The sequence below is a fragment of the Manis pentadactyla genome, chromosome 4, assembly GCF_030020395.1.
Source record: "Manis pentadactyla isolate mManPen7 chromosome 4, mManPen7.hap1, whole genome shotgun sequence".
Taxonomy (NCBI): domain Eukaryota; kingdom Metazoa; phylum Chordata; class Mammalia; order Pholidota; family Manidae; genus Manis; species Manis pentadactyla.
This window is the reverse complement of record NC_080022.1, coordinates 44,268,695-44,374,115: the sequence shown is the minus strand read 5'-3', so window position 1 is coordinate 44,374,115 and position 105,421 is coordinate 44,268,695. Positions and strand designations below refer to the sequence as shown.

Genomic DNA, 105,421 nt, shown 5'->3' with positions numbered 1-105,421 from the left:
TAAGGAAGGGGAGGATAATGACATTTAGCACTTTACAACTCAGCAGTAAAATGAGCAGATGGAAACAGATCCCCAGCATTGTGGGCACGCTTCCAGTGAGAAACCCTCCCAGCTCCAGTTCTGTCTCTGTGGGGCCAAAGTCATCGGCAAGCCTTGCTGATGGAGTTCAGGGGGCTCCCTCACAGCCAGCTCCCTCTTCCTGCTGCTGCTCCTCCCCACAGACAGCCACTCCAGGCTGCCCCCACTTTCCACTACTTGCCTCTGCTCACCCTGCTACACTTCCCTGGAGCACCTTTCCTACCTCCCAGGTCTGGATGGAATACAACCTGTCTAATCTTGACCTGAGGAGGAGAGGAGGACAGGGTGGTTCTTGGCAAGGCAGCAGGGAGCACAAACTCCTGTGGAGCCATGGAAAAGCACCAGCTGGCCACAGAAGAACGATATGACTTCTGAACGAAGCAGGGAGTGTTCCCCCAGAGAGGTCAAAGAAAATCATCACCAGCATTCTCACCATCAAAACTATTTACTGAGAACTTGCCATGGGCCAGTCACTGCAGCACATTCTTCATATGCCTTACTTCATTTAATCCTCACAAGCCCGGTAGTTATATATCCACATTGTCTCCATTTTACAGATGAGGAAATGAGGCTCAGAGAGGTTGCATAACTCTCCCACGGTCTCTCCAGGCTCCCTTGAATGGCAGGCAAGCTAAAGAGTACAAATAAATGGCTTTTTAACTATTTGGGGTTTAGATTACTTTCTCTTCTATCACATATGTTGCTCTATAAACTGAACACTTACAAAATCTGAATGTGTTTTTCATGTTCATGTTTCCAAACCAGTCAATAGCTCTGTGGTGGGACATGCACTATTTTGGCATGTAAATGGTTTCATTAAACTATAGCTCTTCTGTGAGTTTTATTTGTCATCCACAAAGTAAAAGAAATTTAAAAATCCTTGTGGTGAAGATCTATTGTTTTATCTACCCAGCACCCCTTTCTGCTGGGAATAGCGCACCTCTTCTTCCTGGGCCATTAATTGCTCCTTCCCCTCTCTGAGTGGTGGTGGAGGGCTGGCAGTCATAATATCCCACCACAAATTCTGACATATTACCCAGGTTGGGCCAATCAGAGTCTTTCCCAGAGTTTTTCATCAGGGTGCAAGAAACAGAAAATGCTCTCTGTCTGCATGTTGGAACAGCTGTCAATGACTATCCCAGTTAGGATGAGGTGGAGCCATAGGCATCAAAGGCTTGAAAACAGTATCTTAAACAAGGTGGCATGTATTTATCTTGCAAGGACAACTAAAGTATTACTCAGTGCCTAACCATGTCCCCTCTCCCCTCACCCACCAGGGACCTGCTAAGGCCACCCTACTGCAAGCACCTGTGACCCTCCACCTGAATGGAAGCACTGGGTACTTGATGTCCAGGCGAGCAGCTGTCAATCAATAGGGAATGGAAATTAGAGGATAAATACCCCAGCCTGATAAGCTGCAGTGGGGGTGGGGAGATTAGGTAATTCTGAGGCACGTTCCACACTGTCTCCCCAATGTCCCATTGGGATTGATGCCTACTTGCCCAAAGCAGTAACCTGCTCATTCTTTACCACCCTCTGTATTCTTTCGGGACCTTCCCTCTCGCTTTCCTTTCCTCTTCCAGGGCTTCCTGGGATCACCTCCCAAATAAAGGACTTGTCCTTGACTCAAGGTCTGCTTCTGGGGGAGCCCAGCTTTAGATACCCTTGAAATCCTCCCTCATCCCAAAAGGAGAATACTGGCACCTCAATTCTCCCATGACACTTTGTACCTCTAACACAATACACCATGGCCTAATTTGTTGTATTTATTAAGTATAAAATCGGAATAAGTGTGTATTTGTTGAGTACCAAGTATGCACCAGGCACTGTACCAGGTGTCTTGTACCCATTCATTCATTTATTCACCAATTAATTCATTCAACAAATATTTATGAGCATTTACAATGTGCCAGGCAATGACTAGGCAGGAGTTGGCAAACTATGACCCACAGGCCAAATTTGGCCTGCCACCTGTTTTTGTTAAGTTTTATTGGAACACAGCTATGCTCATTTGTTAACATATTTCTATTTGTATGGCTGCTTTCTTGTTATACCAATAGGGTTGAGTAGTTGTGACAGAGATGATATGGTCTGGAAAGCATAAAATATTTATTGACTGGTCCTTTACAGAAAGAGTTTGCTGCCCCCAGGTCTAGGCAAACAAACTATAAACTAGGTAACATATTTACTATGTCAAATGGTATAAATGGTACAAAGGAAAAAGATCAGGAAGGGTGTGGATAAAATGAAGGTTCCAATGGCCAGGATTCTCACCTGGCCCTGGTCGGCTTACTCACTACGCACATGTGGGCAATCCATCATTATTGACTCTATATAAAAAGCTCCACCCACTGCTCTGGGCGACACGGTGGCAGGGCCGCAGGGCTGCACAACTGCAGGAGAGCAGAGACTGGAGTGGTGGCAGTGCCAAGGACAGTGACTGAGATGGCTGCGGGGTAAGAGAGGCCCAGAGGCAGAGACCTGCTTGCTGCATGCAGACTTGCTCGGAGTGGACAGGATTCTAGTGATTGACCTGCCACTGTGGGAATAACGTTGGGTATAAACCCTTTCACCCCAAAGAACGTTTTGCTGTCATTTTTCAGTCTCATTGAATCCATAGTGAACTTGCCCGGAACTGAAACCCACTGGCAAGACAGAGGGTGTCAGGAGTGATGGGGTGCAGCGGTGGGGATCACAGTGAAAATAAGGATGTCAGGAATCCTGTTTGTCAAAGCGACATTTGAGCAAAGACCTGAAGGAGATGAAGGAGGGAGCCGTGTGGATGTGGCAGGAAAGAGCCACTGCATTAGAGGAGGAGCAGATGCAGGAGCTGGATTGACAGTAGTTAATCCTATATTGAGCGCTGTGTACCAGGCACCCTTCAAGTGCTTTACATACATAATCTCCCTACTTACTTAAAATCATCATCTCTTTACATACTTAATCTTACAAAAGGATGTTCTGAATATATTTCTTTTACTAATATTTATACAGAACATTCAATTTACACAGTTGTTTTGTAATGTTGTTTGCTTGCTTCTCACAACATTTCAAGGAGGTCACTGGCCCCATTGTAGTATATCCAGAGGCCAGCAAGGTCAAGTCCCTTGCCCTAAGTCACACAGCCAGTAAGTGCTGGAGCTGGAAAGCAAACCCAGGTCTTTTTGGACCCAGATGCCCTGTTCCTTTCTCTAAGCTACCAACTCTGCAAGGCATGAATTTCACTTAGTTCTACTCATACCTAAACCAAACCGCACCAAAGAGAAAAGGCAAAGGCTTACTGAAAGGAATTCAATTCCCATCATACTTCCAGATGAGAGTGACCAGATGAACTGTTGGAATTACACCCAAAACTCACAGACATTTGATCATTCCCTCTGTCCTGGGGCCCCAACACCATGCCCCAGATTGCTGACTATGCCCAGTGCTCTGTAGAGCTATCTCACAGCAGGAGCTCAAAAAGGAGTTATTGGTTGACAAATTAACTACTGCTGAGATTTTGTTTCATTGCATGTTTAGTAAGGCAATTTTATGAATTGAGGTTGTTGTTTAGAAAGACATTGATTCAGAAAATATGCATTGAGATTTGCTATGAACAAAATTATTGAGATTTACTGTGTTACAAAACTCTTAATGTAGTACACAGATTTACTAAGGCAGGGCTAGAGATGAAAAGGACATAGGTTCTCCCCTCTGGAAGCTCACAGCCCAGTTGGGGTGAAGAGACAAACTTTTTGCATGTGCTATAATATATAAGACCTACTGTGTGCCATGCATGGTGACAGCCAGGACACTTTCATCAGTAATAATCATCATCATCGTAGCAAACATTATTGAACCCAGGCCATGTGCTAGGCAGTGTGTTAAGCCCTTCACATGGGCTGGCTCCTTGCATCCTGGTTACAACTCCGTGGGGAAATGTCACTCCTGTTTTAAGGATGCGGCATCTGAGCCTCAGGGAGGTTGACTGTCTCAACCATAGGCACATAGTAAGTAGTTGACAAAGTGAGGATTTGCACTCAGGTCTGTTTGCCCCACTGTATATACCCACTCAGCTGTAACAGACTCCAGAGAGGGAAGAGGCCAGCTGAGAAACTCAGAAAAAACTCTGAGGGGTCTCAAGACAGGGAGTGGGGGCTTCAGGGAAGGGTTCCTATACAGGATGCCATTGAACTGAGCCCTGAAGAGAGGGCATCCAGACAACGGGCAACCAGAAAGGATCTGTTTGAGTTGTTCCTCCCACACCTCTGCTTATAGGTCAACACATGTTTGATACAACTATATTGTCACTGGAGGCTGTAAGTGTGGAGATCAGGCTGTGCATCAAACAGGCCTGGTGATGAATCCTTTCTCCCCTTCTACTAGTTGTGTTGACCATGGGCAAACCTGGGTTGCCTCATCTGTAAAATGGACATAACAGTGATATTTATACCTCATGGGGTCATTGTAAGGAAATCATCAGATATTGGTGTGAAGTGTTCCATACTGTCCCTGGCACACAGCAAGGGCTCTTTAAATGGGAACAATGATAGTGACAACAATGATGATCAGTGGCTACACTCTTCAATTCTGAGGAATCTTGATGAAAAAAGGAGCCCACCTTCCCAGCCCCTTTCTGGTCTGTAATCATCCAGACTTAGGTACTGAGCGAATGAGCAAGTGATGTGCTCTGGGTCTTGAGAAGAGATCCCTGGAAACAGAAGGGGACTGGTGTCCCATGCGATAGCAGGAGTAGGGTATCTGAAGAGAACAGACAGCAGCAGATTGATGGGTCTCTCTCTATGGTGGGTGAGGGGACCATGGGGTCCCCAGAGTTGGAACGGGTTGAAGGAGGAGCTCGTGCTTGCTATTACATCTCTCACTGAGCCTTCACAATACTCCTATGTGGTGGTATTAGAGTTCTGTGTTACTGATGAAAAACTGAAGAAGCATCTGGCATAAGATCATAGTTTGGAAGAGGCTGACTGGGCTGGGATGGGCTAACAGGGAAGCAGGGTGGCTCAGGAGTCCACCAGGTGGACTGTCCTGATGGTTCTTGGAGTCTGTCCCCTCCTCCCCAACCCACCACCCCAGTTTGGGCCTCTCTTCATCCTCTTCCTCCAGTCTGAGTTCACACCTCATTCAGGCAAAGGAACACAGCGGAGTGTGCCCTTCCCTGTTGTAAAGCCCTGCCATTGCGCACAGGCCTGCTTCTCATGTGGCCAGCCTCCTCAGCAGAGGAGGTGGTCATCTTCATGGAGTAACAATTGTGTTTGTTTTCAAATTATAACAAATAGATGTCAAGGATGGAGTGCAGAATGCCCAGGGACTTTTTCTCAGAGGAGGAGTTGTTTTGGGCTAAGCCTCAAAACAGATATGTATATGTTGGTGGGAAAGGGAATATCATTCTTCACAGAAAATGTTTCATTGGCCTCAAAGATGAAGAGAAAACAGTCTGGACGAGCAGGCCCTGGCACACTGGCACCCACTGCCATTGGTGTTTCTATGATGCCTGGGTGAGCTCTGTGCTCCAGCCAAACTATCTTTAGGCCTTCTTCCTCACAGCCAGTCATGACTTAATGCCCCTCTGACTAGTGTCTTTCTATCCCCCCTTTTCAGCCTGGGAAGCTCCTAGTTATCCATTAAATTTCAATTCCATGTTCCCTCCTCCAAGAAGTCCTCCCTGACCCCCACTCCCTTACAATGCTGCTCTTTCTCTTTATAGCTTCTTACCACAAGATGTTGGGACCACCAATTAAGAGGCAGCCTCTCCAGGAGATTATGAGCAACTTGAGTTCAGGGAATCCACCATACACTGCCTTCACTTGTTCAATCAACACACACTTAGAGCCCTTCTGCCAGGCCATGGGCTCTGGATGCAAGAGTGACTCCCCGAAGGAGGAGCTCCAGTGGAGACAAACTATTCATTCACGTATTGATTGATGTATTAACACACAAAAGATAAAATACTTGCTAATCCCCAGATGGGCCAGGTCCTCTGCTCAAGGTTAAGGATACAGGAAAGAGCAAAACCTATGCCTGCCCTCCTAGGGGCTCCCAGTCTGGCCAGTGGCCAGTGGAAACCACTACATGCATGGCGAGTCTCCAGGACTGTGGGGCAGCAAGGCAGGTGTGGAATGTGGGGTCCTTTTGTTTTGTTTTTGATGACAATGAATGAATGAATTTTTTCTGTGAGTTTTTTCCTGTTTAAGGGAACTTGTGGGGTTTTAAGCATGAATGAATTCTGTAAACCAAGGCATCCAATACATGGCTGATCAACTGATTGATTTAAGCTCACACAGGAAGTTGCTAGCATCTATATGGCTAGATTCTGGGTCTCCATCACACTGACTTTCTCAGTGGAGATGATGGCTGTCTTGTGCAGGTTCTGCAGCTCTAGGCTGCACAGCCTTCTGAAAACTCCAAGTAAAACACTGCAGTTCTTGGCCTGCCTCCCAAGGGGGTCGTGAGCATTAATTGGTTACCATTGGTAAAGTGCTCTGAAGATGTGAGGGTGTATAAACATGGCGAGTCATTAGGCCTCTCCACACCACCCTGCTAGCCAGCCTGGGAACTGCTAATTGAGAAATAATTAACACCTCAGGGTGCAGAAGACGGATGCTTGCCTTTTCCAGGATTGGAAGGGATGTAATAACATGCATAGGGAGCAGGGAGAAATATAAGGCTAATTTGGATCCCGAAATATACTCAAGATTATTCACCTCCTGCCCCCAGAGAGGAGGAGTGGGGAATATTGCCTCTGTAAAACCTTTGGGACTGCACTCCTTGGGGAAAGCCTTGATCCCAGTGCTGGGCTGCAAAGGCTGAGTGATGTTCTTAGAGCAAAAGAGCTCAGGTCCAGCCCAGCCCTGCCCTGCCTCCTAGCTGGTGGGCAGATGCCAGTTGTGTGGTCTACCCGAGCTGTGTTTTCTTCATCTGTGAGGTCGGGATGATGAAATGCATCTAGTCCCCTCACCCCCACCACCTACAAGGTTGTCACGTGCCTTTCCTCTAGGCCAGCAGATCTTGCCCAAGCTGCACATTAGCATCATCTGGGATACTATAAAATATTAATGCTCTGGCCCACCCCAGATTGATAACCAAGCATCTCTGGGCTGGGGGTAGGAGGCACATGGTGCTTCCAGTGCAGTCAAGTGTGAGAACTGCTGCTCTTGTCTGTGTGTCAAGCACTGTGTTAGCAGTGGTGGGGAATTAAGGTGTAAGCTCTACCACATTCAGGCTTCCCTAACACTGGCTCATTATTTCCTGATTCCAAGTCTGTGAGTGTCCTAGTCCCTAGCGCCTGGACATTCCACTCCACTCCCACTGACATTCTTGCCCTGGTTAAACCCCACTCATTCTTCAGGCTTAGCTCAAAGCTCATCTTTGATGCCTTCCTTCCCTGTACTCCCACAGGACTTTTCTCAGCCCCCATTATATCACTGGTCAATCACACTGTTGTTCCCGTCAGATCTTGGTGGGCTGAGTTTCTTGGGCTCAGTATCAGAATCCCAAGTGTCTTGCACTGGATCTGGTACATTTTAGGCACTCAACACTATAGCTGTTATTAGTTAGGTAGAGTCACATAATATGCAGCTCTTGCCTCAGGATGTTTGCTCTTGTCCCCTGCGTCTAGAACATCCTTCCCCCAGATATTTGCAAGACTCTCTCACCTACAAGTCTTTGCTAAAATGTCACCGGCTTTCCCTGATCACCCCATTTTAAACTGCAATCATTCCACCTCCAGCCCATTTCCCTTTCAGAGTTAATTTTTCTCTCATAGTGTTTAACACTATCTGACTGATGGGTCCTGTCTTTTATTTAAAATTTTGATATTTTGTGAACCATGGATTTTTGCATTAATTTTGTGGTTTATTTAATTAATTGCATTAAAATACTACTTACCTTGATTGCTGCGTTATTAACCCCATGCCTCCTTAAATTTCACTGTATGGGTTTACTGACTTACACTTCTCCCTAGATGTAAGCTACATTGAATGATGGGAATATTATTTTGTCTGTTTTGTCCACTATTCCTAGCTTTTACAATAGTGGTCGATACATAGTAGCTGCTCAAAAAATATTTTGTGAATGAAAGTTTAATTTAGTGTCTTAAAAGATTGTCTTGGACTTTGTAATAAAGGTGCCATTTTACAATTGTTTAAAAATGCTCAATGTATTTAAATTGAAAGCCTGTAATATAGTAGGGTAGACTCAAAACTGCATTGTCCACTAACCACCGTTGTCATGGTTACACTAGCGCCAGACTTCTATTTGGAGAGTGAGGCGGGCCCTGGCAGTGGGAGGGAACTCCAGGCTCAAAACCTAGGCGTTGATCATAGAGTTACACATCCCTAATCCTAGAGGGCACTTCCGGAACGGTGATTTACTTTTTGCTGCCCAGGCCAATCTATGATTGGGGGCGAGCCGGGTCCTCTCTCCTAGGCCAAGCTTCCGGAAAACCTCTCACTGGTGTCTAAGTCGGGAAGGGGCCAGTCCCGGCGAGCGCGGCTTTGTGATTGGCGAGACGGATAGGGGGCGGAGCTTGGGGCGGGTACGGCCCGGGCGCTGGCTCTCGGCCCGGCGTGGCGATCCTGCCGGCGGCATTGGCTGGGCCTCCTGTTGGTGAGCGAGGGAGGTAGCGAGGGCTGAGGGACGGGTCGGGGACGGTGGAGCGGAGAGTGCTCGGTCCTGAGTGCTGAACCTCAGGACCCTGGGGTCTGTTCTCCCACGTGCATCCGTCCTCGGATTGGGGCGGGGTCACAATCACCTAAATTCTAGGATCTCCTAGTTGTTTCCTCCGTTGTAAAATGAGGGCAGGACTTCCTCCCTTGCCACCTCAGGTCGTATTTTGAGTGTCACCGTGTCCCTAGAAGTGCCCGTCCTGGAGAGGCCCTCCTGGTGGCTGAGCCAACCTTTCCATTTCTCGTATAGGAATATGGAGATTCAGAAAGGGGACTCATTTGACCAGGGTCACCCAGTCAGTGCAGGCAAAGCCAGCTCATAGATTCCATTGTTTCATGCAGCATGGCACTGCCTCCCAACCTTTTTCAAGTTCTGGTCCACATAGGAAATGATATTTGTGTACAAATATTTGTATGAGGTGGAAACAACAGGAATTGTGAGCGGGGACCTAGCTTTCCAGGTAGGGAGGGCTCTGTGCTCATCTGTTATGTCGCTTGTCACAGATGACCTCACATCTCTGAGCCTACCTCTTCTGCGAGTTACACATAATGATAATAATAGCAAACACTATGGTACTTACCATATACCAGGTTCTGTTGTAACCTTTGTGCACAGCTTTCCTGATTGCATTGCCGGGCCATTATGAATAGAACAATACAAAAGGCCTGTGTCGGAGGAATGGAGTACATGCTCTATAAAAAACGTGTGTGTGTTTTTAATTGAGACACAGTCTCATATCAGTTTCAAGTTTACAACACAGTGGTTCAAGAGTTACCCACTTTATTAAATCCTCACCCCAACGAGTGCAGTTACTGTCAGTCAACATAGGAAGATGTTACAGAATCATTGGCCATAAAAAATTTATTGAATGATTGAATTACTGGAGGCTCACTTTCAGAATCTGAAGTATAGGACACATTAGTTACTATACTGCTTTTGAGGTATTGCCTGTCGATAACCTTGAAAAAGTGAGATAATAGTAAGTATTCTCCTATTTGTGTAAGCTGAGGGGTCTGAGGACAGGCACACATTTGGTGGGGGGAGCGGGGGAGGGTATTAGAGAACCTAAGGCACTTAAATTATCAAGATAATTATCCCATTGCAGCCCTTTACTTTGTTTGTCATTTACTACTATATTTGATCAATAAACAATAATAATATCCTAAGTATTAGGCATTATGCTAGGCCCTGAAATCTAAAAATGTAGAAAACCTCATGAACTCATAGTTTAATGGAGAATAGGACATGAAAAATCATTCACTCCCAATGCCTTCACACATCAGTTTCTCAAAAACATTTCTGAAAATTACTCCATTACAGTAAACTATAAGTAGGTGTATAAATAAATGGGAGCACAGAAAAGGAAGAGGCTATCTCTGTTTGGAGTTGTTGGAGAAGGCTTTTTACGATAAGGGAACCTTGAGTGACAAATTGTGAGTTGCTGAGGGAAGTTGGCCTATTCCAGGAATGTTGATCAATCTGGGGTGTGTTAGAGGAATGGTAGGACAAGAAGCTGGAAGAAGTGTGTTGGGTGTTGGGATTAAAATATGAAGAGGCTTTGGTACTATCCTGAGAAAATTATAATGAGGAGCCATTAATGGATTGTAAGCAGGGGAGTGATTGAGTTAACTATCTTTTTAGCTGTAATATGGACACTGAATAGACAGGGGTCAGGAATCATTCAGTTCACACACTGACAGACATTTATTGCGTATCCACTGTGTCCAAGCACTGTGGTGCATGCTGCAGATCCAACTTGCAATAAAATAAACATGGTTACGGCCCACAGGGAGTTTATAGTGGTTCTCTCAGTGTGGTCCCTGGACAAGCAGCATCAGCATCTCCTGGGAACTTGTGAGAAGTACAGGTTTTCTGCCCATACCCCAGACCTATTGGGTCAGAAGCTCTGGGAGTGAGGCCCCACAGTGTTTCACAAGCTCTCCAGGTGATTCTGGTGCTCACTGAAGTTTCACTGGGCTACTGTAATATAGCAAGCGGATGGGGAGGCTAACCCAAGTTTGAAGCAGTAAGGATCAGAGAGGAGGGGATGGACAGGAGAGAAATCTTGGAGATGGACTCATTTGCTTTAGGAGGAGTCAAGGCAAAGGAGTTTCTGGTACAGGCCACTGGCCTGAGGTGGGGCCTCAAGTAAGTGACGGAGCCAGGTGTGGATCACATGGGCCTTGCCTCCCAGACTTGCACTTTTACACACATTCACACAAGGGCTCTGGGGTAGTGCCTCCCAACCTTCTTCAGGCCATGGGCCACCTAGGAAGTGATAATACTTGTGCACAAAGGAAATGGATGAGGCTGCTGAGAGCTAGAGGGAACTGCATGAGGTTCCAGTTTCCTAGAGTTGAGAAGAGTCAGCATCCCAGTCTCAGAATCCTGCAGGGGAGCTTTGCTCCACAGGATAAGCAGACATGCTCACCAACCTTGGCAGCATAAATCAAGAACCCTGAAATAGTTTATTTCAAAAACCTTAAATTAATTAGTAAAAAATAAAATAAAAAATAATAAATTAGTCAAAGAACCTTTGACTCATAATTACATTCCTGAAAAATCTCTCCCAAATATATAACAGAAAAGAAAAAAGCCTTCTATTCATTGTAGATTATGTGTAACAGAGAAAACTGACGATTGGTGGTAATAAATGATACAGTCAAGCAATGGAATGTTTTACTACCATTAAGAATATGTAAAATCAGAAACATGCGTGCTCATTCAAGAGACAATGTGCAGTAAGCCCCTGCCACCAGCCAGGTGGCGAGCACAGTAGATACAGTCCTTGCCTGCCCAGAGCTGAGTGCCCTGGGGTAAATGGGCAGACAAATGGGCAGTAACTTCAAAGAGTGATTGGGGTTTCTTAGGGAACAGGTGGCTGCTGTGAGCCGCTGGTCTTTGGGGTATGGGAATGGGACAAGGAAGGCATGCTGGAGGACAGGCTGGCAATCCTGAGGCTAGACGATGAGCAGATACTGGTATGCAAAGGGCATAGTGCATCTGTGAGTGAATGTATGTAGTGCAGCTGAAACATGGAGAGGTTGGGAGGGGCCACAGCCAGCTCACCTGCCAGCTGTGAAGGTCAGCGGCGTAGACCTGACTCTAAGGGTAGCAGGAAGCTGGTGGAGGACTTGAAGCAAGAAAAATTTGTTACCATGTGTGTTTTAGAAGTGGCCCCTCTGGCTGCAGTGTGGAGAATGGATTGGAGAAGGGCAGGGCTGGAAGCCGGGAGCCCAGTGAGGAGGCTGTTGCAGTAGCCCACGTAAGAGATAATGCTGGCCTGGTCCTGGGTGGAGGCTGTGGAGGTGGGAAGGGGGAAAGGTTCAACAGCAAGCAAAGAGGTGGAATGGCCGGGCTGAGGGCTGGTGCCTGTGGGGAGCATGGAATGGATGAACCCAGGTTTCTAGTTTAGGCAAAGGGCAGCTTGCAGTGATAGGCACCATTCAGAGTGATAGGCAGCACTAGATGGGGAGCGGGTTGGGGGGAAGTGCTGACTTCCTTCTGTGGTGCTGAGTTTGAAATACCCGTGCAGTGTGTCTTCAGGAGGCAGTTGAATAGGTAGATTTGAAGCTCAAGAGACACATACGGAGTGTTTACTCAGGGTCTTGAGCATGTGGCCTGACCAGGGGAGCATGTGCTATGAGGAGGAAAGGGGCACACGACATATAAGGTGGCAGAGGGGAGGTGTAGGCAAAGGACAGGGCTGGCAAACAAGACAAGGGATTGGCGGCGGTAGTTGTCTCTGGGCCAAGGGATTATCACTGATTTCCTTTTTTATTTGTTTCTGTTCTTTTCCCAGTTTTCTATAATATCAATAGCAAACATCAATTGAGCTCATAGAATGTGCCTGATATTGTTCTGATAACTTCTTGTAACTCTTCTAAATTCCCACAATAATTCTACAAGAGTGGTCCTCTTGTATTAGATGAAGAAACTGAGCAGAGAGGGGTTAAAACACATGCCCTAAGGTACACAGGGTACAGTCGGCAAGAAGCCTGCCTAGAATCCAGGCTGCCTGATTCTAGAGCTCATGCAGTCACCACACAACGGCCTCTCTCCACAGTATACTGTCATATGTTTATAAACTGAAAAATACTGATTTTTTTTTTCAACAGCAGTAAGAGGCAAGAGAAGTACTTTGATCTGCTAGGGTATCAGAAATGAGAGGATTTGCGTCTGCAAAACCAGTGGCTGTCACAGGCGGCTGTTGGAGACCAGACTGAGCCGGCCACTTCGTGGTGTAAGAACACAGTTAACCCTTATTTCTGCCTGGCTCATTTTTCTCCAGGCACAAGTACTTCCCTGTGCTGGAGTGTCATGGAAGGGCTGCTGACAGGATGCAGAGCACTGCCTACTCTGGCCATCTGCAGCCACCAGCTCCCTGGGTACATTCCTCACAGGTTTCACTACTGTGCCCCAGGGAAAGGGAAGCGCTTGGTGCTCTCTCGTATGTTCCAGCCCCAGAACCTTCGGGAAGACCAGGTGCTCTCTCCTGAAGGTAAATCTGGTAGTCTGACCTGTAAGAGCCAGCGGCTGATGCTGCAGGTGGGTCTGATCCACCAAGCAAGCCTGGGCTGTTACCACCTCCTGCCTTATGCTGTCCGTGCCATGGAGAAGCTCATGCGAGTAATAGACCAGGAGATGCAGGCCATTGGGGGGCAGAAGGTCAACATGCCCAGCCTTTGCTCAGCAGACCTCTGGCGAGCCAGCAACCGGTGGGACTTGCTGGGCAAGGAGCTGCTGAGACTTCAAGACAGACACGGCAAGGAATACTGCTTAGGACCAACTCACGAGGAAGCCATTACAGCTTTGGTCGCCTCCCAGAAGATACTGTCCTACAGGCAGCTTCCATTCCTGCTGTACCAGGTGACAAGGAAGTTTCGGGATGAGCCCAGGCCCCGCTTTGGTCTGCTCCGAGGCAGAGAGTTTTACATGAAGGACATGTACACCTTTGACTCTTCCCCAGAGACCGCCCGGCAAACCTACAACCTGGTGTGTGATGCTTACAGCGGCCTGTTTGACAGGCTGGGGCTGCAGTGTGTCAAGGTCCAAGCAGATGTGGGCAGCATTGGGGGCACCATGTCTCATGAGTTCCAGCTACCAGTTGATGTCGGAGAGGACAGGTTTGCACTCTGCCCCAGCTGTAGCTTCTCGGCCAATGTGGAGACACTAGACTTGTCACAAACAAACTGCCCAGCTTGTCAGGGACCTCTGACTGAAACCAAAGGTATTGAGGTGGGACACACATTTTACCTGGGCACCAAGTACTCCTCCATTTTCAATGCCCAGTTTATCAACGACCACGGCAAGCTAGCCCTGGCTGAAATGGGCTGCTATGGCTTGGGTGTGACACGGATCTTGGCTGCTGCCATTGAAGTTCTCTCTACAGAAGACTGCATTCGCTGGCCTGGCCTCCTGGCCCCTTACCAAGCCTGCCTCATCCCCCCAAAGAAGGGCAGTAGGGAGGAGGCGGCCGAGGAGCTCGTGGGGCACCTGTATGACCACATCGCAGAGGCGGTGCCACAGCTTCGTGGGGAGGTCCTGCTGGATGACAGAACCCACCTGACCATTGGACACAGACTGAAGGATGCCAACAAGTTTGGCTACCCCTTTGTGATCATTGCTGGCAGGAAGGCCCTGGAGGACCCTGCACATTTTGAGGTTTGGTGCCAGAACACTGGCGAGGTGGTCTTCCTCACCAGGGAAGGAGTCATAGAATTACTGAGCCAAGTGCGGGTGGTTTAATGCCCCCCAGTGCACTCCTGCCCCATCTCGCAGCCTCGCTGTTCACTCTAACTGCCTTCTCCTGCCCTCTTTTCTGGCGCTGGTCTCTCCAGAAACAGGGCAGCTCATGGAAGGTGAGACCATGTTAGAGAAACCAATTTTTTTTTTTAATGCTTAATATCTTTTATTAAAATTTTCTGAAAGTTTTAGAATGCTCAATTTTTACAAGCACTTATTTTTATTTTTATTTTATTATCATTAATCTACAATCACATGAAGAACATTGTGTTTACTAGGCTCCCCCCTTCACAAAGTGCCCCCCCACACCCCATTACAGTCACTGTCCATCAGCGTAGTAAGATGCTGTAGAATCACTACTTGTCTTCACTGTGCTGCACAGCCCTCCCCGTGCCCCTCCACATGCGAATTATACATGCTAATCGTAATACCCCCTTTCTTTTTCCCCGCCCTTATCCCTCCCTTCCTACCCATCCTCCCTAGTCCCTTTCCCTTTGGTAACCGTTAGTCCATTCTTGGGTTCTGTGAGTCTGCTGCTGTTTTGTTCCTTCAGTTTTTCTTTGTTCTTATACTCCACAGATGAGTGAAATCATTTGATACTTGTCTTTCTCCACCTGGCTTATTTCACTGAGCATAATACCCTCTAGCCCCATCCATGTTGTTGCAAATGGTAGGATTTGCTGTCTTCTTATGGCTGAATAATGTTCCATTGTGTATATGTACCACATCTTCTTTATCCATTCATCTACTGATGGACATTTAGGTTGCTTCCATATCTTGGCTATTGTAAATAGAGCTGCAATAAACATAGGGGTGCATCTGTCTTTTTCAAACTGGACTACTGCATTCTTAGGGTAAATTCCTAGAAGTGGAATTCCTGAGTCAAATGGTATGTCTATTTTGAGCTTTTTGAGGAACCTCCATCCTCCATACTGCTTTCCACAATGGTTGTAGGGAAACCAATTTTTATCCAGTCATTGTTCAGCCTAGTTGATCCTTTTCTCTTGACTTCACGCTGCTATTTACCATTTCTTTTAGATTCCATTGTGGAGGCTACTATTAAGAGGCAGAGAGGCAAGAAAGAGCTGAATTCTCATCTTGGCCCTCAGGCAGGTCACTTCCCTTCTCTCAGCTGACCTTCCACATGTAGGTTGGGAGTGGCTGATGGCCGAGGCTCCTGCCTCTGACAGTGCAACCATGGCCTTGCTGCATTCAGTAGGCAGGCTGCCAGCATCCTCCACTGAGAAGTTGGGCTGAGGTTGTGGGGAAGAGAATCAGGAGACCTGACTGCCGTCTACTCATTGGCGACTTGGACACAGCCCTTCCCCTGCTGGGGCCTCAGTTTCCCCATCTGAGCCATGAGGAAATGGAACTAGATCTGTAAAGTCCTTATAGCCATCGCTTTGGTTCCACAAGAGGTTCAGAATAGGCAGAGCTGGGTCCCCTGATTCTCCACCATCAAAGCCTCCCAGAAAGTTAAGATAATTAGTAATGGCCCAGAAACCACTTCTAGAGACCTGGTCCTATTGAGACGGCTTAACACTGATCACGTAGTGATTGAATAAAGTCAAACTGTTGAGAGGAGCCTTGCATGGTAATTAGCAACAGCGGTAACACTGTTTTAACAGTGCAGCAGCTTCCTGTCTTGAGACTCTTTCCTTTTTCTACCGATTCTATTCTCCACTCAGAAAAGAAACGGGTGGCTGGGAAAATGGGTTTTAAACCATCTTTTCCCACAAGTATCAGGGGCAGCAGGCTTCAAGTGCATGGTGACCTTGTTCTAGGTGCAGAGTTGGGTCCTTGAGCTATGACAGGGAGTGAATATTAAGAGGGGATATCTGCCTGAATTCCATGGAAAGCTGGGCTCAGACTTGAGCCGCCACAGAGGTGCAGCCTGCTTTCAGGACTCCTGCTCACCAAATTAGGGTCTCAACATTGCCAAATCTAACAAGACTCTTTATCTTGATTGGCCAAGCTCAAACCCACCCCCTCCTGAAAACATGCCTGACAGCTCTTGGAAGCCGTTTTCCCTCTGGCTATGCCAGCACTCCAGTGTTCAGCGCTCATAGCATTCCTTTGTGCTTGGTGTGTACACAGCTCGTTGTTTGGTGAGCCAATCTCTGGTGGTTGATGGTCAGCCCAGGGGCCTAGGCTAAGTCCTAGTGCACTGCGGTTCCTGCTAGAGTCACCCCACCTCCAAGCACACACCATCAGGGGTCCTACATACAGGCAGACCTCAGAGATAGTGCAGGTTTGGTTCTAGATGACCTCAGTTAAGCAAACTTTTTGGTTTCCCAGTGCATATAAAAGTTATGTTTACACTATAGTCTATAAGTGTGCAGTAGCATAATGTCTAAAAAACAATGTACATACCTTAATTAAAATATATTGCAAAAAATGCTAACCATCTTCTGAGCTTTCAGCGAGTCCTAATCCTTTTGCTGGTGGAGGGTCCTGCCTTGACGCTGATGGCTGCTGACTGATCAGGGTTGTGGTTGCTGAAGGTTGGGGTGCCTGTGACAATTTCTTAAATAAGACAGTGAAGTTTGCTGTATGAATTGACTCCCCCTCATGAATGATTTCTCTAGCATTTGATACTGTTTGATAGCATTTTACCTACCACAGAGTTTCTTTCAAAATTGGAGTCAGGCCTCCAACTTTGAAGGCTTGCTTTATCAACTAAGTTTATGTAATATTTTAAATCCTTTGTCATTTCAAAAATCTTCACAGGATCTTCACCAGGAGTAGGTTCTGTCTCAAGAAACCACTTTCTTTGCTCATCCATAAGAAGCAACTGCTCATCCATTTAAAAAGTTCTGTGAGGTTGCAGCAGTTCACTCGCGTCCTCAGGCTCCACCTCTGATTCTAGTTCTGTTTGCACCACATCTGCAGTTACTTGCTCCTCCTAAGTCTTGAACCCCTCAAAGTCATTCTTCCAAACTCCTGTTAATGCTGATATTTGACCTCTTCCAATCATGAATTTTTATTTTTTATTAAGGTATGATTGATATACACTCTTATGAAGGTTTCACATGAAAAAACAATGTGGTTACTACATTTACCCATATTATCAAGTGCCCAAAATCATGAATTTTTTTAATGGCATCTAGAATGGGAATCCTTCCAGAAGATTTTTAATTTACTTTGCCCAAATCCATCAGAGGAAAATCACTATCTATGGCAGCTATACCCTTATGAAATATGTGTTTTGAATAACAAGACTTAAAGTTGAAATGACTCCTTCACCGTGGACTGCAGAATGGATGTTGTGTTAGCAGGCATGAAAATGACATGAATCTCATTGTGCATCTACATCAAAGCCCTTGGGTGACCAGGTGCATTGTCGGCAGTCGTATTTTGAAAGGAATATTTTTTCCTGAGTGGTAGGTCAACAATGGGCTTAAGATAATCAGTAAACCATGTTGTTAACAGATGTGCTGTCATCCAGACTTCGTTGTCTCCACTTATAGAGCACAGGCAGAGTAGACCTAGCATAATTTTGAAGAGCCCTAGGATTTTCAGAGTGGTAAATAAGCAGTGGCTTCAACTTATAGTCACTAACTGCCATAGCCCCTAATAGGAAAGTCAGCCTGTCCTTTGTGGCTTTGAAGTGAGTACTGACTTCTCTTTGGCTGTGAGAGCCCTAGATAGCATCTTCTAAGAAAAGGCTGTATCACCTACACTGATGATCTGTTGCTTAGTGCAGCCACCTTCATTAATGATTGTAGCTAAATTTCCTGGTTAACCTGCTGCAGCTTCCCCATCAGCACTTGCTGCTTCCCCTTACACTTTTATGTTACACAGATGGCTTCTGTCCTTAAGCCTCATGAACCAACCTCTGCTAACTTCACACTTTTCTTCTGCAGCCTCCTCACCTTTCTCAGCCTTCATAGAATTGAGGGGAGTTAGGGCCTTGTTCTGATTAGGTTTTGCTTTAAGGGAATGTAGTAGTTGATTGGATCTTCTATCCAGATGCCTAAACCTTTCTCCATATCAGCAGTAAGACTCTTCCACTCGCCATTTGTGTGGTCACTGGAATGGCACTATTAATTTCCTTCAAGAACTTTTGCATTCACAGCTTGGCTGTTTGGTGCAGGAGGCCCAGCTTTCAGCCTGTCTTGGCTTTCGACATGCCTTCCTCACTAAGCTTAATCATTTCTAGCTTTTGGTTTAAAGTGGAAGACAGCGACTCTTCCTTTAACCTGAACACTTAGAGGCCATCATAAGATTATTAATTGACCTAATTTCAATATTGTTTCTCAGGGAAAATGGAGGCCTGAGGAGAGGGTGGGAGATGGGGAAACGGCCAGTGGAGCAGTCAGCGCACACACACGGTATTTACCTCCCATCTTTTTTTGGGCTTGGTTTGTGGTGCCCATGAAGAAAAATCAACAGTGGTAACATCAAAAATCATTGATCACATAAAAAGTAAGACTATTAATGAAAGAGTTTGAAATATTGTAAGAATTACCACAACGTGATGACACAGAGACATGAAGTGAGCGAATGCTGTTAGAGAAATGGGGCCAATAGATTTGCTAGATGCAGGGTCACCACAAACCTTCAATTTGTGAAAGACACAAGGATCTGCAAAGCACAATAAAGTAAACAAGGTGTACCTGTAACATCTATGCTAAGTCCTAATGACTCCCAGACCTCCTGCTGGAGCCGTGGTCCCATCATTCAGGCCAGGAGATGTGGATTCTGAGAGCAAATCTAGAAAGGTTGGATTGTAAGACAGAAGATCTTCTCCTTGGCTGCACACTGGAGTCACCAGGGTCCCACCAGAAATTCTGGTTGTGGTCTGGGGTATGGCAGGGGCATCAGAATTTTAAAGCTCTCAGGTGGTTCTGATGCGCAGTCAATTGGGAGCTCCTGGTGTTCAGGTAGCCAGCTTCTCTGAGCCCACTTTGTAGCTGAGCATTTGAGTAATTTCAGTTGTACATTATCAGACTGATGTGAGATATTTTTAATGGTTGTTTATTTGTTGAGGGCCTGCCATGCGCCATTTTCAGACCTTAAAACTGTGCAAGGTAAGGTGCTATTTTCATTTCACCCTTAAGACTGTGCAAGTTAAGATGCTGCTATTCTCCATTCACAGAAACCTGAAGCTCTGTTCAAGCAACTTATTCAAGAATGCACAGCTACTGAATGTCAGAGACAGAATCTGAGTATTGACCCAAACCATGCCCTTCCCATTGTACTGCATGGCGTCTGCCTTGGCAAAAGTGATTTCAAGAAATAAACTGAGTGTTTATGGCTGTCTAATCAAGTTAGCCTAAAGTAGATGAGAAATTAAAATTTGTGTCAATGGGTGCTTTTTTAAAATTTTAAACTTGCGTTCCATAAGTGTATTTATGGAAGGCTAACCTAATGTAAGCATTTAAAAAAAGCAGATTCCCAGAATAGAAAATTAATTTTTAACTCTTTGTAAATGTTCAAGTTACAGAATGATTTGAGGATGCTGTAGATTCATGGGACTCTAGAACAGGAGAACGTGGAACCTGCCTATCAAACCCTTTCACAGAAGAGAAACAGGCGTGGAGTGGTAATTAACCTGGCACATTCCAGCTGAATGGCCAAACACGTGTTTGCAAGCCAGGTACTCCATCCCCTAAATTAGGCTACTTTGCATGGATTTTGTTGCATTAGGAGAGGTCTGGCTGGATTAGCCTTTGAGCTACAAAAGCCTTGTAGGTCTGAAACAGGTACCTGTCTTCTATTCTCCAAGGGAGACAAATACAGGAAGTATAGTGATTGGTGCAAGGTCACACTGAACTGGAACCTATGTGTCCTGATTACTAAGCCTATGTTTCTCCCAGTAGCCAGGGCAGTATAATTTGGTGGAAAGATCAGAACTTTGAAGAGACATAATTCTCGATCCATTTACTAGGGATGTGACCTTAGCCAAACTACTTGCCCTCCGGGGTTTGGCTGAACTTATATGAAATGCATAACCTTTAGGGTGCTCTCAGGAAACACTTCCTTCACACCAGAAGACTTAGGAGATGCCCCCATTGGGAGCTCAGGTTCTGCTGTTAACTATATCTTGAGAGCTGGGTCTTGTTTTCTTGGTATGATGCTTTGCAACCTTCCTGTGGAATGCCACAAGCAGGAATTAAGAAACGCCTGTGGAATGGTTCCATCTCCTTAGAGGAAAGACAGAAATGTTCAAACCGTGTACCTTGCTGTCTCCTTCCTGAACTTGCCAATGATACCTCTTGCCATCCATTGATGAAATGAGGATGCTGGCAAAATAACAGGTACAGGCTGTATTATCATTGCTCATTCCTTGGGGAGATCTAGAAACAACTGGCTGGGAAATATTTAGCAGAATTAATACTTGGGGACAAAGGCTGGTGCATAACAAAACAATCATATAAATCAAGTTCAGAATGTAAATCAAGGGTACCATTAATACTCTGTTTTTTAATGGAAGAAACACTTGCTGGGCTATCAATAAAGGAACCTTGCAGAAATCTGTTGAAATTGTCATTTCCTTAACTACTTGAGTGCCAGGCCTCTTCACAGACTTTTTTTTTTAATGAGCTATGCTTTTTATTTATTTTTCTTTTGGTATCATTAATATATAATTACATGAGCAACACTGTGATTACTAGATTCCCATTATCAAGTCCCCACCACATACCCCATTATAGTCACTGTCCATCAGCATAGTAAGATGCTAGAGTCACTACTTGTCTTCTCTGTGCTCTACTGCTTTCCCCATGACACCCCACATTGTGTGTGCTAATCATAATGCATGCCCCTTATTCCCCTTCTCCCTCCCTTCCCACCCCTCTCTACCCCCTGCCCCCAGTCCTTTCCCTTTGACAATTGTTAGTCCATTCTTGGGTTCTGTGAGTCTGCTGCTGTTTTGTTCCTTCAGTTTTTGCTTTGTTCTTATACTCCACAGATGAGTGAAATCATTTGGTACTTGTCTTTCTCCGCCTGGCTTATTTTACTGAGCATAATACCCTCTAGCTCCATCCATGTTGTTGCAAATGGTACGATTTGGTTTCTTCTTATGGCTGAAAAATATTCCATTATGTGTATGTACCACATCTTCTTTATCCATTCATCTACTGATGGACACTTAGGTTGCTTCCATTTCTTGGCCATTGTAAATAGTGCTGTGATAAACATAGGGGTGCATATGTCTTTTTGAAACTGGGCTCCTGCATTCTTAGGGTAAATTCCTAGGAGTGGAATTCCTGGGTCAAATGGTCTTTCTATTTTTAGTTCTTTGAGGAACCTCTATACTGCTTTCCACAATGGTTGAACTAGTTTACATTCCCACCAGCAGTGTAGGAGGGTTCCCCTTTCTCCACATCTTGCCAACATTTGTTGTTCCCTCTTCACAGACTTCTATATGAAGACTCCAGAATGCTTTTTAGAATGGATTGTTGGCATCCAAGGGCACGTAAGGCTTTGTTTTAGAGTTAGGAAGTTTCTATAATGTGGAAAATGGCAAACTATTTTAATGATGTTACTGCAAACTTGGGGACAGGCTGACAGGTTGGGGACTTTGCTTTAACAGTGAAATCCCCAAAAAATCAAGTTACTTCATAAAATTTTAAATAATGATTTATGTCATAGTGATCAAGACTAGAGACTCTGGTGTTAGAGTGTCTGGGCCACTTAACAGCTATGTGACCTTGTGAGAGAGATTTTCTCATACTTTGCTTCCTTCTTAGTAAAACAAGGCAACAGTTCCTAGCTCACAGCAGGTGCTGGCTAAGTGGCAGCTGCCCTAAATTAGACCAGTTAGGCCTTTGCACACAGTAGGTGGGTGGGTAGTGTGTGGGCCAGCAGAATGAGATGGCACCTTTAGGCTCCCCACATTCACACCTTGGTGCAGGAATGGTGTCCATTCCTATTAAGCCAGTAGCTCTAGAGGCTGCTAATGAGTTAAAGTCCCATGGTTAAATCTTAATTGCCCTTGGCTAATTGAAACCATGCAGGGTAAGGAGAGTGAGCAGGTGGCACTTATCAGTTAGTAGTAACTGAGGATGCCCTGTTGGCAAGGGTACATCTTTTACCGAGGCTCACCCAGAACGCTCACAGGCTAATGGGAACGGTGGGGCAGGATGTCAGTGGTGTGGAGATTTGGCTGTGGGTTCTGGCATGGGTTTCTGAAGACTGGATTCTTCTACCCAGGCTGACAGGTTGGGGACTTTGCTTTGACAGTGAAATCCCAAGACTATCGTAACCTTGGAGTGAGCAGGCAGGGGCCACTGAATCTCCTGCCACATCCTCAAAGGCCAGGGCCCAGCTTGTTATTAATATTTCCTGAAAGGCTTGGGGGAGTCCTGGATTTGCGTTCTGGTGCTACTTTTTACTAGCTAACTGGCTTTGGGTAAGTTACCTCTCTGTTCCACTTTTCTTACCGTAAAATCGTGCTATAAACGTCTTTGTCTCCTTGAGGTGTGGGGAGGATTAAGTGAGCCAAAGCAGAAAGACCTAGAACACTGGCTGGCATGCTCTGAGCTCACTGGCTGGCAGCTGTTGTACTCAGCCAGGCCAGCATTGCACTACTCCTGGAATGTGCTTCTGGCCTTTGCTTGAAGGCCCATCCACCTCACCCCACCCCATCCCCATTCCTTCTTGAACTTCACAGCCCACATCCATCACATGTGAAGGTTTCCACCCCTATCTATTCAGAATTCATCACTCCTTCCCATGTCCTCAGTCAGAAATTCAGTTGTGCACCTGCTCTGTGCTGAGCAGGTGCTATGCTAGGTCCTGTGGTAGAGAAAGGCATAGTTCAGGGTCCTTGACTGTTTATAGAACTGTGCAGCAAGCAATTACTATGTAATGTGGTAAATGTGATGGTGCAGGTACCTTGGGACACACGGCATAGGAACCAGGAGGGTTTCCCAGAGGAGGCAACTGGGCCTGACTATAAAGATTAGGGATTACACGGTAAAGGGGAAGAGCATTTGGGGGTGGCGGGAGGGAAGCAGGTGTGAGTGTTCCAAGAGAGTGGGGGCTGACTTGCTTGTTGTGGCTGTGTGTGTCCTCATTGGAGAGCAGTTCCCAGCCCAGGGTTAGATCATTATAATAGTGTGGCCTTGAAGGCAGAGGCTGCGTGATGCACTTCGGCCTTAATGCCCTGCCCTTAGTTGATGCCAGTGAAATGTTTATAAAGCAAATGGAATAAAAGGAACACAGGAGCGGCAAATGGGCTCCGGACTGAGATACTTGGGTTCAACTCCTGGCTCTAATACTCACTAGTGATTAGACTGCATGCCCCCATCTCCTTATTTATAAAATGGGGGTCACAGACCTGAAAGTGTGTCTGTTAGGATGAAATGAGAGGATTCAGGTACGCAGTTTGCATGGTGCCAGCTCAGTATTGACAGCCACTACCTTTTCCTGTCCCCTGCCTACCCTTGCACACCTGCCAGCCTGTATTCAGGAGATGGCTTAAGGGGACTTTAATCCCCCACCCAGTTCTCTAGCTGCCACCCCAAATCCACAGAGGTAACCAGACAAGTCAGTGGTTCCACCTCCAGCCTGACCCCTGACCCTGGGAAGGCTGCACTCCCATCCTGTGGGGAGGAGGGGCCTGAGGGTGGGGAGAAACACTGCTTCAAATCAGGGTTGCAGAGGACACTGGGGACCTGCCTTCTCTCTAGGCCAGTTTTCTCATCTGTAAAATGAGGTCGGGGAGGGTTGAATCCTTGAGATCTCTAACTTGTTTCTGCTAACGTCCTAGGCACACAGGGCCAGGGAGGCACCTGGCAAGGGCCAGGCCCCAATACCCTGCTGGACATGCCCACCTCAGGGGCCACCTGTCCCCACCATTGGCCCCGTCCCTCAGGAGGGGGAGCACGCAGCACCCTTCCCCAACACTCCAGCCTTCCTCAGCCAGACTGCCAGCTGCCTGTAGCAGGGCCAAGACTGGGCCAGGCCTCGAACTCAGTGAGGCAGGCAAACTTGGCATGGCCTGTAGTCTTGCATGGCTGGGAACCACAGGATGGTGAGGGTTGGGGGGTGCAGCTGGGAGTTGGCACACATTCTAGGCCTGTGCTGCCCGCGAGGATCCCTGCTCCCTGCCCCAGCTGAGTTCTAGTCCTAACCTCTGAGGGCTGCTCTTTAGTCCAAGCCCATCCCACCCTCCTGCCAAAGATGGCAGAGGTAGGAGGAGGTGGAGCCTGTGGGCTGAAGAGGCCAGGAGCACTTTCTGGGGGTGTAAGATGAGGACATTGGGCTTGAGCATGGGAAGGCTGTTGCTGTGCTTGTGTGTGGAAGAGGGGATCAGAACAGGTCTCTGGTTTATTTTTTTTTCATTAATTCGTTCATTTGTTCCTCCATCCATTCACTTATCAGCACAAGCACACTCACACTCACTGAGCTCCAACTGTGTCAGGCCTGGGCACTCAGACAAATCCCCATCTAGCCCAGGCCACAGAAATACTGCTTTCCAGAAGGTTCAGTGTGTTTTCTTAAACAGCATTATTGACAGTTTGGGCCAGAGAAGTCTTGGTCGTGGGGGCTGTCCTGAGCATTGTAGGATGTTTCATGGCATCCCTGGCCTCTATTCTAGATGCCAGTAGCATCCCACCAAGTTGTGAAAACCCAAAATGTCTCGGCATTGGCAAATGTCCCCTGGGGTGCAAAATTGCCCCTGGTTGAGAATCACTGGTCAAGTGCTGCTGGTCTGCACAGATGGGCCTCTGGATATGGTTTGCTTGAATTAGAAGCTAGTTACTGAATAATTTTGTGCCAGGCTGGGCATTGCATACAGTGTCTGCACAGAAATGCCACAGGCAAGCCCATGAGGTGAGCACAGTGACTCACTGTGCAGATGAAATAGGCTCAAAGCAGCAGTCCCTTACTGTCAAAACAGCAGTTGGCAGTCACAGGATCCTACCTCTGGTCTAACAGCCATTCTAAGTCTCTTTTCTCCCCTTTCCACTTCTGCCCCACCTAGCTGTTGGGGGTGGGGGGCCTGCCAGGAGTCTACTGAAAGGGCTGGGTGGTGGGGATGAAGGTCATAGAACGAACCTTCTTAGGTGTACAACATGCTCTCATCTGGCATCTCTTCCCAGTTTCACAGTGTCCAGGACGGGGGCAGGGCAATCAGTGTGTTTCTCAGATGAGTAAGGTGGCAAGTGGAATCTGCTGTGCCCCATGAGGGTGAGGTGGCTGCTACAGGAAACCCTGCAATGACTGCTACAGTGTTGTTGCTAACTAAACTTCGGGCCTCTAAAATGAAGTGCTGAGTTCTTACAAAGAGAGCCAAACAGGGAGTCTCTGGCAGGGAGTAAGTGAGAATGGCCTCAGTATGGCCTAAGCCAGGCTTAAGAGGAGGCTGGACTTCAGCTTCTGGCCACAAGCCGCAGGCCAGGACCTGTATCTGGAAGGAAAGCTACTTGGTTCTTTTCATAAACATTCCACAGTAAACTGCCCTTCAGAGACAGCGAAGTGCACAGCACAAACCCCCAAAGTTAATCCATCTCAAGGACAGCAGCTGGTTCCAGTTTAATGATGCATTAGTTAGCTTTGCTATAGTAACAAACCCCCAAATCTCAGTGCTTATATAAGCTAATAAAGGATTTCTCATTCATGTTACAATCAATGGCTGCACACCAGCGGCTTCAGCTCTGCTCCATGTGCCTTACCATTCCGGCGCCCAGCTAAGGGAACAGCCCTTACCTGGGAAATACATTCTCACAGCAGAGGGAAAAAGCATAAGCTAACCACACACTGACTCTTCAAGCTTCTGTCTGGCCATATTCACTCACATCCCCCTGCACTGGGGCCGGGGAAGTACACTCCTCCCTGGGGAATGGGGTGGGCACTGCAAGAATGGCCACAGCTAAGGATATATGAAATCCTCCAGGAAGGAGGAAGCAAAGAGCTGCAGACAAAAATACAACCTATGACAATGACTTCACATGGGCAAAAAGGTTTTCCAGCTTAAAAGGCACAAAATCCTAAAATGTGAGAACAGGAGAGGAATCAGAGTTCACTCCAAGTCTGTCACAGTTCTCCATACTGCAAGATGAGGAAAAGTGGCAAACTTTTTACAGGTTCTGAAGGACCCCAGTTTGTAGTCTTTATAGATGTAGAAATAGGACCCAGCTTTCTTGGCTCCATCTCACCCCAACACATCTACAGCACCCCTTGCTAGAGCAACCCTCTGTTGCTCATGAAATAACCGGAAGTCAGTGTCTCTCACCTTGAATGCCTTAAAATTACACGTGTGGGTTGTGTATATGTGCTGTTTGAGGGGCAGCTTTTCTGAGGCCTCTAACTCCACAAAGGTTCAGAACTATGCCACTGGATCCTGAGTCAGTGGCCACAGGCCAGAGTTCTTTGGGTCAGTTGGGTCTGCAACAGATGGTCCCTTCAGAGATGGCGGCTGGTGATTAACACAGCTCACAGTGAGTCTGAGGTATCACGACCAAGGCACAGAGTTTTGTACCAAAAGAAGAGAGTGAAAACCAGCTGTAGCTCAGTGCATTGACCAGAGAGGCTACAGTTCAGGGAAGTCAGCAGCTCCTCCCCCACCACGGTCCCCAGGGTGAGAAAAATGTGCTAGATTCTAGCAGTATGTCCATCTGATTGAAGGATGCCAGGCTCCACGCAAAAGAGGGTGAGTGAGGAGATCCAGGGGACCTAGCTCCCACAGCCCGGCACAGTCACTTTACCTGGGACACCTTTCTCCCCTGGAGATAACTCCTACAAAAGGGAGAGGATCCCACACAGACCAAAAAGGCTGGTGTCAAGGCTTTTACACAGTACCTGCAAGGAACATGAGAAGGGTTAATTGAATTACAATCTTAATCATTCATGGACCTTCCCAACAACATTCAAGGTGAGTCACTATTAAAATGCAAGTTTAGTGCCTTTATTTGTTTAGTTGTTGATAAATCTGGCAAATTAGCATGACCTCCCATTTACAACCTAGCCGGACCTTTGAACCAGTTCTCTGGCACCATGTATGTCTGTGGCTAAACATGAAATAAAACTCCAGGAACTATGCTTTCACTCATTCACTCAGCAGTGACATGTGCTGGAAACAGAAAGATTAAAAACAAGCAAAACCATCATCCCTGTTCTCAAGTCCTAGGGGAACAGAAATAATCAATTAATGACAGCAGGGCACAACTGTAGAAGCATTTGTGAGTTACAGCATTAGCCCAAAGGGTGTGATTCCTCTATAGGGAAGGGGAATCAAGAAAAGCTTCCTGGAAGATGCTGTATCTGAGCTTGACTTCAGTATGAAAAAGGCACGGGGGAGCAAAAGCCAGGAGGTCCAAGTCACCAGAATATTTGCTGTTGTTGGGGCCTAGGGTACATGGAGTGGGGTAGGCTGGAGAGGCAGGTGAGGCCTTGGGCTCCCAGGTCAAGGGGTGTTAGCATTACCCAGTGTTCCTTGATCTGGACAGAAAAGCCTGTATCTTGGGCCCACCCAATTCACGGTCTGAAGTTGCTGGAAACCTGTCCTGGGTACTTTGCCTATGCTAGTCATTTAAAAAGCAAATACTTCCAACAGCATTTATACTTTCTGAGAAGCATGAAACTGGTGTTCCTCCACAGATCAGTCTGCTTTCCATTTAGATTTCTCCCCCATATTTTGGAGATGGGGCAGAATGGATCTCAAGCCTTCCAAGAACTCTGAGTAACTTGTTAACAACTGAGAAAATGAACAGCCAAAAATCTGTCTATAAACTATAAAGGAGATTTGGGGCCAGAAAAAAAAAACCGCCAAGAGAAGTCTTTGGTCATATCCAAAGCAACCTTCACCTGCTGCCTGCCGAACAGAAGTAGAAGCACCAAAACCAGCTGGACACCTCTACCAAGTCAGTAACCACATCACCAGTTCCCATCCAATCTGCCCTCTCATCTCTCCAATTCGCTCCTTACTTCACATCATCTCACCATTAAAATCTGGACATTACTCTGTAAATATTACCTAAACACATTGTATGGCTCCATATACCACCATCAGGATAAAGTTTCTGCTCCTCAGCAAGACATTCAGGGCCTGCATGGATGGCCCTAACCCAGCTCTCCAGACCATTTCCCACCATACTCACCCGCCCTCATTCCCCCTTCGGGCTCTTTCAGCCTAAATGCAAGAGCGTTTGCTTTGCTCAAAGCTTAGGGAAAAGTAGTCCAAGAGTCACTTATAAATCCACTGAGGGCATTCCCTTATAGTTCAGGAACACCTCAAAGTGGAAGAGACAACTGCCAAATCCAACTGGCTGCCTCATCTTATGTCTGTACAAAAATGTCCTCTTACAGCAAGACTGCCCTTTTCAGTTCACAAAAGCACTTTGACTCCTACTCAGTCACTGGCTCCCAAATATGTGAGAAATATGTAGGCAAGAGTTATTCCCATTCTAAAAATGAGGAAACCTCCCCAGAGAGGCCATATGTGTTTAGAGTCCCAGTCAGTAAATGAAGGGGTCTAATGTCAAGGGCCAATGTGCTTGCCATAGAGCACTATCAGGGGCACAGGTACAATTGGAACAAGGAGGGCCATCCCAGCTGTCCTCAGATACAAAAGCCAGGCAGCTTTTCCCTCCTCAGAGCAACCCCATTCACTTCCAGTCTCGGTGCCACAGTGCAGTGCCATGAGCCAAGTCACCACACTGCAACCTGTCTGGCCAGTGGCCTAGGCCAGTCTCCATGGCTACTGTCTCACACCCCTCTGTGTCCATCTGTGGAGGAATGAGAACCTGGCTGTGTCCCTGGGATGGTGCCTGAGCATCTCCTCTGTTCTATTCAGCTCCAAGAAGGTGACTCACCTGGGGTGCTGTAGCACCTGTAGCAGGGTGCTTCTGGGAGGCACCTGGTATAGTTCTGCCTTATCCTCATCTTCAAAGTAGACCTGCAAGGGTAATAGAGGAGCAGGAGTCAGACACAAATAAAGGGCTTTAATAGCACTAGGCATACTGAGGTGAAGTCTAGGGACACGTTAGAGACAGAAAATGTTATTAATTGAGTGCCTCCCTTTTAGAGTTGTAGATATCAGGCACTCAGTCTGCCCCCATGACACTCAGAAAGGTATGATCAGCTCCATTTGCCAAAAGATGAAACCAAAGCTCAGGGAAGGGAAATAACTCACCAATGAAACCCAGCTAAGAAATATTTGCAGCCAAGACTCAAGCTCAGGTTCCTGAGCTTTCCCGGCCCTCATAATTCAGTCCTAGACCCTTAGGTACAGAGGAAGAAAAACAGAAAAACCGTGGTGACCCAGGGTCAGGGATGAGCCTGCACAGGGTGAGAAGGATACCCACACTGGGGATGGCCTTGTGCAGGTGTCAAAGCCCAAGCACGGAGAGGAAGCTGTCTCCCCAGGAGGACTGCCACGGGTAAGGGGTGTCAGAGTCCAATCAGAGGAGGAGGGCATCCTTGGTGGGAGCCAGCCTGACTAGCCAGGATGAAAAGGGCTCCCTTATAAGAAGATGGCTGTCCGGGGTGGTCTGTCAGAGCCCTGGCAGGTGAGAAGGGTGTCCATGTATAGGGACGGCAAATAAAATACGGGGTGTCAGGACCCAACCAGGGTATGGAAGGTAACCACTTATGGCAAGGGTAGCCTGCTACAGAGAGTGAGAGCCCAAGCAGGACAAGGAGGTTGCCAGGTGCTGGGACAGCGTCGGGTGTCAGGAATGTGCACGGGATGAGGGAGAGCGGACAGCGGTGGTGACAGGAGGAGGATTAAGTACAGGGAACTTGATCAAACACAAATATATTAAGAATAATAGAAGCCACTGTTACAATTATAGAAAGGGAGGAGACAGGTCTTGTGGTGTTGGATTGGAACTGGAGATACCAGTGAGACCGCAGTTCTCATACACACACACATACCACACTAGAGCAGTGAGCATCCCTCCCTGCAGCCCTGTACTTATGAAAATAGCTGTCACACAGATTTTGACTTCCAACTACCATTTTCCACTAAAAAGAACCAAGGCTCCTTGGAAAAATGTCTGACAGATTCCAAAGCTGGGGCAAGGAAAGCATGATTTGAATCTGGAACATCTTGTGCCAAAATGCAAGGAAGTAATAAAAAATAAGAGACAAGTCAAAAGGACACAGAAAAAAATGTGAGGGCATTCCCACTGGCCAAATCTGGGACAATTTAAACATAACATAATCATAGTAATAGATTATAAGTCAATGAATAAAATCAGAAGCCATAAATCCTGTTTGATGAACCACGGGCTAATTAAATCACTTCAAAGTATCCTCTCTATAAAATACTAATCACACAGGGGAAAAGAGTAACCTTACAGTAGAGAAGCCTGGCAGACCCCCACTCCAATCAGGTGATCAAAAGGAACATCATCAGTAATGTGACAAATGGAAATCATGTGCATTTGATAGATGCAATGAGAACACAGCATCACTTCCTGATATTTCAGCCAAATATGCAAAATACAGACCTAGTCATGGAGAAACACAAGACAAACCCACATTGATGGATGTGCCACAAAACAACTGGTCTTTAATCTTCAAAAGTATTAAGAGTAAGAAAGTTGAAGAAAGACTGAGAAACTCTTCCACTGTCTGAAGGAGACGAAAGGGACATGACCACTAAATACAATGCACTGTGGGATTCTGAAGGGTCTTTTTGCTATGAAGGACATGACTGGGACAATTTTTAAAAACTGAATGGAGTCTGAGGATTAGATGGTACTAGTGTATCAAAGTTAGTTTCCTAATTTTGATGGCTAACTGGGATTATGAAGGAAAATATTCTTGTCTGTAGGAAACAGACACTAAGATATTCAGGGGTGGTGGAGCATATGTTGGCATTTTACTCTCAGATGCTTAGAAGACAACTTCTTTGTAGTGTAAGTTGTGATTATTCGTTTAAAAGATCAGTGGAGTATTAGTCAGCCTTAAAAAGGAAGGAAATTCTGACACATGCTATAACATGAACCTGCAAGATGTTATGTTAAGTGAAATAAGCCAGATACATGCTATAACATGAACCTGCAAGATGTTATGTTAAGTGAAATAAGCCAGATATAAAAGAACAAATATTGTATTATTCCAGTTATGAGGTACTTGGGGAAGTAAATTAAAAAACCAAGTAGAATGGTGGTTGCCAAGGACTGCTGGGGAGTGGGTAATGGGGAGTTAGTGTTTAATGGTACAGAATTTTAGTCTGGAAAGATGAAAATGGAGATGGATGGTGGTGATGACTGTGTAACAATACTACTGAAGTATGCACTGAAAAATGGTTAAAATGGCACATTTTATAATATTTTTTAAAAAGGCAGTGAAACTCTGCCTTCCTCCCCCAATCCCATAGAGGAGCAAAATTAAAACTTCTCTTACCTCTAAATTATCAGGGCAGTATTTTTGCTCTAAGTCCCAAGAGGGCATTTCAGCAAACATCACCATCAGATGATCAATAAACCTAAGGATATAACGTGTACTTTTTGGGTGCCAAAAACTCATGATCTGTTTTCCTACATCACAGTCCCTGGACACCAATTCACAGAGATAATAAAAAATGTGTAACACATGATATGCAGGTTTATGCCATTTTGAGAGCAGTGCCCAAAATGTGTGTGTGTTTCACTTGTCTTATTATGACAGTCATTTTCTTTAAACTAACTCAGGCTTAACAACATTCCTTACATTTAGCCACATTCTAAGCATTAATCCTAAAAAATCACATGTTAAAAACTGCTAGTTATATTTTTCCTAATAAATATAAACTTTCATTACCATGCATGTACTGCCTACAATGCTTTCATATCTCACCAGAGATATGCACCAGTGCTGGATGGACACTGTATTGTGGTATTACCCTTCTGAGCCCAGTCAGTATGGTGGTGAGACTTGTGTCTGTCCCTGCAAAGCTAATTAGTAAAGGGAGAAATCAGGTACAGGATAGAGATTATGCCAAACCAGACTGTGTGAAACCCTCTAAACTATTCCCTTCCCTCCTCAACCAAAAATCTACCTGTCCCTCCTGCTGAGACAGCAGGGAAAGAGCACGCAAATACCTGGAGTCCTCATGGAAAGCAGAGATGAAGTCCGACTGGGCATACTCTGGGTATAGAAGGAGCACAGGCCAGCTCAGTCTGCCCTGGTCATCGACACTCAGCCTGGCTCCATAGGGGTTCTCAGAGCTGAGCCCATCCAGGAATAGCTCACCCAGACCTTCTGAGGCTGAATCTTCATCCTTACCCGCAGCTTCAGAGGCTAGCCTGATGTTCCTAGCCTGGGTGAAAGACAGAATCATACACAGACACACACACACACCTTATTGTGCGGAAGGATGCAATCCCATCTCACTAAAATAAGGCAACCATAACACCGCAAGCTCCCTGAGGGCCAGCTGTATGTGTGATTCAGCTTCACTACCTCTGAGGCCTGGCACATAATAGGCACCACTTGTTTAACTCACCTTTACCAGGCATCCGCCATGCTGGACTCTGTGTCACAGATATGAGCTAGATATGGTTCCTGCCTCAAGACCCTGTTCATGGTCTAGTGAGGAGATAACTATGGAAATCAGTACAATACAAGGTCAGAAATGGAGCTGTGGAACTGTAGACTATGAAAAATCAATTCAGTCTAGGGGCTGGAGGTCACTGGAAGATACTAGGCCCTGAACAATGACTTTGAAAGGCTGAGAAGCTGGGAGAAAGGGATGCAAAGGCAATTCACCCCAAGGAACAACATGTGCAAAGGCACAGAAAAGATCAAGAATGTAGCATGTATAAAAATGGCAAAAGTTTCAGTTTAGTTAGGATGTAGAATACTAAAAATAATGCAGATGATCTGTCAAATGGAAATAAGGATAATCAAAGGTCTGAAGAGTAGTCACATCTTATATATGTGTGTAGAGGTTAAGGCCAGCACATGAGAAAACTGTGTGCAATTAAAATTACCTTTTTTTTTTAAACAAGCAAAGAGTAGTTTAATAAAGCAAAGTACACACTCAAGGAGGAAGTGTGGGTGTGCTCTAGAGGCAAACAGCCCAAAATTACCTTTGACGATAGCTCCTAAATAAGGGGTTGGCAACCTTTTCCTTGAAGGGTCAGGTAGGAAATATTTTAGGCTCTGTTGTCTTTGTTGAAATTAACTACTAAACTCTGCCTTTGCAGTGTGAAAACAGCTATAGGTAATACCATAAGGTAGGGCTATGAGTCAGTGATTCTGCTGCTTTTCTTCAACTTTGTTTTCCTTATGTCCTTCTGTTCAGTTCACTGGAAATGAAATCCAGATGTGTCAGCTCTAGGAAACTCAATTCTGTTACCCCAGCCTGATCCTAAAATATAGTATACATGGCTTTGTGTATACTACTGTTAGGATTAATTCTTGCATACACTGAAGTTTGAGACACAGAGTTAGACTAAAGGAAAGAACCAAAATAAGGTCTGTATGCAAATATCTGGTCATTTCAATATCCTACATTTTAGAAAATGACCAAATCCCTCACCGTGAATGAGGATTAGATGGAGAATCTGGAGTGTTCCATTCTGTTTCATCTGTTAACATGGGCTAACAGATTGCTTCTTATGGGGATGGACTAGTGGAGTGCATCTTAGTAATGTGAAGTTCTCAAAGTCAACCCGTAACTTAAATGGGTACATAATTTAACTCAGCAAAGAATGAAACCAGAACCTATCCCACAGTCTCATGGCAGGTGTTCTCTCTCTTGTGAAGACCAAGCAAGTCATGGCTCAAGAGGTGATTTGCTGGGTATCTGGGTAAAAGCAAGATTTGGATCAGACTACATTCATTTAAAATGCAGGGAGGAGAGAGCAAAGGAGGTAGACTTCTTTGTTGTTATTGTTAGTGGAGCAACATCCTAAAAATTCAGACTTCTCAGGATGCAGTTTCATAGTGTCTATGAGCAAGGACTTGGCTCTAACACACACGAGATGTGTGAGGTATCATTACATCTCTGAGCTATGTTGTCATCAAGCAAAACAGGAACATGACCTACTTCAGAAGGTCACTGTGAAAATTAAATAATGCTTAACCCATACCAACTCTTCAGTAAGAGTTACTTGAGACTAACACATGTAAACAAGCAAGATAGCTGCCCAAACTCATGGGGGTCTCACTGTAGAGGGGGTCACACTACTTCATCAAAGTGGAGAGAAAATGAACAAATTCATTCATTCAGATAAGGCATTGCAAGAAAAGGTTCCCAACAAGCTTCAGTATTAGTGGATTTAGCAAAACCATAAGGGCTTAAGGTTTAAGAACTCACCTTGATGGCCTGGAGTAAAGCCTCATTCTGATTCTGCTCCTTCTTTTCTTTCAATTTTGCTTTCCTTATGTCCCTCTGTTCAGTACGCTGAAAATGAAATCCAGATGCATCAGCTCTAGGAAACTTATTTGTTACCCCAGCCTGCTCCTAAATTACTATCTCTGATCTCTAGGCAACCTAGGCTTCTATGTCAAGGGATAACCAGTAGCTGGATTCAGTTTAATAAATGTTTAAAAAACACATGTCTGGGGCCAGAACTCTTTGCAGCAAAAAAAACTTTAAAAGCTACAGTTCCAGTACCCAAGGAGCTCAGAGTCTATCTACTGAGGGGAACAGACAAGTCAAGTGTCTGTTAGGTGCTACTCTGGTGGTGTGAAACACACAGGAGGGAGTGACTGCTTCCGCCCCATTGAGGAGGTAGATTTAGTTAGACAAGAAGATTCTACCAGATGAAGGAGAAAGGGCATTCTCGGAAGAGGAACAGACATGGGGCATTTCAATTTCTCCAGTATGGCTGGAGTATAAGAAAACACATTGGAAAAACCCAGGGCAAGAATTTACCAAAGGTTCTGCCTTTTGCACAATTATAATCCATGAGAGAAAAGTTCCATCTATCCACTTAATGTGGCAGAAATAAAATTTCCTTTCCTTGCCAATCTACCCAAAACCAGTTGCTCCTGCTCTTAAGCTCAGGATTGTGGATTAAGAGGGGTCAGGAAACTTTCCCTATAAAGAGCCAGATGTTATTTCTAGGCATTACAGACCATATATGGTCTTTGTTGATTATTACCTGATTTTGTTTGTTTACAATCCTTTAAAAAAGTGAAAAACACCCTTAGTTGACCATGACCCCTTCTCTAACAGCACCAACCATCTATCATCCTCCACACAAATGCCTCACAAAGACTAACACAGATCTTTTTTGTTCTTGTAAACAAAGTCGTCTACCCTTTCAGGGAGACAATGGCTGCTAATTCTTGGCCATTCCTCCTCCAATCCAGTCTGCCAAGAGAGCTGCAAAAATCCTTTCTGCTGTTAGGAAGTTTGATTACATTATCAGGAATGTCCCACCCTGGGATACCACTAGAACTATGTCCAATTCTGCCTTCACAGTTGAGCTAAGCCCAATCACAGTGTCTGGTCCACATTAGAAAATGATTAAGATGGATGATTAAAAGGGTAACTTGAACTCTGTCCCATGCTGTTTTTACATGAATAGGATGCAAGGGGGTGGATGTGGCCTCCTACAGTCTCACTTAAAGTTTGAGGTCTTGGCAGCCCAAATAAAGTGGAATAACCACTATGTCTGAGGAGCCCTGAACTATGGAGCTTGCTGCCTTTTTTTTTTAATCAACTTTGTTGAGGCATAATTTACAGATTTTAAGTGTATAGTTCCATGAGTTTTGACAAATGTATACCCTAAGTACCCAACACTCCAATCAAGATAGGGAACATTTCTATCCCCGTAGTTCCCTCCTTTGCAGTCAATCCCCCTCCTATCCCATCACTGATGGGTTTCTCTTTATTGTCAAGTAACATTCCATTGTATGAAAATACACACTCTGCTTATTTCTTCTGTTTTTGAGCTGTTTCTGGGTTATTATGAATAAAACAGACTATAAACATTCTTATGCAAGTCTTCTTTATGAACATGTTTTCATTTCTCTTAGGTAAATACCTAGAAGTGAAATTGCCGGGTCATAGAATAGGTATATGACACTACCAAACTGATTTCCAAAGTGGCCGTACCATTTTATATCCCACTGGTAATGCATGAAGAGTTCCCGATACTCCACAACTTAGTATTTGGTACTGTCAGTCTTGTGAATTGGGATCCCACCAAGGTTTAATTTGCATTCCCCTGATAACTAACAATACTGTGCATATTTTCATGTGCTCATTGTAAATCTTTTTTTTGAGAAGTATCTGTTTCTTTTGACTCATTAAAAGATTTTTCATATTGACTAATTTCCTTATATATTCTGGGTACAAATTCTGTTAGATATATATATTACAAATGTTTTCTCCCATTCCGTGGCTTGACTTTTAATCTTCCTTTGCTATTTATTTATTTATTGAAGTATAATTGACATACAATGTATTAATTTCAGGTGTACAACAGTGATTTGACATTTACATACATTAACCCTGGAATGTCTTTTATAGAATTTTTTTAGTTTTGACTATGTCCTATGTATTCATAATTTTGTCTTTTATGGTTAGTATATATACATTTAAATTTTTTTATATTGAGGTGAAATTAATGACATAGAATCAATCACTAACCATTTTAAAGCATAATTCAGTGGCATCTAGTCCATTTACTATATTGTACAACCATCATCCCTATCCAGTTCCCAGACTTTTGAATACTCTAAAAGGAAATACCAAGACCATTAAGCAGTCACCATTTTACCCTCCCCAAACCGCTAGCAACTACTAATCTGCTTTCTGTCTCTACAGATTTACCTATTTTGGATGTTTGGATATTTTGTGTCATTTCTAAGGAATCACACAATATAATCCTTTGTATTTGGCTTCTTTCACTTTGCACATCTACATTATAGCATATATTAGTACTTAATTCCTTTTTATGGCTGAATAATATTCGATTGTATGGACATACCACATTTCATTACCATCTGTTGGTGGACATTTAGATTGTTTCCCCTTTTCAGCCATTATGAACAGTGTTACTATGAACATTTATGTACAAGTAATTGAATATTTGTTTTCAATTCTTTTGGGTATACATCTAGGAGTGGAAATGTTAGGTCATATTGTAATTCTACAGTTAACTTTTTAAGGAACTGTCAAACTGTTTTCCATAGTGGCTGTACCATTTTAATTCCCATCAGCAACATAAGAGGGGTTCAATTTGTCCTTGTCCTTAACAGTATTTTCCTTTAAAAAAAAATTATAGCCATCCCAGTAGGTGTGAAATAGTATTTCATTGTGGTTTTGATTTACATTTTCCTAATAACCAGTGACATTGAGTATCTTTCATATGCTTGTTGGCCATTTGTGTGTCATCTTTGAAGAAATATCTATTCAGATCCTTTGTCCATTTTTTTAAATGGGTAGTCTCTTAATTACTGAGAACCTAAGAGTGCTTTATATATTCCAGCTGGAAGTCCATTAACAGATGTGATTTACAAATATTTTCTCCCATTCTGTGGGTTGTCTTTTCACTTTCTCAATGGTGTTCATAGAAGAATGAAAGTTTTTACTTTTGATGTTGTTTATCTATTTTTTCTTTTGTTGCTTGTGCTTTTTATGTCATTTCTAAGAAACCACTGCCTAATTCAAGGGCATGACAATTTATGCTAATACTTTTTCCTAAGAGTTTTATAGTTACAGTGCTATTACATTTAGGTCTTTGCCATTTGGAGATAATTTTTGTATATAGTATGGAGGAAGGGGGTCTAAGTTCATTCTTTTTTTTTTGAGAGGACATCTCTCATATTTATTGAGCAAATGGTTGTTGACAACAATAAAATTCTGTATAGGGGACTCAATGCACAATCTTTAATCAACCCCAAGCCTAATCTCAACAGTCTCCAATCTTCTGAAGCATAATGAACAAGTTCTTACATGGTGAACAAGTTCTTACATAGTGAATAAGTTCTTACATGGTGAACAGTGCAAGGGCAGTCATATCACAGAAACTTTCGGTTTTGATCACGCATCATGAACTATAAACAATCAGGTCAAATATGATTATTCATTTGATTTTTATACTTGATTTAAATGTGAATCACACATTTCTCCCTTATTATTATTATTATTATTATTAATAAAATGCTGAAGTGGTAGGTAGATGCAAGATAAAGGTAGAAAACATAATTTAGTGCTGTAAGAGGGCAAATGTAGATGATCAGGTGTGTGCCTATAGACTAAGTATTAATCCAAGCTAGACAAGGGCAACAAAACATCCACGGATGCAGAAGATTTCTCTCAAAACAGCGGGGGGTGAGGTTATAAGCCTCACCTCTGTTGATCCCCAATTTCTCACCTGATGGCCCCCCAGCAACTGTGCCTGTCTTAGGTTATTCCTCCCTTGAGGAATCTTACCCGTCTCTGGCTATAAGTTCATTCTTTTTATGTGGATATCCAGTTGTCCCAGCATCATTTGTTGAAGACTATTCCTTATTCCTTTCCCACTGAATGGTCTAGGTACCCTTAGTGAAAATCAACTGTCAATAAACATGAGGGTTTATTTCTGAGCTCTCAATTATATTGATCTATGTCTATCCTTATGCCAGTACCACAATGTTTTCATTACTATAGCTTTGTAGTAAGATTTGAAATTGGAAAGTGAGTCCTTTATGTTTCTTTTTTAGGATTGTTTTGACTACTCTGGGTCCCTTGAATGTCCATATGAATATTAGAATCAACTTGTCAATATTCTGCAAAGAAGCCTGTTAGAATTTTGATGCAGACTGAACTGAATGTGTATACCAAATTGAGAAGTACTGTCATCTTAACAGTGTTAAGATCTAATCCATGAACATGAGGTATCTCTTGTCAATTTTTTTAGGTTAAATTTCTTTCAACAATTTTTTTATATTTTCAGAGTACAAGTTTTCTATTACTTTTGTTAAATTTAATCCTAAGGATTTTATTACTTTTGATGCTACTGTAAAATGGAATTTTCTTAATTTCATATATGGAATGTTTATTAAAAGTCTATAGATAATTGATTTTTGTATATCAATGTATCCTACCAACTTGCTGAACCTATTTATTGTTTCTAATGTTTATTTTAGTGGATTCCTGGGGATTTTCTATATACATGATCCTATCATTTGCAGAGTGTTATTTCTTCCTCTCCACTTTTGAAGGAAAGGTTTGCTGGATACATAATTCTTGGTTTACAGTCTTTTGCTTTCAGAACTTTGAATGTTATTCCACTGCTTTCTGACTTCCACGGTTTCTGATGAGACATCAGCTGTTCCTATTACTAAGTATGCCTCATGTGAAGAATCACTTCTCTCTTGATTTTAAGATTCTCTTTTTATTTTAAGATTCCCAAATCTTAGGAATCTTTGAAGATTCTTTTAAGATTTTCTTCTTTGTCTTCTTTTAACAGTTTGATTATGATGTCTGGGTATAGGCTTTTTAAAGTATATCCCACTTGGAATTAGTTAAGCTTCTTAGAAGGGTAGTTACTGTTTTTCATAAAATCTGGTCTTTTGTTTTCAGCTGTTATTTCTTCCAATATTCTTTTGCCCCTTTCTCTCTTCTCTTGGGGTTCCCATTATGCCTATAGTGATATGCCATCAAGTATATCAGGGCTCTCAGTCTCTCTTCATCTTTCTTTATTCTTTCTGTCTCTCATACTGGGTAACATGATTGACCTATCCTTGAAGTTCTGCTGTTGAGCCCCTAGTAAATTTTTCATTTCAGTTGTTGTGCTTTTCAACTTCAGAATTACTATTTGGCTCTTTTTTAATAACTTTTCTTTATTGATATTCTCTACTTGGTGAGATATCATTGTCTTTTTTTTTTTTAATTCTTTAGACATTGTTTCTTTTTGTTCTTAGAACACATTTAAAATAACTGGTTTAAAGTCTTTGTCTTATAAAGGTCCCATGTCTGGGCTCCCTCAGGGACAGTTTCTATTGATTTTCTTTTCCTTGGTGTGGGCCATAGTTTCTTCTATGCATGTCTTGTAGTTTTTTTAATTTAAAACTGGACATTTTAAATAACATAATGTGACAACTCTGGTCTGGAAGGGTCTCTTCTTCCCCCCACACCAGTGCTTGTTGTCACCACTGTGATTGTTTACTGACTTTTCTGGACTAATTCTGTGAAGTTGGGTTTTTATGTGATTACTAAAGTCTCCAATCAGTTAGCTCAGTGATCAGCTAATGACTGAACAGAAACCCCTAAATGCCTAAGACCAAGAAGTCTCCTAGTCTTTGCCAAGGGGCTGTGTGTGTTGGGCATGCCTTCACTACTCACCCAGTTTACAGTGCAGCCTTAGCCTTTCCTTCCTGCTCGCACAAAGCCTCCCATTCAGCTACAGGGGAGAGCTTAGAGCCATCACAGGTCTTTCTTGTGCACCTGCGTAGCCCTAGGCACACATGTAACCTTCTAGATCCCAGGAATGTGTTAGAGATTTTCAAAGTCCCTATAGAATCTCATTCCCAAGCTTTTCCCTTTAAGTTTGCTGGTAAGGCTATTGTTTGCCCCAAGTGTTATCCACTGCCTCAGGCAGTTGCAATCTTAAATATTTGCCTCTAATTGTTTTTGAAACATAACCACCACCCACCTGAAAAAGTTTTTCATCCTGGGATAGCTCCAAGACTGGTCAAATAAAAACAGCCTTATGACTAGACTCTTCTAGGATACTACCAAGTGGTAAAATAATGACAGTTCTCTGAGAATGGGACTTTGAAGGAGCTCTAATCCATTCTGCCTCCTCTGGGGGCTGCCAGGCTGCTCATTTTCACCATGACTGTGGGCTGTAGGCTTTCAAGGATACTGTAGAGGTAGGAAGAAGGGAGGTGGGAATAGGGCAAGTTAAAATGCTATGTACAAAGCTTACTGTTCTTATGGAGGTTCAGCCATTTTTTTGTATTTATTTAAGAAATAACTGCTGCAAGCCTTTAGTTCATTTCAGAGTTCTGAAATGTATTCTGATTCTAACCATTTTTGCTAGTTTTCCACTGACTTTATGAAGGAGAGAATTTTTTAGGTCTTTAGCCATTTTTGCTGACATCACCTCTCCTTACTAATTGTTTTTATCTACTTGTTTTATCAATTACTATGTGACAGGAATGTTGACATCTCCACCTATTTGTAGATTTGTCTCTTCTTTGAATTGTCAATTTTTTGCTTATGCACTTTTAAGTGTTATTAGGTACATTCACACTTAGAATTGTTAAATCTTCTTGATAAGATGACCCTTTAATTCTTTAAAAAATGCTTGCTTAATCTCTGATAATACTCATTGCCTTGAAATCTATTATGTCTGATATTCATATAGTCCTATGAGGTCTGTTGCTTACACATCCCAAGCACATAGGAATCTAGAATCAATTTACATTCAGATACAGGGGGATAATCCTGATACTCAGCAGGGACACCTACACCTAATGTTAGGCTTTTGGGCCCTGAAAACTCCCTTTAATTGTGCCTGTGCTGGACACAGAGGCTTTCATATAGGTCTACTAAGGATTTTTCTGTGGATAAGCTTGGCTTTGGTCTTCTACAGAAGTCCTCTAGACATTCTCTCCTACATCAACTACCTGTAGAAATCCTGGCCCACATCCAGTTACCTAGGCTCAGTAACTGTTGTTGAGTCATGTAAGTCCAGAGATACTTCATATAACCAGAATGACCTCTGACTAAAACCTATCCCTGTTCAAGAACAGCTAAAGGTTCCCATGCACTGAAAATCCCCACTCCACAGGATAAGCAGTGAAGAGACATCTAGATCAGGAACTGGGAGGCCTGAAGCAGAGTTTTAGCTTTGTATTAAATAGACATGAGAAGCAGTATTACAGAGACTAAGAGCCTAGACTCTGGGGCCAGACTGCCTGATTGTGAAGCCCAGCTTCACCACAGCCGTGTGACTTAGGCAACTTCCCGATCGCTCTGTGCTTCAGCTACCTCACTAGTGAATTAGGATAGCTTCTACCTTACCGTACTACTGTGTGGTCTAGATAGAACCATGTAAGTAAAAAAAATTAAACAGCACCTGGAACATACACACGGTAAGTGCAAGCTTAATGTTGGATATTATTTTTGGTAGGGATGGTATTCTATTACTATTAATGTTTTATCATCACTATTGCTGTTACGTGCCAGAAATGTAGCATTTCATCAGCAAGTTATACGTGTCTTAGTGCTGGGAGTTACACAGTATTGTAGAAGCTTAAGGTTTTGTTTAAATGTTTAACTGTCCTTTCCCTTCCTCTTTTTCAAGAATTTTACACAATGTGCAGACTAGACTAAGCCAATCTTAAGCTATTTCTTATTTATTCAAATAACAGCTTAAATTAACCAGTCCTTACTGTATGTCAAGAAACGGGCTAATACACATGCATATACAGACACATTCTCATTTAATCCTCATTAAAACTTTGAAGCACATATTATGTTCACTATTTTCAAAGAGGGGACTGAGTTTCAGAAATATATTCTGCTTTTTCCTGTCTGAAATGTTCCCCACCCACCCCCACCTGAACATGGTAGGCAAGTAAACTCTTGCTCAGTCTTCAAGAGCTTAGACTTAGGCATCACCTCTTTCAGCAAACCTCTGCTACCCCAAGCTCTGTGCTGGTCTTGCCCAAGCAAAGATACCACTACTATACGTACTATATATTTTTGCTTTCCTCTATCATGTTATAACTATTTACTAGTTTATTTACTAGTCTGTATCCTGGAGCTCCAAGGGTAGAAACTAATTTGGTATTTTGTTTTTAAAGAAGAAAACATTTACAATGACAAAAAAACCACAATCTGGAGAATGCTAATTAACAAATGCCAACCAACTACTAATTCTGCCACGAACCTTTAGTTTGTCTGCTTTAGACCTCATTTCCAGAAGCTTCTTCTCTTTGGCATCTATCTGCAGCCCCTCATCACACCACTTCACAGCCTCAGCAAAGTTTTTCAATTCCAGATGGCATAAGGCACCTGCAGAACCCAGAACCCTCAGGATCCATGGACAACATGCATATAAAGACCCCTCCTTGAGCAGAATCCCCCACATCTACCAGCTACCAGCCAAGTACCCTGAAGGGAAAATGGATGACGAAGCCCCTTGTACTTTACTATAATCCCCAGACAAGGAAGGTTATTTTTTGAATCTTGGAAATATCTCTAGGGCCGATTCAGCTCCAAACTCCTGTAAGCCTCCCTGGTATATTAAGGACTCTTAAAAGCAGGGAAGGCTACAGCCTAGTGGCAAAGAGCATAGGCTTTGGAATCAGACAGATATGGGCTGGAAATCTGGCTCTGTCATTTACCAACAAGACCTTAGACAAAGTACTGAGTATCTCTGAGTTTCAGGTTCCTCACCTGCAAATGAGAAGCCCATCTCAGATGATTTTTTTTTAATGGAGACAGAAAGCAAAATTTGCCTTAGCCATTCATCAAAGCAACGACAAGAACAGACATTAAGTCTCTCCTAAAATTGCTCTTGATGGCCACCAGTTTAAGCTGCTTCTCCTTTAAGCATGTTCATTTTCCTGCAGTTAGCCTCTTTAGGCTTCATAGAATTTCAAAGTATCAGAACCATATAGGCTTAGATGTCAACAGAATTCAACCTCATCTTCCAGAGATGAGCAAGCAAACTGATAGTAAGAGTGGGTGTCTTGCCAAGGTCACATGGTAAAGTAAAATTACCAATTCAATTGAGGATTATAGACTTCCAGCCTGTGGCCTATTCTAAGGCCTCAATTCAATTTACTTGCCAATCTTTGTTTAGTACCAGCTTTCCCTACAGCTGAAGGAAATGGATCTACTGACTACCCCCAACCATGAATAACTAAAGAAGCACAGTTTTGATAAAGCATTTAAGTTGGTCCATGGAGATATAGGGGAGATTAATATGTGATGAATGAATTAATGTTTCCAAAGCACCTTTGAGCTTCTCAAAGAAAAGGTAAAGTATAAAAGTAATGAAAGCACTCGTATTACATAGAAAGGTCAGACTACAAGAGAAAAAATAATCTGTGAACATCTCAGCATCAGTTATCAGTAAAGGTCCCATAACTTATCTTTTAATTAACATTAATATAGCATTTGAAGATCTCACTTTTCAATCAGTTAATCTGGAAAAAAATTAGAATGAGGCTTTGGAATTGCTTTATTTTAATTAACTTTATTCTTTATTAATTTAAAATGAGGAGTTTCAATTTCTCTACAAATTCTTAAAACACAAAGGGCTAGATTATTCTATGGGGAATTCTTTTAAAAATGTCATTTTGCTGTTGATTAGGACCAGGAACTTAATATCAAGATTGCAAAAATAAGGTGATTTCATTAGTAGCTTACCACCTTAATATTAAAGCTTAAAATGTCTCAACTTTTGGTTTTCAGTGCACTGAGTGCTAACTTTTCCATCATGACAGTCAATCATATTGCAGTTCTACAAGACTTACCTCTTACTATTGCTTTGAGGTGGCAAGGTTTTAGCTTTCTCGCAGCCATCACATCATTGAGAGCAGAACGAAAATTGCCTAACGAAACACCATTTAGTAAAAGAACACATTTTGAGATCAGAGTATTTCCAAAATTTAGTCTGTAGAGGCAAAAACACTATTATACAATCCTGAAGAAATATAAATTAGAACAACTGTTTTTAGGCAAAAAAAAACCAGAGTTATGTTCATCAAGAGCCTTAGAAATGTTTATATCAGGCAATCGACAGAATAACCATAATGACTAGTACACACATGAAGAGGTGCTCAACATCACTAATGACGAGGGAAATTTAAATTAACATGAAATTGGCAAAAATGTAAAGATATATAATATCCCATTTTGGTGAATATATGGAAAAAGGGCACTCTAAGGATAAATTAAGGAGCAACTTAACATGTACTTTGTATATAAACTTTGACCCAGCAATATTCTAAGAATTTACCCTTTAAAATACTTGCATAAATGTGCAAGGATAAATATAAAAGTATGTTAAATTGAAAGCTGGCATAACCAAAATATCCTCAACTTCGTAATGATTAAATAAATGATGGGAAATCCATACTATTGAATACTATGCAGCCATTAAAAAACATAAGACCTGCATGTGAAAGGCATCATAGGACATCTGTGTTATATTGTTTTAACTGATGGTCCAATGTGTATAGAAGCCTGTATCTGTAAAACAAACCAATCTAAATATATAGACACATGTACACACACATGAATATTTGTAAGTGCATTTTAAAAAGGTGTGCAATCATACATACTGGTTATTCAAACTAGGCTAGGGCATGAGGAAGGTTTTCACTTTCTAGTTTATATTGTAAGTATTTTACTTAACATTTGCTATTTACCTATTAATTTCACTTCTAAGACTCTAGCCCATGGGTCAGCAAAACTGTTCTGTAAAGTAAATATTTAAGGCTTTACAGACCACTAGACATTGTTTTATAATCCTTTAAAACATATTAAAGACATTATTAACTTACAGGAGGCCAGGAATCCAGACATGGCCTGGGAGCCACAGTTCGCCAAATCATACTTTAGTCAAAACAATAATCAAAAGTATTGGAAAAACTTAATCACTTTGTTCACTTTTGCATTACTTTCAAAAACCGAAAAGCACCTATATACTCAACAGCAGAACATTAAAACAAACAGCACAAACACTGTTATGTCCATGTGATCCAACTTTATGCAGCTATTAAAATAGTATTCACAAATCATTTCAATGACAGGTAAAAGTGTTTATGTTATAAAAGTAAGTGAGAATAACTGAATGCAAAATTGGAAGAACAGCACTACCTTAACTATGGGAAAAAATGCATGTAAGAGAACCCAAGACTTATGGTTAAGGGTGATGGACTTAACCTGTGCATTTAACTCAGCGCCCACCATTCTCCACTTTCCTCCCAAAAAAAGCCATAACCCACAGAGACCAAAGGAATAACACATTTTAAAGCTGGAAAACAAAGGGAAAGGGTCCAAGTGACTAATCAGGCTTGAGAAAACTAAATTCTATGCCCTGAGGGGAAAGCCCCAAAACAAATGAGCCATAGTGCGGAACCAACAAAGCACTTGGGCCGAAGGACCTGATAGCACCAGGTATGGCTGGAAGTGTGGCTAAAGGTGTCTTCTGTTTAGGGCACTTTGAGCCAAAGCCGATTCTGCATCCTAATGCTAGCACTGTGTACCCTCAGACAATTCATTTTACTATGCTTATTACATTTATTATAGCTTCTTACTCTGCTGGCATGGATAAAGCTGTTAACCTCACCTATCTTACACAGTTGCTATGAGGTCGAGGGATAACAAGTGTGAAAGTGCTTTGTAAGCTGCACTACTGAAAGATCATTTATGGAATGGCTTGATTATGCATCTGTTCCTCTGGTATTGCACACATAGTTCATTCTTGCAAGGTGTTTCTGATCTTATTAGCCCTGTACATGACATGCTTTAAGTTCCCCAAGGAAAGGAACTCTGTAGCTCTTTTATAGTCCAGTGCCTAGCACATAGCAAATGCTTTATATATGTTTACTGATGGAATAAGTAAATGAATGAAATGCCTTATGGGAAAAGTCAGGTCTTGCTCATCTCTAGGATGCCAGTGCCTAGCACAGAACAAGAACTCAGTTTGCTGAATGAAGAAAAAATATTTCTCCAGAAGTTAGAAGACTGGTGTGGGAGATGGAAATGTTAATGATGGGGCTGTGCAGAGTATATTTCCATCCCCCAACAGACTAGTTTCTAGTTCAGGTTTTGACACTAACTAAAGGGTCCCTCTCTGGTCCTGTGTAAAATGAAGGGGTTGGCTGGCCCAAATAATCTCTAAAGTTCTGTAAGACTCTTACATTTTAGAATTTTATAATGAAACAGTCTAAAGGAGAAAGCAGTTGAAGCATATTATGGCTGGGGAGAAACTCTGTTCAAAAATGATGATGACTTACCTTGACTGGACTAAGATTTATTCTCTACCAGCCCCTCAGAAAAGCCTGAGGTCATTCTCAGGTCCTCCCCTAAACTGTGTGATAAGAAACACTGGTCTTACATGACCAAGACAAGTCACCAACAATAATGGCACCCAAATAAACAGTGCTTCCCAAAGACACATCTGTGGAATGGTCCTGCATGTTAGCATTATTTGAAAGGGGGCTTACAAAACTTGAGAATCACAGGGTAAGGTTCTCTGCTGTAGGTTATCTCAGCATCCTTAACATGTAATGGACACTGTAAATATCCAACAAAGCAGCAGCACTTTCCAAACTTAATTGTCCAAAGAATATTTTTTACTTCAAAGGTCCCACAGAATACTTTGAGAAATTCTCCAAGATTAATACAGTTTCTCTCACACAAAGATCTTTATTGCCTTAATCCTTCTAGCATCCTTGGGAAGAGGATAAAAGGCCAGAAAAACTTTTTTTTTTGAGAGAATAGAAGCATTTGGGCTCAAAAACCCTAGGTCATACCAACTCATGTATTAAAGTATTTGATATCACTCATTTGGCTCTAACAGTAAGAATTATACAATACACATGATTTCCCTCTCACCAAGTCTACCTGGAAGATGAGTTCAATTAGGGTAAACCAGGTTTCTGGGATAAGCAGCTCATCCTCCTCTGACAAACTCTCCAAAAGCCATCATAAAGGCTTTAACCAGAAGTTAGTTCTTCAGAAAGCACTAAATTAATGGAATGACTTACCCAGATAGTACTGCGCTGCTGCCCGGTTGGTATAAAGGACAGCATTCAAACCAGGATCTGCACATTTCTTCTTTAAGCCTTCAGTGTATGAGATTACAGCTTTTTTATAGTCTTTTTCTTTAAAGTAATCATTGCCCTCATCTTTATAGGTCTTGGCCTGTTCTGTAAAGAAGAGAATAAATAATCACTATTTCCTATTTTTTAAAGGTTCATTAAAAATTGATTCTAAATCATGCAATGATGTAATGTTATAATAAACCAAAGAGAAGAAACCAATAGGTTAAGAAAATTCAAAAATTAATGCTCTAAAGCTGGATATGAATATGGAGAAACAAAGTCATGCATATTTAAGGCTATAGTCAATTCCAAATTTCTTACAAGGTAGATTATTAAATGCTTACCAAAGAAAAAAAACATACCTAGCCTAGCTCCTGAAGAAAGGATTTTTTTTAATTACTGAAGAAATGGGGGGAAATTATACTTCTGCGTTTGCTTATGTTGTTTTAGTCCCTGGAATGTAGTTCTCTTCCTCACCCTAGAGCCTACAAAATTGTTAAGATTCAGTTCAAATTTCCAATCCATTCTGAGCCATTCCTACCTCCCTACTTTCAGTGTTCCAGCAGCACCTACTATATAGCTACATGTTGGCATTTATCACACACCTAGGATTCTTCAGGAGGATTTCACTGCCCATTGGAGCATGACCTTTGAGGGTAGTTTTATTCATCCCTGTATCCTCAATGCCTAGCATTTAGTAGGTATGCAAAAAGAACAGTGACAAGTTAGTTCAGGCTAACTACTTCTTGTTATCAATTAGTCTTTCTGACTCTTCAATTCAATGTTGGCACAAAAAAAAACATTAAGTTATAGAAGATACCTTCTGGAGATCGATCTTCATCAAAAATAATTGACTGGAGGCAAGCCAAGTCAGGATTCTCCTTGGGATCAATTTCTGAGGGTGCTTTCTTCATAAATAGGGGTATCTTTTCAAATTCCTGGAGAGTGTTAAGAGAAAAAAAATGAACTATATGAACAGGGTACATATTGCATGTCTATCAAATTTTGAAAGCTCTCTATTAAAGCTTTCTTACTCATTATGATTTGCAAATCATAATTAGCTCTCTCCCTATCCAGGCCTGTTTTCCCAACTCTAAAATGAGAGTGTAGGTTAAACTCTAAAGATTCTTTCAGCTCTCACATTATTACAAGAACTGTAGTAATTACCATTAATTGAGCGATCTTGTGTTCCTGACACTGGACCCACCACCTCACTTCATCTTTGCCACAATCGTACGAGACTGGTGCTATATAGCTAGGGCAATTTTACTAAAGGGATGGGCTTCGCTAAGTTAAGGGACCCAGGAACAAGGGCCAGTAAGTGGTCAAGTCCCAGGTCTGCCTCCGAAACCTGGACTCCTACATGTGCTGGCAGTTTTAAGAGGACCCTCAAAACCTCGAGGCCGATTTTTAGCCCTCATGTAGAATCCCCGTATTCGCCAGCCAGCAGTGCCAGGGGTCGGGGTCGCTGAGAGGCGCCTCCGCGCCAGGAAGCCCCAAGTGTCCGGAAGACGTCCCCACACACGTGCGGAGCCCCCGGGGCGGGGTCCGCCCACCTCCTCCCACTGGTCTTCGTGGAAGCCGGCACGGTAAGGCTGACTCTGGAACTTCTCCAGAAACGAGTCCATGGCATCATCTGCGGTAGCGTCCGGCTCGGGCCGCTGCATGGCAGCTTTTAAAATCTCCGGCCACCGTGCGAGCACCGGGAACCGTGCGGCAACTTCCGGCAGCGCGGGGACGCTTCTCTCAGTTCTCCGGGCTGCGCCTGCCCACGCGCCTCGGGTTCCGCGGTTCTGGGCGCTTGGCCGGCCAGACTCCACCCCTCCCCTCACAAGCCCCTCCCCTCAGCGGGGCCGCAGCCCCGCCACACCGAATGCTTTTGGGGTAGTGGATTAACCTAGCGCCCCACGATTCCCCACTGTCACTTCATTCACTCATTTGTTCAGCCAGTTAACATGCATTTCCTAAGCTCCTGTGTTTCAGGTCTGTCGTTATCGCTGGTTATGCAGTGGTGAGCAGAGCAGATAAAATCCCTGCACTGTAGGAGTTGATAAGGCAGTGGGGAAAGACAGACAATAAACAAATAAGATGTAAGAATGTCAGGTGGCAGCAAGAGCCATCGGAGAGAAATTTAAACTGGGTAGACAGGCATTCAAGCAGAGGAGGAGGTCTGGGGTGGCCAGGGGCTGTCTGGGGAAGAGCACAGCCCCTGGAGGGAACAGGCAGGGCCCAGCCCCAGTGAGGAAGCTGCGGGGTGGGGGCCGGGTGGGGCAGAATGAGAAAGGGGGTGAATAGGATAGGTGGGAGAGGTAATGGCCAGTAATTCTGAAGACTTCACTTTTCCTCAGAGTGCAATGGGACCTTTTGGAGAGTTTTGAGGAATAGAGTGAGGTGATCAGACTCGTTATTTCTGAGGTTAAGCACCCCCTGTAGAGCTGAGATGGAAACAGGTTTCCAGGCCCAGTGTACCTTTCTGCAGCCACTGGGTTACCCACAAATGGCTCTTGGGGCCCTGCACTGGGTGCCGTAGCATCAGGGAGCCCACAGCCTGATCTAGAAGGAAAGGGCCACAGGCAGCAGACAGTCTAAACTGGGGCTGGTCACATGTCTGCACAATGGAGGCCCAGAGGAGGGGACATCACCTGGAGGATTCCGGGAGGTGATGCAGAGCAGAGATAAGGAAAGAAAGCTGATGGATGGGACTGGAGGGAAGGTGGGTATTTAAGGCCATGGGAGCCCATGGGCAGAGAGATGTGGAGGTGTGCAACAACCCACATGCTGGGTACTGCAAGAGTTTAGAGGGAAGGCCAGCAAGATGGGTGGGAGTCAGGGGCCTGACTGCCCTTTAGCTCTTTATCCTGCAGAGGATAGTGAGCCACTGATAGACCTAAGGGCAATTTGCCTTAGGAAGACCTGGGCTGCTAGGTAAAGGATGGATGGGAGGAGGCTGCTGGTGAGAGGCCAGAGGAGAGAAGAGCTCTGAAGTCCAGCAGTGGTGCAGACAGTCTTGGTCATTACTTGATATGAGGGTGAGAGAGAGAGCAGGGCTAAGGATGACACCAGGAGGGCCGTGAGCATTCCAGGGCCAGGCTGTGTCTTCTCCCACAGCCAGCAGGCACCTGGTCCAACTGCTGCCTTTCCTCCAACTCCAAATCTCCTTTTCCACACTTCCTCCTCCAGCCTGCTCCCTAGTGGTTCCTGTTCTTACTCTCCTCTTCATTATCTTTTCCCTTCTTAGTACAGAGCATTCAGAGCTTCCATTTTTAAAATCTGATTCCTACAAAGCGCTGTGAGGTCAGAACCCATCTGTAGTTCCCATAGGGAAGCCTCAGGGAAGGGAAGTGCCTTGCCCAGCGCTCTTTGGGCATTCCAACGTGAGACTACTTGGGGCCTTGGCCAATAACTGAGCCTATCAGCCTCTGCTGTGCTTTGAGGCCACCCAGACACAGAATATGATAGCTGTCACTTGTCAAGCTCATCCCAGACCTGGGTTCTGGCCAGTGAATACATCAGTGTCTCTGGATGGGAAAGGCCTGAACATGGGAGCTAGGAGAGCTTTGAGACCCATACTTCTACTGAATCCCTTGTGTGACCTTGGTCAATGCCCACCCATCTTTGAGCCTTCTCTTCATCTGTAGAACGTGGCAATGAAGCCAGCCTGTCTTCCCTGTAACTCCATATATATTGTGAGACTCCAAAGAGACAATGCTTATGAACATTCTTGGCAATGGAAAAGGTTATGCAAAAGGACCACCCCCATTTCCTACTCTATTTGAGGCCCAGAATCCTGATGGCCTTGGCCTACCATTTATTGGAGGAGGATTGTCTGGTCAGCTTCATGGGTCCCTCATCTTCAGCAGGAGCTTACATGTAGATATTCCTCAGGCTGGTGTCTCCTCTTCCCACTCTGCACACTTACCCAAGGACTCTCCCCTCACCCCTGTACACAGATGAATCCCAAATCTGTTTCCACCTCAGATCCCTTTGCTGAGCTCCACCCCTGTGCAGCCAGCCACAGGGTGGATATCGCACTAGCAAGGCACAAAGGTGCACAAGCTCCCAAAGCTCACCACATCCAGATTGAAATCATCTCTCCCCCAACCGGCTCCTGGCCCTGAGGGGCCACTCAGTAGGGGCGCACTGTTGACCCAGTCATACACCCAGAAACCCAGGCACCATCCTCAGCACCTCAGTCTCCCTTCCCTTCCTCCATCCTGTCCCACCAGATTCAGAAAATTCTCCTCCTCCATTCTCCCGCAAATCAGCTGCCCTCCCCATTCCACGCTGCCACCCACGCCCATTCCTTACCAAAGCCTCTAGCCAACCCCCCCAACTCCAGCCCTTCTGTTCCATTACAGAGTAAGCTTTTCTTTTACTCCCTTTTACATTTCTTCCCTATTATGTCCCAGTGCATTTTTTCCCTATTATGTCTCCATACCCCTACCCATTACTCTGTGTTTTAATGTATTATCTTCAGTTTGTAAATATTCTTGCAAAATGAGACTACACATGCATGCATTAAAAAATTTTTTTTATTAAGGTATCATTGATATACACTCTTATGAAGGTTTCACAAGAAAAACAATGTGGTTATTACATTCACCCTTATTATTGAGACCCCCCATACCCCATTGCGGTCACTGTCCGTCAGTGTAGTAAGACACATGCATGCATTTTGAATATACTTTTTCCCTCAGCACTAGGTGCTAGGTCCCATCCATGGAGCTACGTATACCCCCACTGCCTCTAAGTGCTGCATGGGACTCCAGGGTGTCCATGCACTCACTGAGGATGGATCCCTAGACACCACAAATGACTGCCATAGACTTCCTCATACACCCTTCTCTATGGATCTGTGGGAAGAATTCCCCAGCTGTGGACCCATCAGTGGGAATGCTGGGTCATGAGTATACATAAACTTCATACAACTGAATAATGACAGATTCCTGTCCAGAATGACTGTACCCATCACCCTCCCACCAACAGTGCTGGGGGGTTGTGCATCTTCAATGAGAAGAAAGACATTTGCTTAAATCTCTCCCCTGCTTAACACTCTACATGCCTTCCCAATGCTCTCTGAAGTCTCCCCTGTCCATATGCCCAAGGCCATAGTGATCTGGCCTTTGCCCTCCTCTCCTCTCCCTCTAGGGTCCATTACACCCATACATCTGTGGTTGGTCCTTGGTCCCATATGCCCTGCTCTCCTCTATACATGTGCACCATGTGGTCATATTTCCAAACTCCTGGAGTGGGGGAATCTCATCTCTGGGAAGCCTTCTCTGAACCCCAACTCCCAGCTGGCCTATGTTCCTCCTCTAGACTTCACAGCCCCCACACTTCTCTTTGTCACAGAATTGACCTGCTGGGCTGCTGTGTCTTTATATGTCTTTGATACTTCCATTAGACTGACATTTCTCAACCTTAGCACTTTTGACAACTTGGGATGGTTAATTCTTCATTGTGGGTGCTGTCCTATGCATTGTAGGATGTTCATCTGACTCTTTGGTCTCTATGTGCTAGATGACAACAGCATTCCCTTCCCCAAGTTGTAACAACCAAAAATGTTTCTAGACATTGGAAAATACTCCCGGGGGCCCAAATTCATCCTTGGTTGAAAACCATTGCATCAGACTATGACTTTCTCATGGCCTGGGGCTGGGTCTTGTTCATGTCTGTATCTCCGACACCCAGGGCAGACCCGGTCCAGGTTGGGTGTTCAGTGTTGCCTGAATGAGTGGTAACCAGTCTCTGCCTTGAGCAAAGACCTGAGGGTGGTGCTCAGAGGTCAGGGTTCTGGGATATGCATGATGTCATGGGGTTGGGGGAGTTTCTTTTCCTCCCTAAAGGCCACCCAAGTTGTCATCTCCTTTTGTTCTTATACCCACCCTGTGGGGAAGGGACATCCAGCAGACTTACTATGTGGCCTTGAGCCTTCACCTCTCTGAGCCTCATCTTCCCCACTTATAAACTGTGGGCAAAACAGCCTGTGCAAATCTATAAATGTTGACTAAGCCAGTGAGGAAAGCGACGCTCTCTTCCTAGATCTGTCACAGGAGCAATGGCTGCTCCAGACAATGGGTCATCTCCCTTGAGGAAACACTCATGAGCAGTGGGAGAGGTAAGCCACATGGCATTTATAGTGAGCATGGCTGAGGCCACAGCCACCCCTGTGGAGAGCTAGGGGGGGTTGGGGACATCACTGCTTCAAGGACATCTTCCAGGAGCCCAGTACTTGCATGATCCAGGAGCATCGATGGTGGGAGGTGGGCATGTTCTCAGAGCTAGGGCTCCAGCGGTGTGTGGTGGCTGGGTCACACACCCATGAGTCCCCATGTGGCAGTGGCCAGGAGTTGCACCAGCAGCTGGCCAGGATGTGATCCTGGGCCTGGGCTGCATAGATGTACACTACTGACTCTGGGTCATGTCTCAAGTTTTCCAGAGCTGTGTCATCGGGAGGGGAGAAGTCACTTGATAAGACCAGGTCCCCACACGGGTCTCACACCTCATCCTTGCTTCTCACTCCATGCTTTGCCTTAGGCACTCTGCTCAGCATCCCCTCATCTCACCTTCCTCTCAACAGCTCAAGTTGTTCACACCTTTCAAAGCCTGAAGCAAAACCTGTCTCCTCCAAGAAGCTGTCTTGGACTATCCCAGCCTCATGCTCCCATCAGCTACAAAATTAATCTGCCACCATTAATAAGAGTCTGAACTACTTGCCCTGCAAGTAGTTTGGCCAAAACTTCTAGCCAAAAACCCCAAAAATTGTTTTTGGACTTCTTTTCTAAGCCTGGTTTCCTAGATTGTAAACTCTGCTGGGGTGTGGTTGTGTGTCCTGTGTCTTGGTGACCCCATGGTACCTAACACTGTACACATCCTCAATAAGAACAACTGGGCTAAGCTGAAGTCCATTGCTTTGGGACATACCCCTTCCCTTTCCTATTACCCGCTGTGAGCCCACTCGTTCTCTCACTGGCCAACCTCACCAACACAGAGCATGACTTATCTGCTTTAACTTCATTCAGGTGATCTTCTGTCATTATGTTCTCCATGCAGGGGGCCAGGGACCCTTGAGCATAATCCAAGAGGTGAGTACCTCCAGCTCCTGGCTCTGAGCCCCATCTTCAAGCCAGATCTCCTCAGGGATGCTCTCTCCACCCTCTTTCAGCCCCGTGAATGAGGATATCAAAGGATTCCTTTGACCTTGGAACAGGAGGAGTCCTCGTAGAGGTGGCAAATCCAACAGGCAGGGCTGGCACCAGGACAAGGACAGCATCTGGGCTGCAAACCACTCTGAATGTAGCCCTGAGTGATCCCTTATGCAGGCTGGCCCTTAGTGTCCTCCTCTGAGACTAGGGGAGATGCTGCTTGGCTGCCCTCTTCTCCATGGAGTTTTGAATGGCAATAATGTGAAGAACAATGAGTGCCTTGTATATCTTTCAGGCAGGTAGTTGGTGGGGCCCTGGAGGGGCTGAGACCCTGCTTCCTAGCCACATTGCTCAGCCCTCCCCTGCTCCCAGCCTGCATGTCTGGCTCCCAAAGTACCTACAGGCACTTGAATAGGCCTTACCTCTCTGGAGGCTACCAGCACTTCTTTGCCTGGCTCATTTCTATTTATCCTTGATTAATCAGCTTACAGTAGTCATACCTCCGGGAAATTCTTCCTGACCTACCCCCAAGCTAGGCTAGGTACCTCTCTGGGCTCCCAGAGTACCTGTCAGTTTATCTCATCTGTATATGCTGTGTCATACTTGTAATGAGCATCTCCCACCAGACCAGGAGTCTCTTAAGCTTAGATCCACTGGGGAGAGGGATGGGAGTGGCAGTCTCTGAGGATCTTTAAGTCACATGTACAAATTGTATGCATAGATGCATTTTTCTAGGGAAAGTGTTCATAACTGTCTTCAGAGACTCACAAAAGGTCTGTAACCACCAAGAGGTTAGGAATCACTGCACTATGTTAGGGGACATCTGCGGGCAGATGCAGCCTCTACTCAGCTTTGTTCCCCAGCACAGGCGCTGGTGCAGAGAAGCCCCCCAGGATGTTAAACACCAGTATTATTAGAAGTGATTAATTTGGAGCAATATTTAGAGAAACAAGTATCTAGGAAATAATGTCACTGTGTGTGAGAAGGTGACTCTGAGCAGGCATTCCACATTCTGAGCGGTGCCCTGAACCCTAGGCATTGCTTCTCTGTCCCGGCACTGATCATGTTAACAGCATCCCCCAGCCCATACCATCAGCATCACCTCCTGAAGGGTTCTGTATTTCTCTAGACTAAGCATAGTGCTTGATACAGAATGGAAGATCAACCAACGTTTGCTTTAAAGCAATGACTAGATGGATGAAAAATTACAGTTGAATTGATGAAAGATTCTAAAAGAAACATTGCTTTACGCACTCAAGCCTCTTTGAAGCAGGGTCTCCTGGACCTTGGTGAAGAGGGTGTGGTTATTTGTAGGAGGGGAGGTGACTGGCCCTGAGGAGATATACCCAGGCAGAGGGGTGGGGTGTTCTGAGTAAGGGGAATCTATTTGTTTTTCTCCCCGGAAAGGCAGAGGTTGGATTGTGGGAAATAGAAGAATGAAGGTGACTAACATTAGTGAGCACACTGATGTGCCAGGCTTCATATTTTTTAAAAACATTTTTATCCAGTCTGTGAAGCAGGAGTTGATCCCCATCCTACAGATGAGGAAACTGAGGCTCAGTGGGAGTAAATGACTCAGTTGGGGTCACATAGGAAGGGGACCATGGAGTTGAGGTTTTGCTTCATTCCCTCACTGTGCAGCTTGGCCCCTCCTGCCAAGGTCAATGGCAGGCACCTGCTGGACCTGGTCCTAAGCTGTACTCCATGGGGGAAGCAGCAGTTCTGCAACGTACAGTTGCCAAGGTTGTGACCTGCACAAGGACTCCAGGATGAACCTCCCAGTGGTCTACTTCTCTAGCAGTGATTTTAGAGGAGGGAAGACCTTTCTAATGTGCACCATGGTTGTCCTCTGGCCAAAACTTGCACCCAAGGAGAAGCATTCACCCAGGTTCTGGAAGGGCTGGCAGCAAATTAGAGGGTGGGCAGAGCCCCAGGAGCAGATTAGTTTTGCCCTGTTACCTATGAACATGACTGAGGACTTCCGAAGGGAGGCCCGGGTGTTCTTGGCATACTCCAGACTCTGGCTGAGTAATGTGAAGGCACTGTCTTGGTAAGTGTTCACCTGGGACAAAGAGAAACCGCAAAAGTGCTGAGTTAGGGGGACTAATTACCCACCCACCCCTCCCAGACCCTATCAGGCAGCCAAGCCCTGGCCCCTTGCCTCCTAAACATCCCTGCTGCCCATCCTGGCCTCTGCCTGATACCCACAGAGGCCGGGGCTCATCTTCTCTTAGCTGATTACAGTAAGCATGTCAATGGTCATCCTGCCCGGTGTCTCCAACCCACCGTCTTGCTACAACTGGAAGGACAGTTCTAAAATGCAAGTTCAACCAGAGGTGAGTATGGACATGGCATGCAAGGGTCATAGTAAATAAGGGGACAGATCTTACCAGGGTGAAGTATTCAGGTAACAGATTCATGGAAATAAATTGAAGAATTAGGACTTCTTAAAAGCCAGACAGGAATAGGGCTTACTTAAGCATCAGAAAATAGGAAGCCAGCATTCTTTCTTGGTGGGGCAAAGACAAGCAACATATTGGGCAAAAGAGTCTGACAATGGTGTTCAGGATGGTTTTGATCAAGTTAAAACTAGGGGGTGGTTTCTGTTTGAAGCTGTTGAGGGAGATGAAATCTGATCACTCTTCTGTTGGCAATTGGGATGTCAGGGAGTAAACTCCTGGGCCTGGCATGCAAAGCTTCTGTGATTGTGTGTGGCAAACCATGAATTAAACAGCCATGAAACATTTCCTCAGCACAGAGCATCTCAGAGCTTTAATGCGCCATGTCACTGCAGATCTCCAAGAGGAAGAAGACAATGCGCATGTCCCAAACTCATGTGTCTTAGAACATCTTTTATCCCTATGGGTCATGTGGGACCAGCATCACAGAGAAACAGCCTAAGAATTACTGTTGTAGAAAAGGGAGCCAGTGAAACCTTTCCGGCAGGGATATACCATAGACAGACTTGTGTTTTAACCAGATTGTTGTAGTTGGCTTGGTTGGGGATAGTAGACGAAATTAAAGGCTGGGAGACCCAGTGGATGGCTGGGTCCATAGCCCAGCTGAGAGACATCCATGACCTGAATCTAGGGCACAGTGGGGATGAGGAAGGAAAAACAGATTCAGAGATATTTAGGATATTTAAGATCAACTGTAGAAGATGAGGGAGATGCGGGAGTCTAGAATGATTCTAGATGTCAGCTTTGGGAATCTAGAGAGGCAGAGCAGAACTGGCATGGGAAGGCCACAAGTTCAGAAGAGACAGGCTCGACATGCGTGTGGTTTAGCTGGGGGAGGTGTCCCTTAAGCCACAGTACAGGAGCACTGGAAATGAAGAGAGAAGTCAGAAATGTAGATGAGCATTCAGGAGTCAACAGCCTCTAGGTGGCAGTGGAATTGCCACTCAGAATTCTTGTGTAAAAAGAAGGGGGAGAGAAGGAAAGAATTGCCCGCCTCCAACAGTCTCATAGGGAACCACTGTAGTCTCAGAAGCACTCACAAGGTACTTGCAAATTTTGACCACTGCCTGCTTCTGGTTGTCCCAGGGCTTCTGGCTATAAGCTGTTTTGGGCAATTTCCAAACCATGAAGCAAGAACAGTGGAACAGGGTCTTCAACCATTTCTGGGGACCGACAGGAAGAGAATACCGGAGCTGTGAAATTTCAGGACAGCCATCACATGTTCTAGGAAAAAAAGTTGTGTGAAACTGAATTTTGAAAAATCGGTTCCTATTTGAAATGTGCACGTGAAATTGGTTCTTTTGAGGAAGAATCCTGGGTGCCTTTGGAGAACAGAATTGCTCACAATAGATTGTTAGTGATTCTGGCTTGGTTTTCATGAAGGGTGGCACCCCCACAGGGCCTGGCGCCTGTGCACACTGACCTAGCCCACGTTGGCATTGCCCTCTTGCACGATCAGCAGCAGGGGCAGCAAGGTTCTGATCAGCTGCTCCTCCATGGCTGGGGTGCAGGCCGACCGCAGCTTCTGGAACACCTTGCCATATAGGTCGATGCAGGAGGAGCACACATCCTCTCGTGACTAGGGCAGACCTGGAGGTTCAGGTGTGCTCCCTCCACCAGGAGGCTGCCTGGGCCCTTACACCCCATGCGGAGGCACTGAGGCCTCACTCCCATTCACTCTGAGGGGCCCTCTAGGCACAGAGATGGAGAACAGCAGAGGCCAGTGTCCCCCTCACTGGAGCCTAGTTCTGGATCTCTGCCCATTTGTCCCAGCCAGGAATCCCACTAACTTTAAAGATGCCTTGTTGCCAAGTGGGAAAATGCCCCCTTCTTCCAGGACCAATCAAAATATGTGCCCTCTCTAGGTGGACCAATTGCAATGAAGCAAGTCTCTAGGAAGACTTGATTACAAAAGAGCTCCTACTGTGAGAACCAATTAGAAAAGGAACTTTCTCTGTGCACCCACCCCAACCCTCCACCCATCCATACAACCCATACTCAGGCCTACTCTGCATCCAGTCTGGGCTTGCACCAGAGACGCAGAAAAAAGTAATGATAATAATAATAATAATAGCAGTGGAGCTGCCTCAGAGAGCATGTCCTATGTGCCAGCACTGTTCTGAGTGTCTTACATGAACTCATTTAGTTCTCATCAAAACCTATGAGATGGGCAGTTCATTATCCCCACATTACAGGTGAGGAAACTGAGGCACAGGCAGGCTCAGGGGCTTGCCCAAGGTCACACAGCTCCCTTGAGTTCACCTGCCATTGAGAGAAGCCAGCACATGGGCAATCACAGCATGGTGGGCTGGGGGAGCTGGCGAGGGACATCTGAGCTATGTCAAAGCACCACAGTGAGCGTGGTGCACCTTCCTCTGGCCAGGAACAGGCCACCTCTTCAGGAATGGGAGGAATGAATCTGGGTGAGGACCCTGCCCTCAGAGGAGGGCCACTTCTCAGGGTTCCAGGGCTCCATCAGGGAAAGGGCTGAGCCTAGAGTCCCTGACCTTGTGGTGGACATGGGAGCCTCCACTGAGGTCTGGCAAGGTCCTCCCCCAAGAACCCACGTGGCAGCTACTAATAGACTTGGAGAGAAGGGCCTCTGCCATGGGGCTGACTGGGAAAGAAGGACCAGTCGGGCAGACCTGGTGTGAATTTCTCTGGACTCTGTCAGCTGTTTGACCTTGCAAACAGTCCCTTACCTCACCTAAACATAAGCATCACAAGCCCTTTGCAGTCCTGCTGCACAGAGTAGTGGGGTGACGTACAAAAGAGGTCAGCCCTGTTTGGAACATCTCAGGCCTCAAGAAATGGAACTTTCCCTTTCCCTCACCAGGTCATGGGGGAAATGGAAGTAGAACCTGGCAGAGCTCGGGCTGGAACCCAGGAGTCCTGACCCTACCACCCAGGCTTGTCCTTCTAGAGGTGACAGTCTGCTGGTGCCCTCAGAGCCAGGCAGCATTTGGCTGGACACTCATCCATCTGATCCCTACTTCTTGGGGAGCTTTCAGGGCTGGGGCTGCAGCCCAGACACAACATGGTGCCTCCTCCCTAGACTCACAGTCCAGTAGAGAGGCAGAAAAGATGCAAAAGTGCCTGGAATCCATGCTGCCTCGTGTCCACCTGACAAATAAATCACCTGTCAGGAAAGACCGTGTCCATGGGGAACACAGTGTAGCACAGAGAAGGCAAATAGTGACTCTGTGGCATCTTACTACACTGATGGACAGTGACTGCATTGGGGTATGGGTGGGGGCTTGATAATATGGGTAAATGTAGTAACCACATTGTTTTTTCATGTGAAACCTTCATAAGAGTGTATATCAATAATACCTTAATAAAAAAATTTTTTAAAAGACCGTGTCCAAGCAGAGAGTGAGCCTCCCTCATCTGAGCCCCTGCACAGACCCTCATGTAGCTCACACCCACTGCTTGATAACCAGCAGGTCACAAGGGGCCGGCAAGGGTGGCAGGTAAGAGAATGAGTTTAAAAGTGTCCATCGACAGATGAATGGATAAATAAAATGTGTATATGCATACAGCAGAATATTATTCAGCTTTAACAAAGAATGAAATTCTGACTCATGGTACAACATGGACTAACTTTAATGATGTTAAGTGAGATGAGCCAAACCCAAAGGACAGACACTGTATGATTCCACTTACATGAAACCAGGAATGGCAAATTCTTAGAGACAAAGTAGAATATTGGTTGCCATAGACTGGGGGAAAGGGAAATGGGGTGATATTATTTAATGAATGCAGTGTCAGTTTGGGAAAGAGACTGAACTTGGGAAGGAAGGTGAAAGTTCTGAAGATGGATGGTGGTGACGGATGCACGGCAATGTGAATGTACTTAATGCCACTTAAGCAGGGTTAAAATGGTGACTTTTAGGTTATATATGTTTTATCATAATTTTAAAGACTAAAAAAAGAGAGAGAGTGGGTTTTAGAGCTCAGACGTCTGGGTTTGAATCCTGGAGCCATTTAGAGCTGCGTGGCCTTGGGAAGTTTACTCAAATCTATGCCTGTTTCCTCCTCTAAAATTGGGAAGGAAATAGTTTCTATATCATAGGATTATTGTGAGGATTAAATGAACCGATATGTGTAAAGCCCTTAAAACATGCCTGGAAGATAGTAAGTGCTCAATAAATGTTAGCTATTATTATTGCTGAGTCTCCTCTTCTGGGTCAGACCCCACCAACCTTCCCGACTCATCTCTCCCCAGCAACTCCTAGTATCTTCCCATACACACTCAGCTTAGATATTGCTGCCTCCAGGAAGCCCTCCCTGATGCCCCACCACCACCTCGAGTCTCCTTTTCTCCCACCACAACCTGGACTGCCCCCATCATAGCACAAGTCACTCTATGGTACCCCATGTTATAATAGGGGTGTCCTCTGTCTCCCCTGCCAAGCTGAGAATTCCTTGAGGGCAGGGAAGAGTCAATTTCATTTTTTTATCTCCAATCTGGCACCTAGCACATAACAATGCCCAGCAGAGGTTGGTGGTTGTCTGGGGCACTAGGGGGGATCTGAGAAGTGGCACAGGGAGAATGGGTGGAGAGAGGAGAAGAGAAGGGAGGCAGGAAGGAGGGAGACCTACAAGGTTTTCTTCATATTCAAGAGAAATCATGGTCATGAAAGACTGCACAGGAGAAATGACCAGTAATATGAACTGAGGCCTATGCCCAGGGATAGCTGGGGAGGGGCCCCCAGCCTGGTGCCCAGTGCCTGGTCAGTACCTCTACAAAGAAGGCCGTGGCAGTAATCTTGTGCTTCTCGTCGCCTCGCTCCAGGAGTGGGATGATCAGGTAGAGGATGCGGCACAGCTCCGGGCAGTAGTAGTGCACCATGGCCCTGGTGGTGGGGAGGTGGGTGGTCCCCTCAGGCTCTCCAGCCCCAGAGGAGCCCGCTGAGTAGGAGTCTAGCTATGACGCTTGAAACTCTGGGCAAATCAGGGTCGCCTGTGTTCCTGTGTTCCTAGGATTTCCGACAGGATCTCAGAGGCCATCTAGTTTAACTGCTTCATTTTACAGATGGGGAAACTGAGGCTCAGAGCAGGAAAATGGCTTGCCTGAGAGTGCAGAGCAAATCAGTATGAGAAACAGGCTTTACGACCACCGACTGCACAGGAACATTTCAGGAGGAAGAGGCAGGCAGGAGAGGATGTGTGGCTCCACTCCCTAAGTGCCAGGCACCAGCTAGATACTTTCATGTTGTTATTGAATTTGATCCTTGCCATTACCTTTCAAAGCAGGATATTGTTGTTGTCCCCATTTAATAGATGAGAAAACAGAGGCATTAGCTGTGACCTGCCCAAGAACCCAGAGCTGGAAAAATAGCGGAGTAGAGCCCCAAACCAGGGTTGCCTGCTCCAGCTGCCTCTTTTATTCTACTAAGCCAGTGGTTCCAAAAGGGTGGCCCCTGGACCAGCAGTCTCAGCATCACTTGGGAACTTGTTAGAGATGCACATTCTCAGGTCCCTACCCCAGAACAGCTGAATCAGAAACTGTGGGGTGAAGCCCAGCAATCAGCACTTTAACAAGCCCTGTAGGTATTCTGACTCATGCTCAAGTCTGAGGAGCACTGCACTCGGCTCCATTAATCAGTGAGTCCAGGAAATGTAGCAGCCAGACATAGAGTCTGGAATAAGACAGCCTGGGTTGAAGTCCTACCTCCACCACTAGCTGTGTGACTTTGGGCAAGTCACTTAACTTCTCTGGGTCTCAGTTTCCTCATGGATAAAACCAAAATAATAATAATGCTATTTCCTCAGACATGTTAAGGGTTAAGTGGAATACTCCACATACATACACCTCTTTGCATGGTGCCTAGAACAGAGTAAGTACCCAACAAACGCAATTGTATCTTGAGACCCTCCACCCCCCCCACCCCACCCCCAAAGAACACCATCCTGAGCAGTTAGGGTGCAGGGCTAAGAAACAGGATCTTACTGCAGGAGCCACATCATTGAAATCAAGGTGCCCCCTCCCATCCCCATGGGAGGCTGTGTATAGTCGGGGGCACTGAAGAGCTCCAGTCTGAGTCAGCAGGTCATTTCCCAGCTTTGCCACTTCCTGGCTGTGTGACCTTTGGTACATAGATGCCCCTCTCTGTCCCTGGCAGCCTTCTCTGCAAAATGTGCATTAATAACTCCTGCCCCACCAGTCAACATAGTGGTAGTCCAAGTTACCCTGTGTTGTCTTACTATACTCCAGGGGCTGTTCAAAGTGATTTATTTAATCCTCACCCTAAAGCTCAGAGGTGGGTCTTATTATTTCTGTACTACCTATGGGAAAACTGAGACACAGAGTGGGGAAGTAACTTGCCCTGGGTCACACAGCTGGGAAGTGGTGAGCAGGGATTCAGACACAGGCAGACCGACTCAGAGGCCATGCTCTCAACTACTTGGCTGTATCACAATTTCTGCATTAGTGTGGGAACTAAACTCCTAATGCAGTGAGAAAATGTGCTTCATAAATAATCTATGTGCTCTGCAACTGCCAGGGACACTTATAACTGCAGGTTGCCTCTGCAGAATGTGTGCCATCTCTCACCTCTGCAGTATACCTGCCAAAGTAGACAATACTTGGCTGGTTTAGAGAAGAGGTGATGAACCGGGGAGGGTCCTGCTCAGAGAGAGATACAAACCCAAGTCTAACTGAAGATACCAGGGTCTCTTCCCTCCCTCTGACCCTTACCCTGGGCCCCGGCCTCACCTTGCCAGCAGGGACACTCCACGGTGGAGGTTCTCTGCCTGCCCCATGAGCTCCCAGCCGCCCTGGTCCTCCACAAAGGTGGCCTCATATGAACAGCCCATCTTCAGCAGCAGGGTTTTCACCACTTTGACCACCCAGCTGCCAAGACAAGGGGGCTGAGGCCTCATGTCACTCTGCCCCAGGCAGGTGGGGAGGCTGCCTCCTCCTGGGCCTCTCCTGCCACCACCAGGGCCCACCTAGCCAGAAAAATTTCTCACCTGCATGTTGTTAGATAGTGGCGCTCAGGATATCCACAAAGGGTGGCTTTTTAAAAATAATTATTAGCTTTGAGAACAAGAGAGTAAACAGAAGCAAAATCCCCCACCTTAGGAGAGAATGCTTTCACCCTCCTTTCCCTCCTGAGCCTCCTGAGGGAGAGGTTGGGGCTGGGCTTCCCCAGCCTCCTGGGCCCCTGACACCCCACAGCTGGGGTAGTCCTCTCTGTTCACTTGGACACAGATTCCTGTCCAGGCCTGAGTCCTTTGCCCACTTAGGACACTGAAGAAGTGATTTCCACACCAGGATGCGCAGGAGTACCAGGGAGACTTTACAACCTGGACCGACCAAGCTGGGACCCAGGAGTCTTTGCTCCTGAAGCTCCCAGGTGAGCTTGAGAAGCCCACAGGGAGGGAGAAGGGGGCAAACATCCCACCACATCCTGCGGTATGCGGAGCATGGCGCCAGGTGTTCAAAGTTGTGTGTGCATATGTGTACATATAACTTCATGTATATATAAACATATATACAAAAACCTTTATTAAAATAAAAACTGACAATGTATGGAATAAAATTTACCTTTAAACAAGTTTTCCAGAAACTTAAACTCACTTAAAGAGTTTATGATGCAGCTGTATACAGACATACCTCAGATGATACTGAGAGATGGCAGTGCTCGTGATTCCAGACAAAGCATCAAAGCATTTCAGAACTCAGGTAATTCTCAGGAATTTGCTCTTAATTTTGGTGTTTTTAATTTTGTGATGACTACTGATTAGTGTGAAAATTCAAGTTGCTTCTGAGGCCAGCGCTTTCGGACTCATGCAAGCTTTGTGCTAATTCTCTGAAGCATGTACTGTCAGTGACAGCCCGCAACCAGCAGTGCCTCCAGAGTTCAAAGTTACACACACGCATAGGGAGAGAGGGAGGCCGACCACAGGTATTGTCCACACCAAGGGCCTGGGGCTCTCCCTCCCCAACTATCCCATCCCCCCTCTTCCCTCATCCCTGAAAGTCCAGGCATTGGGGGAACAGCGAAGCTGAGATTTACATGTTTTTGCTCGGAGAAGGGAGGTATAGCTTCCCTTTCAAGCATTAGCACCCTTTAACACAGAGTGCACCGCCCACGTGTGTGCGTATGTGCTTCACTGTGACCTGACCACCTTCCCTTCCTGGTGTGCCCCCATCTCCAGGGGCAGTTGATCACTTCCTCACTAACTAACTGGCTTGGGGACAGCACTGAACTCAGGAGCTTCTGAGGGCACAACTTCACTCGGAGGTTTTAGACAGGGGCAGCTTTGGCCAGCCCCTCACCCCTCCCTGGTTTGGGCAGCCAACAAGGAATAGGGGTTTCTGAACACGGAACTACATTACCCAGGGTCAGTCCTCTCCACTCGTTCACCATTTCCTCAGGCAGCCTCTGAATTTTAACAAAAATGACCCTGCACATCTCTTTCTCCTCACCCCAACCAAAGATGCACCTGTGAAAGACCCACATGAGGCCCACGCTTTGCACAAAGGCGGACGGGACACTGTTGGGGGGAGGCTGTGGGCAGCGGCCCTTTGGCTTCCCCTTCCTGGAAGATTCTCAGCTTTTCCCCGCGAAGTGGAGCAAGGGCTGCCCTGTCCCTGCCCTGGGCGGAGGCCGACCATCCAGCACGCCGCTGCTTCCACGCGGGAGGCTGCTGCAGGGCACAGAAGCTGGGCCCCATGGGACGTGCTGTCAGGCCGCGTCGGTGGCGTCCGGCCCAGCAGGACTGCGCTCCACCCTCTTCAAAAGCGCCTCCTCTCGGGAGCACGAAGCCATCTCCGCGCACTGGCCGGCCACGAGAGCTCGCCCCTTCCCTCACCAGAGTCTGGAGCCCAGGTGACCCGCCCGGGGTCCACGGCACAGTGACTTGGTTTTCTGCGGCTGCTGTAACACCTTACCACACACTTGGTGGCTTAAAACAAGAGAAATTTATTCTCTGATAGTTCTGGAGGCCCTAAATCCAAAATCCAGGTACAGTAGGGAAACGCTCCCTCCCGACGCCCTGGGGGAGAATCCTTCCTCCCTCCTCGGCCTCCGGCGGCTCACGGCGCTCCTCGGCCTGGGCTGCATCACCCCCACCGCTGCCTCTGCCTTCACGTGGCCTTCCCCGCTGTGTGTGTCTCCTCTTCTCACAAGGACGCTTGTCATCGGATTTAGGGTCCACCTGGTTAATCCAGGATGATCTCATCCTGAGATCTTTAATTACATCTGCAAAGACTCTTTTTCCAAGTAAGGTCACAGTCATGGGCTCCAGGTGGACATCTTCTGGGAGCCACCATTCAGCACCCTACAGCCAGGTCCAGCTTCCGGGCTTTTCTAGTCCCCCTCAGCCTGGCGCTTGCCTGCCTCTGCTTTTTCAGCCCCACAGGCTGCTGTCGGGGCTGGAGAGGTGAAGGTGGACACTCAGGTTCTCTCCCAGCTTCCTCGCGCCAACCTCGGCCAAGCGAAGCCCTCACTGTGTGGAGCTCACACCCTTCATCATGCCATATCATGCGAAGAGAACTTTGCCACCATGTGTTCCTCCTCCTCCTCCAGCAGCTCCCCAGCTTTCCTGGGGTTTGTTTCCCCAGAGCTCCCCAGCTTTCTGATTCAGGGCCAACAGACTGGGGGTAGCTCCAGCGAGTGAGAGGGGAATCAGACTGGTGCCACCGCCTTGGTGCCACCTTATGATGCCATTCTGTTTGGTCTTTACAACACATCTGTGGGGTAGGAATCACTTCCCCCATTTCATAGGCAAAGAAACCAAGCTACTAAGAGATTGAATTAGTTTACCCAAAGTACAAATTACTAAGTGATGGAGTCAGGACCCGAGTTCAAGGTGTTCTGACATCAAGCCCAGCTACACAACTGCTTGCCCTCTGCCCCTCAAAGTGTGCCTTTCTGAGAATAACACATAATAGAAGCCAAAAGAGGGGAAAAAACTACAAACCAGACTATATAAAAATTTTAAATTCTGCACTGCAAAAGACCATAAAATAGTTGCACATTATGTGCCAAACTGAATACAAATGACCATTGATGACCTTAATATATAAAGAGCTCTTACAAATTAATAAGAAAAATCCCAACAGTCCTACATAAAATTGGGCAAAGAACAAGAACAGGTTGCTCACAGAAAAGGAAATATATATGGCAATTAATCTGAACTTCATTACAAGAAAAATGCAAACTAAAATTACAAAAATTATAGCAAAATACCTTTTTTTTCAACTTTCAATTTGGTAAAGATAAAAATGTTTAATACTACATTGTGCTGCAAAGGGATGGGAAAATAGACACTCTCATATACTGCTGGTGGCAGTACCCTCTGGGGAGGCAATTTGCAAGTCAGGTGCTTTAGGAGGCACACCATTTTCCCCTACATCGCTCACTGGTCAAGAACTTTCCCACCACATATTCCTGTCCCACCTTAATATTTAAATGCAGAAACCCTTGATGTACCCATCCTATTTTCAGGAATCCATCCTACACAGACAATCATGTGTGCATAAGGACATATAAACAAACTAACTCACTGAAGCATTGCTTATAATTGCAAAGGGCTGGCTACAAAGTATCTAAATCAAGAGAAGCCTGGTTAAATAAATTACAGTATATTGGAATTGTACATGTAGGGATATTCTTCAGCTGTTAAAAATAAGAAGGCAGCTCTATCTGTAGTGATCTTCAAGACATAGTCTATGCTAACAGCACAAATGTATAACCATATATGTTACCCTACTATTGGTCTAAAAATAGAGAATATAAACATGTACACTTATCTCTGCATAAACCGTCTCTGGAAGGGCATGAAAGAAACTGGTTCTTTTGGGGAGGGTAACCAGGGTATGGGGAAGAAACGACACTCACTTTTAATGTCTTGAGCTGTTTGTCCATGTGTTTATATTACCTATACCAATCAATAATTAAAAATAAAATGGCTTGGCCTTGGATACAAATCTAATACAAATAACCATCTCTAGGGAGGGAGGAAGAAATATGAAATTGTGAGCTCCTTGCGGGAGGGCTGATTGCTTGCTGAGGTCCAGCACTAAACAGTCTGACACACACAGCAGGGGCTCAGAATAGCTGTTGAACAAATTATTGGCTCTCATAAAAGTGTGCTTCTGTTTTCTCATCTAGTCCCAAAGCTAATTTCTGCTGATCAATTGCCCTAAAGACTTTTGGAAGGACCCTTGCTGGAGGCCCACCCCCACGCCCTGCCAGGGACAGCAGGAGCATACCACACAGGGCCAGAGATGGAGGGCTGTGCATCCTTGACATCCTTGCAGGCAGCCATGTGGCCAGGCAGGTTGAGGCCGATGTGGTAATGAACCTGAATGAGCAGCGCCAGCAGCAACTGGGGGTAGATGTGACTCACACGGCCCATGCAACTGCTGATGGACAGAAGCTCACATAGACCGCTGGCTGCCTAGGGGTGGAGGGGAGTCTGGTGGGAGGTCCTGGCCCATTGTCCCAGTACTCCTGGCAGGGGCCTGAACTACTTTTCTAGGAGGCTGGGCCAGAACTTTGCTCTTCTCTGGCCCAGCCTAGGAAAACCCAGATTCCCCCACCCTCACCCCACTGCACTCTGAGTCCTGGGTCTCTGGGTGAGCCCTTCCCCAGAACAATAACAACAGCCTGCCTCTTTGACTTGGACACAACCCTGGAAGAATCATGGTGGAGGAATTCCTTCCCACGTCTTGAGAGGTAGTGTTCACCGCACTGTGCAGATGAGGAGACAAGCTCAAAGGGGTGAAGGGACTTGCCTAAGATCATCCAGCACCTTGGGGCAGAGCTGGGACATGAACCCAGGTTTTCAGATACAGGGTATAGTGTGCCCTGCCTTGTCCTCATTCATACCATAGGCACACAGACCATGAGGAGCACCAATTTTCTCTTCACTTTGGGCCATTAAACCAGGCTGCCCTCACTGTCTTCCCATGTGGCCAGCAGCTAAGGGAAACAAACCCCATCCTTGAGCAGGAACCAAGGAGCACCAATCCTAGGACTCTCACTCTATGCCCACCTTCCTCACACCACTGCCCCTTCCAGATGATGGCTCCCCATGCCAGCCCTCTCAAGTCCTAAGAACTTGGCTTTACTGGAGGTTGGCCCAGGGTGTTCCCTGGGACCCATCTTGCATTCACCCTCCAATTTCTCTACCTGCCATCCAGCTCTGGTCCTACCCCTCACACTCAGCCCACCAAGTCCTCTCTAACTGGCAAGAGGACAATACAGGGGACAGGGGAGGTTATGGGCTAGGGTCACAAGACCTGATGGCTCAGTCTGGCTCTACCATTCCCTGGCCTCTCTGTGGACCTCAGATTAATTCTCTGTAAAGTGAGGTCAATGCTCCTCTTTCAGCCAGCCCACAAGGTGGTGAAGATTCAATGTGACGAGTGGTAAGAATGCTTTATAAGGAAGTGGTCAAGATCTATGCCACCAAGACCCCATCCTGCTGGCCCAAGGGAAAAGCATTTAACTGTGGAGTAAAACAACCTGTGGTATGTTCTCAGGTAAATAAGTGACATGTGTGAGTTAGAGGAGAATAAATGGCAGTTATTTGTACTTTACAGCTTAGGAAGCCCTTACACATACTTTTCCCAGAGGTAAGATAGACAAGGCAGGGGTTATTGCTCCCCATTTTACAAATCTAAATACCAAGGCTGGAGAGGGGTAAGTACATGACCAAGGTTATACAATAATTCAGTGGCAGAGCTAAGACAAACCTTTTAGACTCAAAGCCTTTACATTTTTCAGTAGCTCAAAGCTAATGACTGCCCAAAGAATAGTCTATAGAATAGAGAAAAGTCTCTAGCGATATACCATAGGGCTCTGCTCTTGGCTCAGTCTTGCTCTGATGGTTTATCAATACCATAAGATAAAATTTACTCCAGGCTGTATCTATCTTAAACTATGTTAAACAACAAGCATGAATGAGTGACTCGAGAATACACCCACACACTGATTGAAGGGAGAGTGGATGAATGCCCAGATCAGAGAAGGAATGGGGCTGGTGCCTTATTCATAGACTCAGTGTTGGTGGAGAGAGGTTAGATCAGGTAGAGAAGCACAGGATTCAGAGATAGGAGATCTGGGTCTGAGTCCTGCCACTACCATTCACTAGCTCTGCGGCCTTGGCTGAGACCTAGAATGTGACTGAGCAGCAGTGTCCTCTGTAAACGGGGACCACCTGCTCTTCCACCCATCGTATCTTTATTTGCTTCCCTCCATCAGAGAATGTTTTGCTGAGTCCCCAAGATGTATGAGTGTGCCTAGAACATAGTAGGCACTCAATAAATATTTGTTTAATAAATAAATCTGACCAACAAAATTTTTTGGAGGGTCTACTATGTGCCCGGTATACATTAGACATTGGGGATATCATGCTGAGCAAAACAGGTTCAGGTGTTACGTTCACACATCTCACAGATTAGCCAAATGACTCTTATACTATTTTGTCAAGTCACATCTTGAGTAAATGCTCCCAAGATAATGTATATAAAACAAAGGATGTTATTCAGAGATTTGATCTGGTCAAGGAGATAGGTGAGGAATTCCCTGAGGAGGTGATGTTTGAGCTGAGAGCTGAGGGGTGAGTAGAAGTTAACTTGGTGGAGAGCAGTCTAGGCAGAGGGAGCAACACGTGCAACGGCCCCGCATTGTGTGTATGAAGTTCTGACAAAGACCAGTGAAGCTGGAGCTGTGCAAGCAGGATGACCAGGGAGTATGGCGGTGGCGGGTACAGATGGGGCTTTGCAGCACAGGTAGGAACATTGTTACTCTCAAGGGCAATGGGAAGCCACTGAGGAGGCTGAGAAGGGCAGACATGTATTTCTCAAAGGCTTTTTGGCCACAGTACAGATTGGAGGGGCTGGAGTGGAAACAAGGAGATGAGCAGGGTGTTATCCAGCTGGGTAGGACTAGGGCAGTAGTCACAGAGGCAGAGAGAAATCTGTCTCTGCCTCATCACCTTCTGCAGTCAGAGCCACCTTTCCCTCTGTATTTCCAGGGCTGAGCTCTGAGCCTGGCAATGAGACATGCTTAAACGTTTTGTGTCACTAAATGAATTAATGAGTTACCTCATGTGATCATAACCCACATTATTATTTCCATTTACAGATGCCGAGACCGAATCTCAGAGAAGTGAAGTGACTTGCTCAGGTTACAAAATAGTAATGGAACTAAGCCAAGTTCTCAGACTAAGGGCTGTGAGTCCCCGGTCATTGCCTTTCCCCCATCTCAGGCTGCTGCTGTCACTGTAAGCAGCAGTACTGTTGTCACTCAGTGGATCACAAAGAAGAGCCCAGGGACAGACCTGCCCAAGCCACACCACTACTTATTTGCAGAGCGGGGCACCAGAAGCTGGGTGTGCTGAGCTCAGTAGGAGGGAGGGAGCGAGGGGGGCTGGATGGGGCAGAGATGGGGCAGGAGGGGCACGTCCTCACCGCTAGGGGCACGATGGAGGCCCTGCCCTTCCTGGTAACAGGCTTCTCCTTCAGGCTGGAGATCCAGGAGATCTCGGACATCACAGCTGGGCTTGCACAGGATCAGATGCCTCCCCATCTCTGCTCCATTGCTGGAAGGTCACAGGCAGGGAGGGTTCATGGGAACCAGGGCAGTGGGGCCCACCCTGCCTCCCAGTGATTTTGGGAAGGAGAAGGGAAGATGCCATTGAGGAATGTACACCATTAAGGAATGTTCCAGAAAACATTCCCTAAGAGGCAGGACGCTGACAATTATTGAAAACCCTATTTCCCAGGTATCATGCCAAATACTTTATATACAATTTATTACTTCACCATATATTGAAAATCTGTTGCGTGCTAGGCACTAGGCAAATCTCTGGGCATATGGAAGTGATCAAGATATTCAAGACATTCAAGGTCACTGAATTCTTACAATGACCCTCAGGGTGGGTTGTTATTCCCATTTTACAGATGTGGAGCTGAGGCTGAGAGGCAGGATCACCAGTCCCACACAACACAGCTAATGAGCTGCACTCAGGAAGTGCCCAGGTCTGATGTCTCCAAAGTGTGCTCTTTCCTCTATGCCAAGGGACCCTCTGGGGCCTGCATTTGTCACATAACATCAGAAGCACCCACTCCTGTCCCTTAGAAGGCAGTATGCCAGGCAAGGGGAAGTGTGTGCCTGCCAGCACCAGCCTGTGGCACTCCTGCTCTGGGGAGTTGAAAGCACTAACAGGCTTGTGCACTAAAGGGTTAACAGAACCCTTTCCCCCTTCCACAGGAGCATTTGAACCTTCCATTAACTTCCTAGCTCTGTTCCCCTGGAAACCTGATAAAGATAGTATATCAACTATGTTGCTAGGCAACATTGCTTATGGTAAAAATGACCCGATTGGTAAATTGCATCTGGGCTGGGAGGAACTATAAATTAACTATAAGAACCTCTGGGGACGCTGAGCTTCCCAGGGTGTGGTGACACTTATGACTAGGCTTGTTCCTGTGGTGACCCCAGAAGTGAAGTCTACAGAGTTATTCTAAGAGATACTAGTTCCTGGGAGGCCTGACCCATTTAAGCCTAGGAAGCTCCTGTACCTTTCACCTGGCAGACCCAAGAAACCAACTCTTACACCCATGGCCAAAACTAAGGTGAGGGGAGTGAGGTCTCCAGGGCACAAAATTAAAGAGGCCCTTACTCTCAGGCTTGGGCAAGCGCAGGTGTGGCCCATAAGCCAGGGCCTCCTTAAGTTTTGTCCCAGCTCTGTCTCTGCTGCAGAGAGAGCCCCTGCCACTGCCCTGTTCTATACCCCAACCACTCTGATGCCAGATGTGGCCCTGCTAGTCTTTGAGTCTGAATGATTAACGATTCCAAGAAGCACCCCTGGTGGGCAGTGTGGCCAGAAAGGGTTAATTTCTTCCTGGTGGGATGATGTGGATGTGGCACCAGCCCTTACCATCCCAACTGACCTTTGCTTCTATGACCGACACCAACTCTCCTTAGTAGGGCAACCCATCTCCATAGTTCCACAGTTTTTTACATTTACTCACAAACAAACAACCACCTTAAGGTGTGGATCACATGCTTATTGCCTTGATTCATTCAGAGCTGTGGGAGTGGATTCCTGGGCTGGGAGTTTGGAGCCATCAGACTGCTTTCCCCTGCTCAGGCCTCACCATCTGGCCACAGTCCCTTCTGCCCACCGGATGAGGAGTCCCTGAAGGCTGACAGCATGGTGCATCCTCCTGCCAGGCCCAGGCCAGGTGGCCCTCAGCACAGCTGGTGGAATTACTTGTTATGACCACCCATCTAGGGTGGGAATTTTGCAGAGGTTATTTCCTCTTCTTGGCTATGGGGAAAAACTAAAGCCCAGAGACAGCAAGTGAGCTGCCTAAGACCACATAGCAGCTGGGGGCAGAGTCAGGGCCAACACTCAGACCTCCTTTCCATGGCATCACTAAAAAGCTTTGGGTTTGGAGGTGGTCAAATCTTAGTTTGGGTCCTCATTCTGTGCTTGCTCCCTGAGTGCCTAGGGCAAAAACTTCCCGTGAGTCTCAGTTTCCTCATCCGTAGAATGGAGCTGTTGTGCTAATGAGAGAATGTACTGATGCTCTGCACTGATACCTCACAGTGCTAGGGAAGTGCTTAATGGCTGTCATAGCACCACAGGTCATGGAAGAGGGGCCACCTGGGAGGATACGGGGCTTCTCTGGGCAGAAAGAGGAAGTCAGACCAGGATGGGGTTACTTCAACCCTCTGAGATGTAGTGGCTGGGAAGCCCCTCACTTGGTACCTGTCCAGCGGGAGGGGGCACACGAGCAGGGCCACAACAACCTTGGTCATGGAGTTGCTGGCCAGGAGGGAGACGGGCAACAGGGCCACCACACAGGTCTGTGGCTCCTGGATGTGGCTCAGCTGCACATAGATGCCCTGCATGATTTCTGGGATCTGGGGCACAGCCAGGGCAGCCGTGAGCAGTCAGAGGACCAAAGAGAAGCCAAGGAAGATGGGGAGGTGGGGGGCAGGGAAGGAGGAAGTGGAGATGACAGGATAGAGGGACAGTGAAGAGGAGAAAGAGAGTGCTCAGGACAGAAAAGGGGAGAGGCAGGTGGCGCAGGTTCCTTCCCTGGGTCTGAGCCTGCTGGGCTCCACTGCCCTCCCCACCCCCCACCAGGCTGGCTGAGTCCTCCCAGGGGCTGGTAAGTGAGCTCTTCCTCACCTGCAAGTTGTGAGTGCCTAGATCTCAGTCACCCCCACGCCCTCTGCCCTGCCCCAGTGCTTAGGGCCCAAGCACCCCCACCATGCCCACTGCCAGGCAGGAGGTCCTGAGGGTAGGCAGGCCCTGTGGGGTCTCCCAGTACGCCTCTGCCCCCAGGGCCCTTACCACCTCCAGTGGTCTGTGGCTGTACCGCTCCAGCACGGAGCTGAGAGTGACCTCTGAGGCCAGCTGCCTCGTCTCCCCAAAGTCCTTCCCCTGAGCCTTGAGCCACCTTGCAGCCCTTCCAGCGCTGCTAGCAGCAGATCCTTTACCTGCTGGGGCCCCAGAAAGTCTCCAAATTTCTGAAATAAAGGCACAGAGATACTGACACCCATGCACAGACCCAGAGCGAGCCATATACACATGCACAATATGCCGGACACACACAGAGGTGAGCAGGGAGGGCCTGCACACTTGGTTACTCTGTGAGTGTCAAACAATTTGGGGAGAAGCCACAAAAGAAGGTGTGACATGGCCTGCCCTCAGAACTGGGTGACATGCTTCCCGAAGGAAGTCATAGCCCACATGCTATGGCCCAGACCAGAGGAGGAGGGGTCACTCAGGGTGGGCCCATGTAGGCAGCGAAGGATTTCTGTAAAGGGCCTTGAGCTTGGAAAGAGGGAATGGGAGGAGAAGGCATCAGGGCTGTCCAGCACTGCCCCCACTCCCATCCCTGGAAAGGCCCAGGGTTGATGGGCAGCCGGCAGTCACCACGCAGAATGTCCTGGCACCAGCTGACAGGGTGATAGGGCCCTAGGTTTTGCTTGTTGCTCTTGTACAGCTCATTACTGGTCCTGCAAGAAAAGAACCTTCTCAGTGGGGCCCGACCACCCTTTTTTGTTTTTAACATTTTGTTGAAGGTGGATATAGGAAGTGCATAAATCATAAGTAACCAGCTTGATGCATTTTCACATAGTGAACATATCCATGTAGATGGCACCCAGGTCAAGAAACAATATCAGCACCCCAGAGGCCCCTCCTGTGCTCCTCTTTTGGTCCACAATCCCCCTCCCCACCCAGGGTAACCACTATTTTGACTGCTAAACTCACAGATCAGACTTCCTTGCTGTTAGACTTTCTGTAGTATGTGATCCTTTGTACCTGGCTTTGACTCACCCTGGTGTGGATGAGATTCACCAACACTGTTGCAAATAGCATTGGCTCATTCATTCTTGGTGCCGAGTACATTTCCTTAGTATGAAAATACTATAATTTACTTATATGTTCTATTTCTGATGGATATTTGGGTTGTTTCCTGCTGTTATGCATAGTGCGGCTACAACCATTCTAGTATGTCTAGTCCAAGCCTTTTGGTGACTGACTATACTACATTTGTAGGCATATAGCAAAGGGGAGCTGCTGCATCCTAGGAGAAGCATAGGTTCAGCTTCAGGAGATGCTGCGATTTCCCCAGTGGGGACCAGCTCTGTTCCTGCTGGCAGTGTATGAGTGTTTCAGGGGACTCACATCTCACCAGGACATGGCATTGTCCGTGTGCCTCATTTTCACCATTCTGGTGGATAAGTGGCAATACGTCTTTTAAATTGCAATCCCCCTACTCCTAGCATTCTGATCCCCCTTTTCTGCTTTTTTCCCTGTAGTACTTGTCATCATCTGACTTACTCTATGTATTCCTTGTTTATTTTGCTCATTGTCTCCTGATAACAAGAAGGTAAGCTAAGCAGGGAGGATTATTTAATTAATCAATATTTATTTCTTCAGTGCTGTCTCAGTACCTAGAATAGCATCTGACACATGGTGGCACCATATTTTCTGTTGAAGGAAACACATTTTAGGCACATTTCCTGAGCCCTTGCTGTGGCTGGGCCTGGGTCCTACCTGGGTCCCCCAGGGTATACAAGACACGGGCATAAGAAAGGGCCATCAAGGTAGATGGACCATATGGACTCACTGTGTGGGTTGTTTGTAAAGGAAAAAAGCTCGAGACCTGGAATAGGACAAACCAAAGTTCAGAACCTGGCCTTGCTCCTTCCTATAGTTAAGGGGGCTGGACAAACCATTTTAATTCTTGAGAATCTGACCATGTGGGTTTGGCCCAGGTTTGCCAGATAACATACAGGTTGCCTAATTAAATCTGAATTTCAGATCAACAAATAATTTTTAGTAAATGTTTCAAATGTATCAAAACTTATTCACTGTGTATCTGAAATTTTAATTTAACTGGGTGTCCTATATTTTTATCTGCTAAATATGGTGATACTAATTTGGTCTATACTATTCCTGCCCATGAGCCTAATTGTTCATATGGCTTACACCACCTTCACCCATCACTCAGGAGGTATGAGTGGTTTCTAGGCTGTGGGAAAATCTCCTAGGAGCCAAATCTTTGCCCCAAATTCTAGAAATCAAGGAAAGCAGGGAGATCAGACAGATCCCAAAAGGCTGGAACTAATAATTTGATGCTTATAGGGACGGGAAAAGGGAAACTCTATTTGCAAGTGCCTGTTATGTGTGGCACTGAGCTGGACTCTTTACATAGATTATCTCATTTAGTCTTTTGAAACGTTTATGAGTTACATGCTATCGTACCCATTTTTACAGCTGGGGAAATCTGGGCCTGGACAAAAAGATTGCTTAGCTGAGATCACACAGCTAGGAAGGGCCAGAGCCAGGTCTTATGCCCAGGTCACTCTGCTTCCAGTGCCAAGGTTTAAACAACAGGCCAAGGTCCCTTGGTTCAGACAGAGTTGGGACTGTAGAGAAAGGAAGACGCCAGGTAAGAACTGATCCTGGGCTTCTCTAGGTTCAGTGCCAGCAGGATGCCTGTGTCAGCCGACGTCTCATCACTAGCTCCCTAAGACTAAGGCCAGGGAGTTCCCCCACCTACAGGCTTTAGCCACTCCAGATTCTAAGATAAGATCTGTACTTTGTTCATGCCTTCCATAACTATTCACTGAGCACCCAACATGTGCCAGGCCTAGGGCTAGTCCTTGGGAACACATCCTCGTTCTGCCCTCAAATGGGATCATAGTCTGGTGGGGAAAAGGTACCAGGAAACAAGACAGCAGGGCTGTCATGCCTGGGTGCACACAGCGCCGCGGGAATGGGAGAATCCCCTGGTTCTATGGGGACTAACACTTCACACCAGCTTCCACTGACCCCTTCAGACCCTGTGCTGGCCTCTTCCATCTCCCACCGCTGCCTTTTTGCCAGAGCTACAGTTAATGCCCAGGCGGAGCACCTGCTCAGAAGCCTTGTCTCAGAGGATTCCAAAGGGCTTACGTTTTTGGAGCTCCAGGATGGTGTAAAGGATGGTGATGCCGTCCAGAGCTTCTCAGCCAATCTCCTCATCGGGATTCCCGATGTGCAGGATGAGCCTCCCCAGCAGACACCCCAGTGCCGGGAACCTCAAGGACATCTGTTTGTGCCATGATCTTAAGGACCGAGCCTTATAGGTTCAACAATGTACAGTAAGTGGTGAACAGAGCTGGAGGGTCTGGCCCTGAGCATAGAGCCCTCTGAGGACAGCAAGGGCCACCTGGGACTCTCTGGACTGATGTAGAGGCTCCCTCAGGGCTGGAAAGATTCTCCCTAGGAGGGACCCCCTTCCCAGGGACCACTCACAAAGAAAGGCAGGGTCAGCACAGAGACATTGCTCTTCACGGCCGTGCTGGCTCATGGGTCTTCCCAGAGTTCATCCCGGGCCCCAGAGGCTGTGAGGACAAGGGCAAGACTCAGAGCTTCAGGCCGGAGGCCAGTCTCTGCTGCTGAGGTGGGCAGGCCAGCCTTCAGGAAGCGTCTGGGGAGGTGATAAGGCAACCCCCCATAGCCCTCGTCCTCTTCACAGAACACAAGGATCCGTGGGGCCCAGAAGCAGAGAACAGGACTGCAAGGGCAGAGGGAAGGCAAGGTCAGTGAGGCCAGAGATAAAAGGTAGAGAGTCATGAGGCTGGACGAGAGAGTCAGGGACAAGAATGGAGAGAGAAAAGACGCGGGGGTAGCCGTGGTAGGAGGCTGGGGGTGGGCTGAGTGAGGGGCAGGAGCCTGGGGCAGGGCTAGCAGTGGGGGTGGGAGGCAGAGCACTAGTTCCAGACAACGTCCTGAAGCGAATCCCCCAGCTGTTTCTGAGCCAATTCGCCTACCCCTCTGCCCTTCATCTCCTCCCTGCTCCCACTCCTCCAAGATGATCTTCAGCCCAGCAGGAGTGGGGTCCTCAACACAGAGGGCATTGAGCAGCGTATGCAGGGCATCCAGGGTCTGACAGTAAAGCACCTGCGGACTGGAGGACCAAGCCTTGGGTGGCCTCTGGAGCAGACCCCTGCCCCACACATCCCCTGCTGTGGGTGAGATGATGAGGGGTCACAGGAGAGCTGCTTTCCGGTACGTGGTATTGGGAAAATCACTTCCTCTCCATGGGTCACAGTTATAGATAAATTGGAAATTACCCCCAGTCCCACCCCCACCCCCACCCCCGACACACTTCTTACCTTACAGGGAGAGGAAGGAGAAACCCAGCACTCACTGACTCTACCAGGGGCCAAGCGAGCACTTGGCGATTTGCTCCACTACATCACTTTGTCCTCCCTAGTGTAAGCCCTGGCAGTTTTTCTTTGTAATAATGCAAGTGCCTGACTTAAGCTTTGATTGCCAAGGCATCCATTTCAAAGGTGGCCCAAAAAAACACATCGCCCAAGCCACACACCAGAAAAACAGCCAGAAGCCTCCCCCAACTGAGGCTCCTTTGTTTTAGAGATCTTGGTTGATTTCAATCACTGATCGTTTGGCTCACTTGCTTTTTTCCTTCTTCTGTGCTTAAAATCCCACTCTTAGGTTTTAAATTCACCAATAAAGAATGAGCCTGTGAATCCGCAGGCCCCCACCCTGGACCCCAATAAAAGCAAAACCTCAGACCCTGGTGCTCTTCAGCTCTTTTGCTGTGTGGCCCCAGGTATGCTGTGTAACTTTTCCAGGTTCTATAAGTGATAATAAACCTTTATTTTTTTCTGAGTTTCCTGATGGCTATGGCTTCAGGGTGTCTCACAATTGTAAGAACTGCAAGATCCAGTCCAACCACAACATTGGTTATTGATGAGCTGAGACAAACACAAAACATCTCAAAGTGTTTTCATTTTCTGAATGAGAAGACAGTTGTCCAAAGTCACACAAAAGGAAATTTTGATTCATGGGAAAAAATGGGAGGATGGTTGGGAAAATGCTCTAGAACTAGATAAATGGGAGGGTCTGTGCTCTAATTATTTTTTTAACTGCTACTCTTACACCCAGATAGATTTTCTAAGTTGTCCCTTCCAGGAGCCATCTCCCACCTGCCTGGGTTCCTCCTCCCGCCACCACTGCCCCAGTCCCGGAATTGTCTTAGGAAGCTACAAGCATTACACATACTAAGACGGAGCAGTGGGTTTGAGACCCTTCTTCTCCTGCCTCCCCTCCTCTCACCAGCTGCCCACATCTGTCTGCCAGGTTGTCACTGCCCCAGCTTCCTGCATCTGTGCTTGTCACAGTTACACCACAACCACCAAGCAAGCTCATTGCCACCTACCTCCTCCTTCCCGCCCTTCTGCGGCCCATCACTGTGCAGCTCTGGCCCCTGCTGGCACGGCCTTGTACTGCAAGAGGGCTGCCTGTTCTCCCTTTCCTCCGGGTCCTCTCAGTACACCTCCCAGGACCCAGAGCCCTCAGCTGCCAGCGTGGTCTGGCCCCCACCACTCTCTAGCTTCACTTCCCAGCCTCGACCTCTGGGCTCCAGCCACACTGCCTCTTTGTCATCCTTGTAGTTGACATGTCCTCTTGGTCCACAGGCCATTCCCTCTGCCTGGTATGTTCTCCCTTCTCCTGTCCTCTTCAGCTAATCAGCTCTTCTTTAACCTCTTACACTCCAGCACCATAGCCTCTGATGCCCGCCTAGGCCAGGACCCCCATTCCAAGTTCTTTATAGCACCAAGTACTTCTTGCTTGCAACATTTATCACTATTGTAATTTTGCATTTCTTTGTAAGGTTCTTTGATAATGCCCATCTCCCCCACTGCCCTTGACCCTACTGAATCTTCCCCCAATACTTTTGGAGTAGACACTCAGTTAATATTTACTGAATGAGAGGATGAATAAATGTGCCTCCCTCTGAGCCAAAACTCCTCTCCCTGGACCTCCCCTGACCCAACATTCTATGCTAAGGGTCACCTCTGCTCACTTTTCCCCAGAACAACCATGCAGAGGTCTGAAGATGCTCACAGGAGCCCTGTGAGGTTTTTCTTCTCCAGGTCTCAGGCCCAGCTCGCCTAGTTCTCAGCAATCCTCCCAATCCTGACCATCAACTCTGGCCATGCCAACATGCGCCCACATCCCTCTCTTAGGGCAAGGGTCTGGATGAGGGATTCCTTACTCTAAAGATACATTCATTTACCAAATATTTGTTGAGTGCCTACTCAAGTCAAGAAAGATGAGATGGATTGCCTAAGGCCCTGCAGCTTGAGTAGGAGGGTAAAGATCCATACGTACTTTCCCTTCCTTTCCCTTTCTCTCCTTGAGAGGAGTCCAGAACATGCGTCCCTCTAAGACACCAACTTCCCTGAGGACCTGCGGCAGAGGGACCCGCCTCACCTGTATGGCCTCAGCCTTGGCCTCCTCCTTCTCCTGCATGGCCTGCACAGGAGGCAGGGAGAACACACTCTTCACACATGTGTTCACCTGCTCTGACCTTTCCTGCACACTCAGGACAGGCTGGGTGTGACTGGGGAGGAGTCAGAAAGCAAAGGCCTGGTGTGAGAGGGGTCCGTGGCTGGAGGCAGGAAGTTAAGGATTCAGGGCTGGACGGGGGCTCAGGGCTTGGCCTCAGAGATCCACACAAGAGCAAGATGAGGTGGGAGGAGGGAGGTGGGTGTGGAGGGCAGACAGCCCCAGCAGGGACCAGGCAAGGGGAGAGGAAAAACCACAGGGGTGGGGCGGGCCCAGTGGGCAGGCTCCAGAGAGGCAGGAGGCCCTGCAAGAAGGGAAGGGGCTGGAGGCTGAGAGGGGCTGGGGACACCTCAGCTGGGTCAGGGTCTCCTGGCCTGCCGGCCAGCAGAACTCAAGAAGGAATCCAGCGGCTCCTCCGGGATCTGCCTCTGGACAAGAAGCAAAGAGTCCCGTGAGGGGGACAGGCCACTGCAGACCGCCAGGGATGGGGCCACCCTCTTCACAGGGAACAGGCCATAACAGCCCCTCAGCCTGGGCAGGACGCCCCTACCTGCGTGCCAGGCCAGAAGTCCAGTGGGGAGAGCCAATTCACTGCTCAGACCCCGTCCTGAGCTTTCAGTTCAAGGCCACCAACACTCCCCATGTACTAGCCAGCTGAACCCCACGGGTAGAGCTCAGCAAGAAATGTTTGAGCAGCCTCGTGGTGGTGGGTGGGGCATATTTAGACCATGGACTGGCACAAAGCTGTGTCCTTCCGACCAGCCAACGACAGGTGTTATCACAGCCGTTTGTGTGTGAGGGAAGGAGTGACTTGCCAAAGCTTTCAGGGCATGTGGATGGCAGAGGTGGAGATGAGACCCAGGTCCAAGAGTCCTGCCTCCTCCCACCTCAATCCCCGCTTCCAGTTCTCATCAGTGGGGGGACTCAGAACTTCCATCCCCTCCCTATCCCAAAGCCACAGACCCACATGTGGCCTCCGCACCATCATCTTCTCCGTGATGGTCTTCTTTTCTCCTTCTAGGGCTGGTGTAGCCGGGCTCTTCTGGAGGGTGATGACATTCTCGACCTCAGCGGCAGCAGAGGGCAAAGCCACAATGTGAGAGGCACTCTGAACCCAGGCCTCAGGGCCTATGTGTACACCCCCATTAGCTTCTGCCACTGACAGCCAGCTCCTCCCTAGAGGCCAGCCCCCAGCATCAGTTCCAGAGAAATGAAAAGCCACAGGGAACTTGGGGTGGGGTGATGATTTGAGAATATTGGGCTGGTAGCAAGGGGTCCTGGGTAATCCCTGAAGGCCAGCATTTGGAGGAGGATCAGATATCAGGGTCTACAAAGCATTTTGCCCTCTCCAGTCACCTGAGGGAGAAGAGGCAGGAGCTGATGGGACAGAAAGGGTTTGAAACCCCACTGTTAATAATACCTCTTAAAAGCTTTGCAGTATTTACCTTCTTAAGGGCACATCCTAGTAAAATTAATGCATCTTGCTATTGAGAAAGGGAATACATTAACCAAAGTCCAGTTAATCTATTAGTTCTCATTATCTTAAGGCAGAAGAAGAAAAAAAAACATGAAAAAGATAAAATTATGTCAAGTGGTAAAGAAAGCTAAACAAGTGAATCGGATGGACAGTGTGGTGGGTTAAAGATGCTACAAGTTCTTTCCTGCTCCTATCAAGAGGACAGACTGCCCTTGAGTCTGGGATCATCTTACTATTATTTACTTGGACCAACAGAATGCTGCGGACCTGGCCATGTGCCATTTTCTGCCCTAGCCCTTAAGGGAACTGGCAGCCTTTTCCTTCTGGAGCCCAGCCACCATGCTGCAAGGAAGCCCAGGCTAGACTAGAGAATGATGACACCATGTGAAGAGAGACTCTAGAAGATGAAGGTCATCTTGGATACTCCAGCCCCACCCTCCCCAAGCAATCTCAGTCTATACCATGTAGAGCAGAAGAGCCACCCCACTGAGGCCTGTAAAATTTCAGAATAGTCATACAGCTCAGCAATCCCACTTCTGGGTACTTATCCAAAAACAAAAAACAAAAAACTAATAACCCAACCATCTCAAAAAGATCTGCACTCCTATGTTTACTGCAGTATTATTGACAATAGCCAAGAAATGGAAACAACCTAAATGTCCATCAATAGGTGAATGGATAAAGATGTGGTACATATACATAATGGAATATTATCCAGCCATAAAAAATAATGACATCTTGCCATTTGCAACAACATGGATGGACCTAGAGGGTATTATGCTAAGTGAAATAAATCAGACAGAGAAAGAAAAATACTATGTGATTTCACTAGAATCTGAAAAAAAAGCAAAACAGACACAGACTCATACATACAGAGAACAACCTGGTGGTTGCCAGAGAAGAGCAGCATAGAGAGATGAGTGAAATAGGGAAAAATTAAAAGGTAAAATCTTCCAGTTATGAAATAAATAAAACATGGGGATATAATGTACAGCATAGGGAATATAGTTAATGATATTGTAACAACTTTGAATGGTGATAGATGGTGCTACATTTATCTTGGTGGTCACACTGTGATGTATTTAAATGTTGAGTCACTATGTTGTACACCTGATACACACCTAATATTGTATGTCAATTACACTTTGATTAAAAAATACTAACAAAAAAATTTCAAAATCATAAGAAATTGGGCTTCTCTAAGCCTTACTCCCCCAGCAGCCAGAGTGAACTTCCAAACCACTAAACTGTAGGAGCTTTGCTAAATAGCGATTGATAACTTAAACTGTAAAAGTAATGATAGAGGGATGGCTAAAGCAGACTGAATGGTCAGGGAAGTCCTCTCAGAGGAGTTGATAATTGGGCTGAGACCTGGATGACAAGAAAGAGATAACCATGCAAAGAACGGGGGGAAGGTCTGCCTATGTCCCCAAACTAGAATGTCATATCACTATTGTATCTCTAGTGTCTGAAATAGTGCCTAGCACCCAGTAGGGACTCAACAAAATTTGAGGAACAACAGCAGTAATAAATCCTTCTTGTTGCAGGCACCATGCTCTGTGCTATGCATACATTATCTGATGTAGGCCTCACGTAACTTTATTATGCCCATTTTATAGATTGGAAGAAACCTCCCTGACAGAAGAAACAAGTGCAAAAGCCCTGAGATGAGAATGAGTGTGGCATGTGTGAGAAATAGAGAAAGGCCAGTGTGGCAAAGGCAGGGTGGACAACTAGAAGAATACCAAGGGATGAGGACAGATGTCACCTGTTCCCCCTCCCCCACCCTGCATTACCCGCATTGATGGGAGCTTCCCTCTGAAGCACCTTGAGGTCAGGGCCTCCTTCCTGTGCCCCCACGTCCAGACTGCTTGTCAACCAGTCTCACCCATACTCCGTGTGTTCACACTTATGTCCACTAGCCTGCCCAGTCTGCCCCCACTGGCCCTCACCAACTCCCAAAGATACTGGCTATCTCTGGCCTCCCAAGGCCTGCTGCATGGCCAAGACTTGGATAGGGACATGTCCTGGATAAGACCATTTCCAGCCTTTTTCTTCCTTTTAGAGACCTTCTCACAATTCATTCAATTGTTTCAAAAACTTTTGTTGAGCACCTATAACATACCAGGCATTGCTCTAGATCCTGGGAATATAGCTGTAAACAAGACAGATAAAAAGCCCTGATTTATGGAGGATACATTCCAGTGCAAGAGACTAACAACAAAGAAAATGGGCTAGTAAAGCATATTGTGCATCAGCAGGCGTGAGTGCCATGAAGAAAAGAAGACTCAGGCAGAGAAGGGGAGGGGGAGAGAGCACCCAGGGAAATCAGCTGGGAGTTGGGCAGGAAGCATACCACAGCTATTTTGGTGCCATCCTCTCTCTTCCCTGGCACCTCACAGGGCATGAAGCTCCTTCATCAAAGGCTCCTGTACATATCATAGTTTCAAGGAAGAGAGATAGGGAGGGTGAAGACATGGTGTGGCGAGGGTGCCTTTGTCCCAAATCCCTCCCCCACTGGGCTTTCCAATCCTTACTCCCCCTGCAGCCAGACTGAGCTCCCTTCCCTAAAACCCTGCAGTGGCACCCATTCCACTGAGCATAAAGCTGGCATCTCTGTCAGTGCCTTTAAGTCCTGCCAGGTCCCCTGCCCACCTCCCCAGCCACATCTTCTATTGCTTTCCTCTTGCTCACTGTCCTAGCCACGCTGTCTTCCAGGCAGAGACAAGCTTACTCCTCAGGGCCTTTGCACAGGTGGTTTCCTCAATCTGGGCCACACTATGGCCACACCCCCCTTTCCCAGCTAAAGCTCCCCTCTTTCAAGTGTCTCCTTGCCTGCCACCCCCCAGAGAGGCCTCCCCTGACTTTGGGCTAAATGAGGGCCCACTGGGATCCTCTCATGTATCATCCTATTCTCTTCTTTCAGTGTTATCACAATTTACAAATTAAATTCTTATTTGTTATAGTAGATATCTGCTGTTTTGTCGGGCCTAGATTTCCTCATCTTTTTTTGCGGGGAGGTGGGGGAACAGACCCCCGCCCCTGATCTTACCTATGGGCTATGCATTCCATATATCTAGGTGAAGCTGAATTCTGCAAGCCCCACCCATCATCGTCTCCTCAAATAGGGTGGGCCTGGAACCCAGGTTTGGCCAATAAAAGCACCCCTCCCCCATTGGGCATAGCCAATAGGGCTGATGGGAACACAAAAGAGACTGGGTCTCTCTGATTCTAAGGGCCTAGGAGAACCTAGAACTCCAGGGCCATCGTAGCTACCGCTGCTGGAAGATGAAGCCAATAGGGAGTCGCAGAGACACCCCAATAGTCATGAATAGAGTTCATGCCAAGATCTTGGCTTCTGAGACTATTCTTCACAGAAAAGAACAAGGCTTCTTGGAGAGAAGGCCAAGCTAGGACCTCTGCAGGGAAAATATAGGATTAACCTGAGATATCTTGTTCTGGAAAACAAGGCAGTGCTCAAGGAACAACGGGGACATGTCAAAGGGACACAAAAGCTTGCTTGGAGGGGATGCCACTGGTCAAATTGGGGAACTTTTTAATATCACAATAAATAATGGTAGTTGCAGATTATAGTTCATTGAATAAACTAGGAAACCATGAGTCCATACTAATATAAACAAGTAAATGAATAAATTGAAAGTTTGATGAGGAAAGGAACATTTATAGGTTCAAAGTACCTCCTCAAATAACATGTATTAAAAAGGGTAAATAGTGACTACTGTGGAGAACTTTGGCAGCAACCATCAGTCTCGAGTGATAGGAGTGAACATCATCAGTAATGGAACAAATCAAGATCATACACCACCAGATGGGATACAGTGCAGAAATCCCACCACCACTTCCAGACTATTCCTGCCAAAGAGGCACAACTTGAGTGTGACTGAGTAAACATCAGACAAGCCCAAACTTAAGCACATCTTACAAAAATAGCTAGCCCATAATCTTCAAATGTATCAAGGACTTGAAAGTCAGGAAAGACTGAGAACTAGAGGAAATGAAACTGACTAGACAAAAAAGTGCAATGAGTGATTCTGAGCTAAATTCTTTTTTCTATAAATAACATTAATGGGACAATTGGTGACATTTTAATAGGGTCTGAGGATTAGATGGTAGCAGAGTAACAGTATTAATTTCCAGATTTTGATGGTTAACATTTGTCCTTTTTGTGAAAAATACACACTGAAATTCAAGGGTGACGGAGCATCACTTGGCAATTTATTGTCAAATTATTCAGAAAACAAATTTATACTGTACTTTCAACTTTTTTGCAAGCTTGTTATTGTTTTAAAATCTTAGAAAGAATGAAGGAGAAATAGAGGCATATTCAGGCAAAATGGAGAGTTTACCATTAGCAGAATTTGCAAAATAAATTACAAAGGATATAATTCAGGCAAAAGGAAATTAATCCCAGATAGAAGGTCTGGGATACAATAAGCAATGAAATGAAAGAAAGAGGTTAACGTTTGGGTAAGTATATGAACATTAACTATATAAAATAATAATAGTGTTTATTAGGTTAAGAAAAAGACAGAATTAATATACATTACCAGGATAGCATATAAATTGTTTTGGTTGAGGGGGAAGTTAAATGGGGTTAAAGTGTTCCTAAGTCTTAAACTGTCTGGGAGGAAGATAAATGCATTGATTATTTTTGACTTTGATTAGTTAAATATGCACACAGTAGCTTCTAGAGAATCACTAAAAGACTTAAAACAGTATATAAGTTCCACACATGTAGGGAAGAACAAAATCCCCCAAAAAAGGAGGAAAAAAGAAACAAAACAAGCAGAACAAACACAAGCATAAGAGAGTAGATATTAAATTCTTCATAATTACATTAAATATAAATGGATTATGACTTGGAAAACACAGTATTATAAAAACAATACTACCTAAAATGATTTGTAGACTCAACAAAAATCCCACATATTTTAATTTAATTTAATTTTGTTTCGTTTTATGGAAATTGACTGTTTCATAAAGCACCTAGATAGAAAATCTCAAGAACAAAGTTGGAGGACTTGCACTACTAGATATCAAGACTTACTCTAAAACACAGTGATTAAAGCAGTGGTTAAAGATAGACAAAAAACAAAAGGAAAAGAAAAAGCCCAGAAACAAACCTACACACATACAGTAACTTGATGTACCTCAAAGGTGATACTGCAATTCAGTGGTGAAAGTATGGCCTTTTCAATAAATGGCCTGGAGCAATTAGATATCCACATGCGAGGGAAAAATCAACCAAAAGTCCCTCTCTCACACTGTTTTCCAAAATTAATAAAGAATGCATCAAAAATTTAATGTTAAAGACAAAACAATAAAGTTTCTAGAAGAAAACATGAAACTATTTTCACAGTTTTAAGGTATGCAAAGATTTGTTAAACAGAAACAAAAAAGAAATAGCTGGAAAAATGGATAAATTGTGCTCTTTAAAATTAAGAACTTCTGCTCATAGGAAGACTTCATCAAGCCACAGACTTGGAGAAAATCGTTGCAATACATATATCTGACAAAGACTTACATCTGGGTTACATAAAGAACTCCCACAAATCAATAAGAAAAAGACAACCCAAATTTTAAAAATGAGCAAACCACTTGAACAAGCACTTCACAAAAGGGGATATACAAATTGACAATAATCATATAAAAAGATGTTAAACATCAGTAGTTATCAAGAAATGTTAATTAAAACCACAATAAAATATCACTGGACACTCTCTGGAAGACTCATGCCAGAAGATGATCATCAAAAAACCCCAACAAAGATCCACGCACTGCTACAGCTGTAGATGCACTCATCCCACCAGTTTCTGGACTTGCCATGGGAATGAGGAAGGAGATATCTAAGCTGGCCTGTGCATACAGTAAAACAACAAATTTGACTGGATCTATGTTGTTGGAACTCAATCAAGAATTAGGAGAAGTGCAAATTGTAGCGCTCCAAAATCTTACAACTACCGACTATTTACTGTTAAAAGAACATAAGGGATGTGAACATTCCCCAGGAATGGGTTGTTTTAATTTGTCTGATTTCTCTCAGACTGTTCAAGTTCAGTTGGACAATATCCACCATATCATAGATAAGTTTTCACAAATGCCTAAGGTGCCTAACTGGTTTTCTTGGTTTCACTGGAGATGGCTGGTAATTACAGATATGCTTTGGTTATGTAACTATCCTCCTATTATGTTAATGTGTGTGCGCAATTTAAGTAGTAGCTTAAAACCTATACATGCTGAAGTTACTCTACAAGAAGATATGTCAAAGAAATAATCAATCTTCCCATGTTTTCTTCCGCCTGCCACTTCTATAGCTTTTCTTCTTCCTTCCTAATTACAACCCTTAAATAGAATTCGTGCCTCATATCAAATTTACCGAGTATCATAATTCTTCCAAGTGGTAAAGATACCTCAAGACAAATGCTAGGCATAGAAGCTACAGGGCATAAATATGCAAAGAAATAAAAAGCTAACCTTTTCAAATAATAAGGCTTCTCTCTCACTTACCAACTTTACATTTCCCTTATGGCCCTGGAAGATGACTGGTTAGCCAGAGACGGGTAAGATTCCTCAAGGGAGGAACAACCTAAGACAGGCACAGTCGCAGGGGGGTCATCAGGTGAGAAATTGGGGATAAACAGAGGTGAGGCTTAGAACCTCACCCCCCCTGTTCTGAGAGAAATCTTCTGCATACGTGGATGTTTTATTGCCCTTGTCTAGCTTGGATTAACACATAGTCTACAGGCACACACCTGATCATCTACATTTGCTCTCTTACAACACTAAACTATGTTTTCTACCTTTATCTTGTATCTACCTACCACTTCAGCATTTTATTAAAAATAATAATAATAAAGAGAGAAATGTGGTAACCACATATAAATCAAGTATAAAAATCAAATGAGTATTCATATTTGAACTGACTGTTTATAGTTCATAATGCATGAGCAAAACCGAAGGTTTCTGTGATGGCTGCCCTTGTACTGTTCACCATGTAAGAACTTATTCACTATGTAAGAATTTGTTCCCCATGTAAGAACTTGTTTGTTATGCCTCAGAAGATTGGAGACTGACGAAAATTAGGCTTGGGGTGGATTAATGATTGTGCATCGAGCATTGACTCCCCTATACAGAATTTTATTGTTGTTAACAACCATTTGATCAATAAATATAAGAGATGCCCTCACAAAAAAAAAAAAATTATACACTTCCAATGGTAAAATAATAAGTAACCAGGATGTAATGAATATAGTCAAGATATTGTAACAGCTTAGTATGGTGATAGCTGGTACCCAGAATTGTCTTGTATATAAATGTTGAATCACTATATTGTACACTTGAAACTAATGTAATGTAATACCGTGTGTCAACTACCCTTCAATAAAAAAATAATTATCTACAAAAAAAAAATATCACTGGACAACCACCAGAATGGCTAAAATTTTTAAAAACAGACAAAACCAAATGTTGATGAAGAGATAAAGCAATTGACACTCTTGCATATGGGAGGGTTAGTCAACTCAACCACTTCAAAAACTATTTGGTGATATCTACTAAAGCTAACCATATGCTTATGCTATAACCTGGAATTCCACTTCTAGATAAGCATATCTGTGCATCAAAGATATGTACACAAATGTTCATAGCAACTTTATTCATAATATTCAAATTACAAACAATCTTAATGCTCATTAGCAGAAGAATGGATAAATTGTGGTGTACTCATACTATAGAATACTAGAGAACAGCAAAAAAAGAATCAATTACTGATACATACTACAATATTGATTAATATGACAGACATAATATTGAGCTAAAGGAGCCATAATCAAAGCAATACATATGGTATTATCCTATTGATTAGAAGTACAAATGCAGGCAAAACTACTGTATGGTGATGCAAGTCAGAAGAATTTTTACCTCCATGGTAATGGTTATCAACTGAGGGCATGCCCCACATGGAATATTTGGCAATGTCTGGAGACATTTTTGGTTTTCACGACTGGCAGTGGGGTGGGGAGAACCACTAGCATCTTCTGAATAGAGTCCAGGGATACATCTTATAATGCACAGAACAGCCCCCCCACACACACACACACACACAAAAGAGAATTATCTAACACAAAATGTCAATAGTGCCAAGGTTGAGAAACCTCCCTGAAGAAGGAATATTGATGGGAAAGGATCACAAGGGAAGGTTCTGGGCTGCTGTCTTGACCAGGGTGGTAGTTATCAGCATGTATTCATATGTAAATATTCATCAAGTTGTACACTCGAGATTAGTAGTGCAGTTTTCATATTTTACTGATACTGTGTTATATATCTTGAAAAAGCTATTTAAAAACCAATACAATTTAGAAATACATTATTCTTTAAAATGCTCCTATTAAAAAAACAAAGATTGGCCTTAAATAGCCAAAATAATCTTGAGAAAGAAAGAACAAAGTTGGTGGATTCATACTTCTTGATTTCAAAGTTTACTACAAAGCTAGAGTAATCAAAACAGTGTGGTTTTAGTATATGGATAGACATCCAGACCAATGGAATAATATGGAGAACCCAGAAACAAGCCCTCATCTATGGTCAATTGATTTTTTACAAAGAATCCAAAACCATTCAGTGGGGGAAAGGACCTTCTTTTCAACAAATGATGCTGGGAAAACTGGATATCCACATGCAAAAGAAATTGGACCCCTGCCTTACACTATGTACAAAAATTAACTCAAAGATTAAACTTAAAAGCTAAAACTATAAAATCCTTGGAAGAAAATAGAAGGGGAAGTTTTCGCAGCAAAAGAACAGACAACCAAAGAAAAAATAAACAAATTGGACTTCATCAAAATCAAATATTGTGCATCAAAAGACACTATCCTTTGAGAATAAAAGACAACTCACAAAATGCAAGAAAATATTTGCAATTTATTTACACATATGTGATAAGGAATTAATATCCAGTATATATAAAGACCTAAAATTCAATAACAAAAAGCAAACAAATTTGAAAATGGGCGAAGAAATTGTACAGCTGTTTCTCCAAAGAAGTTATATAAATGGCCAATATTCACATGCTCCACATAATTTGTCATCAGGGAAATGCGAATCAAAACCCCAATGATCTATCACTTCATACCTTTTAGGATGGATATTATAAAAGTGTTTTCCAAAAAATGGAAAATAGCAAGTATTAACCAGAAGACATTAGTAGTGCAGAAACTGGAACCCTTATACGTTGCTGTTGGAAATGTAAAATGGTACAGCTCCTGTGGGAAATATTTTGGCAGTTCCTCAAAAAGCTAAACAGAATTACCATATGATCCAGCCATTCCACTCCTAAGTATATATCTAAAGGAACTAACTGAAAGCAAACATTTAAACAGATACTTGTACACTGATATTTGTAGCAGCATTATTCACAACAGCCAAAAAATGGAAACAACTCAAATGTCCATCCTTGGATAAGTGGATAAAGAAAACATGGTACATACTTTGGAGTATTATTCAACCATAAAAAGGAATGAAGTATTGATAAATGCTACAATACGGATATTATGCAAAGTTAAATAAACGAGACACAAGGACAAGTATTTGCATGATTCCACTTACATGAGATACCTAGAGTAGGCAAATTCATAAAGACAGAAAGTCGATTAGAGCAGCAGATTCATAGAGAGAAAGTATATTAGTGCTTACCAGGAAATGGGGAGAGCAGAATGGAGAGCTTCTGTTTGGGGTGATGAAAAAGTTTTAGAAATAGATAGTGCTAATGGTTGCACAATATCATGAGTGTGACTAATGACACTGAATTATATATTTTAAAATGGTTAAAATGGAAAATTTTGTTATATATATTCTACCAAAATTTGTTAAAAAATCAATTATATACTATACCAAATAACCATGAGTTGTATATTTTAAATGGGTGACTTGTATGATATGTGAATTATATTACAATAATAACTGTGTAATCACATTCAAAGGAATGAAGTTTGGACCTCAATTTCTCACCATATACTAAAGTTAACTCAAAATGGATCAAAGACCTAAATGTAAAAATTAAAATTATAAAACTCTTGGTAGAAAACAGGCAAAACTCTCATGATCTTAGATTAGGTAATGATTTCTTAAATGTGGCACTAATAACACATTGAAAGAAACAGATAAATTGGACATAATGAAAATTAAAAACTTTTGTGATCACTATCAAAAAAGTAAAAAGATGACCCACAAGCTAAAAGAAAATATTAGCAAACCATTATCTGACAAGGGACTTATCTTACACAAAGAACTCTTACAATTTAATAATTAAAAGGCATATAACCCAATTTTTGTAATGAGGAAAGGATTTGAATTGATATTTCTCCAAAGAAGATAGTCAAGTGACGAATAAGCACATGAAAAACTGTTCAACTTCATTAGCTCTCAGGTAAACACAAATCAAAACCACAATGAAATGCTACTTGACACTCACTAGAATGGCTATAACCAAAAAGACAGACAATACAGACAATTGATGAGGATGTGGAGAAATTGGAACCCTCATATACTGCTGGTGGGAATATGAAATGGTTCAGCCACTTTGGAAAACAGTCTAGAAGTTCCTCAAATGATTAAACAGAGTTACCATGTGATCTAGTATTTTTTTTTGTATTATTAATGTACAATTACATGAACAACACCATGGTTACTAGACTCCCCCTATTATCAAGTCCCCCCCACATACCCCATTACAGTCACTGTCCATCAGCATAGTAAGATGCTGTAGAATCACTACTTGTCTTCTCTGAACTATACTGCCTTCCTCGTGTCCCCCCAGCTACATTATGTGTGCTAATCATAATGCCCCTTTCCCCCCCTTATCCCTCCCTTCCCATCCATCCTCCCCAGTCCCTTTCCCTTTGGTAACTGTTAGTCCATTCTTGGGTTCTGTGATTCTGCTGCTGTTATGTTCCTTCAGCTTTTTCTTTGTTCTTGTACTCCACAGATGAGTGAAATTATTTGATACTTGTCTTTCTCTGGCTGGCTTATTTCACTGAGCATAATACCCTCCAGCTCCATCCATGTTGTTGCAAATGGTAGGATTTGTTTTTTTCTTATGGCTAAATAATATTATGTACCACCTCTTCTTTATCCATTCATCTACTGATGGACACTTAAGTGCTTCCATTTCTTGGCTATTGTAAATAGTGCTGTGATAAACATAGGGGTGCATATGTCTTTTTGAAACTGGGCTCCTGCATTCTTAGGGTAAATTCCTAGGAGTGGAATTCCTGGGTCAAATGGTATTTCTATTTTGAGTTTCTTGAGGAACCTCCATACGGCTTCCCACAATGGTTAAACTAATTTACATTCCCACCAGCAGTGCAGGAGGGTTCCCCTTTCTCCACAAACTCACCAACATTTGCTGGTGTTTGTATTTTGGATAGTGGCCATCCTAACTGGTGTGAGGTGATATCTCACTGTGGTTTTAATTTGCATTTCCATGATGATTAGCGATGTGTAACATCTTTTCATGTGCCTGTTGGCCATCTGAATTTCTTCTTTGGAGAAGTATCTATTCAGTTCCTCGACCCATTTTTTAATTGGCTTATTTGCTTTTCATTTGTTGAGGTGCATGAGCTCTTTATATAATTTGGATGTCAACCCCTTATTGGATATGTCATTTATGAATATATTAAGCCTCCATGTGTTTGTGGGCTTTTTTGTTTTGTGTAATTTATTTCTAGTTTCATACCTTTATGATCTGAGAAGCTGGCTGGTACCATTTCAATCTTTTTGAATTTACTGAGGCTCTTTTTGTGGCTTAGTATATGATCTATTCTTGAAAATGTTCCATGTGCACTTGAGAAGAATGTGTATCCTGTTGCTTTTGAATGGGGTGTTCTGTAGATGCCTCTTAGGTCCACCTGTTCTAATACATTGTTCAGTGCCTCTGTCTCTTTGTTTGTTTTCTGTCTGGTCGATCTGTCCTTTGGAGTGAGTGGTGTGTTGAAGTCTCCTAAAATGAATACATTGCACTCTATTTCCCCCTTTAATTCTGTTAGTATTTGTTTCACATATGCAGGTGATCCTGTGTTGGGTGCATAGATATTTATAATAGTTATATCCTTTTTTTGGATGGACCCCTTTAACATTATGTAATGTCCTTCTTTGTCTCTTGTTACTTTCTTTGTTTTGAAGTCTTTTTTGTCTGATACAAGTACTGCAACTCCTGCTTTTTTCTCCCTATTAGTTGCATGAAATATCTTTTTCCATCCCTTTCTTTCAGTCTGTGTATGTCTTTGGATTTGAGGTGAGTCTCTTGTAGGCAGCATATAGACAGGTCTTGTTTTTTATCCATTCAGTGACTTTATGTCTTTTGATTGGTGCATTCAGACCATTTACATTTAGGATGATTATCAATAGGTATATACTTATTGCCATTGCAGGCTTTAGATTTGTGGCTACCAAAGGTTCAAGGGTAGATCCCTTACTATCTAACAGTCTAATTTAGCTCACTTAGTATGCTATTACAAACACAACCTAAAGCTTCTTTTTTTTCCCTCCTCCTTTTCCTTTCTCCTCCATTCTTTATATGTTAGGTATCATATTCTGTACTCTTTGTCTGTCCCTTGATTGACTTTGGGGGTAGTTGATTTGATTTTGCATCTGCTTAGTAATTAATTGTTCTACTTTGCTGTGGTTTTATTTCCCCTGGTGACATCTATTTAGCCTTAGGAATACTTCCATCTATAGCAGTCCCTCCAAAATGCACTGTAGAGACAGTTTGTGGGAGGTAAATTCTCTCAGCTTTTACTTATCTGAAAATTGTTTAATCCCTCCTTCAAATTTAAATGATAACCTTGCCAGGTAGAGTATTCTTGGTTTGAGGCTATTCTGCTTCATTGCATTAAATACATCATGCCACTCTCTTCTGGCCTGTTAGGTTTCTGTTGTGATATCTGATGATAGCCTGATGGGTTTTCCTTTGTATGTGATCTTTTTTCTCTCTCTAGGTGCTTTTAAAAGTCTGTCTTTATCCTTGATCTTTGCCTTTTTAATTATTATATGTCTTGATGTTGTCTTCCGTGGGTCCCTTGTGTTGGGAGATCTGTGCACCTCCAAGGCTTGAGAGACTATCTCCTTCCCCAGATTGGGGAAGTTTTCAGCAATTACCTCCTCAAAGACACTTTCTATCCCTTTTTCTCTCTCTTCTTCTTCCGGTACCCCTGTAATGTGAATATTGTTCTGTTTGGATTGGTCACATAATTCTCTCAATATTCTTTCACTCTTACAGATCCTTTTTTCTCTCTGTGCCTCAGCTTCTTTGTATTCCCCTTCTCTAATTTCTATTCCATTTACCGTCTCTTCTACTACATCTAATCTACTTTTAAATCCCTCCATTGTAAGTTTCATTTCAGATATGGAATTTCTTAATAATTGAATCTCCATCTTAAATTTGTTCCTGAGTTCTTGAATATTTTTCTGTACCTCCATGAGCATGTTTATTATTTTTATTTTGAACTCGGTTTCAGGAAAATTGGTGAGTTCAGTTTCATTTGGCCCTTTTTCTGAGGTTTGTGAGATTTTGTTCTGAACCAGGTTCCTTTGACATTTCATATTTCTATGTGGCACCCTCTAGTTCCCAGAAGCTCTAGTCTCTGCAGCTGCTCAGGCCCTAGAATGAGGTTAGGGATCATAGGGGGGTGGCACTGGGGCCTGAGGGGAGGAAAGAACTGTTTCTTGATTCCTGGCTGTTGTGCCTGTCTGCAGCATCAGAGCCAGTGGGCCCAGCACACAGGTGTAAGCCTCTGTGCTTTGTGTCTCTAGCTGTTCTAGGCAGGGCCTCCCTCTGGCTGGCCTGACACCAGCACAGTGACTGCCAGTTTGTGAGCCAGTGCCAGCAGGCCAGGAGGAAGGTGCAGCAGGGTGTGTATCACAGTAGGGGGCCTTGAAGCTGAGTAGCCAGCCAGGGGGATGGAGCACCTGAAGCTCCTCAAAGTTCCCAACCTGCTGGGCAGAGTGCCCAGACAACCTTGTCCGCCTATCCCTTCTCCTGTGCAGCAAGCTCCAGGCAAACCCCACCCCTTCAGCAGCCCTCTCGCTGCTAGGAAGTCTCTCAGACCTCCTGCCTTTCCTTTGTCCCAGAGTGGCCAGATGTGGATTTCCATCCTCCACAATTCCAGCCAGAATCTCAGTCTCTCGAGCACTCTGCCTGTCCCAGCTCCCCAACCCCACCAACCTCCAGAGCACCACACAATGTAGGTTTGTGTTCCAAAGCAGGCCTCCAAGGCTGGGTGTTCAGCAGTTCTAGGCCTCCACCCCCTCCCCACTCCATTTCTCTTTCTCCCACCGGTGAGCGGGGATGGGGGAAGGACTTGGGTCCCACTGGATCAGGGCTTTGGTACGTTACCATGTTTCATGAGGTCTGCTCTGTTCATGAGGTCTGTATGCAGTCTGGCGCAGCCTTCTTTCCTGTTGCTGTTTTAGGGTTAGTTGTATTAACTATATTTTTGTACTATATGTGGTTTTGGGAGAAGTTCTCTGTCTCACCTCTCATGCCACCATCTTGAATCCTAGGAGTCCCATGTTAATTTTTTTTTAATTGCAATATGGCATTGGTGCATAAACAAAAATATTTGAAGTTACAAATAATTAGGAAATCTTTAAAACATCAAAAACTGGTGGGGAATTAACTAGCAGAACTCCTGCATATTAAAAGCGAGGCACAGTCTCCCAACAGGACCTCAAGGCTTCATTCAAGTGGGGACCTCAAACACTCAACAGAGGTGAGCTGAGTCTAGAGCCTGCCTGCACCACTGGTCAAACTTTGACCTGAGAAGCTAGGTCTGAAATTTATGAAGAGTGTGGCATACATTCTGAAAGGAAAGTATGGCTTATTTGGAAATAATAGAAGTATTATTATATGGAGATATTACTGTTAAGGAAATTGAAGCTCAGAGAGATGAAGTCGCTTGTCCCAAGTCACACAGCAAGCAGAGGCTGAGCACTAGATATCTTGTATATAATTAATATATTGCTTGTTATCCATTGCATGCTGTTTCCTTCCTCTCCCCTCCCTGTCTTACAAGTCTATTTATAGAGTTCTTCCAGGTCAGTGCCCCCTCTGGGACTGTTGCCCTTGCTGTGCTCACCCTCAGTGCTTTAGGAGGCCATGGTGTCCTTGGCCACAGTATACTTTTCCATGGTGTTCTTGCCCATAGTGTTGCAGATGGGAAGCCCCAGTGGGAACTGGCTCATCTTGGTACTAGCCATCTTTGATCTAGCTCCCCAGATTCTCCTCCAGGGGCACAGTGTGGATGCTACTGTCCTCAGAATCATCCTGCTGGCTGCTCATTGTCAGGGTGGAGGTGTTGCTGAAGATGAAGCTAGAGCTTAGGCTCAGAGTTTCATTGGAACCCAGGATCAGCGGCATACACAAGGGTGGAGAAAGGGTGGAGTCAGGTTTCTGGGTGCTGGAGTGAAAGCTGATACTGTCACTGAAGCCAGGAATCAGGGTCAAGCGTGAGACTTGAGTGATGGTCACATTCAAATCAGACCTGGGACGATCATGGGAAGATGGTGGCATGAGTAGTTCAGTGGAAATCTCCTCCCAAAAACATATATATTTATGAAAATACAATAAATACAACTATTCATAAAAGAGACACCAGTGGATGCAGTACAACAGCCAGGATACATCCACACCTGTGAGAACTCAACATCACACGAAGGGGGTAAGATACAAGCTGCGGGCAGGCGGGACTCACGCTCCCCCACCCCGGAACCCAGCGGGAAGAAAGGAGTTGGAACGGGGAGGGAGTGGAAGCCCAGGACTGCTAAACAACCAGCTCTAGAAATCCGCACCCGGAGTGCAGACACAAGGTGCATGGGGTGCTGGATATTAGAGAAACGGAAAAGCAAAACCTGCGGGCAGGTCCCCGCAACCAGCGCCCCTGAGACAAAAGAAAAGCTAGAGCTTTTTGCAAGTCTTAAAGAGACAGGGACCCCACAGCTGGACGAAGTCATCCCGGCACACTTAGCCGGCAGCTGGGAATCCTGGGGAACCCTAACCCCCTGGGCAGCTGCGCAGCTCTGAAGCCCCTCACAGCACTAAGCAGCCTGCCAGTCGTTTTCCCAACTGGCGCAGACCCTGACACACTGTCCCAGTAGTGGGAGAGCGGCAGCGCGCACCAGGAGCGGCGGCACCAGAGGGGACCGGGAGCAGCCCGCATGCACCAGCGGGGCCAGAGGAGACCGGGAGCGGCTTGTGCCAGCCTGCCGCGGCAGCAACCGAACAGCCCGGGAGCTGCCCGCGCGTGCCGCGGCAGTGGCGCAGATGAGCCTGCGAGAGGTCCGCGCAGGAGAGGCCCGCGCACATCTGCAGCGGTGCCAGAGGGAGCAGCCGCGCTCCCAGCAGCCGACAGGAATCCCAGCCTGACGCACAGCCGCCCGGGCCAGACCCAAAGGCCGTTGCTGGCACACAGATGCCCTGCAGGGGCGCCGCTATCACGGAGGAGCACACCTGGCATGCCTGCCACTCCCCGCAGGGCTCTGCGCTGCTCTGACGGAGACCCCGCCCACAGCAGCTTAGGGGACTAACCCGGTGGCTGCTCCGGGAGTGTGGGCGACTGACACAGGCAGCAGAGAAGGGCAAGGCATCCAGCAAGCAGGAAAGGACTTTCTTCTCCCAGCTGACACACCCGCAACCTGCCTACAGCCACCGCTATCACCATGAAAAGGCAAAAAAATTTAGTCCAGTCCAAGATAGTTCAGACAACCCCTGAGAGAGGATCTGCAGAGGCAGACCTAACCAGTCTCTCTGAAAAAGAATTCAAAATAAAAATCATAAACATGCTGACAAATCAGACCTGGGATTGCCATCTGAAGCCACATTGATGGTTCCCTTGGAACTTGTGTTCCAGGCTGCACCAAAGTGTCCTTTTGAAAGAGACCCAGAAATGTCACGTGAAACCAAAGTCTTGGTCTCCTTGGAGTCTGGGATTACCGTCCCACAATGACCTGGAGCTGCACTGAAATCCACTTTGGAAATGTTTCTTGAGTCCACATCAAGCAGCTGATTGGAGTCAGGATCCAGAGAAGGGTTTGACACTGGAATAAGGAGTGCTTTTGAGCCTGGCCTGGAGATACAGTGGCCCAGACCCAGGGCTTCCCTTGAAAAGGGCCTTATCAGTGGGTCTGATTCAGTCCTGGAAGGATTGGAGTTATGCTGACCTAAATCAAAACTCTCACTTGAGAGGGAATTGAAGGCTGCCTCAGAACTCAGCCCAGAGGGGTTTCCTGAGCTCAGACCCTGAGCCTCAATAGAGCTAGGCTCAAAATAAGGTTTGAGGCTGGACATACAGACCCCTGTGAATCAGGCCTTGAGCTGTGATTCATATTCAGGCCCAGGGCTTCACCAGAGTTGGAAGTGGTGATCAGGCGGAAGGCTGGAGCCCTGTTGTCATTGGGTCTGGGGATGTCATCAGACACCAGGCTGGGGGCCTCCTCTGAGACAGGTCTCATAGTTGTATTAAGATCTAGAACAAGAGTCAAGTCAAGAGTCAAGTCAGATTCAAGGTAGGAACAAGGTCTGTGTCTGGGTTGGGCCCAGAGATGGTACCAGAGCCTGAACCTGGGGCCCCAGTGGAATTGAGACTGGGTGTCATCTTTGAGTTTTCACTGAGGGCCTGGCTAGCCCTTTGATTCAGGGCCATGCCTGGTTTGGAGGTCTCTCAATGCCACTGCCCCCTTTTCTCCGATAGCTGCTGTCAAGCTTCCTGAAGGGCTCCTGAGAAAGCAAAAAAGCAAATTCAGCCATGCCTCACCTGCTAAAACCTTTGCATGGCTCTCCACTATCCTCAGGATAAAGGCCCTCTGTGACTTATAAGGGCCTCTGTGACCAGGCCCAGCCCACCTTTCCAGCCTGCCCTACTCGGCTCTCCCACTTGTACTCTCTTGATTTCAGCCATATTCCCTGTGTTTCTCTGACCACACCCTGCTTCCTTTCAGCTCATAGCCCTAAAATGCAATTCCTTTGGCTTGAACCTCCTTGTATTGTCCTTTGCCAATCTCACTCCTCCAAACACAGTATCATCACAATTTATTCCAATAACTCATTTAGTGGTGTAGCCCCTGCTAGAGATGAGCTCCACAACGGCAAGAACTGTGCATATATCTTAGTCCTTGGGGTCTCCCCAGCGCCTAGCACAGTGCCAGGTACACAGTGGAGAGCCAACAAATACTAGATAAATGATGAACCTCTCCCACCAAAGGTAGAAAAAGGAAAAGAGGAGCCCCCTTAAGGGTTACCCTCCTTCCAGCCAACCCTAAGTTTCTAAAACCACTCAGCAAACAGCTGTGGTGCTAGATTTCCGAAGCAGCTTTGGAGAGCTGCCCATTGCCCTTAACATTTGGCCTGTTCTGAGTGAGGTAAGCTATGTGGGGGGCAATCTGGGGCAATCATCAAAAACAGTCTGCCTCAACCCAGCAATCTCACCACTCTGTGAACATCCAATCCCCCTACCCCACCCTACTGTGGGAATTGTAAGAATACCTCAGCTTCATGCATGCTGTTCTTAAGCAGGATTGGGTCCCTGGAAGGAGATGTAGAAGGAAACCAAGTCAGACAAAGAGTGATTTTTTTTTCAATACTCACTGAGCAAAATCTACAGGCCATACATGCACATCTGTTAACCAAATCCCTTCTACATACACACAGAGTCCTGGAAGTTAGATATTATTGCTTCATTATATACTTAAGTCAATGTAAGTCAAGGAGAGGAAGGTCCCCCACCCCACTGGCCCTCAGGACAACCAAGACCATCTCTTTATACCACTCGCCTACCTAAACCCCTCCATGGCTTCCCAGTGTCTTGAGGACAGTGTTCCTAATCCTTCTGGGTCTGGCCCCTATTCCCTTTTCACCCTTCTTGCCTCTCCATACTACCGTCCCCCTCCATTCCACCATCTCTGAATCCTTTTATGTTTCTCCAAGAAGTCAGGCTGCTGGGTTAAGTCTGCACCTTCCACAGATGGGCACTCACTTCTCCAGACTCCTTCCCTGGCTAACACCTATGGTTTCACCCATTTGGATTTTAGCCCAAATATTAAGAGCCTTCCAGACCTCCCAGACAGGTGAGGTCCACTTGTAAGTTCCCAGGGTATCTTGTCTACTTCCCCTTCCTTGGCACACAATATCTGGTTTCCCCACTAGACAATAAGATCCTTAAGAGTCTAGAGCAACACCTGGCACATAGTAAACATTCAATACATGAGCTTATTTCATCTTTGTATCTCTTCTTCATTCACTTATCCTTTCTTTCAATAGCTCATTTCATCACTTATTTATTATTCATTCATACACTAACTCATTCACTAAATCATTTACTCCACAAATTTTTCTGTGCATCTTTATTGCTTGGCATAGGTTTGGAGTCATGTGGTCCTGGGTTCAAAACCCTGTACATCTTTCTACTGGCCTGAGTGAACCTGGGCAAAGAACTCTGGCCCTGCCCACCTCATCTCTAATATAGGGAATATAAAGCTTGTATTTTCAGTATCTGGCATGGAGCACATGGTCCACTCAGAGCCTTCAGGCCTTCTGTAAGTGACAGCTACTTGTTCTTTTACTCTCTGCCAGGCACTGTGGGCAGATAGGAGTAAGGGCCTGGTGGGAGCTGCCTTCATTCCAAGTGAGCAGTTCACGCACAGCTCGGCATCCTGCCTCAGAAGCAGCAAGTATTCAATTACCATCAGCACCAGAGGTGAGTTTTATCCTGAAGCTAATGAAATTTAAAATTTCAGGGCTACTTGCTTGCACAGTACCTTTTGAAAGAGATTATACTTAATTTTGTGTTCACAGTTTTGTTTTATTTTACTTAAAGGGGAGCCTCAAAATGATAAAAGCTTCAGGTTCCAAAATACCCTAGATCTTCCCTGGATCACCCCTCTTACCTAAATGCATGTTTGCGTGTGTGTGTGTACATAGTAAACATTCAATACATGAGCCATAGTTATCAAAGGGAGGCATTTTCAACCCATGTGGAAAAACATGGGTTGGGGACAGCCTATGAAATAGTGAGTAGGATTTTGGAAGGCCTAACTGGTTTGGACTATGAACAGAAATATCCTCTACTCCTCTGACACAGTGGACGCATAATACCAGGTCACTAGACAGAAAGCCACAGGTCTCAACCCTGGCTGACTCTCCTTCTTCCATGAAAAAGAACAGATCTCCACTTTCTCCTCTTCCCTCAATCCTCCTCCTCCATCCTGCAACAGACAGGTAAGGCTTCAGGGCTTCCCTGACAATGATTGGGAGAGCCTATATGTCTCATTTTCCACCAAAGGATGTTGTGCATTGGGAAGAGTGGTGGTTATTGAGGGACGAACGGGAGCAAAAGGAGAGCCAAAGCCTCACTACTGTCTCAACAGTCACAGCTACTTTGGCCTTTGTCCCCCAAGCCCTATGGCAGGGGAAGGCAGAGGATGGCCATCAAACAGCTAATCTTGTCTAAGACAAAGAGAATCATTTACTGATTCCCATCCTCTCTCCTCAATAAACCCTTCCACAACCTGGACAAGGGTTGTTGGGGTTCTCAGGAGGTGAAGCTATCAGTGGATCCTCTAGTTCCTCACTGAGAACATGTTTATCAGAAGTATAAGCCCTGACTGTAGCAGGCATTTGTGTGAGTATAGTGCACACACACATATCTGGCTTTGGGACATCTCAGACATGGAGAATCCAAAACAGAACTTGCTATATTTCCCCCAAATAAGATCTTCCTGTTCTCTTTCATTGCAAGAAACTGACACCACTAACCAAGTCAGAAACTGTATCATCCTTGACTACTCTCTCCCTCAACTGCTGCATCCAATTTGGCTAAGTTCTGCTAATTCTGGCTCCAAAAAAGCTCTGAAATATCTCCCTATATATCCAGCACCACTGCCAGATCCTAGCGCAGCTCCCAATGCCTTGGCTCTGGGTCTTGAAATTTCCCTCTCAATAAGGGTCCCAGTATCTAGGAACTATTCTCAACAAATCATTTTCCAAACTGAGCCATAAATATATTCCTCTAAAATTGCTTAACAGTGTGGTACTGACATAAGGATAGATATATAAATGAATGGAACAGAATTGAGAGTCTAGAAACAAATCTTTACACCTATGGTAAATTGATTTTTGACAAGGATGCCAACTCCATTTAACAGGAAAGAATAGTCTCTTCAACAAATGGAAATGGTACAACTGTATATCAACATGCAAAAAATGAAATCAGATCCCTACCTCACACTAGATACAAAAAATTAGCTCAAAAAAGATTAGACGTCTAATTATAAGAGTTAAAATTATAAGCTCTTAGAAGAAAACATAGAGGTAAATCTTCGTGACCTTGAATTTGGCAATGGCTTTTTAGATATGACACCAAAAGTATAAGCAACAAAAGAAAAAATAGATAAACTGGACATCATCAAAATTAAAAGCTTGTGCACCAAAGACTCTATCAAGAAGTGAAAATACAATCTAGGTAATGGAAGAAAATATTTGTAAATCATCTATCTGATAAGAGTCTAGTATCTAAAATATGTTAAGAACTCTTTCAACTCAAAAACAAAAAAGAGAAACAACCCAACTTTAAAATAAGCAAGCAACTTGCATAACACACTTTTCCAAGGAAAACATACAAATAGCCAATAAGCACACAAAAATACATTCAACATCATTAACCATTTGGGAAATGCAAATCAAAACTGCAATGAGATATCACTTCACTCCCACTACAATTTTTAAAAATGGAAGGTAATTGGCTAGGATGGAGAGAAATTGGAACCCTCAAAGGATGCTGGTAGGAATGCAAAATAGTGTAGCCTCTGTAAAAACCAACTTGGTGTTTCCTCAAGAAGTGTAAACCTATGTGATCATATGATCCAGCAATTCCACTACCAGGTATTTATCCAAAATAACTGAAAGTTATTCCAACAAATACTTGTACACAAATGTTCATAGCAGCACCAGTCACAAAATCCAAATGTGGAAACAACCCAAATATCCATAAACTGGTGGATGGTAAGCAAAAGTGGTATATCCATACAATGGAATATTATTTGGCCATAAAAAGGAATATAGTACTGATACATGCTAAACATGGATAAACTTTGAAAACATTACTCTAAGTGAAAGCCACCAGACTCAAAAGGCCACATATTATACAATTCCATTAATATGAAATATCTAGAAAATCAAATATAGAGAGACTAAAGTATTAAAACAAATGGAAGAGGTTACTAGGTAAGGAGAAAGGAAAGAGTGGGAAGTGACTGCTCACCAGACACAGGGTTTCCTTTGGGAAGTGAAAGAAATGTTC

General features: G+C 45.2%; 3 protein-coding genes across 5 annotated transcripts; 1 reads left to right on the top strand and 2 right to left on the bottom strand.

Annotated features, from left to right (window-relative positions):
• Window positions 1-8,568: 8,568 nt before the first annotated feature.
• PARS2 (prolyl-tRNA synthetase 2, mitochondrial) lies at window positions 8,569-14,675 on the top strand. 2 transcript variants are annotated; one of them, XM_036911201.2, is made up of 2 exons: window positions 8,569-8,682; window positions 12,861-14,675. In XM_036911201.2, exon 2 carries the CDS (start codon window positions 13,063-13,065, stop codon window positions 14,488-14,490), a length of 1,428 nt encoding a protein of 475 aa, XP_036767096.1. In that variant the 5' UTR covers window positions 8,569-8,682; window positions 12,861-13,062; the 3' UTR covers window positions 14,491-14,675. The 2 variants fall into 2 exon arrangements, with proteins under 2 accessions (XP_036767096.1, XP_057356217.1); XM_057500234.1 differs by lacking the exon at window positions 8,569-8,682 and adding an exon at window positions 8,717-9,202.
• Window positions 14,676-26,663: 11,988 nt separating this feature from the next.
• TTC4 (tetratricopeptide repeat domain 4) lies at window positions 26,664-49,858 on the bottom strand. 2 transcript variants are annotated; one of them, XM_036911199.2, is made up of 10 exons: window positions 49,671-49,858; window positions 48,935-49,052; window positions 48,058-48,219; window positions 44,815-44,892; window positions 43,221-43,345; window positions 34,697-34,783; window positions 32,475-32,692; window positions 31,798-31,879; window positions 29,256-29,338; window positions 26,664-27,243 (listed from the first exon to the last, which is right to left on the bottom strand). In XM_036911199.2, exons 1-10 carry the CDS (start codon window positions 49,779-49,781, stop codon window positions 27,141-27,143), a joined length of 1,167 nt encoding a protein of 388 aa, XP_036767094.1. In that variant the 5' UTR covers window positions 49,782-49,858; the 3' UTR covers window positions 26,664-27,140. The 2 variants fall into 2 exon arrangements, with proteins under 2 accessions (XP_036767094.1, XP_057356218.1); XM_057500235.1 differs by lacking the exon at window positions 44,815-44,892.
• Window positions 49,859-54,310: 4,452 nt separating this feature from the next.
• Window positions 54,311-100,771, bottom strand: MROH7 (maestro heat like repeat family member 7). The gene is given in 29 exon segments (XM_057499457.1): window positions 54,311-54,558; window positions 55,121-55,180; window positions 57,219-57,321; window positions 58,759-58,881; window positions 59,142-59,297; window positions 62,463-62,577; window positions 64,440-64,577; window positions 68,949-69,136; window positions 72,156-72,213; window positions 72,215-72,286; window positions 74,465-74,619; window positions 75,056-75,144; window positions 75,147-75,231; window positions 75,586-75,593; window positions 75,641-75,741; window positions 78,169-78,308; window positions 78,515-78,555; window positions 78,558-78,605; window positions 79,069-79,162; window positions 81,506-81,635; window positions 81,930-81,951; window positions 81,954-82,008; window positions 82,563-82,646; window positions 85,414-85,460; window positions 85,463-85,486; window positions 98,343-98,614; window positions 99,926-100,391; window positions 100,394-100,627; window positions 100,630-100,771. Coding segments are annotated over 29 exon segments (3,498 nt in total).
• Between the last annotated feature and the right edge of the window lie 4,650 nt (window positions 100,772-105,421).

Excerpts from the sequence above, each read along its gene's own strand:
- TTC4 (XM_036911199.2), bottom strand. The coding sequence starts at position 49,781 with ATGCAGCGGCCCGAGCCGGACGCTACCGCAGATGATGCCATGGACTCG. Across the intron at positions 49,053-49,670 it reads ACGAAGACCAGTGGGAGGAG|GAATTTGAAAAGATACCCCT; the intron begins GTGGGCGGACCC and ends AACACTCTCCAG. Across the intron at positions 48,220-48,934 it reads TGAAGATCGATCTCCAGAAG|AACAGGCCAAGACCTATAAA; the intron begins GTATCTTCTATA and ends TCTTCTTTACAG.
- PARS2 (XM_036911201.2), top strand. The coding sequence starts at position 13,063 with ATGGAAGGGCTGCTGACAGGATGCAGAGCACTGCCTACTCTGGCCATC.